The sequence below is a fragment of the Clupea harengus genome, chromosome 8 (genome assembly GCF_900700415.2).
Source record: "Clupea harengus chromosome 8, Ch_v2.0.2, whole genome shotgun sequence".
Lineage (NCBI taxonomy): Eukaryota > Metazoa > Chordata > Actinopteri > Clupeiformes > Clupeidae > Clupea > Clupea harengus.
In genome coordinates, this window is record NC_045159.1 from 1,676,724 (window position 1) to 1,818,757 (window position 142,034).

The 142,034-nt window shown below is 44.7% G+C and overlaps 10 protein-coding genes and 1 long non-coding RNA gene across 18 annotated transcripts in view; 3 read left to right on the forward strand and 8 right to left on the reverse strand.

Moving 5' to 3' along the window:
• Window positions 1-3,423: 3,423 nt before the first annotated feature.
• Window positions 3,424-8,099, reverse strand: amer1 (APC membrane recruitment protein 1). Its single transcript, XM_012819605.3, has 2 exons — window positions 7,761-8,099; window positions 3,424-6,814 (listed from the first exon to the last, which is right to left on the reverse strand). Exon 2 carries the CDS (start codon window positions 6,710-6,712, stop codon window positions 3,614-3,616), a length of 3,099 nt encoding a protein of 1,032 aa, XP_012675059.2. The 5' UTR covers window positions 6,713-6,814; window positions 7,761-8,099; the 3' UTR covers window positions 3,424-3,613.
• A 94-nt stretch (window positions 8,100-8,193) lies between these two features.
• asb12a (ankyrin repeat and SOCS box-containing 12a) lies at window positions 8,194-10,574 on the reverse strand. 2 transcript variants are annotated; one of them, XM_042708407.1, is made up of 3 exons: window positions 10,031-10,574; window positions 8,806-9,559; window positions 8,194-8,653 (listed from the first exon to the last, which is right to left on the reverse strand). In XM_042708407.1, the coding sequence occupies exons 2-3, from the start codon at window positions 9,482-9,484 to the stop codon at window positions 8,505-8,507; spliced, it is 828 nt and encodes a 275-aa protein (XP_042564341.1). In that variant the 5' UTR covers window positions 9,485-9,559; window positions 10,031-10,574; the 3' UTR covers window positions 8,194-8,504. The 2 variants fall into 2 exon arrangements, with proteins under 2 accessions (XP_042564341.1, XP_012675061.1); XM_012819607.3 differs by having other exon boundaries at window positions 8,806-9,574.
• Window positions 10,575-11,210: 636 nt separating this feature from the next.
• On the reverse strand, window positions 11,211-21,123 carry mtmr8 (myotubularin related protein 8). Its single transcript, XM_012819555.3, has 14 exons — window positions 20,961-21,123; window positions 19,335-19,457; window positions 19,036-19,198; window positions 17,862-18,019; window positions 16,682-16,810; window positions 15,988-16,122; window positions 15,502-15,634; window positions 14,612-14,721; window positions 14,279-14,404; window positions 14,067-14,116; window positions 13,782-13,982; window positions 13,566-13,688; window positions 13,310-13,436; window positions 11,211-13,213 (listed from the first exon to the last, which is right to left on the reverse strand). Exons 1-14 carry the CDS (start codon window positions 20,982-20,984, stop codon window positions 12,947-12,949), a joined length of 1,869 nt encoding a protein of 622 aa, XP_012675009.1. The 5' UTR covers window positions 20,985-21,123; the 3' UTR covers window positions 11,211-12,946.
• Window positions 21,124-23,795: 2,672 nt separating this feature from the next.
• On the forward strand, window positions 23,796-24,880 carry shisa2a (shisa family member 2a). Its single transcript, XM_012819581.3, has 2 exons — window positions 23,796-24,209; window positions 24,342-24,880. Exons 1-2 carry the CDS (start codon window positions 23,915-23,917, stop codon window positions 24,860-24,862), a joined length of 816 nt encoding a protein of 271 aa, XP_012675035.2. The 5' UTR covers window positions 23,796-23,914; the 3' UTR covers window positions 24,863-24,880.
• Window positions 24,881-27,117: 2,237 nt separating this feature from the next.
• On the reverse strand, window positions 27,118-30,721 carry zc4h2 (zinc finger, C4H2 domain containing). Its single transcript, XM_012819574.3, has 6 exons — window positions 30,442-30,721; window positions 29,442-29,613; window positions 28,954-29,126; window positions 28,677-28,839; window positions 27,988-28,133; window positions 27,118-27,883 (listed from the first exon to the last, which is right to left on the reverse strand). Exons 1-5 carry the CDS (start codon window positions 30,489-30,491, stop codon window positions 28,020-28,022), a joined length of 672 nt encoding a protein of 223 aa, XP_012675028.1. The 5' UTR covers window positions 30,492-30,721; the 3' UTR covers window positions 27,118-27,883; window positions 27,988-28,019.
• Window positions 30,722-30,822: 101 nt separating this feature from the next.
• zc3h12b (zinc finger CCCH-type containing 12B) lies at window positions 30,823-46,482 on the forward strand. The gene is made up of 6 exons (XM_031571436.2): window positions 30,823-31,546; window positions 34,857-35,788; window positions 36,166-36,305; window positions 36,745-36,979; window positions 37,267-37,373; window positions 39,222-46,482. The coding sequence occupies exons 1-6, from the start codon at window positions 31,346-31,348 to the stop codon at window positions 40,700-40,702; spliced, it is 3,096 nt and encodes a 1,031-aa protein (XP_031427296.1). The 5' UTR covers window positions 30,823-31,345; the 3' UTR covers window positions 40,703-46,482.
• Window positions 46,483-51,217: 4,735 nt separating this feature from the next.
• On the reverse strand, window positions 51,218-55,796 carry camlg (calcium modulating ligand). Its single transcript, XM_012819616.3, has 4 exons — window positions 55,451-55,796; window positions 54,368-54,816; window positions 53,525-53,590; window positions 51,218-53,079 (listed from the first exon to the last, which is right to left on the reverse strand). The coding sequence occupies exons 1-4, from the start codon at window positions 55,617-55,619 to the stop codon at window positions 52,879-52,881; spliced, it is 885 nt and encodes a 294-aa protein (XP_012675070.1). The 5' UTR covers window positions 55,620-55,796; the 3' UTR covers window positions 51,218-52,878.
• A 489-nt stretch (window positions 55,797-56,285) lies between these two features.
• Window positions 56,286-78,575, reverse strand: sec24a (SEC24 homolog A, COPII coat complex component). Of its 3 annotated transcripts, none has more exons than XM_042708408.1 (23): window positions 78,530-78,575; window positions 73,567-74,070; window positions 69,345-69,518; window positions 68,650-68,721; window positions 68,370-68,527; window positions 68,048-68,229; window positions 66,726-66,828; window positions 66,324-66,450; window positions 66,099-66,208; window positions 65,815-65,927; window positions 65,507-65,625; window positions 64,883-64,938; window positions 64,543-64,749; window positions 64,261-64,384; window positions 63,795-63,953; window positions 63,391-63,564; window positions 61,904-62,014; window positions 60,953-61,128; window positions 60,432-60,569; window positions 59,905-60,009; window positions 58,842-58,934; window positions 58,225-58,328; window positions 56,286-58,052 (listed from the first exon to the last, which is right to left on the reverse strand). In XM_042708408.1, the coding sequence occupies exons 1-23, from the start codon at window positions 78,558-78,560 to the stop codon at window positions 57,938-57,940; spliced, it is 3,255 nt and encodes a 1,084-aa protein (XP_042564342.1). In that variant the 5' UTR covers window positions 78,561-78,575; the 3' UTR covers window positions 56,286-57,937. The 3 variants fall into 3 exon arrangements, with proteins under 3 accessions (XP_042564342.1, XP_012675039.2, XP_031427297.1); XM_012819585.3 differs by lacking the exon at window positions 78,530-78,575 and adding an exon at window positions 76,719-77,121; XM_031571437.2 differs by lacking the exons at window positions 69,345-69,518; window positions 73,567-74,070; window positions 78,530-78,575 and adding an exon at window positions 69,096-69,135.
• Window positions 77,529-85,396, forward strand: sar1b (secretion associated, Ras related GTPase 1B). Its single transcript, XM_012819586.3, has 7 exons — window positions 77,529-77,705; window positions 80,060-80,134; window positions 81,554-81,673; window positions 81,851-81,916; window positions 82,205-82,308; window positions 83,357-83,488; window positions 83,766-85,396. Exons 2-7 carry the CDS (start codon window positions 80,077-80,079, stop codon window positions 83,880-83,882), a joined length of 597 nt encoding a protein of 198 aa, XP_012675040.1. The 5' UTR covers window positions 77,529-77,705; window positions 80,060-80,076; the 3' UTR covers window positions 83,883-85,396.
• Window positions 85,397-88,447: 3,051 nt separating this feature from the next.
• Window positions 88,448-91,438, reverse strand: LOC116221420. Its single transcript, XR_004164104.2, has 2 exons — window positions 89,476-91,438; window positions 88,448-89,264 (listed from the first exon to the last, which is right to left on the reverse strand). It is a non-coding gene; the product is annotated as an uncharacterized LOC116221420 (long non-coding RNA).
• A 138-nt stretch (window positions 91,439-91,576) lies between these two features.
• jade2 (jade family PHD finger 2) overlaps window positions 91,577-142,034 on the reverse strand; it is a 69,552-nt gene continuing 19,094 nt past the window's right edge. For 4 of the 5 annotated variants that reach the window (XM_031571438.2, XM_031571440.2, XM_031571439.2 and 1 more), the window contains exons 4-12: window positions 141,243-141,400; window positions 129,624-129,787; window positions 126,471-126,682; window positions 125,865-126,032; window positions 122,232-122,348; window positions 119,197-119,661; window positions 108,031-108,148; window positions 103,823-103,948; window positions 91,577-96,987 (exon numbers count right to left, since the gene is read on the reverse strand). In XM_031571438.2, the coding sequence (XP_031427298.1) occupies window positions 96,104-96,987; window positions 103,823-103,948; window positions 108,031-108,148; window positions 119,197-119,661; window positions 122,232-122,348; window positions 125,865-126,032; window positions 126,471-126,682; window positions 129,624-129,787; window positions 141,243-141,400 (2,412 nt within the window). In that variant the 3' untranslated portion in view covers window positions 91,577-96,103. The remainder of the gene's footprint in view (window positions 96,988-103,822; window positions 103,949-108,030; window positions 108,149-119,196; window positions 119,662-122,231; window positions 122,349-125,864; window positions 126,033-126,470; window positions 126,683-129,623; window positions 129,788-141,242; window positions 141,401-142,034) is intronic. The other variant, XR_006152519.1, reaches the window with a different exon arrangement.

The window sequence follows — 142,034 nt, forward strand, 5'->3', positions numbered from 1 at the left end:
CCCTCATCACGGCGAGTTTACAGATCACAGAGCACAGCAGTTGCATAACAGCTCTCAGTGCTCAGGCTATGGCAGCCAAACAACCCTGCCCTGCGCATCTGGGGACAAAAGCCATGACCAACAGGACAGATCCTGTTCTCCTCACCATTTCCCTTTCTTCTCTCCACCCCTCCTCTCCCCTTCCTTCTCATTCTCCCCTTTTTGCTCCACACTCCTCCTGCTTTCTCTTCTCTCCTCTCTCTCTCCTGACTGAGTAATTGGCCTCAGAGGGAGTTGACTTTTGTCATCCTCCTCATGCAGGAGAACTAGGCACAGGGCATGTACAGATGAGAGTGTATCTTTGGTGTTGGTGTGAGGAAACAAAGAGACTATTTTAAATGGGGAATACAAGAAAGGTGAGAATAACTAATGGCCTTCCACTATTTACTCTCTCTAAAGCACTATGCAGCTGAGACGACCACCGCGCTAGTTTCTAGGACATTTTAGAAGAATTAATTCCACTGACAGAAACAGAAACTCTGACTGAGCAATAAATAATAATGTTTATCTCGCATTGCAAAAAAAAAAATGTTTCAGTTGCTTGGCAACTCCTGCCAGTGACATCCACCATTACACAGCAGAATGCAGCAAATTCTGTCAAATGTGGGGAACAGATATTCAATCGCTAATTCTGAATGTTTGTTTGGTTTCAGTTTAGTTTGAGGTTGGAACAGAGATCGAGAAGATAAAACAACCTAATACAGACAGGCTCAAATGACTCAACAGACGCACAATCTTTGCAGGACACGCTGGCATATTTTTGTCCACTAGGGGGCAAAATGACTCCTTATTGAGAAAGAAGACTCAAAGGACCTGTGTGATGAGGCTGTAACCATGTACTGATACTCGCACATTTGAGGACCAGGATTACAGAGGAATGAGGCAGATGCTGCCACACTCATACATACTGTCTCACACCATTAATGACATCATGTTTCAGATGTGTGTCTTATGCTGAATTTAGTTTCAGCACATCATAAACAGGCCAAGACCCTTGGAGAGTAAGACAATTATAGACGTCTGCCTCCTGAAACACTATTCTCACAGGACGACAATCTATGGAAGCTCTGTTGACTTGTTAATTTAATTAATACGTGACTAATTGAATTTACTGATATCCACTGTTCTTTTGGGGTTTCCTTAAATCCCTGGGTGGCATCACACCTTTACAGAAATGGAGGGTAGTGAAATACAGTAACTAAACAAATAGGAGGAGCCCATTTGAAACACCCACTGCCACAAGCCAGGCATACTCTGTACAGCTGTGATGTCGCTGCATCCCCAAGCAAATCCAGATCACAGTTTATCTGGAATGAGGCCCTATGACTGTGGTGACACTTTTACAGTGCCTGACAGAAAAGTGATGGTCGCCACTTGTGGTTTCACTCAGTCCCACCCACACAAACACACCCAGAGAAAGCCCACAGACACAGCTCACTGAAGATGGTGTTTATTTTCAGCTGAGGATGAGGAAGGGGGATATGGTGGAGCCGGGTTCTTCAGTCTGCGTGAGGTCTACTAAAGCACTGAAGGTGATGTCGGTTCATCTCAGCTGGAGTAGCTGTGGTGTTAAACATGAAAGGCTATGATTGTTCTAAAAACGTTCTGCTGAAGTGCTGGAACATTCATTGTCTGTGTATATACATCCATAGATACAAAACAGATTGTTGCCATGGTTTTGACGGACCGGTGCAAGCAAAAAGAATGTCATGTTCACATTCAGGACCATTAGATCAACATGGTGTCAACACAAAACCAGGACACACTAAAATCAATTCAGCTATGGAGCCAAGATTGTTTTTCTTTTTTTCCCCCTCTGCACACAAACTCCCTCTCCATACCTGGAGATAACACATCTGATACATTAAGAGCACAGGGTCGACTTTGGTGTTCAAATTCACTGACCACAAGATATTCCGCAACGGCAGGTTTGACATTCAGATACAGCATGAGAAAAAGAAAAAACATTTTTTTTTAGTGATAAGCGACTCACATTTGTCCATGATGTAGCGTGCACCAAGCGTCCAGCTGGTCATGGTAGCTACAGCAGTGACGTGCCCTGAACATGGCAGTGATTTACATTCTAAATGCCCACTCACCGACTAGGTCCAAGAAATCAAGTTCACTCAGAAAATGTGGAGGAACTGATTTGCAATGTCGAAAGTTTAAAATCTTCAGTAATCTATTCATGTCTAGTTGTGGATACTAGGAGTACGGTCATTGCTTAGTGCTAACTGTTCACTAATCCTTGAGGTAATCTATTCAGTATTTTTTCAAATATATTCCAGAACTGGTAACACACTGAACTGCCATTCAAGGCATGTCATACCATCCGGTGTGGTTTGAGGACAACACAACTTTCATTTTTTCTAATGTAGGCAAGAGAGGCATTTGAGCTCAACACACATACATCAGTTAAAAATCATTCAAGGAAACAGCTTTTGGACAGGACAATCTGAAGTTAACGGCAGGTTATGTCAATACCTAGTGCTGGCAAGTGACTGCTCATTTCTCTCTCACTTGACATAGAGTAACGTGGTATAGTGAATACTAAAATGGCTTGTGTAACAAACTCGGATTACACTGACAAGAATGATAGAATGATAGAAGCTTTTTGGGACCATCCAGCACTGTAGTGTACACCATGTGACATGCACGATTACAAAATCATCAACAAAACACAACGATAATAACAAATAGTACATAGTACAAATGAAGATCAAAGTACAATAAAACGATATAAAACAACAAATGAAGAGCAAAACTCTCACAAGTAGGAACAGTGTACACACTAAAATACTGGTAGTGTAACAGACAAAATATTGGAAAATACAGAAAAAAAAGGAGGAAAATGCATCAAACATGTCATTCATACATGACGTAAAAAAAAGAACATTTTTGACACTTCAAATGCACCATCACGGCATAAGTTACATTTTGAGTGCTAGCACCTACACGGGGTCTGGCATACTGTATGACTGAGAAATTTCACCTGTAATAAATCAAAAACAGCCATTTGAATTTGGACCAAAAGTTCGGAACAGTTGACCTCATGATAAAATCGCTACATAAACGCAACACTTCACATGAAAATAGTGTTGTGTGGTATGTGCTATCATTTCAAATGTATGCACATTGAGAATGAGAAGATGCTAGCTTATTCATTAGCAACGGTAAAACAAAGTAAAACATACCTACACAGAATAAGGGCTGGAAAAGATAGAATGATGAGGACAAAGAGTGTATGCATGAGTATATGAGTATATGTGTGTGAGTGAGAGAAAAAGAGAGAGAGAGAGAGAGAGAGAGAGAGAGTGAGAGTGAGAGTGTGAGAGTGAGAGTGAGAGTGAGAGTGAGAGTGAGAGAGAGAGAGAGAGAGTGAGTGTGAGAGTGAGAGTGAGAGTGAGAGAGTGAGCGAGAGAGAGAGAGAGAGAGAGAGAGACTGTGAACGAGCACAAACTTGGTATTCCAAAGTAATGGATAGTGCTGAGGAGACCTCCACCAGGGTCTTGGGTGATGACAGTCCAGGACTCATGGGATCTCCAACTTCAGATTGCATGTCCGAGGGCCTTGATTATGTGGTGCGTTTGGTCTGAGTGGGGCCATACCCCACCTCCACTGCCTTCATACTCTTACCCACTAACCCACTAACGTCTCGCTCTTTGTCTGATCGGGACCAGGGGCTAGGGCCCCCACCAGAGCTAGGGCCTCGGTGGGGAACCCCCTGCGTAACCCCAACCGGGCGTGCTTTGCCCTGTGAATGACCGGGGTCTGGAAAGCCACAAGGGTAAAAAACCTCCACGCCCTCTCCTGAAGTACGGCTGGCTCCCAGAAACGCCCCGTTGCCTCCCGCTGCTGCCCCCACCGAGGAAGGCGGCGCTGGGATACGGCCACGGCCGCAGAATGAGGGCCCTGCCTGCAGAGGCAAGTCGGAGGGCCTGATGGCAGCCTGGAGGGCTGGCTTGCTGGCAGGACGCGTGTCAGGAGGAGGGTGGCACGCGGAGGGCTGCTTCTGGCAGAGGGATGCAGAGTTGGAGACGGAGACAGGCTCCCGGGGACCCTGACCGTGTCTCCGGCTGTCCCTGGCCACCTGCTGGTTCAAGCTGCCCCTGGTATCGGTGACAGAGAGGTGTCCGTTCTTCCTACGGTGAAGCGAGCCAGTTCTCACGCCCTCGTACTGGGCTCCAGAGGACGCGTCGTTCACGCACAGCTCCAGACTGTCGGTGTCGAGCGAGCGGCTGCGTCGGTTCAGAGCCAGCGGAGCGGGCGTGGGCTGGCAGGCCCGGCCCAGGCTGAGGTGGCGCGGGAGGCTGGTGATGCCCCAGGTGTTGCCCAGCAGCAGGCTCTGTTCGTAGGCGTCGAACATGCGCTCGTCACACTCCGCGAAGGCGTCCTTCTGCAGATAGCAGCTCTCGTCCTCGAACGGCTCGAACGGAGACGCCAGCTCCTCCTCGCCCTCGCCCAGCTCGGTCTGGTGTTCAAACTCCCCCTCGTTTTCCATGTCCACCACGTCGAAGGTCACAATAGCTGGCAGGGCTTGTAGGTTCTGGCCAAAGGGCGAACTGGACTCGGACCCATCCAGACTCTCCGTGGAGTTACAGTAGACGTGAGAGTGTTTATTGAAATCCACCAGCGCCTGGGAGAAGCACACCGTCAGCTCCTCCTGGGACTGGCTGCTGGGCAGTGAGGGGCCGTGGAGGTGGGCGGACAGTGGGCCGCGCTGGTCTCGCTTCAGGTAGGGTCCCGGCTCCTGCAGTGGACTTGGGATCTGAGAGAATGTGGGATCGTCCTGTGTTTGCGGACTTTCCCCTCCGTCCGAGAGAGGAGCGTCCTCTAAGGTGTGATGCACGGGGGCTATCCTGGTGCCTCTGGGACTCAGGGGCTTCTCCATCTGTTTCTTACCCACTTTGCAGTTGCTAATAGGGATGTCCGAGTCGGTGTAATAAGGGCCCCGGTTGAAGAGCAGCGGCTCTTTGGTGGTCTTCCTGAGGCTCTGCAACTCGCAGCACAGAAGCACCTGCTGGATCTTATTCAGTCGGTCCTCCTCGGTCTCTATGGCACACGTATCCATGGCGCCAGTCTTCGGAGTGTTAACGGGACTACCTTTGCCCTCAGCGCTTCCTGGCAGGGGCATCCCCAGGAAGCTGCACGGGTCGCTGTGGGGCAGAGGGGGGCTGAGCAGCCGGTCGTCAGGCTCGAAGAGCTCGTACAGGGCGTCACCACTGTAGCTATCGCGTGGCAGTCGTTCTGGCCTCGCCCGGTCACGCGTGTCCTCGTCTGCTCCAGGCGTGGTGGAATCGTAGTAGCCTTCGTCGCTGTTGGGAACCGACTCCTGGTGGTCACTCTGAGGAGTCATGAGTTCCCCGGGGCTCAGGACTTTCTCCAGCACTCCTAGTGGGCAGCTGTTGGTATTGCTGCTGCTGCTGGTGCAACCACCAATGCTGCTGGGGGTGGTGATGGTGTGCAGCGAGCTGATAGGCTGGTCTGGGGTGATTGGCAGGCTGTCAGTTTGCTGAGCGGGGACGTAACACACCTCATTCCCGGCCTTGCTTTCCCACAGGCCCTGCAGGTAGTCGCCGTCCACCTCATCCGGCGTGGCCATCTCCTCACCGCCGCCCTGATATGTGACGAAACACGAGCTGCGCTTCCCGGCGTTGCGGCTGCCCCGCTCCCCTGACACAGAGCTCTCGGCAACGCTGTCATCGTCCTGGTCCGCGATGATGTCCCCACAGCCTGTGAGCGAATCGAAGCTCTTCAGGGACGAGACGTCACCGTAGACCAGACTGGCGTGATCGGAGGACGAGGACACAGCTGGCGGGTCACTGTCTGCACCCTCTGGGTTTTGCTCAGTGAGCCGCACCAGCTCAGATTCGGCACACAGGGGCTGCCGATATGTGCCAGGAACAGCCCTTGTGATAACCTCTGTCTCTTCTGCAGCTGCCTCCACTTTACTCCTCTCCTCATCCTCATCTTCCTCATCATCCTCCTCCTCTTCCTCAGGGGTTCCCTTTCTCCCCTTCTTCTTCTCAGGCACTAACACTTCAGCTTTCATACATTCAGTGGCAGTGGACGTTACACACTCACTGCCATTAACTGGGTCAGGCACAACCGGTTCCACCACACCGCTCAGGCAGTAGTTGCTGTGATGTCCAACAATCACCTGGGCAACAGGCACGTTACAGGCACTGGGCAACATTTCCATACTTGAAATTTTCGCCACTTCCACATTCTTGCTCCTCTTGGGTCTCCTGAAGCTGCTGAAGAGGCTGCGGAAGCCCCTCCTCTGCCAAGGCAGGAACTGCGATTTCAAAGTCTCTGTTCCCTTCTGCGAGTCGCTCCCTCCTCCGGAGTCTCGCTGTGTGCGGAACTCAAAGTCCGCCGCTGAGACATCCCCGCCGCTTCCCCTGACTGCGTCGTCCCAGCATCCTGGGCTCACGCCGTCGTGCGTCCTGCTCTTGGTGACGCCAGTCTTGGAGGACCCTCTCCCTTGGCCTTTCCCGAGCCCACCAAACAAGCTAGGGAGGACACAGATACTCTTGCGGCTGCTGAAAAACTTGAAGGCAGTCTTCCTCAGTTTCCCAGGGGGTGGCTGTGGAGGAGGGTGTGGTGGCTCCTGAGAGATGGAATCCAGAAGCTCTGCATCACTGGGCTCACTTCCCGCAGCGGTCTCCATGGCAAAGCAGGTTAACGCAACAGGCTACATAAGACATCTTTAGGTGCTAGGAAGAAAGATGCTGGCCTTGCCATCTCACACAAGCTATGTGCCATGCTGAACCTGAAATAATAGCAAGGAAAATCTATTAGAAACACCATAATCCATGCCTCATAAAAAAAATAACAGAGAAAAAGACAATTATTTCAGTTAAATCCATGACAATTCCGCAGATAGGGCTTAACTTGTTACGTCTTGTACAGGTGTGACAACCACATGACTTGGCCAACGGTCCTTATAAATACCCGTTTTGTTTTCAAGTCAAACCTAGTAGGCGGGTAGACAGGATATATCAACACAACTAAATCCATTTGGGATTACGAGTTTCAATTAATTTGGGATTACTTGTCTGTATTAAGGGCATTTTCTGGTGAAATGTTAGGACGTTAACTGACTTATTGTTAGTTCCAAAGGTAAGCTATAGGCACCACCGATTTATTTACAGACACAAAGGAACTCCATGTGGAACCTCGCTTGCTAACTTGGCAATTCTAGGTGACTGATCTGGTCGACAACCGTAACTTTGTTAAGGGGGAACCATTGTGCCTTCTTAAAAAAACTCCGGGGTTCATCAGAACAAACCACAACAATGATTTAGTCAGGTTGTAACGTTAGTCAGTTAATCCGTCGGCAGCTGTAAACCAAGGTTGGCTAAGGCCTTCGTGAATGCTACCTTGAATATGGGCATGAAATGAATATGAATCGTGGCAGAAAGCAGACTGTGGTATAACGTTACCCGTCAGCTGCATCTTGTTCATTTGCACAGTTGAAAACTGGTTGACCAAACTGCATAACGTTATAACTTCAATATCGATTACATACTAGACTTGTGTCTGCTAGCCAGCTGGTGTTATGTCACATTCAGCTTGCTATGTAATTTCACGTTAATTCAAAATATAGATGGTCCTTTGCTAGCTATTTATACTGTAAGGTTATGGATTACAGCCCTGCGGATCAACTCACTTATGGACCGAGCAGTCAAATGCAAACAGTAGAAAAAATATCTCACCTTGACTGACGCTAGCATGCTACATCCCGTCACAATAAACAAACCATTCAGGAAAGCTTGGGACTTGATTCACTTTGTTCGTTCGATGCGCGCTAGGCTAACACCACTGGTAGAGCTTCCTGGGCCGAATTGCATGACGGGTATTGTAGGTCTGTATCTGTAGAACGAATATATATTACTGAAGTGCTGTGCTTTTGAAGTGGTGAAATAGACATGTCTACATTGGGTTGACAAAGATGACCACCATCTAGGTCTGCCCGGTTGCAAAGGCTAAATCTCTCAAAATGACAATAATGTACAACCCATGCCTCCGTTTCTGGTTCGACTCTCAATATGAAACAGGGCAGATTAGAGGGTTTAAGACCCGTTTTAAGATCTCATCTCACCCCATACAACATTGCTATAATCATTATGACAAAACGGCAGGCAGAGACAGAGTTATAGTGATATTTATTCCACGGAGTTCCAGTATTAATATTTGCAATTCAAAGTTATAACACAGGCGCTGGTAATCTTTCCAATATGATTAGCTACCTACCCCCCCCCCCCCCCCCCCGTTGCTTATATTTAGCCTAGACAGTAACAAATAATACCACACAAAAAGCTTTCAACAGGACATATGACATGTCATTTCAAAAAGTCCATTACAGTAATAGCGCTTTGATTACTCTGCAGTTAAATAGTTTCCTTTCTGTAGATAGCATTGAACACTATGTGTGAAAGGCACATATGCTGCTAGCACAGTTAGAGGATCACCCTGTTGGGTATGTGTTTGAGATAATTTATCAGGCAAGGTGGCATTTCCAGACAGTCTATGGAATCAATCGTGTTGATCATCCGCATATGCCTTCTGATGGACAACCGGCACTGGGAGGTCAGTGATTTCGGACATCCTGGTGATAAGAGACCAGAAGAGATGAGAGGAAAAAAAGACATAATTTGTCAAAGAATGATATTATAAGCGTAGTGTATAAAGTGTAGTAGTAACATTACATTTTTAGTAATGGCCTTAGAAAGCAAACACTTGACTATTTGCTACACTCACCTCTCTCTTTTAGCAGTAGTTCCACTGCTTCATTTTGCTTGGTGGTCTTCTCTATGATCAGGGTGGGTAGATACACATTGGCCCCAAAATCTATAAGTAGCTGCACATACTCAACTCCACATCCATGCCTTAAGCAAGTTTCAAGCACAGTTTTAGGCTGCTTCCCCTTACATGGCAGCCTCTCATCTGGATAGTTATAGTCTGGGTCAGCACCATACAACAGCAGAACCCGAAAGCAGTCAAGGTGCCCATATACAGCAGACAGGTAAAGTGGTCCACTGCATATGGCCACACCTGATGTCCAAAGGGCCACTTTTGACCTGGCATTGACATCTGCTCCGTGGTGAAGGAGCTGTCTTAAGATCTCTGGGTCGCCTTCACGAGCAGCAGTGAGGACAGGGGAGCTGTTGTTCTTGAAACTGCCGTTGGGATTGGCCCCAGCGCGCAAGAGGGCCAAAACACAGCTGAGGTAGCGGCCACACACGGCAGTGAAGAGCGGTGTTTGCGCTTTCACATCTAAGCAGTCCACCTCTGCTCCGTGCGCCAAGAGCACCTCCAAGCAGCGCAGGTGGCCCTTGGATGCAGCCATGCGGAGGGGTGTTCCAGGCACACCCCAGCCACTACGGTGGTTAATGACCCTCCTGTAGCGTTTTTGAGAGAGGAGCTCCAGTAGAAGCATCTGGTCATCGTTGATCACGGCCTGGATAAGATGACAGATTTCACCACCGTCTTCCTCTTCAACTTCAAGCCTAAGCTGTAGCATAAAACACTACAGAATGGATATAATTTATCAATATCATGTTGTTACATACACATTGGATTGAACCAAATGGCCAATTCTATAGTAGAGTGCAGTTAACTAGGCCTGTCTACCAGTATGTTTATGCAAATTGTGTGAGCCTGCATCATATGTAGCCTCCGTGCTACTCGTCATACTGTTACCAAGCAAAGATATGAGCAGCGTAGACTCGACACAAATGGTATTTAAGCACATCACCCGACGTTACATTATCTGAACGTTTGCAATATAGGCAAGTCAAACAGCAGTGCATGGTCAGAGGAGGATCTAGCTTTCTTCCTAGTTAGCTAGCTAAGTTAGCCACCCTGGATAACAGATGACGTTATGGTTGATTTGCTCAATTTCAAAGCGACAAATTACAACATGGATACATTGTCATTTGTTTAGCTCGGATTGAGATATATAATAGACACCAAAATATCCCACCTGTTAAATATTCACAGTAGAATTCCAGCGCAAGATTACTGTAAAATAAACACCAGTAGTGTGTGGTGTTAGCAGTCAGGATAGGCAGCGATTTGCGTCAGCAAAGCAACCAGCAGCGGCAGAGCTAGGGCAATCCTTGCGCTAACCAAGCTGTCAGTCGATTGAATTACCATTCTACAGCAACTGAAGCTTGCAGTACATCTCAGTACAATGATATAACGCCTTAAAATAATGAAGTACAGTCGGCAACTCGGCACTAAACTTTGTTGAAGAGGCAACTAGCTGTAGCACTATTCACAGCGTCAAGGACTTATTGTTTTGATGATGTCACTATTCGTCAGACACATGAAGTGGCCACAAGCCAGTCTCAGTCAGCTGAATTCACGAGACCATTCCCTTGTCATACTTAAAAGATTATATCCACCTCAATTCGCAGCTGAACTAATGCAGGGGGTATTACACCCTTAAGAACTGTTTGAGCTGCTCAACTTCTTAAATACATTGCCATTTTAGCCTCGTTCACTGCACTGACGCCTGGAAATGTACCCTTGGATTCCAATAAAGGAGGTTGCATAGGTCATAGCTCATAAATAGGTGCGAGTGAGTGAGTGGACCAAATTGGATCCAGTTCTTTTCCCAGTGACTTTGTCCGCATAGCTTTTAATAAAGCAAAATACATGAGTTAAAAAGCTAATTGCCTTTTATCAGGGCAAACTGTTGTTGGTGTCTGCAAAGCAATTCTGTCGAGTTCTGTTCTGACAGGCTGGTTTCATTTAAAGATAGCATATATTTTACTCAACATCATGAATATATCAAAAAACACCTATCTCATTTGACCTCTTAAAAATAGTTCTCATCAAAATAGCCTACATCTGAATTCTGGCAATTATTTTTGATTCAGGATAAGCTGTTTATGAAAACCATAGAAAGATGGCAAACACAGTGGTAATGGTGAATCCTTGCAGAAAAGTAAAAAAACTACCGGTTTAGTCTTGTCATCATAAATGTTCTGTTAATTATGTATTGGACATAGATCTGATAAATGAGCTTGTCTTGTACCACTGCCACTAAAGGACACTGAAGAAACACCACAGACGACAACTAGCTAATATATGGCACAAATGTTATAGTACGCAATATAAATGTTAAAATATAAACAAACTTAAACCTCACTCAATTCTGACTTTTGTTCAGATTACACATAACCATTAATACAAACTTTATTCTGATCATTGATTAGGGGGAACAATCTGAATCAATGACAAGTGCCATCAGAATGTATAACAATTATAAGATAATCATGACATGAATCAGGAAGCAGTTCTCCAAACCAAAAGCCCAAAAATGTTTATCCTGATCAATAATGACTTTTAAAAACAGCATGTACAGCAGCATACTTCTAAAGGAGTATTTCCACACAGAAATTGTCAATACAAGAATACCAAACAATAATAAAGTACTGGATGAAAAGTAAATACATAAAGTGATACATACAAATGTCAACCTATTTACTTTCAATAACCATAAAAAGCATTGTGCCCTGAACTTCAGCAACATTCCCTTTATGTTCACCAGGACTTGAATTGACAAGTATTGCAGAGGTATGCAAACTATTCAGGGGCAGAGACAGAGATGGGATGACAAAGACAGAGATAACTGAACAGACTTCAGTCAAAATATCCCTTTTTAAATGGTGACAGCCTGGTGGACATCAGCACAAAGATCTCCCATCTCCATAGCAACAGCAACAGCCTATGGCTGGTTCCCTTCTGAATGATCTACCTTCCAACAAGTCTAGTTTGACAATCTTCCTACTCCATTTTTGAACAGGTGGAGATTTAGATAGTCCAAAATTTTGAGCTATTCGGCACAGTAGACGTGCACACATACCCCCTGCCCAAAGCTTCTTAACGTACAAAATCCATGCACAAAGCTGGCAACAAAATCAACAGATTTGCTTGTAACAGTTCTTACAGAGAAATAGCTTGATTTGCATCCTGTAAGTAGCACAGAACATCAAGCAAAAGCACTCATCCAGAATTTCTCAAATCACAGAGACAGTGTCCTCAGTATGAACTGAAGCTTTACAAAACAACCATTGGTCCCCATGTGCATTCAACCAGTGTGTGGAGCCCTAGTTCATACGGCCATTGGAAAGACTGGATTAAAATAAACATAAATGGCACTTCAAGACAAATTCTCAAAACACATCAGCTTCACGTAGGCAGTGCTTTGTTACTTTGGCCAACAGGAAACACTAGTATTGCAGTTTCAATTCCCTTTTCAACAATGGCTATATTAAGCTCATAAGTGGTATGTATATATGAAATCATGAATACACTTTGAATAACATGTCAACATTTTGGTGAAAGGAATACAAAAAAACACAATGTACAAAAAAGAACACCATCAAAAACAAAACACAAACATAAGGTGAAACCTGGATTTGATCATAGCCTCTTTTTTTTTTACATAGCATTCCTTTTGAAATGGCAAACAATTTGAAAGTGGTTTTCACTGAACTGTGATGCTGTGGACACTTTAAAAAAGTATTACGATGTGAAGACGTTGAACTTGCATTGACTGCAAAACATAACAATTACAAGGAATATTATTGCCTTGCCATAAAATGATTGAATGACTTATTAAGGAACTCCGCCACTAGCTGGATTCTTAATCCAGTTTGTGGATTCCATGAATTGCTGAGCTGAGATATCTCACTTATCAAGATATCAATCTTGTGGAGCATAAATGCTGAAATATGAGCTTGTGTTCCCGATCCCCTTAGCCGGTGCATTGCTCATAAAGGCTAGAGCGACAGTCGCCCCTTTCAGAAATAAGTGCTATTTATTTCCCAGCGTACTGGAGCATGTGCTTCTCTGGCTTGGGGCTCTTGCACACCTTATTTAACACCGCCTATTCCTGGAAGTTCACAGACACAGCTTTACCCGTTTTGACAGTCAAGTCAGAATCAGAGTCTGGGAAATGCTCCGCCTGACCGCCGTTGGTGCATTCACCACCTGAGCCGGTGTCCTCACCCGTACCATTTTTCAAGCAGTTGACATCGCCGTATGACTGGTTAAGAGGTGGGGTAGGAGTGGACAGTGATTGGCTGCATTGCTTTGTAGGTACACCGATTGGTCCAGCAGGATCTGGCAGGATTCCATCAGCAACTGCTAACTGCTACAAAAGGGAAACAGAAAAATTCAAAAATAAAAATAAAAAAACATTGAAAACAAGTCACAACTTAAGACTATATTTCCCTTGAATTCTACTAACCCTTTGTAGATCTAACATGTGTTTTTCCCCCTCAGACTTCTTCTGGGTAAGAGAGAGCAGACGGTCCAGCACAGACTGTTTAGGGTGCATGCCCGTATCATAGTGGTTGTACAAGCCACACCAAAGCCTAAAAAAACAAAACAAAGACATAATATCAGAAGTCTTTGTACTGACTGGTACTTCTTGTGTATAGAGCTGGTAGATGGTAGAGCTGGAGCATGTCTTTTACATGGTTTGTACAGATCTAATCACGTACTTGAAATGCAAGGGCAGAGTGTTTGGTCTCAGTGGACCCGTCTTGCGTTTGTAAAGTGGGTTCCTGAACTGGTTCTCCCGCTCCAGCAAAAATGGCCATAGACAGAACGTCCTTTCCTGAAGCCTGAGGTAAGGCACAGAAGGCAGTGAAAACCAGTTTCAGTGTATGATCGAAAATATATGCAATTTGACTGAGTGTACTAGCTGGCATTCTCACCGCATCTCCTTTCTCTCTTTCTGGCAGTTTCCTAAGAAGTTTCCATATTGGCATGCGAAGACATTGTCATGGATGTCAATGAGAAACCTCTCATTGAATTCGAACACACAGGGAAACTGCTCCGTCAGCTGCCACACACACTCAACAAACTGAGTGAAGACCGGAGACACCTCCTTAGGGTCACCGTCCAAGTGGCCGCATCTGCAAACGCCAACACATGTGTGTAATGCTGCCTATTTCAAAAGTGTTATTGGTGCAGAGGGGCAATGTATACCTTATACCTACCTATGTGTGAATTTATGACCCATGGAGATCCACTCTTTTTCAATTAACACCTTGAAGAAAACAGCATTTAATAGTGGTAGTACACTAGTTGAAGTTCGGGTCAAGATTTATAAGGAAGTAAACAAATATGGAAGTACATGAGTGATAAGGGTTTTGCCCAACGACTGGATCAATTATAGGAGTTATTGGAGAAGTGTTGGCCCTGCTCTTACCATCAAGCCTTTCATGGTGCGGTAGTATGGGTCCAGGAGGATGCAGGCCATGGAGCAAACCTGAGCTGTTCGGTCCCAGCCGTCAGAGCAGTGTACCAGCACGCTTGCCTTTTCATCAGTCACTGCCTTTAAAGCCCGCAAGTCAGTGAACACATTTCAGAGGGTTTAAAGGTGCAGGATATTGTTGGTGAAAATCAATCAATTTGGATACAAAAGGGTTTTTAATTTTTAAACAACTTGTCTTGGTCCTCATTTACATCACCAGCAAGAGCCAAGTGTTTACATTACTGCTCTCAGCAGAGTGCATGTGAACCGGTGACACAGGTTCAGTACCTTTGCTAAAAACACCCCCGCGTCCATCGCAGCCTTTATGTGTCTGAGCCAGCCTGAGTTCTCCAGTCCAGTCAGATGGTCACTCATCGAAGGAGACTTCATTGTGCAAACTAAAGACAAACATAAACAGTAGCAACATTATAAGCTAATAGAATATCAGCAGATAAGCTACTGTGTATGTTACAGTAATAAGGGCCAAATATGGAACCGTGTTCAAACTCCAGGAGAACCCCATCAGAAGGGAACGACAGGCAATGAACCGCATGACTAAACCAGTCTGCCAGAGGGTGAAGAGGACAGGAGAGGCTTGTTTCAGAAAACAGGGGCAAAGCCTGTGAACTAAAGCGACAATAGGCAGCATTTATCAACAGAAAAGCTACAATGCACAAACTGTTTTTTATAAGAGGCGACTCGCATAAAGTACTTGTTGAGATAAGCTGGTACTCCATACCTTTCTCATGACTAAATGCTTTCTCTAGCACCTGTAAGCTCTGGTAAGCGTCAGCCAGCAATGCCTTATCAGATCACCACTTTTCATTTGTGCTTGGGAAATGCAGTCATGTGATTTGTACACAGTGAGGAAATTGATCTACTGTTTGAATTGCTCATTTACCCCCACGATTACATACAAATATTCCATCGTACAGCTAGCAAATAACAAAAATGAAAAGCCAAAACAGAGAGGCAAAGTCCAACATAAACAAGTCAATTACCCAGTGGCCAACATCTTTCCTGAACACACTTCTGTGTCCACGTGACAAGACGGATGCGCAGGACTTCCTGGTAAATGATTTCCCCCCATATAGTTTTGCGGGGCATGCTGATTGTATAAACCTAATAAAGACTCCCTGTTTGCACAAAACAAGCTTTATAAATGCATAATGAAATACCTTCAAGCAGTTTTTGGAGGCTGTTTCTCATGACATGAATGTTCTCAATGGCCTGGAAGTTGAATCGTATATTGGAGTAGTTGTCCTCATTCTCGTAACCTTTCCCTGCAGCTCGATTGGCCAAGGCATTCAACTGATGACAACATGAGGAGAGGTGTTAGCTGTGCGTAGGGTACATAAACAACTTTCAAATAGGTTCCTTATAATGAATACATCTCAATGCAATTCCCAATGTATGTTAATTCAACCTAAGGAATTTTGGTAAAAATAAAAAAATAATAATAATACTTGGAACCAGCCTGTTATCAACAGACAAATCTGAACATTCCAGCAGCTCGTCAATTAGGACTGCATTTAAAGCGTACCACCTTGTGTGACTGCTTTTCCCCCCCACTGATTTCCTTAAAGCTAAATTTGTCTGTAAAGCATCTCACTGATTTTCGAGTTCTCATAACAACACGGGTCGTGGCTGTGAGTGCTGTATACCTTAGGTCTGGTGTCCACAACATACATAAATGGAGAGTTTGGGTTGGCTTGGCAGATGGCCTCGAGCATCTGTTCATCCTCCAGACACCGAGCGCTGAAGCCAGACAAAGGCTGGCTGCAGCGACAGATAGCTGCCTACAAACCAGAAATGATCATGTAACTCAAGTGACCTTACACCGCTGCATTATTATTTTGTAATACACTGCAACACGCTGTCAATCATTCAAAAGACATTAGCTACACCTGGGACACGTTTAGCATGTTTTGCATTTTGCATGACAAGTTAGCATGGCAATCAGTCTGCAAACAGCACCGGGTTAAATGTGGAATGTGGTAACTGTGTTTTGAGAGCAGGGCCCGAGGTGTGCTATTAATACAGCCCCACAGCTCTAGGTAGACAACACTGACGCTTAGCAGACAGAGCTGCAGTGGTCCTGTGATAAGCATCAGTATTTCAAGTGAGAGAACTGGGGCTTTGCAGATGTCTGACTGATTTTAAGAGCTTCGTTGTTCAAAACATCCAATAGTTGATAGTTGGTAAAATGGTGTGTGGAACTGAAAGGGGAAGGAATATAATCTTGTTTTGAGGTAACAGATGTCATTTCTCTTTAAACATTTGACATTTTTAATGTCTGCATTTACTCTTGAATAGCCTGCCATGTCTAACATCTGAGAGGCCAGCGTTGGCAATTACCTTGGTGTCTTTGTGATAGTAGGAGAGGACGGGTAATCTCCCCCTACTCCTGAACTTGGCGCTGCCCAGTATAGTGGCTCGACTGGCACCTTTGGGGACCCAGAGCATTGATGGATAAGTGCTGCACATCTGAACAGACACAGTTCAGGGGGTGACATGGAATGGGACGACATGAACAGCTGTTAGAAATGACCAAGGAACTCACAACAACAGACATCTGTGACAGATGAAACATCTGGGTCACATAAGATTGTCAGAGACTGTGAAAAGAGGGCCGGATGTAACACTAATAATACACTTGCCATAATACCAAAACACCTCAATATACAGTGCCCTCCGCAATTATTGGCACCCCTAGTGAATATGAGCAAAACAGGCTATAAAAAAATATGTCTTTGCTGTTTATCCTCTTGGTCTTTCACTCAAAATATTCACAAAAATCTTACCTTTTCATTGAAGTAAAATTATTGAAAGAAAAAAAAACTGTTGAAATTAAATAAATATTTTTCCCCAAAACATGTGCGGAGGGCACTGTATCTGTGGTAGAGACCACAACTAAATGTTCCTCCATCCCCCCCAATAATGAATATATCATCTAATCTTTCAATCTCCTAATATCAACAGAAAAACTTAAAATGGCTATGTGACTATGCAATTTTGCAGAGAATTAGAATAAAAGTTAATACGTCCATCACATGTACTAAGATGTACACAGCTAAATCATAAACACACAAATGTGCTGTGAAAGAAAGTAGGGCTGAACGATTAAAAATGATTTTATTTAGTTTATTTAATTTTTTTTTTTTTTTAAGATGGTACATTTTGCACACAGTGTTTAAAAAGTGCATGCCTAGTGTTTATACTTAAAATGACTTTTTTTAAATTCTTAAATGCACAGTGGCAAAGCCACCGATTTGTTGTTCTTGTTTCTGTAATGAGCAGTTAAATAAAAATGTAAAATGTGGGAAAGAATATTTTACACTAAATGTATCTAATATTGTGTTGGTCATATTTAAATCATTCATTACGTTTTGTTGGGGGAAAAAAGAGGATAAAAAAAAATCGCATATTAAATCGCAATCGCAATATTTTGGTAAAAAATCGCAATTAGATTATTTTCCCAAATCGTTCAGCCTTAAAAGAAAGAGAGATGAAAAACGTAGAAAGAGGAAGATGCTACCTCATATTCCTTATTGAGTTCAGTAGTTTCCCAGTGATCATTGGGCAAACCCATTCTTCTGAAATCTGCTGCCAAATCCACGGCAACCCATCCTTCTCTCCTCTCCTCCTCATTTTGATTGGGATTGTAGAGAAATGCATAGAGTTCATCAAGCTTCACTGAAACACACAGAAAGACTGGGTTCACATTTATGTCTCAATTGTCTGAATGCTGGAATGCATACGTATATATACATATGTGTGTGTGTGTGTGTGTGTGTGTGTGTGTGTGTGTGTCTGAGAAAGAGAGAAACAGTAGTCTACTTCAGCGGTGATGTGCACTATTGTCAATGAAGGACACTGCCCTATACATATTGTACGTGTTATATATGTCAGTGCTAATTACTCAACACATATCTATGTTGCAGTACGGTACACTGCAGCAGATGTTTCTTAATTAACATATGGAGCCTTATACCCACGTTGCTTGACACCGGGTGCACAACGTACAGTACCAGTCAAAAGTTTTTTCTTTACTTTTATTATTTTCTACATTGTAGATTAATACTGAAGACATTTAATCTATGAAAGAACACATATGGAATGATGTACTAAACAAAAAAAGTGTTATCTACCATGTAGAAAATAATAAAAGTAAAGAAAAAACTTCAAAATAAATGAGAAGGTGTGTCCAAACTTTTGACTGGTACTGTATGCGGGGTCATTTTTGTCACAACACTACCTTCCTTCTCTGTCTGTATTTATGTGATAACTGAACTAAACTGAGCCTCCAAGCTTCATGGGGGGCACCACTGTGTGTGAGGGGGTACTCAAGCAGATACATAAATTATCGAGTTTCTACTTTTACATTGAGTACTCAGTAATCACTTGAAGCTAGATCTCGCGTGCACTCAGTTTCCAGTTAGAGCCCTTGGCTCTACAATTTGTTGTGAGTTGTGGACGGATTTCTCAAGGATGTCATATAACAGACTAGGCTACAAACGTGGCAAAACAAATTCATGTTGTTAAACAATGTATGCAAGCAAATATGACTAATTCGATTTTTTAATCGGTTGGGTTTACTAAGGATGACCAGGTGTCACCGAATGTACAAAAAAAAAGCACTTGAATGCATCAGGAAACGAGTACTCCCTTTATCAAATGATGTACTCGTACTTGTGCGTTAAGTGTGTTACCTGGCTGGGACAAGCGTAGCAGTGACTGGTAGACATCCTGGCACTCCCTCTCTCGGGGCACGAGGAGGTGCAACTGGTGGAAGGTCTTGCAGCGGATGACCAGCGGGCAGCCAGAGGTACTCAGGGGAAGTTTCTCAACTGAGGAAATATGATGATGCAGAATCTGCAACCCAGCAGGGGGTGGGTGGGGGGGTGGGGGACAGATACATCATGAGAAAACAAAAATGAGGCAGCCTAGAAGATCTCAGTGGATTTCTTAGTACGCTTTTAAATGGCAACACCATACAATAATACAATACCCAGGTTTCCTGTCTTGTGTTATTCGATGTTTCCACATAGATGAGATGAGTGGCAGTAAGGTAGAGTGTGCCGGTGGCTGATTTCTTGGTGGCATATCTGTCAAGCAGCTTCACATGTTCAACCTACACAAGGACAACATTTAGCCTACTGGAAGAAATCATTAAGATAGACTTTTTTTACATAGAGTATTCTCTAAGGTAAACATGCTATGCACACAATGATATATGATCCATGCTTTCTTATGTGGTTGTGCGAGATGCTAATTTTCAATTCTCAACTGTGTGTGAGGGTGTATTCTTTGTTGCATAGCCTGGTAGCCTAACTCAACCAACATTATTACTTGATGCTATGTTATTTTCATCAGGATATTTGTCATCTAATACTACTGGCTAAAACATTCTGATAAGGGGCCCATTTGAGTCTTTTATTACATGATGAAATATAACTATCCCATTCAAAGAATACTGCAGTGTAACTTGAATACTTGCTTCATTTAGCCCATCTTGTGTTGTGCTGAACTGGGTGAAAGTCTTTCTTTCAAATTCAGGGAGTTAGGCCTACTTTTCAATGAAAAAGTATGAGGGCCATAAACAGATATTATAAGCTAAACAATCAAGGTAGCTTACAACCCATCGCGCCATCTGCGAACCTGTATCTAGCCAATTTGATCTTTAGGCTAGTAGCACTCCTGGGGAAATAGTTTGAGTTTTTAACGAGGCAAGTGGGCCCTCCACGGCCAGCACAGAACAATGCCTGTCATTTTAAGATACCGCAGACCCAGCAGGAAGAGAGGAAGGGGGAGAGTTGTGTTCCCAAGACTTGATGTGCCCATTTTGAATCACATGTATTCCTCAGTGGTACACCTACGTTCTGTTTTCTTTTTCTTTTCTCTGAATACATGAGAACTACGCTTGTCTTTAACCCAACTTTCCTTTGAATCTGTTTAACTCTACACACTACCCCATATTTCAAATATCTCCAGGTAGGAATGACAGACACAAATTAATGACTAACACCGGTCTATTATTGCTGGGAATGCACCAAAGCTTCCTCTGGCTGTGCTGACATGCAGCAATTCATATCCTGTTTCAAGAGCCTACTCTAGCTGCTGTTATGTCTCCTCTAAAGTAACAGTCACAACAGAGATGGTTTACTTATTAAAGCATGTCAACCCCTGTCACATGAACAGATGATGCCAAAACGCACGGTTTACAACGGGTTTCACACATAGCCTACATACTACGGCAGCCACTGGCCAATCAGTGAATTTAATCTATTTTAAAATAAACATGTTTAAATATACAGATAGACAGAGAGACGAAGCAAATTATGATTTATTAATAGCAAAGTTCTAGGTAGCATTGCTACACTTGACACCCAACCTGCCAGTATTTTACAAATGGAGTCTCGAGCATCTTGTGGTGAAATGATGCTTGTTAATTTTATACTTTGACGACAACATAAGAGTCTATTCCAAAAGCCGCACAATTCTAATTTAAGTACCATTTTGATTCATATTAGGGAAACTGTCAACTTGGATAGCTGCTGCTGACATATGTCCACCAGTTGCATGGCAACTAACAAAAAGTGACAGTCTGCTACAAACTGCATTCAAAACAACCTACCTTTGGTGTTATTATGTGCTCCATTTTTCGCCAAGGGGTATTTGGGGTCCGTCATTCAAAACATAGGTTAACGTTAAAATGTTGCCAAATTTGATTGGTATAACTGTGCAGGACTTTTCTCTCAATCGCTTTTCTCATTTCCTCAAGAAATCATTTCAGTAGCTATTTGATCACATGACTCGTCTAAATCACGCGAGAATACAGCCAGAAACCCTCTCTTTACTATATTCTGCCTTCTGGCTTTTCTGGCTGGCACTCCGCACACTATTTCTTACTCCATTAGTAAAAGTAGACCTGAGTATTTTTTTTACATGATTTGTATATCTATATATAAATAGGAACATAAAACATTAAGCAACTCAAAGACAAAATGATTTTAATTAACTAATGAATTAACAACTGATATTACAGTTGACCCAACACTGAGGGAGAGAGAGGGGCAGATAACACATAGCATCTGAATATCAGCATTAATATAGGCTGTGGAAGGAAATAGTGTACGCAACAACTCAGATTCGGTGTTATCACTGTCACATAAGAATCCAAGACCTTGATCCCAGTTTGCAGATCATCTCCAGCTAATTCACATCCTCCGAATAGGAGAACACAACCACCTCAGGACACCTACATCAATTGACAGACCAACAAACACAGATTAGTGGAAGACCACATTAAAGGTATTCAGTGGCGCTTTTCCCAATAGTGTCGCTGTGCAAGAGATATAATCTGTCCTGTGTCCATTTTTATCATCAGATATCTTTGACGTCATTCAAAGCATACATACAAAGCAGTGTGTGTACATTATTGTGTGTGTGTGTGTGTGTGTGTGCGTAGGTGGGAGTATGCTGCATTAACTACAGGCTACGATCTGTTCCTGATTTCACAGCGGCCTATTTCTCACAGGTGATTCATGTTGCTCTGATACACCTTGACTGAGTAGTGAGATCTGTCTGGACCTCTTATCTCCCTCTCTTTACCTCTTTCTCACTGCTTCTCTTTGTGTATGTATATGTGTATGTGTATGTGTGTGTGTGTTGTCTATGTCAGATAAAGAGTTTCATAAAAGATTCTCCTAACCTATACTTACCAAACATCTATGTTTATCAAACTCAATGGGTCATTGCAGTTTTACATTCTTTGGTCAAAAACTCCAGCAGAAGTCAAATATTTGAGCAAATGCCCCTCTGAAAATAGTCATTTTACCCCTAAATAACAGCTTTGTGTTCCTATGTGCTAAGTCCAATTGCAACAATGTAGATTTGATCCAATTGCAGATAAATCTTCATATACAGCTGTGGTATTGTAAATCATTGCATGCATCTGTGTGCACATAACACAATACAGATCTATTAAACAGAAATCAGCACTGTAAACTTCCATTTTCATTTGGATACAATATTCTGATTAGTCTTTGTGTAAATATACATAATACACATTCGTAATTGCACACAAATACCGTCCTGCTTGCTTGGCTTAGGGAAATGTGTTTGTATGTTTGGGTTACAGCTCATCTCTCCCTCACCTGTCCTCCCCTACCTAAACTCTCCTCCTGGGAGGCCTGGGTTGTTTGGGGGGAGGGTATTTGTTCCAGGGTGGCCCATCAGTTTTCCCTAATTGCTGGGGAGGACACCCATCGATCAGCCTATTATCATCCTAATGGGCTTCTTACCTTCCAGCCTCATCAACTGATAACACATAGAATGTCTGCTGCACATAGATAAACTCAACACTCAACATTATCAAATCATTATACTGTCTCAAATGTAGAGAGGGAGAGCACTGCTTAGACAGGGATTTTGTCTTTTAATTTATCTTGAGTGAATTTGTAACTCAATTTTTCACTCTATCATTTACACACAAACACACACACACTCAGAGTCACTCAGACACCTACATACATATAGAGAGAAAGAGATAAACCCGAGCAGCTGGATGGGTCTGATCATGTCATCATGTTATTAACAGAGATTAGCAATGACACAAAGAGAGTAAATTGCTATTGTCTGAGGGGCTGTGCATTAGCATTTAACAAACAATACCAGCTCTACAGGGGTTGTGATGGTAATTTGGCAAGCCTGTCTTGCTGCTATTTAACTTGCAAATAATTGACTTTAACTAGCTCCTATGGGATTAGATTTGGGACAGTGTGTTCAGGAGGTACATTCCCTGCAGCCTACTGTTATGTGGGCAGATTTAGAAGTCCTAAACCTGGAGGGTGAAGTTCCATTCCTAAAGGTAAAGTTCAGCTTAAGGTCACTCTATTGGGGAAATTCTGTAAGAAGATCAGCTCTCATTGTGTGCAGCAACAGGGTTTTAATGTCCCCTTTGTCACACCAGTACAAAACTCTTTCTTCCCTCCAAATTCACCACCAAATATGATAAACGTATTGTCATCTGTATATGCTGGGTCACGTGCTGTGGTATTTACAGACCATAGTTTGTACAGCTTTTCTAGAACAGCTTGCATATGGTATGCTTACAAATAAATGATGTACTTGCCTATATGATTGTGGAATAACAATCACGCTGGAAGGCAACTTACATATTGCAACTGAATACCTAAATTAGTGTCTGTAAAGTTTGACACAACTCAAGAACGTTGTGCGGACTAAATAACTGCAGATGAACGATTATTCTGGTGTTAACTAATGTAATAGTTTTATTTTCACATTCCCATGAGCAAATAAGGATTTGTCTTATACTCGCCCAGCCACACCTACCAACCTTTTCACGCAAGATTTGGAGGGGCGTCGGCGAGGCGGAGGCGGGGGGTGGGGGTGGAGGATAAATAGGTGTCCTGTGTCAGTAGCCTGGGACCATACATCCAACACAATGCATTGGGATTGACTTCGGACAGCTCTGGAACTCCGTTTCTCAGTTTCACGAAACTTGAGTTCATTTCAGCGGAAGACTACATTTTACGGATTTATCCAGCCGCAGATAACTCCTACAACATGTCTAAATCAGTGCTTTGCGCTTTGTTGGTCTTGCTTCTTGATATGTCTCTACCGTTGTGTGCGGAAGGCGCCGGGGAATATTGTCATGGCTGGTCGGACTCGTCGAACACCTGGCACCGGGGCTTCCACTGTCCCGAGCAGTACGACGGCGAGGATGCGCGCTACTGCTGTGGGACATGTACGCTTCGATATTGCTGCACATCCGTAGAGGCTCGCCTTGATCAGAGCACCTGTGATCCAGACGACTTTATTAATAACAGCAATGGCAAAGTCAGGACAATGACTCCAAATGGTGAGGCGTCTGGCAAACTTAAACTAGTATTTAGTTTACATGTACATTTATAGTGGTTGAACTCTCTCTGTGCTCTATGTTTCAACCCACAAGTTGTCCTTTCCTAATTATCTCTCCTTTTCTCTCCTACAGTACCCACATATTTGCCATTTGTGATTGTGGTGAGCGCATTCCTGTCTTTCGTGCTGGTTGGGACTGTGGTGTCTGTGTGCTGTTGCCACTGTCTAAAGCCTAAAAGTGCAGAGCAGCACAGGGGCCTGATGCCCACTCAGACCAGTCTCCTGGAACCAGGAGGGGCACCCCCAGATTCCCTGACCCCATCCAGAGACTCCAACTCCAGTGCCAGCTCTGCGGGCAGGTCCACTGGTACAACCAGGCCATCAGGGTCAGACGTCACCATGAACATGTACGGTCCCATGGGGAATATGTACCCTACACTGGGTCTGCATCAGCCACAGCACTTTGCCTCTCCGTCCCACTTGCCTGGACCGTTCTACCAGCCATACCTGAACTACAGTGTGCCTCCAGAACACACCATGATCTCCGCTTCAGCCTTCCTAGAAAATCACTCTGCATACAGGCACCCACACGGACAGCCGTTTCCTCAGGCCCCCATGCACACAGAGATCCTCTGCCCTGGGCTTACCATCTGAGAGCTATCCAGAACACTAATGGCACAAAAAAAAGAAATCTTTATAACTGTGACCAGTCAGCATGGTTTATATATATTTGTATTATTACCCATGACTGTTGAATTCTCTCCTCTGTGAGGTTCATTTAATGTCTCTAAATTCTCATGCTCAGGTTACACACAGTTTAGTTTGAGTGGACAGAGGTATATGTTTTAGAGGTGCTAGCATGACATTTTGAGATTTACTTCTTAATAGAAGAGACACCATGACCATTTCTGTGAAATGATCTATCTTACTGATTTACGTGTACATTATAAAATATATGGAAAAGGCTTAATAAACCTTGTAATTAAAGCTCTAATTTCTCTAAATTTAAAGCGCTAATTTGTTGCCTGTTTTTATTTAAATGATGTGAAGACTTTTGAAACTCAAGAAACGAGTTAACTGCTGTGCCCTGTTTGCTGATTGCTGTGTTGTTTAGACAAGATAGTACATTTTGGGTGTGAATGTGTTGGTGAAGAGTTGTGGGGAGGGGGCAGGGAGCATAACAGCAGGGTAGGTGACGCACAATAGACAAGCTCAACTATCTCGCAACAGCCCCATTGGGGTCTGAATGAGAACAGGTATGGCATGGAGCGAGAGGACTGAGATTATCTACTCGACACCAGGGGGATGGGTGGTCTGTGTGGCCAGGTCAGGGGGAAAGCCTAAAAGCCCAGTGGGAGGTTAAAAGGATGCGCAAGCGCTTATTAAGAGTCTCAAATAGAACCAACAGATCGACAGAACAATCACATCAGGTCCTGGCTGATTCTCAGATGATTCAAATCATGAGGGAACTCTGAGCTTACTTTATGGTTGATATGAACAGAAATAATGTTGTTGCTTTATTAGTTGTAATACAGGCAGTATGATCTTTCTGTTGTTTGATGCATTGGACTGCATTCAACCTGGAGGAACGAGCTCCTCCTGCTGGCCAGAACCTCACCAAGCACAGTGGCAAATAAGGCCGTTTTATTGTTAGGTTTCATATTTGACTTGTGTATTCATATAAGTGCTACAGATAACAAGCCATCCTTATTAATTTATTCAGGTCAAGTCCCAGTATGAAGAGACAAAGGAGATAGCTTAAAAGCCAATATTTTAAAGATTACATTGAGTACAATATGGGAGACAAAACTAAAACAAATGTCTTAAAGCAGCAATAAGAAGTTCTGTTCCAAAACTAGCAAGAATTTAAGAGAGTCAACCTTAAAGTCCATAAAGACTTAATATAATAAAATCAGATTAATCGGTCTTAAATCATTCTCCAGTGTCACGGTTCAATGTCTGATACGAACAGAGACTCCTCTTGCTGTAAAGAAAGTTTGACTGATTGTTTCATTGAGTGTTGAAATCTTCAGCTAAGCATGAAACACAAGGCAAACAATGAAGAACAGTTTATGTTTTTTAGGTATGGGAGTGAAGCATTTACATAGAATTAGGATAACGGGAAATACTCTTTGCGTTCTCAGGACTTATTTAAGCCATCTGTCCCAAATGCCCCTTCGGAAACTGGAAAAAGGGCTTTTGTGTATTCTGCACCCTCGGCATGGAATGACTTGAAACTAAATTAATGAATCTCGCAAAATGCTTTAAAATCCAAAATGAAAGAACTACAGACAGATTCCTTAAGATGTCAATATTTTTTAATTTACCTGGCTAAGACACTAACTCCTATAGTTCTGTTCAATTTTGTCTCCTTTTGTGTTTTCTGTTTGTAACTATGTTTGTACTTATGCTGCTGCCTGTCTTGGCCAGGTCTCCCTTGAAAAAGAGATTCTTAATCTCAATGGGTTTCTCCTGGTTAAATAAAGGTTATAATAATAACCTTGTACAGCAGAGGCAAAAATGTTGCTGATGCCACTGATCGTCCCTCACTGAAGGACAATTTTTTTTATTTTTTTTTTACTTGTTCATAAATAATAGTAAAAATACGGTGTGTAATTCTGGTGAATACGGGGAGTTCTTAGGGTAGGGGAGCACAGGGCAGAATGATTAGATTAGATTTGACATTCAAAGAAAGTATTTGCAGTGAGAGTATCGAAATCTCACACTAATGAAGATTTTATATCACAAATCCCTGCATAACCGATACCCTTAGAATTTCAGACTGATAAATCCAATGAGTACTTTTTACTGGTTATTACGTGTGTTAAGTTGTTTTGTGACAAAGAGAATGGTATCAGTTGATGTTATAGTACACAAAATAACATGATTGTAAAAGAACAATAGAATAATTTTCCACAGCAAAAAGGCAAATGTTTAATTTGCACACTTACATCAATTCCATGTAGAGGAATAAGTAACTCTTCAAGTGTGTTTTTATGTGTTGAGGTAAACATATTAATACTGGCCCCTCAGTCATTTTTAGTTAGGTAAACTATGGTGAAACAATATTCAAAGGCTACAAAAGACAGAAAAATAACAACAGCAACTGAATAATTAACAGCGCAGAAATAAAGGCATCAAATTCTGAACAATACATGACTGAAAAACTAATATATACCAGGACAATGTCTGGTAAAATAAAGTCATGTCACTACTGGAATTACAAATGGTCTTGGCCTCTGTTCTGTATTTGTATTTTATTCGCTTGGCCAACCAGCTTGTACACAAAATTATAATAACACTTAATGTGATGTAACACTTAATGTCTCAAAATGTAAAAGTTCAGTAAGATGGCTTTGTGGCAAATGTGTGAGCTGTGAGACAAAACATTACTGAGCATGAATATATAAGCAGTTAAGGCTGAGTATCCCTCACATAATATAATGAACTGCATGTTACAACGATATCGATCAACGGAAGACTCCATCTCTGACCACAAACCGAGAAAAGGTTTTCTTTGTGAATTACCTTCAAATATTTCAAGTATCATGATCCTAGTTAATGCCTGCAGTATTTAACTACAGATTTACAAAGGTTAGCTTTTTCCAAGTATTTCTGAGTCCATCTCCTAAAATCTCCCTTCATAAAATGAATCTTACTTCATGCCTTGGGTCTCTGAAAAACAAAACATATGAATTACATTTTTATATTAACATTACTTTTCTTTTGCACATCTTCAGCGTTAAAGTCTGTTTGATGTGTTGTTGAATGGAGCTTACATGGAAAGCGCAGACAGGAGAGAATGTGAACATTATTCATCAGGTTTCCTCTTAGGCTTTTTGGGGTTTCTTGAGCGACTCTTGGCTTTACAGAGAGGGCAGATTGGAGCATTGCGGTGAATTTGTTGATGACAGGAGAGACACGCCTGGGGAAGGAAACAATGGAAAGGCTAAGACATAGGCACTGTAACAACTAACAGAAATAGATAGAAATTCTAAATCCTGTTCAGATAAAAAACATTTTTTGAATATGTTTAATTTACATATTTATTGATTTCCCGTGTTCTCTGTACGTTTGTGAAACTGCAACATTAGCAGAGTCAACATGCTGGAGGGAAATGATAAGGTAACCCTGATGGTAACATTGTAGGGAAACATTAAATAACAAAAATAAAAATCAGACACATTGCCCATCATCTTACTGATTCTGTTGCCAGCTTATCACATAACACCCAAATCTAATCCTATCACCAGCTCTGCAATAGGAAGGAGTTCCACCCATCATGACATTGAGTATCCCTGGGTCACTTCCTTGTATTGTGCCAACAGAAACACCAGTGATGATCATGAAAAAGTATTCCTGTTTATCCAATAAATCCACTGTGAGTGGATGTCACAATGCAGGACAGAATGACCAGCCTACACAGAATAACGGTTGTATACTACACAATCATGTTAACATGCTGTACCTTCATGGGTGGCGGCTGCTGTCTGAATGTGGCCGGCTGTCTGGAATCTTGTTTCCTAGCGACCTGAAGCTGTTGTGCTGCTGCGGCAGCAGCTGCCAAGGATTCTGGGATAGGGGGATCCTGGGGCTCAGTCTGCCACTCTGCTTTTTGTTTCTCAAAGTAGCTAAAACAACACAAAGTCCTCAGCAATTAAAGCCAAAATCACATTAGTGTTGAATACTCCCTTCGTTTTTGGAAAGTTCTGTTATGTGCTTGGTTAAGAGAAAATGTAACTCACTCTAAGGACAACCTGTCCTCTTCATCAGTGAGGTCTGGAAGTCTGTGTAAACCAAGAGTCTTTCTCAGTGCATCAACATGTTCTTTTAAAGGCTTATATTCATCGTGGAGTCGGCGAGTTGATTCTAGCAACTTGTTCAGGTCATTTTCAGACTGCTTTATGGTGTTCTCCATCTATAGGAAATAAATCTCAGAAATCTCAGGCAGATGTATTATTTCTGACAGTCTGAACAATGCAGCTGACAATTGAATTTCAAATGTGAAACTGTGGAGCTCTGATGGTTAACAACACATTATACATCCATTGTACACTGAAATGCCAAAATGGTGGTCATACTAAAGTTACTGCTAATCTCAGAACTATTCATGATCATGCAGAGAACATTAACAGACAAGACCGTTTTACACACAGATACTATTCCTATCCCTTACATATATTGTCAATGTGCAAAATGTTCAGGTATTTGTGATTTTGGAAAATAATCTTACCACGTTAATGTCTGAATGGATGAGCCGGAGTTCCTCAACATGGGCCATTTTCTCCTGCAACAAAAGCTCCATCTCTTGTTTGTACTCCTTGAGATGCTTTTCTTCAGATTCCAAAGTCTCAAATTCACTCTTCAACCGAGACTTGAGTTTCTCCATTTGTAAAGTTTTATTTCTGCACAGAGAATTTTAAATGGTAAAAAAAAACCGGAACGTGTCCTTAAAAGGTTCCACAGGTGAGTTAGTAGTCCAACTAAGCACATGACGTACATTGTAGTGTCATTCTATGTAGCCTATGCTCCATTTGTGGTGATGTACATCTTCACAAAATAACGCCATCGTCATATAGCAAAAATATGTTATGACAACGAACACTTAATTCTATGTGTAGTATTCATTAAGCCATTCTAGCAAATATTGAACGTCTAGTTTCAAGCAAATAACGAATTTACACTGCAAATTAAAGTGGCTACCACATCACAATGGGTTAGCTGATTTCGACGAAACCGCTCAAGTGAGCTAATTTGCTACCAAACACACACACTAAAATGATCAATCAGACGAGCACAAAATACAAAATCACAGGGGAGGAAAGAAAGTTATCGAAGTACGAACAGATGTTTTTGTGTGAAAATTTCAAGCAAAGCACCTTAAGGACAGTTATTTTCAGCCGGACATTAACTGCTAATAATAGTAGTATGCTAATGGTTAGCTGAAAGGTGATGTAGGTTTGCAAATGTAACTTAAAATACATGTATTACTATCGCAGACACAAGTGAATACGTCTGAATAGATCACACGTTTTTCCAAGCAAATATGACAATTCAATGCTACGCCACTTAAGTTACTTGGATGCAAAGCCTACTGATGTAGCTACTAATGTTATATCGGCTAACAGCTAAGCAAGCTGTAAGTACTATGGTTTCTAGCTAGGTAGCAAGATAGCCACGTCCTATCCAGAACTTTTGAAAACGCGGTGGTATTACCAGAGACATGGTATTACCTTATTTCTTTCATATTTTCTAGTTTACACAGAATCTCTTGCTCATCCATTACTGTAGTTGCAGGCTGGATTGTTGAGTAGAAATAGTACAGGTTTCCAAGTCCAGTGAGACAATGGCTACCATCCAGCTGTGGTAGGTAGGTAAGTGGAAAACGCCAATGTCATAACACTTCGTAGGTCCAATAGGCGTTGACTACAACAGCTCCTATTTATCGCTGCACTTCACGTGTAAAAAGGTAAGTAATATTTTTGCACAGGTTGCATGTGGGCCACACATGTATTTTCTCGTCACATTGGCTTTATGCGCGCGCGCGTGCGTATGTGTGTGAGAGAGAGGGCGAGTCGTGCTGTCATCGTTGGAACTGGATGCGGTGCGGAATTGTGTTGGAACACCAGTTAAATTATAGTTAACTAGGTATCTTGGTTGGTTAAACTATTTTTGGTCAATGCCTGTATTTGTGTACGGAAATTACGCATGTTCATCATTTTTTGTTGCATTTTTTATTTTGCTTGTATAAATCTGCATTTTTTTTGTTTGTTTACATAATGAATCCAGTGCATATGCATTACCCAACGTCAGCGGCATCTCTGAGGATGTGATTGTACGAGATTGGCTACTTTTTGAAGGCTCTGTACAACTCGCTTTGCCACTAGAACACACAGCGACAGGGGGCGTCCGACTTGTTGCTAAGATACAGTCTGTGGGGAGGCAGCCAGAGTGATGAAGGGAGGAGATTATGGATGATATTTCACCAGCGCTATTTGTTTGCCGTTATGTTGGGGATTATAAAAACTTGATTTCACTTATTTCCTTTAAATCTAGTTTGTGAAACCGCATGCTGCACTCAGTTCGTTGCATTGCAGGTGTGCGCTGTGATCTTCAGTTGCTAATTTACTATAATAAATGGTTTTGGAGCTGGCAGCGCCCGCAAGTGCAGGCCCTTTGCTTCAGCGCTCCATCCCGCATATCGAGCGTGTTTTCCGGGTTAGGGTCAGCTACTGCTCCGCTGAGTCAAACTGCGACAGCGCTAATGGAAGCAACCCAAGCAACAGTACCTCTGTAATCATCCAGGACGGCAACGAAGATGACTGCGCTAAGGCTAAAGTAAGAGCATGTTGTAAACAGTTATTTCCCTTTATGAACATTTAGACCCTTGCCTGTTTGAGCGGCTATTCTTGCTAGCTAGCCAACCGTAGGTAACGTTGTTCAGTGCTCTCATAGTTAGCTGGCTAATACTAGCCTGACAGGGTTGCTTACCTTTGTAGAGCAAGTTACTTGCTAGCTAGACTGGACAAATCAGAACTGTAAGTAAGGTTATCAAACGTTATGAGTTGTGCTTGTATTCTCGCCAAGGTATAATAATTCTGACTGGACTGAACGTTATATCAACAGTTTTTGAAGTTGTTGTGTTTATATAGTTATACTGCGCACGAGGAATGTACAAATCCGTTATGCATTTGAGCTAGCTCAAAGTAACATTAGCTAACGATAGCTAACGTTATAACATATGGCACGATGCTCACGACTTGTGTTTTCAACCGTATCGTAATTTGCTCTGACATGGCTAGTAAGCTACATTGTTTACTAGTAACTCTGTGTTGTCAACACAGTGGTCAGCTTTGGGAAATTGTCTTCTGCTGGGCCACAATTAATAACGCGGCATTTCACCTGACATTTGCCAGCTGCATTCCCATGGACATCGTGATGTCTGATTCATGCCATTGGATTTTGCCGTGAGTTTGTTTTAAACACTGAGTAGTTCCAGTGCTTTTTATGAAGATGCAGTTGCATTTTATATTTAGAGGTGCAGTTGAGTAATAATGACGTCTTACTCACTCTGATCATAGACATAGGTTTCGTACCAAAGACATGCTGTGGTCATTTCACTTATTCCAATATTGCAGTGTCAACCAGCAATGTATAATCGATTGAACAAAAATGGCAAAAGAAAACATTTAATCCACGATATTTTCTGCCAACGCTTGTTGACATTTCATGCATCAACAAATTGCTTCTTTGCTGTCATGATCTTAAGGGATGGGTGTAAGGAAGTGTTTTGTTTGTACCATGTCCTCTCTTATGCACATCTGATTTCTAATTTACTGGCTTCATGTCTGGTATTTTGTGTAAGGGTAGTTTTCCATATTGCCACGCAATTTTCCATTCTTGCAAGTTTGCGTAGAAAATGGAGCTGCACACACACACAACCTGGGCCTGGATTGAGCTAGGCATGCACCTTCAGTGAGGCTCTGGTTCCACTTGTTGCTATGAAACAAACCTGTGTGTGTGTGTGTGTGTGTGTGTGTGTGTGTGTGTGTGTGTGTGTGTGTGTGTGTGTGTGTGAGAGAGAGAGAGATTGAGTGTGAGTGTGTATGTGTGTCTGTGAGAGAGAGAGATAGAGATAGAGAGAGAGAGAGATGCTTGAAAGCTCTGTGGCCTTGCTGGGTCTCAGCCTTTGATGGTGGGGAGGGGGAGGTGGAATGGAGAAGACATTATAGGAGTGAAGAGAATAAGTATAGAAGTGGTTCTAGAAAATACAGTTATCCCTAAAGGAGGAGTTTGGACAAATAAGTATTTATCATTTTTGAAATGATATGGCAGTTGCATGGTGACTGTTGCTGGGTTGTGTCCACCACCTTGGTGGAGTAGACTATCTTTGTTTATTATCTGTCTATTAACCTCCAACCTTAAACATGGACTCCAAAACACTGACATGGATGAAAGGACTTACAATTGTTGTTGTTTTTTCTGCCCTTAAAAGGGCTCTAAATTGACCATCTGGAATTTCACATGGGCCTGAATTATTTATATTACTTTTTGAATTTTGTCGTTGAATTCAGAGGAAGCTGAGTCTCCTAGCCTCCCCCTTAGAACACTTCCTCATCTTTCTTAGATACATAAACATACTCTTCCTTGTTATGTTATTAAGTTGGCCACCACTACCAAATCATAATTCATAAAAATTGTAGTAGGTACATCCTTGCCTGTTCTAAAGGTGAATATTTTCATGAGGGTTCCCTAGTTGTGCCAGCGGGGCACGTAGTGCTTCCATAGTGTAAGTAAGCTGTTCTAGCTCAGCAGCACGACAAGCAACTCAGAGCACAGGCTGTGTCACGATTTCAGGGAACTCCTTTATTCAGAATGCTGCATTTTTTTTCTCCCTCAGTAGAGAGGGAGTGAGAGAAGGAGAGATGGAGAGGGAGGGAGGGAGGGAGTGAGAGAAAGAGAGAGTTGAGGGGGAGTTCTGTGTGTGTCGTAAGCTGGTGATTTCCCCTGATGTGTTTTTTTTTCTCCATAAGCTGTTTTTTTCTCTCTTTGAAGCTTACTAATTCCATCCACATTGCACAGACTAAAGGATTTATGCAAGGTCTGCCTCTGTTTGTTATAAGCTGTTCGTTTAATGCGGATGTTTGTTTTTAAAAAGCTCCAGAGGAAAAATGTGTGTGTGTGTGTGTGTGTGTGTGTGTGTGTGTGTGTGTGTGTGTGTGTGTGTGTGTGTGTGTGTGTGTGTGTGTGTGTGTGTGTGTGTGTGTGTGTGTGTGTGTGTGTGTGTGTGTGTGTGTGTGTGTGTGTGTGTGTGTGTGTGTGTGTGTGTTGGTGTTCCAGGGCTGCCCAGAGAACGACGGACTGTGTGTTGTGTTAGTCGTGACTGCTAAAAAGCAGTTAGCTGATGACAGTGCAGCGTTGCTAGGCAACCGGTGTCATGAGCAGAGCTCTCGGTGCTGGATGGCGGTATCCGTTTCTGTGTGCGACGGGGAAACACGCATGTGCTGCCCCAATGCACGCACAAGCACTGCTATTATCTCCTTACACCAGTTAGAAAAAGCCTGTTTGTTTTGGGTTTTTTGCATGGCTCAATTAGACCATCAAGAAATCTCCCCATTTACTCACACTGTGATATATGACACTATTTCTTAAGTCAAAAATGTCAGAGTTGTAAAATAAATGCAGGAGCATAGATCAAATAAGTCTGAGTGCACTTTTATGAGGGTTTATAGAACCTGCTATTCAGACTGTTTCTGATGACCCCATTTCTCTGGTAATGTTCTGTTGTAGAACACTGACAAAAGTGTGTAACCTCCCATTACACTCACTTGGCACTTAGGTACTTTAGGGCAATACTGCAAGTTGTTGGAACCTCTTAGTCAATAGAGATTTGGTGAGCAGACATTGATGAAAGGAAGTATTCTGTGAAAGATAGCAGGTTGTCCTGTACTGTACACCCAATTACATTCCAAGGGAAACGGTCATGGCTTGATTGTGATTGACAGGTGATGATGATGATGATGATGGTGTCATTATATTACTGTGTTGCGCTCTATAACAAGTGCTGATGATCATTCATTCTGTCCACCTTCTCACTCGTGCTCTCTCTCCTTTTTTCTCTTTCTTTCACCCCGCCACTTCTCCTCAGGAGTACATAGTGTCCCTGATTGCTCCTGCACACTGCCGTCGAGTGCGCTTGACTCTTTCTCTGCACCGGAGGCTGCAGACTCTGCACTCGGCCATCGAGTATGAGACTGGTGCCGTGCTGACGCTCAGGGAACATGCTGTGGTGTTGCAGGGAGGAGAGGCTCAGGTGACCGCCGCGTGGGCCATGCTGCAGCGGCCCAAGATGGAGCCACGAGCACCACGCCGGGAGCCGCTGCCACCACCGACTGCCGCCACCACCGCCGCAGATTCTGAGGAGGAGGAGGAGGACGAGGAAGGGGAGGGTGAGGAGGAGGAGGAGGAGGAAGAAGAAGAAGAAGAAGAAGAAGAAGAAGAAGAGGAGGGGAGCAGCTCGGAGAGCGAGTCGGAGCAGCAGACCGAGGCCGGTGAGGGAGGGGGAACAGGAGCAGCAGCAGGAGGAGGGTGGGGAGGAGGAGGTGGTGGTGGTGGTGGTGGGAGCCGGAGGAGAGAGCCGCTGATGGCCAAGCCCCACCGGCAACTGTGCCGATCGCCCTGCCTGGACCGGCCCAGCTTCAGCCAGAGCAGCACCCTGCAGGAGCTGAGGGCCGAGGAGAGCCGGGGCCCCGGAGTCCCTGCACGGCAGGCCAGCGAACGCGACTGGCAGTCCAAGATGGACTTTGCACTCAAACTGGGATACTCGGGCGAGCAGGTGGAGTCAGTGCTCAGCAAACTGGGGTCCGGGGCGCTCATCAACGACGTGCTTGCTGAACTGGTCCGACTAGGCAACAAGGGTGAGCTGGAGGCCCAGAGTGTGTTGGGTCCAGCCACGCTAGCCCCCCGCGGCCCCGGCGTGAAAGAGGCGGTCAGCCCTGAGGTCTCACTGGAGGAGGAGTCTGTGGAGAGCTGCGACAACCTGAGACCAATCGTCATCGACGGCTCCAACGTAGCCATGAGGTACATGATTCTCAATGTGTAGTTTAGATGTAATAGCGCGTAAGAGTATAGTAATAGAAGAGAATAGTAAGATTATCGGGAACATTTATGATTTGTGGCGCATAACATAGTTTGAGAAGGTTAGCATTCTACGCTGCTTTAAGCCAGTGGATTAGATGCCCTGATTTGAGTGCTGTAATGGTGTTATTATAGCAGATCTGTGTAAAAAAAAGTGTCCACATCACTATCCACATACTGTTTTAAAAGCAATTCCCCCCCAGTTTTCATCAGTCCAACTTTGTTTCAGGGCTATTAAATATAGTTCTTATTCTGGCAATCTTTATGAGCAAGCTTGCAGGCTGTGCAAGTATGTAATTTTGTCTTGAAATGTTTTGTAGCCATGGAAACAAAGAGGTTTTTTCCTGCATGGGGATTCAGCTGGCAGTGGATTGGTTCCTGGAGAAAGGCCACAAAGACATCACAGTATTTGTGCCTGCCTGGAGGAAAGAGCAGTCCAGACCCGATGCACCCATCACAGGTACTACCAGTCACGCACTTGTGTGAGTGTGTGTCCACGTGTTTCGAAAAACATCACAGAGAGTGAGTGGAAACACTGGATGAAAAGAAAGTGTCTTACATGAGCTAACAGGCAACCATCAGAGCACAGAAATCTTGCTGCGTATTGAAAGCCATCTGTGCGGCATTCTTACCACACTCTTTAATATGAGTCTACTGGAAGATCTTAACAGTGTTTTTGACTTGAGTTTCTATGTTTGAGGGGTTTAGCAAAATGAAAGCTTTGCACTGATTTTAGAAAGTACTCTGAACATATTTTGAACATACAGTATACACACTCCTGATAGGTCCTTTATACTCTAGTGCCTTAGAAGGCCAACTTTTTAATGACCTGTTTCCATTTCAAAGCCGTTTGTGAGATATTCCTTCACATTTCAATGTGACTGTGTTGCCTTGAGCAGATCAGGAGATTTTACGGAAGCTGGAGAAGGAGAAGATCCTGGTGTTCACCCCCTCCCGCCGTGTTCAGGGACGCCGTGTGGTGTGCTATGACGACCGATTCATCGTCAAGCTCGCCTGCGACTCTGACGGCATCATCGTCTCCAACGACAACTACCGCGACCTTCAGAATGAGAAGCCCGAGTGGAAGAAGTTCATCGAGGAGCGCCTCCTCATGTACTCCTTTGTCAATGACAAGTAAGGCTGCCAAGTTTCCATGGTTACTGGGCCCTTTCACGGCCTCTCTACCTCGGATTCCTACTTTTGCCCGTCTGTTTAATCTAAGGTGGCTTTGACCGGAAGATCTTTAAACACATGTCTGTAGTTATTACCTTATAAGTCCCATGAAATCACAACATTACCTCTGGACTTAGATCCACAAGAAGAATATACCAATATTTAACCAATGCTAATTCGTATTTTTTGTCTGTGACGATGTAATGATATCATCGGATGAAAATGACATGGTTTTTGTTTTTATATAGGTTTATGCCTCCAGATGATCCTCTAGGAAGACACGGCCCCAGTTTAGAGAACTTCCTGCGCAAGCGTCCAGTGGTGCCTGAGCACAAGAAGCAGCCTTGTCCTTATGGTGAGTAGTCGCCCAGTAGCTCCTGTGCCGTGTCTGTCCATTCCCTTTGCTTTGTGCGGATCAAATCACCAGTTTGCCGGACACTAGGGTCGTTCTGGTCAGGCTCTTGTGAGACAGTACCAAGAGCGGATATTTGAACACACTCATGATCCGAGCTGGTTTAACCACAGAGGGATCATTTATTTACCCAAAGAACACCTGCAGTTGGGATGTTAAATCAGGTTTACAATACTAAATTGAATGACCCAGTTTATATATTATTTATGAGGCCGATGCTCATGACCCCGCTGGATCTCAGCCTGATATTCTAAAATTGCCTCAGGGCGCATTTGTTTTTTTAAAACAATAATTACAAAGTCGTTGTATTTTCATCAAACATTGAACATTATTATTACATTATGAGTTAATAATTATAATACATTATGAGGTGATTGGCACATTACCTGGTATGTCATTGACAAAAGCATCATTATGTTGTTGGTGTGTGATTGCAGTTTGTTATTTTATTCCTGGCTTTGTAGCATGAAAAAGCATCAGTGGCAGCTTTCCCATCATAAGTCACCTTTTGTCCACAAGCTCCATCTGACAATGACAATGCAGTATTATGCCTAATTACAAGCATAGGCACAAAATTCACAGAAGGAGCACAATGCCCTACTCTACAGGCAATCAGCATCACTTTAAAAAAAGAAAGCCTTGTATGATTTTGACTTAAATCTTTAAGTGACCAGGATGGCATGCCCTGTGCGGATGATGGTCATGTTCTTTTGACCACTGATATAAATCTGAACACAGACCTCAATGTAGTGCACTGGGTGCCAGCGTCCAGTGCTGATGTCATCAATAGTTCTGGTCATTCAGGCAGATTTCGACAAAATGGTTTTGACCAAATATTTGTAGTACAGCTTGCTTCAAATGTCTACATCCAGTATTTATATGTATTAAAATATCGTCTACCTGAAAGCACAACAAAGTTACATTCGTTTTAATATTGCTTCCCTCTCTATCTTTCAGCCTGGACTAAAGGTATGAGTAAACCAAACATCTCTATTGAATCATAGCTTAATATGATCATTTCTTAAATGGTTATACATATTTGTGCAGATGTCAATGGTGTGTAAATGACTCTTGTAATAAATAGCATACAGAGATAGCAAAAGTAAAGTGGATATCCTAAATCATTATCAGTACTATCAGTTATTGCACATTTCAGTAGGATGTAGCTCAATCTTAAAAGGATATCTCCTTCACTCCAGAACTGGGTCAGACATGGTAGTGCCAAGGTCTCATGAGTTCAAGTGTTGGCAAAATAATTACACTGGTCAAACAACAAAGGTAGATTATATATTTTGGTGTGTAGGGTTAACTGGTGAATGTTTGAGGGTAAAATGAGGACATTTTGAGAAAGTTTTGAAGATTTTCATTCAATGGTGATAATATAAAGGGGGGTAGATGAAATGCATAGGCTAGTTTTCTGAACTATCAATCATTTACTATCACAAAAAGACTAAGAATTATTGTGTTAATTATCCATATTGAATCACTAGGTTTGAATAGTTGGCCAGGACAAGAGTTTACAGACATACTTTTAGTGTGTCTGTTGAGTTGCCTATAGTTACAAATTGTAAACTTTCCCCTATTATATAACGTGAGCACAACATGTTCACAGTACAGTTGTCACTTCCTTGTCATTTATCATTGTGAAGTCAAAGTACGGATAATTAATTTTGCAGATTAAAACATGATCGGCCATAGACTGAATTATAATTATTGGTGGCCGATCAATCAGACTTTTTATACTATAGATCTCAGTCGACCCTGTTCCTTCTGTTCCTAATGTTTGTGCAGGAAAGAAATGCACCTATGGTCACAAGTGCAAGTACTACCACCCTGAACGGGCCAATCAGTCGCAGCGGTCCGTGGCCGATGAGCTCCGTGCCTTTGCCAAGCTCTCGGCGGTGAAGACTATGAGTGAGGGTGCTTTGGTCAAGTGTGGCACCACCGGGGGCTCCGCCTCTAAGGGTGACTTCAGCTCCGAGGCCAAACGCGTGGCACCCAAGCGCCAGTCCGACCCCAGCATCCGCTCACCGGCATGTGAACCAGAGGAACGTCTTTGCCAGGCCAGGAAAGCCGAGGCCAGTTCTGTGCCGTCGCTGGTGACTGCGCTCAGTGTACCCACTATGCCCCCGCCAAAGAGCCACGCTGCCGGCGCCCTGAACACCCGCTCTGCCAGCAGCCCCGTGCCAGGCTCCATGCACTTCACCCACAGCCTGCTGGAGCACGCCGGCAGCGTCCAGTACCCCCCCATCCTGGTCACCAACAGCCACGGTGCCTCGGTGGCCTACGGAGAGCCCTTCCCCAAGTACGACTCGGTAAGCGACCATGGCTACTACTCCATGCTCAGCGACTTCTCCACCATCAGCCTGGGCAGCATGCAGGGCCTGGACAGCTTCTGCAGCCTGGAGCAGCCGGAGCCCGGACCAGGTGCCTACCCCAGCCGCCCCCCCAGCCTGTGCCCCGAGCCCTGCCGCAGCCACTCCTCCGAATCCTTCTCCTCCTACGGGGACCCGTACCTCAGCTCCATGGAGGGCTCCATGGATGACGGCGGCATGAAGGGGCAGGCCCAGACCCAGTCCCCCTCACAGACTCGCCTGCAGGCCTTTGCGCACGGGTTCCACCACGACGGGCTAACACGCGTGCAAAGCTATGGCTCCGACGAGCCCAAGCCGGGTCCCCGCAAGCAGACCTCTGCCCACCTGGTGCCCCACGTCCAGCACACGGTGGTGGGTGCCCGCTCCAGCTGCCCAGGAGACTACCCGCAGCTCCCGCAGAACGTTCTGCCGCCGTCGGGGCTGAGGCGGCAGGGTCGCTCGCTGGGCATGACGCGCATGGACAGCATCTCCGACTCGCGGCTGTACGAGAGCCACCCGCAGCGCCAGCGTCGGCCGCCGCTCTGCCGCGAGCAGCACGCCAGCTGGGACCCGCTGCCCTGCGCCAACGAGCAGCCCTACAGCTATGGCGGCTACGGCCTGGCCGGCGGCCTCATGCCCTGCTGCGAGCGCGTTATGGTGCGCAGCATGCCCGATAAGATGGAGCAGATCTGGAGGTCTCCTTGGGACACCCCTCCGCCGCAGTCCCATGGCGGCCACAGCGGACACCAGTTGGACCAACAGGACCGCCACCCAATCCCCGAGCACCTTTACCAAACCTATCGCAACCTCTGCAACATCTTCCCAGCCTACGTGGTCCACTCGGTCATGGAGAAAAACCCGCACCTCACTGACCCCCAGCAGCTGGCGGCGCTCATAGTCACCAAACTGCGCCACTGAGAGTTGGCGTCCTCGCCGCGACTGCCCACACCTGTGGGGGTCAGGGAGATGGGATTGACCGAAGAGATTTGCAAAATAGAAAAAAAGGAATCTGGTTTTGTATGAAATGTCTACAGTCGGTATATATTTCAATACGCTGCCCGTCTTTCGCACCGTCTTGAATCTGGACTGGAAACTCTGTTTGCTCCGGGGTTATGGTGCCGGAGGCACAACAGATCAGTAATCCTGTGGAATATTGTAATTGTCGTATTTTGTATTTATTCCAATGAGTATTTTTGAGTATTACCGTGCATGCCCAGCATTTTTGCATTAGTGCCACAATCATCTATATAAATTAAGACTAGCTACAAAAGCTCATTTTTCTGAGCTTACAGGCCAATTTATTGTCTTGTTAGACACAGATGTAATCTTGATCTATTTTTGATGTCTGAAATGAAACTGCAAGCAGAGAGGTTGTTTTTGCACGTTTTGCAAACCGTGTTGATTTCTACACCAGTTCTGCAACAGTGTAGATTTCTGCCTTACAGCTCGGACAAGGCCACGTCTGAACCTTTCTTGGTTTAGCTGATGGGCAGCGGATGAGGTGTGATGTTTGGGAAGTGCCCCATCAATCCGTCAGTATCTTCTAGCTGCGTTTGGTCAGTGAGGCACCTTTGACTTTATTGGAGGACACTGAAGTTTATGTCCTAGTGCATTCTTTTATATCAAGCTAGTCCGAATGGTAACAGGTTAATAGGAAACGTGCGTTTGTCCCGGCTTATTGAGATTACATGGCAAGAGGGCAAGCAGCTATTGAGTGAAAATGGCATGCAATTTTAGGAACTGTTGTTCATGTAAGGAATGATTTGTAGATCACCAGTATGATATGCACCAAGTGTAGAGCACCATTATTCTTTTTTTAAGCAATGAGCTGCGAGGACTTACCGGACCTCACAAAACACGAACATCAGCATACATATTGAGGACATAAGTGTTCCTTGCAGTTTGCCACGCTGTGGTCCGCATCAATACAAATTCCACAGCAGAACCCAGAGTAAAACAGCTAGCTCATCTGTAAGGGAACGCTTAATCAAGCCTGCGCACAAATCTACGCGCCAGTTAGATAGACATTAAATGGTGCAAGTGACGCTGTTGCTCTGGTGGACTGGATGAGTTTATTCCTTGAGATTGGTGGTTGAGGTGAGGGTGTGCGTTGTGGTAGTGCGCCCATGTGGCCTGTGGTTGTGTGGACCTCTCAGCCCCACGGTTTGAAGAAAAGAGGAGTATTGGCATGAACACTGTTGTTTCTTTTCAAACACTAAGGTAGAGGTCGATCAAACCGGGAGGAAGTCTATGAAGTGTTTGTTTGATGTTGAATCATGGCGCATGTACTAAATATAAATGACTATAAGGGTGAAATAATGATAACTCGCATAACGTGCTGGACGTGCTCTAGTGCAGAGAATTTATTGAACACAAATGAGGAAGCAATGACTGAATAATGTGTATATGCGAAGTCACTCTGCATCTTTGCAAGTACGTTATGACTGAGAACCTTTCGTGCAAATAATTTGAAGTCAGGACAGGAATGTGGACGTACCTCAGAGCATGACATGGGAACTCTATTGCCTTATCAGGGAATGACCTCTCCCATGACCTTTGTGTGTTTTAGAGAGGTTTCCTTGTGTGTAATGTACATGTGTACAATGTACTTGATACGTAGATAAGTATTTAAAGTTTTATTGTTTTTCCCAAGATCATCAGTCAGATTTTACCTTTTATTTTTGGTAGAATTTGGGTGCGTTGAGACGCGAAAGCCAAATGAGCCAGTGCATAATTTGGTCTCAACAAAGGCGCAAAACACACACAGAAACAAAGAAACACTGGCATGCTGACTTAGACACATTAGAATGCTTCATTATTCACATGTTGACATGCAAAGACATGCACGTACTTCAACTCAAACACATTAAGCCATTTTGAAAGACAATTGTAAGCTGCTGAAGCGATGCCAAAAACAAAACCATGTAATCAAGAGTGTTGGTGTGAAGTTTGTTTGTTTGTTTGTTTGTTTTACACCAACCATGGGGTTAGGTTGTTGGACATCACAGCTATGGTGTAGAAACGCAACTCCTGTGTACAGTGTAGCCAACTGCTATTCTGATACCATTACCATCCTGTAGGTCCAGCTTGTGGCCATGCGAGTGGCCATGTGTCGAGGGCAGTGGTGGGAGAGTTTGTGTGCTGTTAGGACACAGACTATCCACTGCGGTTTGTCCTGTATGCAGAAGAGCCCTCAGGGTCTGGCTGTGGAGTGGTTTGATATGGTCAGTGTGAGGAGTTGTCTGTTTGAAGTCAAAGGGGGAGGAATGAGAGCGTCTCGTCGGCAAAGAGCTCGCGAAAAAAAGCAACTCTTTCCTTATTGATGCTGAGGGACGAGCTCTCGTCTTCCTGCCCCCCCCCCCCATAATGACACCTGCTTGGACTCTTCTTGAATGTTCTCGGTCCAGAGGAACTTCTGGACGTCGCTGACTTTGGTGTCTGTCTTTCTTTCTCTTTCTTTCCTCCTTTCTGTTTTTTTTTCTTTCTTTCTTTCTTTTTTTCATGAGCGTTAGTGGTGGCCACTTTGCGTCCTCCGCTGTCACCTCATGAGAAGGTGTGACACTGTCTACCTGTTTCTCCCTGTGAGACACACACACACACACACACACACACACACACACACACACACACACTCGGGACGAGAAACTGTCGTTGTTTCGGACATTTGGCTTACCGTCGGCTTGCTGCGCCCCCACCCTTCCTCCCTGCCCCATGCCCAAATAAACCCACAACTTTTCCACTTTCACTGTGTACAGAAAGTCCTTCCCTGAGCACGTGTGAAGGAAAGACTTCACCCTCGGCGTCAGTCCTCGGCGTGAAGGCGTGGATTTGGTCACGCTGCTTGACCTGTCACCTGCGGCACATCCGGACCAAGGTTTCAGAGATCCTTTCATCCCAAATGAAAATATATGTGATTGCGTGCATCATAACTTGTGATTGTGGGATTGGGTATACCTGCCTGTGCATTGATTGGTGTTTTATTTACAGCTTTGACTGAAAACAGTTATTATTTACTCAAATTTGATTTTCTGTTTTTTTTTTTTTTTTTAAGTGGTCATTTTGTTGCGTGTTCACTATTTGGCACCTGTGATATGAATGAACATAGGTCATGGTGTATACCCCTAACCAACTCCATTTCCTTTTCCCAACACTGCAGCAAGCTACCAAGCCTTAAATGTCTTGAAATGACCTTTGTTTGTTGATACAAATTGTATCTATTTCTTGATTGTAAAAATATTTATGAAATGTACAGTATCACCAATATATATAGTTATATATATATAGATATATATAAAATCCTAGTTTTATTTAAAAGATAGAGAAAAGAAAACATAATGCCATAATATTAGTGACACTGTGTGTTACTAAGAGTAGCCCACGGGACCTGCGCTCCCATACTGGGCACAGACACCTACAAACAAGGACTCACTAACCCTCTTCTTTTCTCTAATGGAACTCACTCCAGCTCTCTCTCCTGCACTCGCTCTTGCTCTGTGTTGATATGGATCTGCTCACAGGTTTGCTGTGTGCGTACTTTTCATCTCTGTAAATATAGAGAATTGAAGTGGAGCTACTTTCAGATATATAGAACTGACACATTTATCCAGACTCGCGTAACCACAGAGTGAAGCCAGCCCAGGGGTTGGCATTGAAACGATGTTTAAAAACATTTACTGATTTAGTTTCACCCCCTAACGGTCTCGGGTTCAAATGATTTTTGACTGTAGATGTATCTTAGCTATATACAGTATTATTCTTGCTCTATGTCTTGAACACGCCCACACACACACACACACACACACATTTGCGTGCACACACACGCACTCACTTACACACACATATACACACACACACCAGATGCTGCAGCATGCTCATAGCAATGGTGATGCGGAATGAGTTTCCATGACGATCGGTGAGGCATTTTCAAGGCAAGAGGGGGAAAAAAAAGAAAATCTGAATGAATTTCGGATTCTCCTCAGTCTGATTGCTCATGAAGAGGCCAGGCCCTGGGCATACAGAACACTGAAGGAAATATACGAATCAAATAAAGATGTATATCCGGGGTGTGTTTTTTTGTTTTGCCTCACAAACCTGGCTTTTAAGCTTACAGCCTTACTGACTTTATGATAGTGTGTTGCAAGTGCACGTCTTGTCAAAGACAAGAATCCTTCAGGTTGCCACTCTGAAGTAGATTGTTACAGAATCATCTCTGTGGTGGTGAAACATCTGTGATGTTTTATATCTGCAAGGAGCCGCAGCAGCAGTCTGATTTATTTCCTGGTTCATGACAACTAGAGAAAGGAAGCTTCTGGAATTCGGTTTTGGTTGCCCTGTATAGGCTTCCTGTTGAGAAGAAAACTTGGAATCCGGGTTTTTGCTCTGATCTGAAGAATATTTAAAAGGAAAGGTAACAAACCAGCGGACATATCCAAACCCCACCCCAAGCTATCCTCAGGAACTATGAGATTTATTACTAATGGATAACCGTCAAAAACAATATTCTTGATGTTTGCTATTAATTAAATGATAATTACGCTTTAAGAAAGTCCAATTTGTGAAATAGTGCAGATCTCTTGTGTCCTAAAAGTTAAGTTGAGCTGTGTTGTATCGTGGTTTTTGCACCGTTAAAAGGGTTATCAGAGTGAGTTTTGACCACTTCAGTCTTGTGTTGTGACATGCAGTAGTAGTTTGTTTTATTCTTTGTTGAATGAAACACATTTGCTTTGAAGTTGTTTTAAAATGACAAAACGTTAACCAAAAAAACAACTTTATTAAAAACTCTTTGGGTCTTCAGACTCAAACAAAATGTAAGTCTTAATGACAAAATGTGTTTGTTTCCTGAAATAAAGCCAAACTATTGGTTATGTGATTTCGTTGTATTATTCACTCATTTCATGTATCATAGCCTGAACCAAAAGTCTATTCTGTAATTGGGGTGATTTCCAGTGCCAAACTAACCACTCTGAAATTGGAGCCTTTCACTGCCAGCCTCTCTGTCGACGTCTGATCATACAAACCCTCCACATTGTTTAAGGAGTAATGTTTAAGTAAATAGGCCTTCAAGTTCATGTATTTCAGGCAACATTTCACATGACATACATTCTGTATTGTAGGCTGTCATTTATAATGTTGCCTGGGTCTATAGATTCAATTGATACTAACGCATATCTATAAAAAAATGGCGCATTTGCAGTTAACCTGCTTCTTAATGGGCATTGTCCCTGCAAACTAGTAAATTCATACATACAGAGATATTCTTGGAAGGCCATTCACATGTTGCTCCAGAGCAGATGTTTTGACACCATGCAGCTGTGTATAGCTATATGATCTAATTTGTATTATTTGATAGCATGAGACACTTACAATTACCAGTACATTTGTGCACTGAGAGCTCTGTTGAGTAACAAAAGTGCACAGTAAATAGTCTATTGACCATTTATATTTCCCTGCAACCATAGGGATATGGAGTGTGAACAAAGCAGAAAGATTTGTACTAGTGTTACAAAGAAACTGCCTCTGCATAACTGCTGGTATCAGTGATTACTAAATTGTTACATTCAAGTCGGTAACATTTTGTGTTGTGCTGTTTTGTATATTGTCATTTTCATGGCTGTTTTTCTCTTGAAGGAAACATAACAGCAGTTGGCCACATCATATCGTAACCCATGTGATTACGTGGATGATAACACTTCGCCTTAGAAAAAAAAAAGGCTTGACTCGCCTACCACCTGTTGGATGAGCAATACATATCATCTAACAAGGCACAGGGCAGCGATTCTCTAACAGCAATGACCCACTGACATTCTGGCACACAAAAGCAGACAACACATTCTCTGCTCAAAAATGAATCAGTTAATGTTCAAAATGACTTGATTCTCTCCATTCATTGTGTGCAATGCACCTTATTGAGATCAATAGGAAGAACTCGCCTACTTCATCCTCTGAAGAACATCTTCTGTCTTTGATTGATCTCTTGTTGTGGAGAGAAGGCAATCAAGACTTTTCATTAGTGGTACCTCTGTGGTGGAATGACCTTCCTAGTGCTATCCAATCAAATGACTGCCATGGTAGCCTACATTTAAAGAGCGTCACAAAGCATTTAATCCTATAGAATCTGAGGCCTGTCAGGCTTTGAGCTAGTTTGACATGACATCTAAAAGCATCGATCCTAGAGTGTTACAAATGTTGTTATTTATCACAAACTCAGCAACAATAATCTGAGAGCAGTAAGAATGTCATTATAGTTATGAGATATTGGTTCTGAGATATCGTAAAACTCAGGGCCTCATTTACTAACAGGATTGCGCCCGTTTCAGGCCTAAAATAGCAGGTAAAAACCTAAAACCGTATTTACAAAGGTGGCGCACTTTAGATTATCGCTGCTGGGAGGGTAGCTATAAGGGAAAGTGGGTGTTGGTCGCAAAGAGATGGGAGGAGATGCGTAAAGTGCGCCTAATTATGTATTAGTAACGAAACGAGGTGTTTCAGCATGACATATCAGCTACTAAATGAAAACTATGTGCCTGCGAGAAATTTAAAAAATACGAACATCAGAAATGTTATTTTTTTTTATGTTTATACTTGATATATCATTTAATATAGGCATATACAAAATTGTCCCACCAGCTAGCTGTTCGGCCCACCCAGAATTGCCGCTCATTGTATGGTTTACTTTAAACAGTATTTTCACCCATAGTTCAAGCAAACAGAACGTCTGAAAATTGCAGTTGTCCCTGCCCTGTCCACGCTACAACTCCAGTTTTCAAATGTATCTGCCTAGGGCAGCATTTTTGAAAAGCATGGTTTTCAGTGTTGGAATGTGCCGTTTTTAAGTAAGGGGTGTCCTGTATTCCTACCAGACTATTTAACGGGATGCTATGGTAGGGTGACCAGATTTGAGTTTGTGAAAAAGAGGACACTTTGTTGCGGGACCCCGCCCCCTCCCCCGCAACGGAGTTTTGACATCTTTTCCACATGCAGATGTCATGTACTATTGTAAACAGGGCTGTAGTGGTAAAAATTAGAGGTGGGTAAACTATGAATTTTGTGATCAGACAGACCTCGACGCGAAGCAACGCAACACAAAGCGTCGCGACTCTGTAAGGGTGTCCTGGCTATATTCCATTATGTTATTAGTTAAAGTCATATTAAATCAATGACAGTGAATAAATGTGTTTGTAGTTTATTCAATTTCAAGAAAACAGTAAAGAAAAGTATGTGTAGGCCTCACAACAATGAAGGGGGTGGAGGGGGTGACAAAAGAAAAGACCTCTATAGGACCTAAAAAAATGTAAGACCTCTGGAAACAGGCCCTGGGTGTTACAGCTGAAAAGTATAATATAAAAAGAAATCATGCTGCAATTAAACACTTTCCCTGTTCTTTAACCATTGGAGAAACCTCCAATGTCAACACAACACAACAACACAATTGCTATATTAAGACGTACGGGCAGGGGAGGCTGTGCCTCATCTCAGATTGCGCAATCCCTCACAAACTGGGCTGAGCGCATGCGTAGAACCTTCTTAGTATTGCTGATCTGACATTAAAAAAAAATTCACGGAGGGGAGGCAAACAGTACCTCTGCCTCACCGGTCGGGTTATTGCTTGTTCTGCTGTTTCTTTTCTGCTACACTTATATTTGACCTTGACCGCGAAAATGGAAGATTCTATAGCTAAGCTAAAACATTTCACTTAGCAATTCACTTAGCTATGTCTAACTGGTTTGCAAAGAATCTGTCTACAATTTCCAATGAATTAGCCTAATCTACAGCGATATGCGTGAGGATAATTACTCATGCATCTTCAATTGCTGAAATAATTGACGTTTTATTAGGCCTATTTATATGGCACCGGGAAGGCTGGCTTGTTACCTCCATCATCGTATTTGCAAGCACGTTATTAATTGAGTTTGTCCCTGTCTTAATGTGATGTTGTCCAAACCAAAACAACGTTTAAAAACGTGAATTGATCTTCTTCAGTCTTACTTTGTACTTGAGGCCTTTTGCGGGCATCTGTGGGAGTGGGAGCACTGATGGTCTCTTCAAAAATCGCCTGATATCCGAACTGGTAGGCAGGCAGGCTAATCCACAACGTGTATGTGTTTACATACTTCCTGGATCTTGATTGGTGTCGCTGCCGCAGCCAAGGCACCGATTGGAGGGTCACAGACCATAATACAGCGCAGATGAAAATGATTCAGACTAAAGCGTTTATATGTTCAACAATTTGAAATGTATGTGTTTTAAAATGACACCAAATTTATTTCTGATTATTCCAACGGCAGAATACAAGGCCCAGGGAACTTTGAGGTGCGTAAACGGCACTTACAGGTGCGTAAACGATATTTAGAGGTGCGTAAACGCTATTTCCAAAATTCCAGAGGTGCGTAAACGGCGTTTACCCTCCACTACAGCCCTGATTGTAAACGATGCAACTAGTGGAGGCGGCAAGGTGCTCAGTGTTGCCAGATTGGAAATGGCGTAATGTATGAAAGGGTCAAAATGATCGTATTTGGAGGATAATTATCATATCTGGCAACACTGGGAAGGCAGTCGACCAATGACAGTTCACGCTACAGTCAGACCTCGCGCAAGAAGGTGGAAAGTAAGGGAGATACCCTTTCCAAAACTTGTAAGGACGTAATAACTAGTTTGGGAAAGACCCAGACAAACACAAATATCCGACGAGGCAAAATCCCGGACGATTTTGGAATCTCTGCCGGACGCATTTTTTAGGTCTCGAAAAGAGGACATGTCCGGGTAAAAGAGGACGTCTGGTCACCCTAGCTATGGAGCAGTTAAACTGGCTATTAACTATCCTAGCTATCTCTAGCTTAGGGAACCATATTAACAGTTTGCAGTTGCCTGTGTGTGATTAACTCATGTTAATGTGTGAATATGAACTCGTGAACATAAACCATAGCATAGCTATAGCAACCCAGAAACTCAATGTTCGCTGAAAAGTTTAATTTCCCAAAATCAGCTCACCAATAAAAGACAGTCTTGAATTCAAAGTGATCATAACTTTTAATGTGGACGGAAGGCCTAAACAGAGAAATATTTATGAGTTTCTATATTTACCTGGGTTAGTTTGCTGTAACCTCGTGAACCAAAAGCTCTAATTCTAATTTTAGCTAATCATCCATGGTGGAACACGCAGGCTCTTTCTGAAAAGAGCCTGCGTGTTCAAGCCAAAGTTTGGCACTGTTCGTTGCAAAGAGATGGGAGGAGATGCGTAAAGTGTGCCTAATTATGTATTAGTAACGAAACAAGAGGTGTTTTAGCATATCAGCTGCTAAATGAAATGCGTGCGAGAAATTTGACACAATTAATTACAAAATTTAAGAACATCAGAAATGTTATTTGTTTAAATGTTTATATTTGATATATGATTTAATACAGGCATATCAAAAAGTGTCCCACCAGCTAGCTGTTCTGCCAGGTCTTACCCAGAATCGCCGCTCAATGTTTGGTTTAAACCCTATTCTTTGCCATTCCCACCCATCGTTCAAGCACACCGAGTACAGTACAATCACAGAATTTAAGGCACCTGCACTGAACAGAAGGGAAAGGCACGGTCCTGTTCAACCCTTAAAAAGCAAAGATTTTTTGAAAAGCATCGTTTCAGTGTCGGAATACGCCGTTCTAGTGTGGACAGAAGGGCTAAACAGAGAAATATTTATGCGTTTCTATATTTAGTGTGGACGGGGTCTAAGTTTGCTGTAACCTCGTGAACCAAAAGCTCTAATTCTCATTCTTATTCTAATTCTAACTCATCATCCATGGTGGGAGGAACACGCAGGCCCATTCTCCCCTATTTTAGCGGCGCGCTATTAACACTAATGGGCGGGGTTAGGCGCTGATTACGCGACGAGGATCTGGTTTGATAAATACCACGCAAAATGCGGAAAAACACCGTGAGCTATATGGGGTTTGGCAAAGGCGCTGATTACGCTGCGGTCGCAGTGTTAGTAAATGAGGCCCTCAGTGTTTGTGGCCAAGATTTCTGAGCTCTGAACATTGTAAACACAAGTGTTAACCACAAAAAGGTAATTAAAGCATTCATCAGTTGTATGTAGTTTGCTTACCAAACATATATACATTTGGAGTGACACTTATTCTTTCGAAAGTCAGTGGCTTATATATAGATGAGATTGGGTTTATGGCGTGATTATACTTTACACGTCAGAGAGTACGCTATGGTCCATTGAATGTACTCCACTATGCTACAAGAGCACCAACTGCGCAACTGTGTAATCTAAAGCGACATTTTCAGCTAGTGTGTGATTTAAAAATGTTCTGTACTCATATTTATTTATTGCCAAGCATGATGCACTGCAGTAGTTGTAGTGCATGTGCTTTACATGACTAGCCATGGTGAGTGAGGTCATGAACTTTCCTCATTGAATCGCCCTCATGAAAAATGCTCACAAATGTCTATTACCTTTTATTATGCATTTTGCCTACATCACAGCAATGATGAATACCACAAGCCATTTCAGACAACATGTTTGCATTCCCAGTAGCTTTTTCTTGACAGAACTCCTGTTTAAATATTTAAGTTTAATTTATCTTTAATGTTCCAAGTTTAATAAAGCAGCTGGACACTTTACTCACTTTCTGTAACAGGCAGAGGGTTTATGGTGCCACAATGATAAGTCAAGAGAACCCTATTGTTTTACACTTAGCGTCAACATTTTGCTTGATGGCGGTAAACTTGTCTGAGCAATCTTCAACTACATGTACTTGTCTTGCCATCTTCTTAAGATGTTCCTTGCAGGGCGGGGATTGTAAAGCAGAGTATCTACATCCTAATAGTTTTATAGTCCCAAACTATCGAAAACAATGGGAGGCAAGGAAAAACACACATTTTAGTAACAGCAAAACAATGCTTTGTTTCTGGCTAACTGCTTCTCACCAATTACCATGGTTACTTCTACATTCCTGTGGTAGCTAAGGAGCAGTAGATGTCCTGTATGCCCTCTCTGCCTTGCCCCTTAAACATACATATATCCTGCTAATGCTGCAACGCTGCCTCCACACACAAGGAGGCACTGGCAACACTGGACTCCGTACACAAAACAAAAAACAGTGTATGTTGTTGAGGTGACATTTTACTATTCATTTACTGAATTAATATGTTAACTGAGTTAATATCAACTGAAAAATAATGAAAAACATCTTACAGTGACAATTGCTTTAAGCATATTGTTGCCATGAGACTTAGGAATTCATATCATTTTTACATTTTGGTAAATATTTGCAGAATCTATCACCATCAAAAGCAGCAATATTAATCATTTAACCTTAAATAATAATCATTTGAAGTTAAATATGAACCATAAATAAAAACCAGGATCACTTTACAACACACATAAATTATGGCATAAACCTCAAAACAATCAAGAAAACATACACAAGTAAGCCATACTTGCAAAATATGTTTCCATGAAATTAAATAATTTAATATAGGCTGTGACTGATTTAGACACTGACAGAGCATGCGATTGGTTGAGTATGCTTGATGGGAGATTAGATAGACACAGTCATACAGTCAGGGACATTCCAAATCCCCACACCACCCCGCTCAGCACAAATACATTACAATCCAAACACACTGAAGTTCCAGTAGAGCGCGCGAGAGAGATAGAGAGAGAGGTCACACAGCCCTAAAGTGGAGAGGTCACACAGCCCTAAAGTGAAGCGATCCAATCTATTCGACTAAATACTTATGAGATGGTCATTACACATTCAGAAAGGATCACACAATGTTACAGAAAAAACATAAGCCACATCCAACTAGAGCTTGATACATGAGTATGTGAGAGAAGAAGCATAGTTCATATTGAAATATACTAAACAACCTGAAAATAAAATAGTTGAGGCTTAGTGACCTTTATTTTAATTCTCCAACGGAAATCTGAGAGTTCAGCATCACTCCGGACAGCGATATTTTGTGTCCATGTCTCCAGTAACAGCAGTTCACTGAAAAGACAGGAAGTATTAGAGAGAGAGGGGCCAGGGCAGAGTAGGGGACATCCAGGGCAGGCCTCAACCGACAAGCACTGACAACACACACAAACACACAGAGAGGCCTAAGATCCCTCGGGCAGCTCTGAGCCAAACAGGACCAAGAGCTCATGACTGAGGATGAAGGTGAAGAAATAGACACAAAGGTCTGCAAACACATCTCCCATCTTCCTGTACGTGTCCATGGAGCGGTTGATGACTTCAGCCGGAATGCCAGACAGCAGGAGGGCCGCAGTCAGAACGGTAGTCTTGGGCTTCGTCTCCACCTGCAGGAGTGGGCCGTAAACATTGAATACATGGAAAGCACTTCAAGAGAAAGTGTACCATTTCTGAGCGGTAAACTAAATTGTATGACTGAACTGTGATGAAGCACATCAATGCTGCTGTTAGTATTGAGATTGTTCCAATTTTTGTAAAAATCTGCATTTTATGGGTTGAAATGGCTCAACACACCATCTGTTAAAAATCCTCCAAAACCTTGCAAGGCCGATGCTGACATACAGTCAACCGTTTCTCTACTTCACTACGTCATGATATTTATACACTCTCAGTCTAGTACCCCCTAACTCTAACTAACCTGTTCTAACTAATTGACTTGTAACGGTCTTGTTGGAGTGTCGTAACTAATTGTCTTTTTAATCGTCTTGTTGGAGTGTTGTAACTAATTGTCTTGTAAATGTCTTGTTCTAACTAATTGTAAGATTTTCTCACCTTTGGAAAATATTTGTGCAACCCCATGTAGGCCAGCTCCAGAGTAAGGAATGGTGCAAATATGGACTGAAAAGGAGAGTTCAGAGTGGTCATCAGACACAACATATAACCAGCACAATATAATAAACAGCACAGCTTGAGCTAACATTTCATGTCACCCCTAGTACCCAATCCTATCTAAATCATTGTGCTGTCCTCTTATGAGATTGCAAAAAGGGACACACACTAAAGCAATGATGAACTCACCAAGACGTGGACAGTTTAAGCACTGGGACGTAACCATTAAATCAGATTAGAAATGGAACCCAAGTGTCTAGCAAGTCCTGGTCATTGAAAAGGACATTTGGACCTACACTACCCAAAGAACATATCCACCATTGTACTGGCAAATTCTATAAGGGCACTGGATAATAACTTAGAAGAACCTGGCAGTTATCATCACAGCAGAGCAGCTCTTGCCAACACATTGTCCCACTCCTCAGTGTGATCAGCATGTTACACCACATATCAGTGAATGGAACTTCTGCTCTCAACTGACAAGGCCAGTGCCAACAACTGCATTTATATGAATCACTATGTTCTGAACTGGTAGAACTCAGCACTTAAATAGTTGTGAATATCTAGTGGATGGCGGGAAAGGCTTCAGAATGGTCTGTGTACAAGTAATGCTTATTCGTTTAGTTGTCTAATCACAAACTACCATTTGGAATAACAGAAAATTGAATTCAAATATCCAAAGTTTCCATGTTTTTCAGCACTGACAAATTCAAATTTGGGATAATGAACTGGAAAGTTCAAAGGTTCAATGACAACAATAATATCAACAACAACAAATATCCTCACCAAGTATTTGCAAGCAAAGACTCTGACAAACACAGCCAGGATAACACTCCCGACAAGTCGGAAAAGCCGGAAGGAGTCCAGCTCCTCTGTCTCTGAGCTACTCTCCTGGGCAGCCTTCTCGTTGGCAAGCTGACCCCTGAGCTTCATAGCGTCGTCAAAGCGAGACAGGTACTTTTGCAGACCCTTGGCAGGGGGGCGGGAGTGCTCGTCTGCAGCCAGTTCCCCCCGCGGTCTCTGTCTGACAACCCCAACCAGGTCATCCTCCAGGAAACCGCTGCTGTTCAAGTTATCGCTGGTGTCGGGCAGGGGAGAGCCTCTCCGCTCCGGGGTGTGGCTGGGGTCAGACAGGAATGGAGAGAGTATTTTAGTTGCAACAACAGGGGAGGACCAGGACTCACTTCTGTCCAAGTCCAAGTGGAACCGGGGCTCCACCACACGTTTGGGGGATTCTAAAACAGAAAAAAGGGAAAAGGGCAATGTTAGCAGTTTCTAGATAGTCAATAGATCTTAGTAGTCATTTGTTTCAATAAAATAAAAAAACATGTACATTCCTTTTGTTTTAATGCATGCATTCACTTGCCAATAATCAAGTTGTTCCAATAAAGTAGCTTAATGTATTAATACAATGAGTGGAACATACTGGTAAATAATACATTATCTGAATTTTGTTGACTTCCTTATTACAAGCCCTGAAATAGAGGGGTTATGCAGCAGCCAAAGCACGCAGTCAATTAATGTCAGTAAGACACTATGGCCCTGGCCTGAATTTGAGATGCAACGTTAATCTATCTGTAGTCTACAGTTGGTTTGCCTCATACATTGGGAAAGAACGTTTTTTTTAAATATCTGACTTGAATAGTGAGTAGACATTATTCTACACGTGGAAACAGCTGCATTGTTGGCTCGATCTAAAACCTTCGAAATCCCCAAATGAGCTAATGCTGGCTAACGTTAATGCTTAATGGCAAGGGATAGCATGCACAGCTAGCCACCACAACTAGATTGGGCTGCGCAACGCTCAACTATCCCTCTAAAAGACGGCCAACGCGTAAGTTAAGCGTAAGACTAAGCGTTTTAACTTACGACTGTTTTCTCCGTCGGTTTTACTATACCCTACTATTCTGTTTATCCTGTCTTCGGAATTCTTCAGCAATTTTCGTCTCCGAATTTCAGCTCTTCTTTGTGCAGCAGACAGACTCGGGTTACTTTTTTCCTCAGAATTGCAAGGACTGTTTTCCTCAGTCGACTCCATTCTAACACAATGTTTCTAATTTGAATTAAATGTATGACGTGAGCTAGGGTTTATCGTTTCGACGAGATAAACAATATCTCTCAGCCGAAGAATGAGCGAGCAAAATCGTTCACAGACAGTAAAATCCTACCAAGATCGCTGTATGAAATGGGCGCGTGCTGATGACCTCATGAAATATTCTCCACCCCTCTTCTTGACAGTACACTCAGTAAAGTAAGTGAAATTATAAACAGTCCTACCACTTTTAATATTTATCATCACGGGATGTCTTTGTCATACAGAGAACAAAACATGCGTGGCATATTTTGCTCAGACAAATTAGGAAATAGCGCAAATTGTGGTGGTGTATCCTATTCATTACAGTCCTCCACGACAGTGGGAAATGAACTATAGCAGAACCCAATCTAATAGATTTGACATCTATCAATTTGCTGCTCATATAGTATATATCTGACCGATAGTTACTGCCAAATGTTTTAATGAGATGGATAACAATTCTGTCAGTGATTGGACACTGGGTGGCTTTACTGACCATTTCAGGACACTGAATGCAGATTCCTGATAGCCAGTCCTTTCACAATCTCCGTCTAGCCCACTTCTATTTCTTCACGGATTCAGATTGCTCCACTCCACAACAGTATTGTTAATAACAGTCTCACAACTTGCTCCAGTTTTATATGGAACTCTGATTTAATTTTCAAATAATTTCTTTAACACATTTTCAAAACTAGTGGTCAGCAAGTTACAAATACTTTTCCTCAATCCGGTTGTTCACTGTGATGTTATATAAATTCAGTTTCTTAAAAGAAACAAAACAACTTGGAGTCTGGTATAAAAAGTACAAAAAAGAAAGCTCAGTTCCTCTGAGGTATTGATGAGCTTCATCATCTCCAAGACGGAAAGCATTATCAAAAGTACATGGGAAAAACAGAATGTTTTATTTTGAGATGTTCAATCAAAAGTTTCGGTTGATTTTGATTATTACACATATAAACAAACAAGGAGGTATAGTCCAATCTTCGCCGTCATTCATAACTTACTCATTCAGCATGACAAACACATAACATGAAATTCAACACAGAAGAGCTTAACACTACATGTGGGTTATTTGTCACAGTCTGAGTCTTTTCTGTGATACTCATATTGTTTAATTAAAACTTGAGACACTTCAAAAGATAAAACTTAAGAAGCCATTTTCGAAGAACAAAATGTGTATGCAGAGATGGCATTTATCAAAAGAGAAGTGAATTAAATAGAATACTCCTTCATTCATGACAGAACCACTACTAGATATAAAAGGCCCAACCTGTTTATTTTTTATCATAAATTCAGCTTAATGTCATACTAAAATCCATCTTTATCATTATAATGTACTTTTTATTATACAAGTTTTTAATAAAGCATGATTAAAGATCAAAATGGCTTTGTTACGTCTGTTAAAGAAATTTCCCATATCCTATTATATTAAAACATTTCATATACATAATGTCTGCATTTAAACAGAAGCCTAAAAAAAACTGAGTTCCCATACAAGGCAAATACAGATTTAATTAGACTGGGATTCTCATAAATTAACAAAAAAGAAGGAAATAAAAGAACATGAAAAGTTGAAATTTTCACAGAGTGACTGCCATAAACCACAAGGTGAATACAGCCTTCCACTTGATCAATGTACTCACAGCAAGAGATTACAACAGGATCTAGACCCCCCCCCCCCCCCTTTAACTACCATCTGCCATCTTTCTTTGTCATAGCAAGCCTGCAGATTTGTTCGACTGACAATAGCAGTGACCGAAAAAAAGAGAGTATTTATGCCATTCTGTCATACCATAGAGCATTACTTTATTACTGACTGTGCACCTTAGTGGACATCTAGACTGAGCTAGGAGCACGCATGCTCAAAAGACTTTAGTGTGATACATACTTTACTTTATTATTAGCAAGTACAACTGTGCTTCATCAGCTGAATGTCTTCACAATGTCTGTCCCGAAAAGGTCAAACACTTGATTTTCCAGAACTAGGAAATCAACAATCTGCCTTCCATCATTGACTTTGTTGAATAAGAAGTTTGATTTGAATGAAAGCAGCCAGTGGGTCTGTCTCCAAGGGAAACGATGAGAGAATCACACAGGGGACAACGGCGTTGTCCTTCAGAAGGTAGCGACGGGCTCGGAGTCTGCACGCCAGTTATACATACGGACACATTCTCATCCCCGTCCCCCACCCCACCCCACCCCCACCCTATCAATACTGCCAGAACAACTGTATACTTCTCGCTGACCCCCCCAACCCCAACCCCAACCCCTATCAACAGCAGCTATTTGGATATCTGCTGCTGCACGTGGAGCAGGAACTCATAGTAAGACAACGCAGACTCAGTCCGATCCTCAACCATGTTCTGCATGAAGTTGGCCTTCAACTGGCTTTCATCCCTAGAGCAGAAAAAGGTAAGTTATAGCAAACACATATTTGTGACATTTCTCAGCCAAAAGGGCAACCATATACAGCATCACTAAACTAAAGTGTTGTATCTTGAGTAATAAAAGCCAACTGTGAATAGCAAAGTAAGGCTAACAGAGCAAAACAATTCCAGTTTTCACATACTTGATGACATGTAAAAGGGGATAAAATGGCCTTTGTTCCCGCAGCCAACCAACGAACGCTCTCGTCCTTGTAGACTCAGCAGTGTCCAGCTCTGGGAGCTGAGTCTGAGGGTTACAGAAAGATCCAGGCACAAGTCACGCAACACCCATAGAAAACACCCTTTTTCTGCTTGCCACTACAGCAGAACCCTTTAAATGAACTTTTTTTGGATAGCATCAAATTGATATATACTTTTAATTGCACTACTCCATCAAGACGGAGTGGGGTGTGCGACTAGCATTATAGATACGTAGAGCTGAATAAAGTACCACCACTGACACAGTTCATATGCAGCTGTGAGCCATCGTAAATCTAATTTGTGCAAAATCACCAAGTAATTTACATTAAGGGTTCTCACTGCCAATATATGTGAATATTTGTAATGTCATAGGGTTTGAACACCTTGTACAGGGTAATGGTAGATACTTTGCAGCTCATTTACTACAAAATTGCAATATAACCAAGAGGGCTACCAAAAAAAACCTCATCATATTCAAGCCTTCAGTAATCTAACAAAGATAATATTCTATAAAAGTCTACCAGCGGAATGGGATGAACCATAACACTTTTTGTCTTACCAAGTTCTGAGGAAGAGCTGGGTAGTTTGGAACCCCAAGGACTTGGGTTAAGAACTGAGGATTGCAGCTCTTTCCTACCCACAAATATATCACCTAGGGGTAAAGAAAAATATGTACACAAGATTGACAAAATCCCTTTCGGTCACATGCCACATAGATCAGCTTTAGGTGGTAAAGAGACTGGCATTTTGTCTTTAAAACATAGTGTGGTGAGGGTTGTGTGGGGGGGGGGTAGTGTGGTGAGTGGGGGGGGGTTGTGTGGTGAGTGGGGGGGGGTTGTGTGGTGTGTGGGGAGGGTTGTGTGGTGAGTGGGGAGGGTTGTGTGGTGAGTGGGGAGGGTTGTGTGGTGAGTGGGGAGGGTTGTGTGGTGAGTGGGGAGGGTTGTGTGGTGAGTGGGGAGGGTTGTGTGGGGAGGGTTGTGTGGTGAGTGGGGAGGGTTGTGTGGTGAGTGGGGAGGGTTGTGTGGGGAGGGTTGTGTGGTGAGTGGGGAGGGTTGTGTGGTGAGTGGGGAGGGTTGTGTGGTGAGTGGGGAGGGTTGTGTGGTGAGTGGGGAGGGTTGTGTGGTGAGGGTTGTGTGGTGAGTGGGGGGGGTGGTGTGGTGTGGTGAGGGTTGTGTGGTGAGGGTTGTGTGGTGAGTGGGGAGGGGGGGTTGTGTGGTGAGTGGGGAGGGGGGTTGTGTGGTGAGGGTTGTGTGGTGTGGGTTGTGTGGTGAGGGTTGTGTGGTGTGGGGTGTGGTGAGGGTTGTGTGGTGAGGGTTGTGTGGGGGGGTGGTGTGGTGTGGTGAGGGTTGTGTGGTGAGGGTTGTGTGGGGAGGGTTGTGTGGTGAGTGGGGGGGGTTGTGTGGTGAGTGGGGGGGGTGGTGTGGTGTGGTGAGGGTTGTGTGGTGAGGGTTGTGTGGGGAGGGTTGTGTGGTGAGGGTTGTGTGGTGAGTGGGGGGGGTGGTGTGGTGAGGGTTGTGTGGGGGGGGTTGTGTGGTGAGTGGGGGGGTGGTGTGGTGTGGTGAGGGTTGTGTGGTGAGTGGGGGGGGTGGTGTGGTGTGGTGAGTGGTGAGGGTTGTGCTAACCGAGCCAGCGTCCATGAGGAAGGCTCCTTCTCTGCTCAGCTTCTCTACGGAGAGCTGCAGGACACGGGGCTGGGGGATGGTGCGGTCGTTGACATTCAGCGCCCCCTGTGGACGAGACGGTTGGTAACAGTTTAGCAGTGATACCACTACATGTTTACCATCTACTTGTCGTAAAAAAAAGGTTCCTGATGTAAACTTTGAGTACATGAGGCCCTTTGAACAGGATAACATTTCATAAACCCTCTCCTGAGTCAAGTTCAGAAAATGTTTTGAAAGGGACACTGTTTACATCTGAAACTGGCATGGGACCAACCCAGCACACATACACACTGCAGGAAAATATTTACATTCACGGAGAATCTTCAATTTGTAAGGCAGTCTAGCGGCCACAGTCGTGAATCATCATGACAAAACAAACAATATCTGACACAAGCAAACTTGGAAGCATGCCCTTTCCTCAGATGTCCCTCTAATACCATCTGCTATTGGGAAATCTGGTCCATCAGGTGTTCCATCACCGGCCCTACCTCGTCAGTCAGGTCATCCAGTCGGTACAGCGCTGGGTGGATCATGAGCATGAGGTATGCCAGCGGCTGGGACTTCAACTGACACATGGCGAACACGCGGTCATCCAGTCGAGTGCTGGTGCCGGTCCGGAACGCTCTCTGGACATAACCGACAAAAAAACACAAGAGGCTCATAAAATCATTGCAAGACATTTGTTTCGGATAGAGGAAGCTTCTTACTCTGGTTAAAGCTGATGTGGGTACAGACTGAATGCTGATCTGGGATCAGAAATCCTCTTGTCTTGAGAGAGCGCTGCCAGGCTGTGCCTATGTGTGTGTGTGTGTGTGTGTGTGTGTGTGTCTCTGCGCTGCCAGGCTGTGCCTATGTGAGTGTGTGTGTCTCTGCGCTGCCAGGCTGTGCCTATGTGAGTGTGTGTGTGTGTGTGTGTGTGTGTGTGTGTGTGTGTGTGTGTGTGTGTGTGTGTGTGTGTGTGTGTGTGTGTGTCTGCGCTGCCAGGCTGTGTCTATGTGAGTGTGCGCACCTGTTTGAGCAGGGCCAGGATGTAGAGGGGGAAGAGGCGCAGGCAGTTGGGTGAGAGCAGGCCGGGCTGCTGGATGGTGAGCACAGAAGTACGGTACGAGGACAGCGAGTCGATCACCGCGTTGGTCATCGCGTCCCGGGCATCACTCAGACTGGCCGTCACAGAACGATCTACAGCTACAGGGAGAGGGAAAAAACACCAGTATTACTAAGCTGGTTTGTAGGCAAGTGCAGTATTTCCATTAAGGATACACTGTACTGAATAAGATGACTGTGGAATGAATACTAACTACTGATAGTATATGTCTTGGAATATCAAGGAACCTGAAGTGGAGTAAAAGGCTACTAGGCAGAACAAGGACAAGATTTTTTTAAGATGTTATGACAGAAGTCTATCCAACATCTGACTAGAGAGGGAGAGGTGGGAGAAAAATGGATACAGTGTGGCATCGTGATATGTTTCGGCACAATATTATCGCCATACAGCAGTGCCAAGCATCACGATATTCATTTATTGAATACCATGATTTTATTTTTATTTTGGTACATCCCTTTTCTGGCAGATGATCATGTTCTTCTTTTGAGGCACAGCAGAAATTGGGAAGGAAGTCAGAATTGGGAACAATTTCACTGTGTCAAGATGGCTGCAGAAACTCCCAGAATACAAAACTTAATACATGTGAGAAATATATATTGCAATGTATCGCATAATGGAATCACAACATTTTGGTCAAATGTAAAGAATCACAATAATACGGTATCGTAGCCCAAATATCATGACAGTGTTGTATTGTTGCATCTGTGCTAATTCCCATCCTTACTGCTGAGCTATGATGACTGTTTGTGTGCTTGATCATTCTGGCATTAATCAGAAGGCAAAAACTACACAGAGGGCAGGAGTTGTAGTATATGTACCAATACTATGGAATTTCCATCTGTCACGTTTGCTTACCCATGCTGGCCAGAAGCCCGGTGATGGCTTGCACATCGGCTCCGGCAAAGATGTCAGACAGCGAGTTGACCACAGGCAGACACATGGTGTGCACGCGGATCCTCCTTTCACCTGAGAGAGAGAGACACACAAATACACCTCAGCAGGAGAGACAGACCACAGGGCAGTGTCTACACACAGAGCAGAGGGTAGTGTCTACACACAGAGCAGAGGGTAGTGTTTACACAAAGAGCACAGGGTAGTGTCTACACACAGAGAACAGGGTAGTGTCTACACAAACAGCACAGGGTAGTGTCTACACAGAGAACAGGGTAGTGTCTACACAAACAGCACAGGGTAGTGTCTACACAAACAGCACAGGGTAGTGTCTACACAAACAGCACAGGGTAGTGTCTACACACAGAGAACAGGGTAGTGTCTACACAAACAGCACAGGGTAGTGTCTACACAAACAGCACAGGGTAGTGTCTACACAAAGAGAACAGGGTAGTGTCTACACAAAGAGAACAGGGTAGTGTCTACACAAAGACCACAGGGTAGTCTCTACACAAAGAGAACAGGGTAGTGTCTACACAAAGACCACAGGGTAGTGTCTACACAAAGAGCAGAGGGTCACAGGGTAGTGTCTACACGAAGACCACAGGGTAGTGTCTACACAAAGAGAACAGGGTAGTGTCTACACAAAGACCACAGGGTAGTCTCTACACAAAGAGAACAGGGTAGTGTCTACACAAAGAGCAGAGGGTCACAGGGTAGTGTCTACACGAAGACCACAGGGTAGTGTCTACACAAAGAGCACAGGGTAGTGTCTACACAAAGAGCACAGGGTAGTGTCTACACAAAGAGCACAGGGTAGTGTCTACACAAAGAGCACAGGGTAGTGTCTACACAAAGAGCACAGGGTAGTGTCTACACAAAGAGCACAGGGTAGTGTCTACACAAAGAGCACAGGGTAGTGTCTACACAAAGAGCACAGGGTAGTGTCTACACAAAGAGCACAGGGTAGTGTCTACACAAAGAGCACAGGGTAGTGTCTACACAAAGAGCACAGGGTAGTGTCTACACAAAGAGCACAGGGTAGTGTCTACACAAAGAGCACAGGGTAGTGTCTACACAAAGAGCACAGGGTAGTGTCTACACAAAGAGCAGAGGGTCACAGGGTAGTGTCTACACAGAGAGCACAGGGTAGTGTCTACACAGAGAGCACAGGGTAGTGTCTACACAGAGAGCACAGGGTAGTGTCTACACAAAGACCACAGGGTAGTGTTTACACAAAGAGCAGCCTGTTCAAGGGGCCTGTGCAGCTGGAGGTTTCTCCCCCAACCATGCACAAACACAAATTCAACCAATTTACTACCGTAATCCCTAAAAACAAAAACCAGATCATATTACCATAGCTACTCTAGAAAAAAACACTCCTGCCATCTAAGATGTTTAGTTCCAGCACAGAGGCAGCAGAGAGCAGCCAGCTCTGGAGCCTCAGTTACCTTTGCTGGACGTGTAGAGCAGGGCAGCCTGGAAGGAGACCACCTGCATGTCCACCAGGTTCTCCTCGATGGACATTTGCACGGCGAAGCCTGCGTCTGGGTTCACGTTGGGCAGCGACAGCAGGTCTGTCGAGCGCACAAAGAAGTTCCCGTGGAAAGTGTGTATGGAGAGGCCTGAGAATAGAATGGAGGAGAATTAGGTTTACACAGAGAGTGGGAAGGATTGCAGCACACTCTATCAGATCATAACATAAGGAGAAAAGCAGAACAAAATGACTTTAGGAAATGTGATGAAATATGATAATAATTTAACTAAATGACATGATGATGATAATACATTTTATATGCGCTTGGTGTGCGATCAATCAGTCCTAAACAAGGAGCATCTAAGAAGGACACTTCACCTTTAGTGCATCGTATCCTCATAACAGCCTCAAAGCCGATCTTGCGGGTGAGATATCTCTTGAGGTCTTTCTGGAAGCGCTCGGTCTGGGCGGGGTTGTGTTCGTTGTGGTAGGAGGGATAGTAGTAGACAGTTCCTGCCGAGTATCTGGATATGCAACCTGGGGAGCGGGCAGACACAGCCGGCATGCATGGAGGGACTGCGTGAGTGCACTGACAAACAGGTTCACACCATCTACGTTCCTCACCATCTCAACATTGCCCAAGGGACAAGTTCTAGGGAACCTTACATTAACAGATGCCTTGAATCTCAGTAAGGCAATAAGGTAAACACTGTCCAGGAAAGAATGCAAGTGAAAGACTATTGGTTAGCTAGCGAGAACTGTGACCATGGAACACTTAGCTGGAGTGTATAAAAACTACATTTATTTTGTTGGTGCAGATAGATGCAGGTTTGTGCAGTCTTACCCAGTGAGGCCAGGTCACAGTACTGTGAAGTCAGCATAAACAAATCCACAGCCACCTGCTGTCCGGAACAGTCCAGCGCCAGCTTCTTGTAGAAGTCTGTCGCAGGAGAGAGATGCTGGATCTCCTATAGAGCAGAATGAGGGGAAAAAAAAAACACATACTACAGATATCAGCAACACTTCACAATTTTTATTTCTTTGCAATCACCATTGCTTTGGTGACAAAAGGATTTTGAATACAGAGAGTTGAACGCCCAGCTTAATTGCTAAAACCGCCCCTCACCTTGGCAGACGCCCTTTGGTTGGGGTCCTCTCTGGACTTGAGTGCCCCGACCCCCATAGTGGGCAGCTGGCTCTGGAAGACAGACACTCGGCCTCCGGTGGGCGAGAGCAGCTTGAAGGCGGCCTGCAGGGCCGGGCCCAGGGCAGACTGGGTCTCCATGGTCTTACTGAACATCTGTGGTAAACTCTTCAGCAGGTCCCCTACCAGCTGCAAATACACACATCCACCCACCACGTTTTATGTAAACTGCATCAATCAATTGGCAAAGAAAGGAAAGAAAAAAAACAGGTAAAGCACAAAGCAAAGAATATTTACAAGAAAAAGTCATGCCATTACTTACCTCCTTGCTTTCATTGAAGTTGACTAAAAGGCTGTCTGGTGTGGGTAAAAATATATCTACAAAAAGAACAGAAAAAAAAAAAATTTAAACTTCATATTAAAAACACAAATTTGTCCTCACTGCCCACCTTCCTAAAACATTTAGACCTACATTACAGTTTTTAGGTCATGTCCTTAATCTTAACTGTCTGAGGTAATCATCTCAGCCTTTTTGTTTGATCGATTTCAAACTTACTAAAGCTTACCAAACAAATATTGCATGATGATGTAATTGGTAGAGACAAATGGGAACGAGCACACATGGCAGTTAGGGGAGCGCAGACTCTAGAACCTTTGGCTTCTAGATCACACCAGCCAGATCAAGGACCGCCCGCAGTGTAAACGATGCCATGAGTCAGCAACCAAAGTGTCATACCCCATTTAGCCGAGCTGACCACAGGCGCAAAATTTCAGTATCAGTTTACAGACACTTCGGTTTTGTGGGATAAATTACACCTCACAAACCTTGCAGATTGCGTAGGTATGTGCGTTTCTTCTGACTTTGCTGCTAATACATCACATTATTGCAGAGCTTGCGTTTGCTGGAAAGCTGGGTACCTACTGTGAGCCTGCCAACCCTAGTTACCTTCTATATCAGACACAATGAGCATCTGGGGCTGGGAAAGCCCCTCCTGGAGGTTGTAGAAGTGGATTGTACTGTCAAAGGTTATGAAACCAATCTTCGTCCTTGTATCCCCTGGAAGCCTGAAATAACAACAACGTCATCAATAAAGCACTTAAGTATTACACACCAAACACATCAATACAGTCGAGAGGCTACTGATGCCAGGTCACTAAGTGTTCTCTTGTCAGTGGTCTGTCTTTAAAATGGCTTGAAAAGTAATTGAGGGATGCCGCATCATTGAATAATTCAACATAATTAGCTCGACTTACGAGTTGAGGTTCTCGAGAAGCGACTGACAGACAACATCTACGTATCCGGTCTGCATTGCATTGTGAGAAACATCGAGGACAAACAGGTAAACAGCTGGCTGTGGTGGTCGCAGCTGTGAACAAGATGGAGGAGAAAGGTTGAGATACCACTCTGAATATCACATACAGACAAACACACACACGTGCATTTATACACATTCACGCATGGACACACACACACACACAATCTATTAAACACACTACTACGTTGTATATGACAGATCAATGTGTTGAGGGAATATTACCATGTATTCAGAGGGAGCGATGAATTCAATGGTGGCATTCTGGACTTCAGGTCGTTTATGAGGCTCTCCGTAGGATCTGCTGACAGGGTTGTACATAAACTCCTCTGGGACTAGAAGGGAGGAACAGCATGACTTGTGGTTAACACTCGGGCAACACTCAAGCCATTAAATGAGCATAAACTCTAGACAGCTCACACATTTCATACGGACGTCGCCATTACTGACCATCATTGACTCTGTAGCAGAGGTTGCACTTCCACCTCCTCTGGTCCAGGAAGGACACAAAGGGGTTGATGTAGGTCCTGCAGGAGCGACACCTGACAATGGTGCTGGAGGTCACCACAGGAAGCTGCTGCAGAGTCAAAAACAAGTGGAGATCACATCACATCACATCACATCACATAACATAACATGAACGCATATAAATACTGGAGGCAAAAGACTTCTGGAGAGGACACCTTCAAGTCCTAAGCCTGAACTCCACTAGAAGGTATTGTTAGGTGATGTTTTACGCCACACAATTCCCTTGACAACACTCACTAGGTTTGGTGAGAGCAGATACATGAATGGGCAGGCAGGGAAAGGCATGAGTGAGCAAAGGAGGTTGTGTGGAGTGAAGAATCTTACCGAGAGGTCTTTGAAAGGGTGGAGCAGCAGGCCGAGGGGCAGCTTGGCTTTGTTCAACAGGGCCTGTGTCTGAGGGATGCTGGTGAGAGTGCTGCAAAACACACTGCACAAGGGACGGCAAGAGGAGAAGGACAAAAACATACTTCATTCTGCAGTGAAATAGACCTTGACCGATTACAAGTGTACAACTCGATGAACATTAGTTGGTAGCTGCCATACCAAGCGCCAACAACTACATTCATTCAAAGCTCCAGCCATGCCATTAATTATGCTGCAGCGTTTAAAACAAAGAGCCAAAAGCCCACTTTAGTGCAGTGCCTTCAAACATTCCCTTTGTGACGAAAATAATCTACAATACAGACAAGCTGAAAGACTGATGGACATTTCCAGAACAATGCATCCTTCAGTGTTCATATCCCATTCACCAGATGAATGATAACAGGTTCTGACAGCTATTACTCAGAGCTACGTGCAGTCGTGATGGCACTGGACTAGACGAGTAAAAACGGCATTCCCAAACAGCGCGCAACACGAATGCGTGTGCCCTGCTCTTACGTAGTACTTAACGGACGCTGTCCATCAGAACAGTGCTGAAAGATCACCTAATTTGGTGATATCCGGTGACATCACACAGCTGCATTTTCAACTTCATAGGACCTACATGCTAATTGACATGAAGGCGAATAGCCTAAACTTTAACATCTGTATATCTAACTTAAGAATAAGCTTATGGCAGACACACACACACAAATAATGCTAAAGATTAAAAACATTATTTGTTTGTTGCATGACGTGTCAAAATATTAGGCCTACTGAACACGTCCAACATAAGCTTGGTCTTTGTCACTTGCAAGTGTGCTACAGTGAGTGGCATGCTGCCGAGTAAGGGGTCGGCTACCCTAAGAGGGATTTGAGGATGTATAAGTAAATAAATAAAGGCCTACATTTTAGTTACGCTGTTTTTTTATTTAAGATTTTTGAACTCTTATTCATTATTATGTTTTTCTTTTTCTGTCTGATGGAACTTTGTTTCCCAATCTCTTTCACTTTCTGCCCCCACCTGTGAGCCAGGCCTAGGCCCCACTGAATGTTTTCTCCTTTGTACGTCACTTTGGATAAAAGCATCTGCTAAAGGACTAAATGTAATGTATTGAATGAAGCCCCATCACCCCCTTCAAAAAAGAGGGGAAAAAAGATAAACCAAACCTCAACAAATGTAATAAGTTAAGGCTTAAAACTGCTTTTTTTTCTAAAGCTAAAAGTGTGCACTACAACGACTACAATAAAACACAATAAGGACAGGAACGTAAGCGTGCACTCACTCTGGACTGCAGTTCACCCTCTGCAGGTCCTGTGGCAGGCAGGGTGTGGGGGGCTGGTAGGGTGTGGGGGGGAGGAGGTTGCGCTCCTGTAGGAGGTTGACCACGCGCAGGGAGTCCGGGGTTTGGGCCTGCATGCTCATCGCCGCCATAGAGGGGCTCAGCTGGGCAGCGCCCATCGGCGGCTGCAAACATCAAATCCAGGTCAGTACCAACCGAGTGTGTTTACGCTACATACCGTAAGGGATTGTGCTGGTGTGGCTATGGCACACATCTAGGCAGTGGTGTGTATGTGTGTGTGTGTGTGTGTGTGAGAGAGTGTTACCTGTGGGTATGCCGCCGGACCAGAGCTGTAAGGCTGTGTTGGGTGCATAGGGGGTACATTTGGGGGTTGGGCCATATTCTGGTAGCCCGGTGGCAGGGAAGGGTAGCCGTGACCTATCGGCCTTCCCACTGGCCCTGGCTGAGAAGAGGGGGGGTCAGCTGCAAAAGACAGAGGTCATAAGGTCATCTTCAGCAGCCCTCAGCCAAACTCACTCACAACAAAGTAAAGGGAAGAGGTAACAGGTAGAGAAGAACAGAGAAGGACCACGGATGTTACTCACTGATGATTCGCCCGCCCGCCTCAGAGCTGTTGAGCGCTTGGGAGTTGGTTGGTGTGTGAGTTTGTCTCACTCCTGGTCAGAAACAGAGAAACCATGAGGCACAGGAAGAACACAGATATACCCTAACAATACTTACAGCTCATTGTGTACCGGTAGCTACAGAATACTAAACGGACCCATGAACAATCTATGGGGGTCTACAGAAAGGAAAACAATGTGCAACAGGGGTCAAACACGAGAACGTGAAGAGCCAAAGACCAAGGGCATGGAACTGAGAAGATGGAGACATGCAGGAGATACTGACGAGACATGAGAACGAGACATGAGAACGAGACATGAGAACGAGACATGAGAACGTCACTGACTACGACCACAAGAACCATCACAAGACCTCGAAACAACTAAACATGAGTACTACAACAGCACGGCTATCCACTGAGCCACACCTGACTGACCAACATCCCAGTCCATGTTCTCCACATCAGTGAAGGTCGCCGTGTCACTACAGACACCTCCACTTTGACCAGCTGCCGTGGCGAAAGGAAAATCTGCATTTTCAGCCAGTAATTATGGACTGTGCATCATCAAACATCATCAAATTGTATCTCATACAGAAGCATTCGGACAGACAGAGGTTGAAGGTGTATCTGATGACATGTCAGAGAGCATTTCTGGGAGCTGTATTACAGTCTTACCTTCATTTTGGGGGGCCATCGGCGGGGGAGGGGTCGCTGTACCGTGGGGGCCGGTGGGAGGTGGGGTTGGTCTCATGCCTGGCGGAGGACCTGCTGTGGGAGGGGGCCCATATGGCGGCCTTCCTGGCTGGTACGGGGTCTGTGGGCTCATGGCGTTCATAGGTGGAACAGAGCCTAAAGAAGGAGGAGGTGTGCCAATCATCAAGTAATTGAGGCGAAGGGAGGTCGTTAGGCTTTATTATGGTTGACAGGGGTGTTCCTCAGGAATCGATTCTGGTGCCAGTATTATTTTCTTGTAGATGCTGCCATAAAGTCAAATTACATGCAGGTGCATGAGCTTATTTTACTGCTAGACAGAAGAACTGTGGACCCATCCAGGCGAGTGCTAGGTGAGCGAGTGAGTGAGTGGCGGTAATGGTGAAGGGACTCTCCCTTGCTGTGTATGTTTTGGGTATTAAGAGATTGTATAAATCATTCATTATATTCATTCATTCATTCATTATTCATATTGATTACCACAATAACCATTTATATTATCTGAAGAGACAAAATATCAGTGCCTTTTGATCAGAACGCCATGGTCTGAACATGTTAGGTCCATTCTCTTACTACTCACAGTCGATACATTTTACAATTAATTTCACAACTTTAATGATCATGCATAAAGTATTATGTGGCCCTGCTCCAGATGATGCATTACACCAATGCATCTCTAGGGGGCCCCTCAGATCAAGACATAGGCCTGGTGGCAGTTCAAGTCTAAAGTCAAATCAAATGGTGGGGTGGCTGAGCGCTTGCCATGCTGGCCCATAATGTCTGGTCTGGACACCTCTTTCCCACAATGTAAGGTCTGCATCTTCCACTAATGACATTCAATCTCTTGACATTTTCCAGATGTCTAATTTCATTTTTGTATCATTTCATTTTGTGCTGTCTACTATGGTTTTGCTCTCTGTATTTTCTTCACCACTCAGTTAGCCATAACCTCTATTTATGATCATCACTGTTATTCATTAGTCACTTATGTGATGGAAACATCAAAGATCAAAAACTCAAATATGGGATTAAGGATAAATATATCCTTAAACAGTTGTGTCTTACTTCAGATTTACTTCATCTCATTGTTTACTATGTTCTTTTATTTTCAAGATGTTATTTATCTTACTCTCTCTCTTACACTACAGGGTCCTCACGCCATAGCTCTGGTTAAAGCTTCAGGTGCACAAGATTTAAGCTTTCAAATCTTTTCTTTCTTCCATTTACAAAGGTTATATTTTTGATGTAACAGGGACTTCCAGGTATAAAGTGTACTATGGCTTCAGTTCATCGGTCACTCTTCATTCCCTAGCTTTTCAAGCAGAGCTGAAGTTGTATTTCAACACACACCTTCTGTCCTTGAACCAGGTGTCTCCCTTTTTGACATGGTTTCACAACCAGGAGAAGAGCCACCCTCCAATACAAGTAACATTATAGCCTGCAGTGCTGAGGTGCTAAGGCTGCTGACTGGGTATGTGCTAATGTCAAGCAGTGAAATGAATGAGAGGAGAGGGTCCTGATCCAATGACCAGTTCACAGGAGGCCCTAAAGATATAGGCCCTTCTAAAGATGCACAGGCTTTATTTAGTGCCTACAAAAGTAAGGGCTACACGTATGGAGGTCTCGGTGATTTGTCACTTTTGATGTCACTTTTACATTGTGGGCACTACTTTAAAGATATCCATACACACCTGAAGTGCACAAAGCCCCCCGAGTCTAAGAGGTAGGGCACGATGGCCAGAATGATCAAACGAATATCAAGTCTTATTGTTTTGTTACGATGTGTCTGGTTGGGAGGTGGGAGAAAAGATGTTTTGTCACAATGTTTAACATTCTATTGTGTTTCCGTTGTGGTTCGTGCGCTTCAAAAAGTGTTTTCATTTCAAGTTGTCATTGTACGAACTAAGCCTTAACTGTCAATTCGCGTGACCCTTATATAACTATAAATAAGACAAACTAACTAATCAGTTCAGCCAATTCAAGCGTATTATTTAATGTTCGTGTTATCTACAGCTAACCTGCATACATCTGGACCTTAACAAGGCATCGTTGGTATGTTTTATCCTTTGTTGTGAATTTTGTGAGATACAATATATGTTTATTTAACCTATCGTAACTGTATGCAATGACTATATGTTTATGCTAGAATTGATTTGTCTATGTCTTTTGTAAATTTCAGTTTTACACTTCCTATCTACTATCATTAAACCTGTGGACTACGTATATCTTCAGAGTCGTGATTTGTAGGAAGAGTTTAGCTGGCTGTCAGCGTAGAGCTTACCGAAGACGGTACACTTATACTCCACTAAGTTTACATTTTCAGTGATGTCAAGCAGATAGATTAAGAGCACAAAGGGACCTGGGGCTATACTTAATCAGAGGGACTCCCTCAAAATCATGCATTAGTTTCAGGCTATTTAGGAAATGTAGCATTTCATTATTGTTGCAAATTGGTACATCATGACCATACCGGTCTATACACAACAGAACACAAACACACAGCATTTCAACAATGGAAGCTCAGCTACACTAATTGTGAGTTAAATGTACAGAAAACCACATCAACATAGTGAAGGCAACCCGACTATACAACACAAATTAGATCTCCAAGATAACACAACACAGACAGGCGTTATAGTACAGTAGCCTAGGCTTCCATGACAACTCAGCTACACAAACTGTTAATAACTAGATGAGAGAGACAATCAAATCAGTGCAATCAGCGTCTAACTTATTGGCAGATAACGGCAATCTCAGTTAGAAGTAATTTTACAGGGCGTCACCTAAACAGGGGGACACCTAAAGCACCTTCATGCCCTTGGATAGAGCCTTGTGTGTGTGTGAGCCGTCAATGCAGTCATTAGGCATCATCTCCTTTCTCCCTAGAACTACTTGCAGGGTTGGATAGAGCCGTGTGTGTGTGTGTGTGTGTGTGTGTGTGTGTGTGTGTGTGTCTGTGTGTGAGCCGTCAATGCAGTCATTAGGCATCATCTCCCTTCTCCCTAGAACTACTTGCAGGGTTGGATAGAGCCTTGTGTGTGTGTGTGTGTGTGTGTGTGTGTGTGTGTGCCGTCAATGCAGTCATTAGGCATCATCTCCCTTCTCCCTAGAACTACCCACAGGGTTGATTGATGCACATGGTTGCTGATAGCATCCGTAAACTCCAAATACTTTTTACAATCGCGCGTTTTCGATTGTTAAAGTTACTGGTTTTAAAACTCACATTTCAGTATGCCAGCCTGTCTGTTTGGCTAATAAATAGATACTCCAAACACTACCGACATCGGTCAAGCATTTAATTCCTTTCAGATTGATGGAAGGCTTTGGCGACAACGTTTTGACAGCTCTGTATTTTTGTTTGTCTGAAACAACACGTTAGCTAGTTAGACATTAGGTAGGATAGCTCCTTTTTCAGCCAGTTCATTTCTAGACTGAGAGAATTTTCTATTTTGACTTGCAGTTTGGTTTCTACCAGTCATCTTATAAATCAGATTTTCTTTTCATGGCATCGGTCACTTTTCCCCACACCAGTAGGGTGAGCAGCCCACCCAACACCAGTATTCGTAGCCTAGGCTACTTGTCGCACCGTATCACATGAACAATGAACAAGCTACCATTTACTCCGAAGCGATGTAGACCTACTTCATCTGTCAACCAGGTCTCTGCCAGGCTGCGGGCCCTGGGGCTTAAGCCCCCCTTAGCCCCATTGTTAATCCGGCTCTGATGTTAAGTAGTAAGATATCATTAATGTAGTTTTAATTTAAACTGGGTGTATTGCTTTGGGTGCACAGATTTACTTTCCATTGAAACATGATCATGATAAAAGGAAGTCAACTGAACACACGTATGACCCCAAAGTTGGAACAGGAGGTATTAGGTTACCTTCAGCACTCCAAGAATGTTTTGGTCTGAAATACTTCCCCCATCTTTTGGGATTGTAATCTATCCTGCTTTTCAGCAAGTACACAGTTGAAATAAAGCACATAACTTTAAAAGAGATGGGGGATCTTTAGGCAAAGCAGTGAAGATCAACCAGGTATGTTCAGTCAATCTGTGTGAAAAGGAAACACGCACGCACACACGCACACACACACACACACACACACACACACACACACACACACACACACACACACACACACACACAGTAAGGCGCATCATCTGCCTGCTCTTCTTGGCTCCTTACCTGGCTGGGTCCAGCTGTTGTACGAGGATGGAGGCAGTGGGGGGCCGGGGGTTGTTGCGGTGTTGGGAGTGAGAGTGGGGGCTGCACTGAACCCCTGAGAAGGTGGGTTGGGCACAGGGCTGGGAGATGACGTCACGTGATTCCCAGGTGGAGGTGTCCCCATGCCCATGGGAGGACGCACACCGTAGTTCCAGCTGGACGGTGAGGGGTTCTGGGCATCAGGATAGTAGCTGTTTGTGGATGCCGTGGGGGGCGGCACAGAGTTCTGAGAAGCAGGGATCGTCTGGCCAGGCTGCATGGGCGGTGGGGCTCCCACTGGCGGCCTGACTGGCATGTGGGGCCCAGGGGCACTCTGATATGGGCTGGCTGGAGGGACAGCATTGTAGAGCACAGGTCCCGGAGGCATGGGGGCCTTCGCAAGCACTGGGTTATGATAACCTAGCTGGCCAGGCATGCTGTAACCTTGGCTCACTTGCTGCATTGGAAAAGGGTTCTGTGAGGGACCTGAAAAAGACAAGATAAAGATAAAAAAACTAAACCTGCCCTTTTCAGCATCATTAAAATCAAAACGGTCAACTGACAAGAACCAAAACCAATTTTGTACAGAAATGTGTGATAAATACAGTCACCTGAGTCATACGTTCTCCTACTTGACAATTGGTCACTTATAAGCAACAATCTACCATCATCACTATTCAACAAATGATATGAATTACCAATGTCACAATGTGCCCCATGAACAGACTACTCATAAACAGATAACACTAATCAGTATGAAATCATTGCCTCACCAATCTTAGTCAGGGCTATCTAATTTCTCTGTGGGCCAAGTCTTCATTAAAGGTAATTGAGACACTTCTCAACAGTTAAACAGACCACAAATAGAAAGCTTCTCTGTACACACAATCCTACCGCTACAGTCTACTGATATATAGGTGATCTGTTAGTCTACATTCTACGTTTGCAATAATTGACTTAAATGTGTCCTTTTGTACACTGATACACTCGGCTAAGGAGATGAGCTCAGGCAGGGGTATGGTGAGATTAGCAGACGACTCTCTTTGCCAAGGGGTGTAATCCCTGCACTTCCGGGCAACGGGAAAATCTCAGGACTAAGCTTCTTCTCATTCAGGAGCACCCATCAAGCTCAAGGTTCCAACTGGAACATACATGACAGCCAGGCCAACCAATAAGCATTAGCGGGGAACACCATGACTTAGTTAGAGACAATCAGACTAGTCAGAACAATCTACCTAGGCCATCCATTTTGCAATGTACTTTACTTGGAACTCTTTCGTTCCAATGACACTCTTTCTCCACTCAATTTGTCATCCACAGCAAATTTAAGAACACTGAACATGAAAGGTCATCGTGAAAATTCAACGGTAGCTAAAGCTGCCTAAACAAAAGTGTTTTCAGTAGTTCATGATTACTCTCTACCTTTAGACCCCTTTCCCACTGATCAATGACATATCTGCCCAATCCCTCATAGCTTCTGAGTTCAAAGCTCATTTATAACACTAAGCTTGTAATTGCTTAGGTCTGCACGGAAAGAAAACAGGAAATAAATATCAAGGCTATGCAAGACACTCACCAATGGTCACACAAGATGACCAAAGGACCATGGTGGAGAAAACCTGGAAGCACTAACATTATTATAAAACAACCCAGAGACAAATCTAACCTCTTCATGAGGGGCATTTACTGTATTTTCAAAAGACATAACTCCTCCAGCAACTAAGCACAAATAGGTCTGAACTGACCTTACAACTCAGCGAACCTGAACAAGGACATACAGAGTTTTCTAAACGAGACACCGCTCTGATCACAGAGAAATGAGCAACGAGAGCTCAACACTGGCTAAACTTTGGAAAGATTTCAAAACAGCTGGATCACTCAAATGTGCCACATCTACACTGCTGAAAAGCGCCAAACGCGTCAAGGCAAGGTATTGTTAAGTGAAATCTGGATCTTTCATTGACGAGATTTCTCAATAAATCTAAATCGTGACTAAACCAGCTAGACATTTAAAAGCACGACTGCATTAGGGATCATTACCGGTGCTACATACTACGTTATTATGTGTGAAGTAGCTATAACCACCAAAATAAGTTAAACTGCCGCATCGTCTCTCTAAAGTAATTCATCAGTATAATGTAGCTGGTTAGCTCAAGTAAGCGTAAATGTTGCACAGAACTTGGTTAAATGTTGCCTTGGCTAGTTAGACGTTACTTCCCCTAACAAATGAACATTACTGTTGTGACCAAGTAAGCGAGAAAAAAAGTAGCAACATAAATCAGTAACACCAACGTTAGGTTGCTAGCTAGCGTTCGCCGAGGCAACTCGACCCGAAACTTGAAGTAGGCCCGTCACATAAATGATTAGTTATGTATCCACACACACTACTTAGAAGCCAAACTTGGTAAGTTACTTTTCATAACTGCATCCAAACACTACCCCGAGAGGCTAAATTGGCTAAAGCTAGCTAGCTACGTTAACAAGTTGTATATTACAAACTTGCTAATTCCAGTTCAGCGGAATAGGTAACATTAGGTAGCTAGAAAGCTATCGAGCGAGCTAACGTCCATGGCTTAGGGACTATGACCGGACAATATTGCTGTTTCGTTAGATCAACAACAGGTGCAATTGACTTAGAGACACTATTAACTTAAATGTCTGAAAGTCACAACCTAGGTGATCTAGGTAATGATCAAAAATATCTGACCAGCGCATCTGCAGGGTGAAAGTAAATTCGTTTCTCCCGAGTTGATTGGCTTAACGTAAATCAACCAACTAGCAAGCTAACGTTGGGTTAGCTAATAACTGTTCAGAATTGGCTAAATACGTATCATTCGCTGTGACTGTCCACTAGAAAAGCACCCACCTCAATCCATTTAGCTCTCATGTGTCTTCCACACAGTCAGCTAATGTTACTAATTAGAGAAACACTAAGCCAGCTAGCTAAATGACTAGATCCACAACAACCCTAAAAGTTTAAGCTATCGAAAAGCTAACAAGCTAGCCAACAGCGAGCTAAACGGGTTACGTTAACTCAGCCCTATTATTGATAACGTAACGCTAACTAGCTGCTGAGTTCATATGCTTTAACTTTGAGACGATCTTAAAATTATTCAACCCTCAAATGCACTTACCATTTGCGTAAGTCTGTCCTCCTGCCCCATTCTGAGAACTAAAACCAGCATTTGACATCTTGAAATAGACACCAGGATCAAATTGTAGAGGTGCTTCGTTAGTGAATGGCTAACAGTTGCCCTAACAGAGTAACATACGAAGTTACCTGGCTAGCAAGCAACCTGGTACACTAAATGGTAAAACGACTTCCCGCGGGGGCAGACAGGTGACCTGATACAGAGTTTATTCTCGTGACTCAGTGATTCAGAGCGTTATTTCGCTAACTTGTCAACTGTCTACCAAAGGACCATGGCTGAGGCCGTTCCCTGTCTTACTAGGGTTCAGGCCCTGTCAAGAAGACAGCCGTGAGTTTCTTCGCCCCTTCTACAGGAAATCGAAATCACACTACCAGGAAGTGTAAACCCGCTTGAAGCATGCGCAGTTGGTACACGTGGCATTTCCTGTGCAAAACTATTACTAACCGGAGGGAAATGGGATAAAATGACTGAAATGTACGGTTTTATGTAATGTACACATTTATCTAATATACACAATGTATTCGCTCAAATGTTTCCTCATATTTCTGCTACCTTTATCACATACTGTTTTGCTAATGTCAGACTAAAACATTACTGATTCAGACTGTAAGTCTGTAAATAAATTCAACAGTTCGATTTCAATAACTGGAAGTACTTTTTTACGAAAGTAATATTTTTTATTTTTGTTTTCACAGAAAATATCTCATATATTGAAATGGCATTCATTGTAATGTACGACAAATCTTACTCTATTGCAATCGGACAGATTACTGAGTTACAGATACCGGAAGCGGCTGGGCAGGTCGCGACTCGCTAGTAGTCAGCCATTGCTGTGTCGTGGCTCTGTAGCCTAACAAAACACGAAGACAGAAAAGAGGCAGTGAGTTGTAGCAACAGTGTTTCGCTGAAGAGGCTTTTTCATCTTTTTAAACCGCAAATATCCTGGTATTTTCTATTCTTAGATAATAGGTAAGCACAACACTGGACATTGTGTATGTTGTAATATTCATTGATACCTGTGTGGACAGTAGGAGGCTAAATCAAGTTGCTAAGTTTGGGAGAGGAAGCGCCGTAGAAGCTAACGCGAGCTAGTTAATTGTGTAACATTGGTAGCCAAGGGTCTTTGATTTCTTTAGCGGAGATACGAGTTAGCTAACTAGCTTGCAGCTAGCTACTTTGAGATGTTTTTGAACACATATGCAGTAAGCGCAGACAATTGGCACAGTGTCTGTACAATGTTAAATTGAATAGTTACGGTTTACGGTATCGATTCTTTTTGAAAACACCGATCAGGTATTGTCGTTTCGAACAAGTGGGCAGATAGCGTAGCTAACGTTACCCATCTTGAACATTGGATGTCACAGCTCAGTAAGCTAACATTTCGATGTTGCTAGCTAGCGTCAGTTTGGATTTTCTGTGACACGTAGGGACCATTTCAGCAACGCCGAGTATGTGGCCTTCTCAACCTGAATGGCTAGGATGTTAGCTGTGTCTTTTTAACCAAAGCCAATGCTGACTATAAGCGCCATAGTCGACAAGTTATCTTGTTGTAAAATTTAGATGTAACGTGTGGAGTAACGTTACGCGAATAGTGGAACGTATTGGAACGTTAGTAGCCAGTATTTGTGCTGACTTCTAACCGTAGCAGCATAAACTTGGTCAGCTAACGTTAGCTAGTTCGCCAGCAGTATCGAAATATTGACATTTTTGAGCTGAAGTTGTGGTAGCTTTGGCCGCACAACATGAAATTCCTCGAGTGTCACTTAACGTTACTATATGCATTCGTAACTCACCAGGGTTCGATGGATGTTTGTACAATGTCATAATGATGACATGATAACTTCAGAGTAGAGTTTATGGAGCTCCGCTCGACCTAACTTTTAACGTTACTGAAAGTATTATGCTTTGCGTTGGGCTCCACTCTAGCTGCTCTTGATCAACCATTTCTAATTATCTGTGTTGAAATTCCAGTGTCATAAACATTGACGCTGAAGACGTATAGCTGTTCACGTTCAATTCTAATGCAACCCGATGGCTAGGCTGGCTAAAATCGGATCGAAGTCTAACAGATCATCTGGCAGAAGTCATTAAGTACTCATTGCTGTCATTTAATTATGTTTATTTTTATTTTTTATAAAACACACGAAAAACCATAGCTACTGAAGATCCAGGGTTGTTTAGGCACGGACTTGTTTAAAATGTCTACAATCGATACATTTATGGGAGCATTCGTTGTTGTGAGCCATGTCCTTAGCATAATTTGCTGAAGTGAAATACAGGTGCAAGTGAAAGTGTTATTGTTGCCGGTAAAAAAAAAAAAAATCGCCTCGAAGTTCACTGCCATACGCTGGTGAATCTATCGCAAGTGAACACAGAGGATCACGTCACATAGGGATCTTCCCACGTGTAGGGAGCTGAGCAAGTGAGCGACATGCTGACGTGTATTTCAGCTGTATTTGCATGTTCCTCACCTTTGCCTTCAGTACACTTTAGCACGGTGACTGTTTGCTCATTGTGTAACTAGAACTACAGGTCACACTGATACCTTCTTATGCCATAGCAATAAGAATACAACCTTTACAGTTGATATAGATACAGATGCTGTATGATTTGTCTTGCTGAAAAAAAAAAAAAAAACACTTTGGCTCTCCATCAGACCGGTTCAGTTCAATCTTGAACTTGCGTGCCATGCATATAACTTAACTGTATCAGTCCATACTAGGCTTACATCTCACTGATTCTTATTTTCCAAGAATGACTAAAAGGTTTTAAAGGTTTGAGAAGGCGCCTAATGCAACCCCAAAACTTCAGTTATTATGATTTTCTACCTCTTATCCAAAGAGCACATTTTGAGATTGCACATATGTTTCGAATGCATAAGCAACTACAACTGAACAAATGCACCTTGGTGTCTGGTCATTAATGATATTTTCTGACCTTAACATTTTAATTACCTAGAGGACTGAGTCCATCACAGATGTAATATTCTGTGACACACCTTGCTGTTGTCTGTGTAGGGTAGGTGTAAAGTGTCCTTGTGTTGGCTGTAGCACCTATCATTGGTGCCACATAGGACGTCAGTCTAAAGGTACACGTGTTGATAGAAGACGTACAGTGTCAGTGGCTTGGCTGGTGTGTGAGCATTTTAATCCCTTCCTTTCATAATAGTTGTGCTTGCAGGTTTGATTGTGGTTATGTATTTATTTAAATTTTTGTTCTTTATTTTTGTTATCCTGCATCTTACCTCCTTGAGTTTTTTTGTATACACATCAATATGTTTTCTGAACGTCTAACATGTTTTGATTTGTTTGTCTCTGTTGCAGGATTCATAGCTCCAGATATGTCCTTCATATTTGATTGGATTTATAGTAGTTTCAGTAGTGTACTACAATTTCTAGGTAAGTCCTGATTCCCAAGGTTTTCACATTACTATAAGTAAGACTGATAATGGCTCCCATTCAATATGCTGTGATTTAGGCTACTTTTATTATCTGTGCTTCCCCACCACAACTGTGATTTAGTGTGGGCTAGGCTGTGGTAAGAGTTTCGCTAGGTTAAACAGATAATGGGGACGCCACCACTCCCTAAAGCTCTCCACCTGCATGTATCAGTAACACTGTGACACACTGTTCTCTGTAAGAACACTTCACATAGACTCACACCCATAGGGAGCTCACCCTGTCAGACAAGTACTATTCTGGTTGAGCAAGATGGTGCTTAGCGTCACACACGCATGCTCGATACTGAAACCCTGCTGATGCATACCGTGTTTTTCTGACCTCATAGGCCTGTCATTGCCACATGGGAGCCCAAGGTGACGCTGTGTAGAAGGAATGTTTTTCACGATGTGTAGAAATTCTTAACATAATTCCACAGAATTCTGATGGGTAGTTATTTCTAATTCCCACATTTGTTCTGGGATACGGTGACGCACAGGTAGTGATAAGTTACTCTCTGCCTTGTAAGGGTAACAGAATCTGTTCAGTCTCTCCCACTGCCCAATCGCCTTGTGCTGATTGCATCAAGGGTGGACTTTAACTCAGTCTTGTGAAGTGTTGGTAAAGGAGCAGAGTGACATTTAGTGTCGTAGAAAAAGCACCATCTTTTTGTGTAGTGCCAGGTTTAATGTCATCAAGGCCTGTTATGGACACGGATGTATATTTTTTTACTGGCAGGTATAAACCGATATAACTACTTATGAGGCTGCTCTACCGCAACTGTTGATTTTCTGACGTGTGTGTTTTATACAGCTTGACATGTTTTAAACAGTATTCACCAATAAGGTTAGCAGCATTTATCTGGTTGGCTAAAAGGTAGCGCAGTTCATCTTATGCTGGTGTCTGTAAGCGGGTGCTGCCTCTTTTGCATCCCGACGCTGGTGGAATAACACTCAACTACATCATACCATATAAGCAGTCAGGTGCCTCAACAGCAGTTGCTATCAGTTTGACCGCCCACAGTGAATCATGTCATCATCATTTTAAGTAATAGATAATAGCGAAGCACAGGGTCCATGCGCTTACTGAAATCTGCACATGTTTGGCATTCGGAAACATGTCAGCTGGCAGGACCTGCATTTCTTCACAGTGTTTTAGGTGGGCTACACAGTAAATTGAAGGCCATTTAGGCTGATCTATTTTTGTTAATGATGGCATCCTTGTATAGTCATTCTTTCTTTTTAGAAACACCAGGATGATGTAGCTAGCTGAACTTTTTCGGGTGTAATGAGTTTTCATTCATTTGACAGATCAAAACCAGTTTCAGAACAGCCGAGCTGTAAAATGTAACAAATATTTGCCTTTTTTTTTTTTTTTCAGGACTGTACAAGAAATCCGGGAAATTAGTATTCCTGGGCCTGGACAATGCTGGCAAGACGACACTACTGCATATGCTTAAAGATGACAGATTGGGACAGCATGTGCCAACCTTGCACCCAAGTAAGTGGCTGCCAATCACTGAGTCACACAGCATGAAGACCAAGGCTGTCTGTCACAGGCCACCAACACCAACATCAGTGTTAATTTAGTTGGCAGTGTAATCTAAAGTCAACACTAGGAACACTGTGGTTATTTCATTTGCAAAAAAAAAGAACTATCATCTTCTGCTTGTTTCAGCTTCAGAAGAGTTGACAATTGCTGGCATGACCTTCACCACCTTTGACCTGGGGGGTCACGCACAGGGTAAGAACAAATCTGTGTTTATATGGGAGTAGAAGTACTAGAATGTTATCCTATACCACCTAACCACGCATGTTTTTGAGGGTGTGTGCTCAAGGTGTCAAGAAATGTCTCTGTGGTAGTATACTAATGGAGAAGTTGATGGTTGAATAAATTAACTGAAGGGTTAGAATATGAATAGCCTACTTTAGTTTCAAGTTTGTTACTGAGCATGACACTAATTCTCTCTCTCTCTCTCGCTCTCTGTCTCTGTCTCTGTCTCTGTCTGTCTTTGTGTGTGTTTGGTTAAAGCACGACGAGTGTGGAAAAACTACCTCCCTGCAATCAATGGTATTGTCTTCCTGGTGGATTGTATAGACCATCCAAGACTGTCAGAATCTAAATCAGAGCTTGATGTGAGTATCAGACGCCTTTCATGTGCCCTTTAAAACGACTCCCAAGTGTATCCTGATCCGTAAACCCCTGCTGTTCTGTGCACGTGCACCATAACTGCTTGCCATCATGTTGGTCTTGAGAAGCACCTAAGTCCATCCTCAGATAGGACCAATCAGAAATGTGGCAGCAGGTCAAAGGGCAGGTGTTAGTCACCCGGTGGGTTAACAGGCTAAACTCAGGAAAGCTGAGTGGCTGCTGCCCAGGGCAAACAGCTGGCAGTTGGACTCATGTGATGAGGACAGTATTGCGCAAATTGTCCATCATTCTACAATGCGGTGAGAGTAGCTCCCAGAATGGGATCTCGTATCACTAGATGTGAGATGTAAGAAACACAGCTAGGGAGAGTTAACATGTCTTAAAAAGGCGGCTCTGTTTCGAAGACAAGTTTGAACAGGCACTCCACTCTGCTGCTAGCTGGGGAGATGGGGCTTGTGATTAATAGAAGTATTAAAAAATTCTACCGAGACGCAGAAGACATCCCAACTTTTCACTGATGCTTGTCTAGAGCCTGGTGGCTGCAGTTGCACTGATGGAGTGTCTGGCCTCATCAAACTGGCTGGCTATGTGTTTGTTCGTTTGTTTGTTTGTGTTTTGGCAACACATTCATCCCAATCCAACTAATTCCAAAGGTGCATATTTCAAGATTAATCTATTTCATCACCCATGCCAGTTTATTGCTTGTCAGGTGATGTAATGGACATTAGGTCAAGGTCTGCAGATTAGCCACAGTCCCATTCATGTTTCCTTTGTAGTTTATCCAAAGTCAGCTTGGCTGTGAGGATACTCCTCATTACACCCCAATTACATCTGTCTGCTTGATTGATTTTCCTTCATTCACTTATTTTCACTGTGCTTACCCTTTTCTGCCTCGTTTTTGGCTGTTAATATTTTATACTTTTCACGTTTTGCAAGTCGTTTGGTCCAAAAACAGCTGCCAAGTGCCCATGTATTTGTGTGGTCACCAAGCTGGAGAATATGTAGTATTCTAATCTCTGTGTCTCCAAACAGGCCCTCATGACGGATGAAACAATCGGAAATGTGCCTATCCTCATCCTTGGAAACAAGATCGACAAACAAGAAGCCATCAGCGAGGAGAAACTGCGTGAAATTTTTGGATTGTACGGTCAGACAACAGGCAAGGTGAGTGGGAAAAAACAGAAAATGTATTGAAGGGGTGTTCAAATAGAGAGAGGAGTAATATACCGATTGAATACATAAGGCATAGTCAGAGATCTGTACCACAACAAAGCTGGAAGTAAAGCCCAAGTCTTAATGCCATATTCCATCATGACTCTATGCAAAGCCACAGGCCTAAAGGGAGAGTCGAGATAAGTTGGGTAAATTGGACGTGGTCAGCATGCGCTAGAGTGCGGGGGGAAATGCTAATGTTTGCTAATGCCGACGGTCTGGTTTCCAGGGCAATGTCCCTATGAAGGAGCTGAACACAAGACCGCTGGAGGTGTTCATGTGCAGCGTGCTGAAGAGACAGGGTTATGGCGAGGGCTTCCGCTGGCTCTCGCAATACATCGACTAGACGCCGCCACCAGCAGAGGGCGCTCCAGGAGCCCGGCCCAGCCCACCAACACCATGCCCAGTCCCATGTCTGGAAAATCCGCTCTCGAAAAAACAAACATCAAAACAAAAAAAACACCACTGGTACAACTTGAGCCCAATAGACTTTTGTTGGTCGAACATTTGGTCTTACACCCTCTTCTCACATGTTTTTTCTAAGAGAATAACCTAGCCTTTGATTGTGCAGATACATGTAAATCAAAACGGAAGATTTTTTTTGTTTCTTCTCTCGGTTTTCTTTCTCCTCCACAAGAAGCCCGTTGGTGTGTGAAATGCAACTCAGTTGTAGATGATTCCAATGGTATTTGGGGCCCAACCGTTTTGAAGCTCAGTTTAAACAGTCCAAGTTGTCCTTTCTCTGCGCAATACACTTTTTTACAGGAAGGCTAACATTCATACATCTGCCTTTTTCCATCATGTTTGTTTTTTCTTTCTTTTTTTTTTTTAAACATGATTTCAGTAAACTTGTATAATTATAAATATAAATATTATATATATACGGCCACATAGACATATCTGGTTTTAAAGGATTTTTGTCTGGCAGTCCACTTTTCTCCCAGCTTTTTGTCATGCAAACTTGAAAGTATCAGACATTTTTACTAATTGAATTTAAATTGGAAGTGAAATAGTCACCTGATTCAGACAGCACTTGTGAACTCTGAAAAATGTTAATCCTCACGACTTATTGAAATATAGACTTTCCACACATTCTCTTGTGTTACCAGGTGCATCTAAAGGTAAACGAAAGACATGGCAATAAATCTTTCACAAGACAGAGGAAGTGCAATTCTCTTTTAGAAAGGAAATGGCGACATTCCTAATTGACCGAAAGTGTCTCTTATCTTTGGGGGTTGCGTTTTTGAAGGCAGATCTACAGGAAAACGACTACATGACTGTGAATAACTAGAAAAGCAGATCGAGTGTAGAGGAAATGGGGGGAATACAGACCTTTGCTATATGACACGACAGAAGTTATCCCTCTGAATGCTAAGGGTTGGTTGAATGGTGAGGAGACCATACCGTGATCCCCACCCAGAAGAGAGATAGAGAATGCTTAAAAGGAGGGATGTATTCCTGAACGAGTGAACGAACCAGATGTAATGCATATGAAAAACCATACATGGATTTTTTTTTTTTAAGTGCATTCCTGAGTAGCTCTTGATTTGATCAATGTGCATTACAAAAAGAACTATTATGCATGCCTTGTTCCTTAATTTTTAATGACTACATACAGAGCCTAGCGAGTGAAATTTACAAAACAAGGGGGGTCGTATGCCAAATTAACTTGAGTAGAACTGAGAGTAGTCTCAGTAGTCTTTTCTAAAGAAAACAAAGAGGAGGCGAAATGGAATGGCACATAATCGTTTCTGTTCTGTCCTTTTGTGTCATCAATCTTTCATTCCATGAGCTGTTCCACGTAAGGGAGAAACTGTTGTTTGCATCATAAATTGTAATAAATGTTTGCAATGAAAACTGGCTGGGGTGTGTTTGCATCTCATTTCACTGGACACAGTGAATGTGCTGAGAGGTCAGTAGACCTCAGAGATAAGTCACATCAGAATAGAGAGAGTGTGTGCAGCGTCGATGTTGAATTGAGGTAGGGGTAACATTTTAGTCTTCATTGACTCCTATAAAGGATGTCCCTTATCTGTGATGTACATATAGGGTTGCTTTCAGATTGAAGACAGATGGCTGTGTGATCTGAAATAACAGTTGTGTGTGTGTAGTACAATCTAGACTGCAGTAAAGTAAATGGCCAGCAGATGGCGGGATTGCCAAAAAATATTCACTTCAGTGTAATGACCTCTGAACATAATGTAGTTACATACAAAAAAAAAATACAGTTATGTCCAGTTCATGAAGAAGCTATGTTTATTATCTTCAAGAATCGAGTATCCAATGCATGTTTTCAAAATCAGTTACAGCTTCAAGGGCAAGGTCAACAAATTAGAATTGGCAAATCAAATTTCAACATAATTTATGTGTTCATGATACCTTTACTATTAGACCATGTACACAGTTTTCATATCTCTTTGGAATGACATGGAATTTACATGTTACTTATTTATCTCAGTTGATTCATCTCCCTTCATGTTCCCTGGACAATGTCACGAACAGAGAATATTGACATGACAATGTTCAACATTAGCTAACCGCAGACTCCACACTGTCCATTCTGTGGGACCATCTTTCATGATCTGGCTCCAGCCAGTGAGGGCTCTGATGTGATTCCGCTGGCTGGAGCTGCTGCTGTACCCTCCCCTTTCTCTGGACAACCCAGAAACTTGGATCTCATGGCTTGCCAACCACTGGCGGTCTGTCTTCTGCGTGGCACCTCGGTGAAGTGGCCCGTGTGGTGTCTGTGCCCGGCAGGGAGCGCCGTGCGGCCGGGATGTGTCACGTCGGGGATTCTGTCCACGCTGGACAGGAAACACAGGGAACAGCAGTGTCAGTAGAGGACGCCATCTGGAAGGCTGGCATTTTCCAAATATGTGTGTGGGTGGAGGTGTGAAAGGCTGATAATGGTGCAGCTGTCGGATGGAGCGAAGCTGCATGTCTGGACAAACAGAACAAACATACATGTCATTTGCCAGAGAGCAAAAACAGAAGAAATCTGCCCTTCCGTTACATAGTTAATGCAATCCTGTGCAGTGAAATAGTTTTGAATTTACAATGTGTCTGACAGCTGCTCAACTGTTCTCGTCGTTGGGTTGCTTTGAAATCTGTCCTTGTGATTTGTGTATTACGCAATGGTTGTCTCTTTTACACACCGACAGCACACATCCCTCTTCAGTGGCAATTCTTGCTTGTATGACACCCTGTGCGAACTCCCCCTTCAGCGCCCCCTCCTCCCCTTCAACAAAAAAAGTACTCATTTGGTGATGTGCAGACTGATTTTATATTATTCTTAACGATATCACACAGACCAGAAAAAAATGCGACAATATGTCTGTGAAACTAAATATTCATAGTAGGCCTAATATGGATGAATTGCTATTTATTTGGTTTATTTATACATACCGGTATACTGTACAAAGTTGGACGTGCGCTATTTGATAGATTCTGACACTCCCCCTACCTCGGGCTTCCAGTGGGGAGACCTGAGAAGTCAATCTACCCCCGCCCACCTTCCGATCTCGTACTTCTGAGCGGGAGACATTACCTGGTAGTAGCTTGACTAGCTCACAAAATAGAATCAGTGCGCCCACTGACCCACGCCAATACCTAGCCCCGCCATGGCCATCCTCAATAATCAACTCTTGTGCTGTATCTTATTTATCAACCTGAATAAATTCACGTCATGCCACATTATGGATGGTTTTCTGAGTCTAAGCGTTCTGATTCCAAACTTCTGTACAATACGCAACCTGCTTTTACAGTGTGTATTGATATCCATCCACTTTGTTTTTAAATATTATACAGCGAATAAAAACGGAAATGATTACAGACTAAATGTATTTCGAGTAGCCTAAATGGCAAAGTTCTAGTTACTAAATACAAATATAATGTTTATCAGGCTACTGATTTGTGCTTCATTTTCCATCTTCTATAAATGCATGTGTATTAATTTTAATTTAAAAAAAAAAAAAATCAACTTCTCTCCCAGAGTAATATATTTCTAAGTAATGGATCAAAATGGACCAGGATCACAGATTCTTCTGTTATGTTCACTTGAAGGTCATCTAATGAATTGTATCTAGTTTATTATCAGTGGGTGCACATGTATGCCTGAAGCATTCATGGGCCAAATTATACTAAATAGACCCAACAACATCTTTATGAAGATCTACTATGTCTGAGGATACTGACATAAAGCAGCATAGGCAGACATCAGTAATCTAAAAGAACTTTTTAACTATTTCCCCCTAAAACATCCAAAAGGGCAACTCAACATTCCTTTTCATAGTGCGATATATGTACTATATCTAATTTAGGAAGGTACGATTTTTTCGTGGAATGTTTGTCTTAATTTATGTGGTTTTATGCAGAAATGTTTTTTTCTGGTTGTTATATTGGGTGCCATATCCTTCCAAATACCTGACAATGGGATGTACGACTGGCTGTGGTTAACAGTGTTCTTTCATGTTGTCTTAAGTGTTTGCTTAAGGGACTGATGTATGCTTAAAGGTTGTTGTCCAAAATGTTATACCATAAAAGGTTGCAAGATCAGACTCCAGCGATGCACATTACTTTGTTTTAAACATTTTTTGATGAGATTGCTGCGGTTATAGCTCATGAAAAAGACAAAACCATCAACACATCAATCTACATTTTCTCAAGTCATTCTAGCAAATACAAGAGAAGTGTTAATCCAAATCTAGTCTGCTCACCTTGGACCAGATCTTTCAAAAATCATCCTGTTTCGAGGGCATTTAACCCCCCCCCCCCCGATGAGATGCTGCAACCGAAGACACAGCTTCTGATTGGTTAGTTCCTATCAGTCTTGTCTTGACTCCAAGACAGAACCAGGTTGAACCTTCTTCTCAGGCTCTTCTACAGGGTCTATGTGTTTTTCATTACCTTCTCCTGTCAATACCTGTTTCTCTGTATGCACATTTGAAAGTCACATAAAGAATTGAATGGATTGCATGTCAATCAACGACCCACCAGTCTATGTTTGAGTTCCTTTTTTTTTTTATGGTTTGATGTCAGCTTGATTGATGGTTTCTAGAACATTTCAGAAACTCTTCAGATAAACACTTCACACAGGATTCCTGCCTGCTGTTCTGTGCAGCACCCCCATCAGTCTCTGTGCCCAAAAATAGAAATTAATGTTTGCGGACTAGCTCTGCTCGGGGCACCCTGCCTGTGCCCACAGGATGGCCATCTCACAGCGAGGCTCCCCTGGCACTGGTGCTGCGGGCCTCGACACACATCGATTGCTGGCACTCCGGCCGGCGGGCGAGCCAGCGAACGAGCCTGATTGGGTGTTTCGTCAGGACTGGGGGGTGGTGGGGCTGAAAGAGAAGCAGGACGCGGGGAGATCTGACGTGATGGCGCAGGCATGCCAGGAATGTCCCCGGCACAGAGCGTGCCTGTCCTCTGCCGTGCTGGAAGAATCGTCTCCTTGTTTCCATGCGGAAGAGTACCGTGGTGTCACATCACACTGGTAAACACCTCCTCAAAACATGCTGGCACACACATACACACAGATCTTTTTATAGCACAGGTGAGCAGTGAAGCCTCAGAGAAAGTCCTTGAGTGATGGAGGCCTGAACAATGCTGCTGTCTGCCACACAATTTCCCTCGCTCATCCTTACTGTTAACTCACTGAACACACACACACACACACAGAGAGAGAGCCCAGACAGCACTGTCAGCAAAACCCTCAAAAGAAGAAGCCCTGCAAAAGGAGACAGGAAGAGAGTTACAGCGGGAAGAGGTGGAAAGAGCAAGATAATGAGTGAGGCGAGGGAGGGAGGAAAATCCCAAAAATCTACCGATGGAGAAAGAGGTAGAAGGGTGTATATGTATATATATATATGATGTATAAAAAATGGATGTAAAATAAGATAGACATAGAGTGGCACATGAAGCAAGGTGAAGAGACTCACCACTATTGTGTACGGTACATGTGAGAACATCTCCCAACCTGCTGCAGCTGTGTGGACATGCGGAAGAAAAAGATTCTGTCCAAGGTCAGAATGTGACTAGCTTTTTTTTCTTTTTTTTTCTCTCTGCTTCAATATCACTCCATAATCAAATCCTGCAGTCTGGTTTGATCATCCCAGCGTGCATCATAGAGCTCCTCCTAATTAGCCAGTTTTGTAAGATGTAGCCACAAGGGGTCAGCAGAGGCGAGTGGTTCAGGACAGAAGACATCCCTAACCTCCAAGCGTCAGGGTAAACATAGACAGAGAAAACTGGCCATCATACAAAACTTCATAAACCAGTTAGTTTGAAATGTCAGGACACAGATCTCTCTTGCAATCGCCTACAGTCTTCTTCTACGTCTATGTTATGGGCTAAATACAACAGGAATCTGTTCACGCTTGTACATTCAATTTTGGATTGTTAGAGCAGAGGGGGTAACGGCAATCTTAGCAGCTCCTTTGAAATGTGTGATAAACAACATTCCTCCCTCGAGTCAAATACAAAACGCTCCGTTCTCTTACGCGTGACCTAGTCATTGTCTGAACTCCAGGTCTAGATTCCTACCATCCTGGGTAGATTCTAGGAGCAGCCGAGATAGGAAGTTATACGTCAGCGACTGCAAAGTGCTCTGGACTACGACCAAGAACAACAATAACAAACCATGTTTCATTTCCACAGGGGTGCTGTAGGAGTTATTTTTTTTAAAAAACAAGTCCTCGAGAAAAGTCTCCGCTTGTTTAAGAACAGCAGGGCTCAGACCGATGGCTGAGGGCGGCAGGCCGCCACAGAGTGCCCAGTCAAAGGCAACTCACAGAGGGAGCGTTAAAGTCATTTCCGTACTGTATTTACAGCGATGATCACAGGAGGTCCACACGGTTTGCCATAGCACTACATTAATCATGACGGGTCTTAAATCTAGTGCTCCCTCAAATCGCACTGTGGAACTTCTGCTGAGGTTCTACACAGTAGATGCAGCCCGGAGAGCACGTGTCATACATATGCACATATGCGGTGACACATTGATGTGATTTGTGGACTTTTTGTTGTATATGCCAAATTGAAACAATGAATATTTAAAGTTAATATGATGACCATGCTTTAGTTCTTGAAAAATTGACATGATCCAAGTTTGGCCATTTTTGATTTAGCTGTGTTTACCCAAGAGACCATCACCAGAATCCTATGGAGTGTCTTAATCAGGATTCCCACACCTTCTTAATGATCAAATTAAAAGGCCCAATTCCCTCAAATCCCCTAAGGGACCCAACACAGCATGGCTTGAGACACAGATCAAGGTTAACTACTGTTAAAACACTAAGAATTTCTATGAGAACTAACAGGTTTTACAGAAGCGCCCAGACAACCGTTAAAAAGAGAAAGGCTTGAATGTGAGAACACTTCTCAACAGTGCTGTATTCGTGATGGCAGACTATGTGGTCTCTTGCCTTTTCTAACACAAAATATATACATTAAAACACTTTCAATGACCCATGTCTATTGACGTCTATATTCAAAAACTTTCAAGGCCTTGATTTTCTTCCCCTCAAATTCAAATTTTCAAGGACCATTGGAAAACCTGCTTAATAGATTCATCGTTTCCACTGGGAATAGAAGTACATTGCCCCTGTAGGCTTCAAGAACAGCGAGCGACATCATTTTAATTTGGCAGCCACAGTACAGTGGTCTGACAATCACCAAAACATCAAAGTATGGACAAAGCCATACAAACTGCCCCTCCAATTCTAAGGCGCATGCTCTAACATCTAAATGGTAAGCAGTGTCATGTGTGATGATGCTCTGTGAAGCCTGACTGACTGCTGCTCCTGTGGATCCCCCGTCGGACACAGAGGCGATGGAGGCTGGAGGCAGCCCTGGACGAGGAGAGGAGAGGAGAGGCGATGGAGGCTGGAGGCAGCCCTGGACGAGGAGAGGAGAGGAGAGGAGAGGCGATGGAGGCTGGAGGCAGCCCTGGACGAGGAGAGGAGAGGAGAGGAGGCTGGTTCAGCATGGGTGAGCTGTGTGAGTGTGCTGGGGATGAACTGAGGCAGGCGAGGCGAAGGGTACACAGAAAGCACTGGTTTATTGACTGCACTGGTCAACCACGCCAGAGTGCGGGCGAGTGATGGACAGGTGGGAGGGGCCAAAGTAGACACAGCCGTCGTTAAGGCAACACAAACAGCATGCAGGTACAGTAACATCGAAACATCATATTGCTTCAAAGATTGCTTAACATGGAAAAAATGTACAAAAAGGAAAAAATAGGTTCTTGCACTAATGAAAAATACATTTTTTTTTCTTTTTCCTCCTACAAAGAAGATTCTAATACAAGAAAATAAATATAGCAAAAAAAGCCAAAAAAATAATTTATAATAGCTCTTCTTTTTTTTTTTCAATATATGTTCAATATTTCTCTCTGCTATTAACAAATGGCACAACATTCTTTGAAACAAAGAATACAGAAGGGTAAACTCCTGCAACATTCATATTTATCATATCAATAACTGACGCAGAGCCTAAAACGCGCAAGGAATGGAAACACGGCGGCGATCACAGGACCAGAGGGAGTGAGGCCCGACGCCACGTCCTGATCACGTCGGAGAGAGAACAACTGCTGATTGAATATGAAACATGTGCCTGACAGAAGAGTGAAGAGGGGCCAGCGTGGAGTGATGAGACATGACGCTGCCCAATCGGATTGTTGTTTTGAATGGAGAGTGTGTGGGTGGGGTGGGGGCAAAACAAGCACAGAGCTGCACGATAACTGAAGCGTTGCACGCTTCTTGGCTTGAAGGCGGAGATTGACTGATATAAGTGCAGCAGCTAAGTGCAAGGTTCAGACCTGAGAACAGGTCTGAGAGTGCATGCAGGGCAGGTCAGGGGAGGGGTGTGAATGCCAGCAGGACAGACAACCAACTGGAGTGACCACCAAACTCAGAACCCTTTCGAAGATAGTATGCGATTACTTCATGTGCCAGTTTCGCTTCCTCAGAACCAAAAAAAAAAAGCGCACCCTAACAGCAGAACCGCGTTCTGTCGAAATGACAGGTGGAAATCGGAGTGAGTGCACGGAGAGGAACGGCGAGTGGTTAAGTGCAGTGGGTCCCCCTGTGCCTGTTAGCTGCCTAAGACACAACGAAGGCACAGGGGCCACCCTATCTGACTAAGACCCAGAGACAGGCCCCCCTGCTGTGGCCTCCTGCTCCTGACCATCGTCCACTGCTCAGTAGCTCTCACACTTGCTCTCGTGCATGGAGCTCTCAAAAGATGACGCCAGAGAGGGGACAGCGGAACCCCTCCCTAAGGTGAGAACGCAGCACTGGGGCTCAGCCTGCTGTGATCACCCCTGGAAAAACCCTTAAGGAAGAGGGAACACACAACGCTGTGACTCGGCAGTCATCTCTCCCGCTATACTACGCTTCACCGCCTGCGATAGTCTTTCCCTGCTGTGCTTTTAGTGGTGGTGGTGGTGGTGGTGACGGAGGGGGTGGGTGGGTGGGTGGGCGGGCGGCTATGGATTTCTGGGAGGCTGGAAGCATTACTCTGTGGGGATTGGGCCCAAGAGAAAAGGCTTCGCTGTGAGGAAGTGTTGGCGACGCACGTGCGGAAGTGGTCGGACTGAAGAGAGTACAAAGTCATCGTTATAGTATATGACTTACGGTTGAAGCATATGTAACAGCTAGAAAGCCTTTTACACTGGGGTGGAGGGGTTAAACAGCGGTGCTAGTAGTACAGTATTATACATAACTGTTGGTGCATACTAAAACCCAGATCATGGCAGTTCCACTACAGCCTGGAGTTAATGTCCACGTGGGACTAAGCAGCTAATCATTGGAGCGGGCCTGTTAGCTGCAGCTATAGAGTGTGGCTCTGAGACGGAGGACGCCTCAAATGTTGTCAACGGAGGCTGGGAAGGGAGAGAGCCCTTGCTCCCTTAATACGCCCTCTCCCTGTCCCCTCTCCCTGTCCCCTATCCCCCATCCTGGCTACACACTGCAGGGCCCTTGGACTCCAGTTACTTGCAAAAAAAAATCCCTACGTGGAGAAGAAAAGTAAAAGTCAAATCTACCATTTCTGTGAGCAGCTGTGAGGCTGCGGCTACTGAACCTGCTCTCTACGACACGCCGGCCGGCTCTGAACCTGCTCTCCACGACACGCCGGCCGGCTCTGAACCTGCTCTCTACGACACGCCGGCCGGCTCTGAACCTGCTCTCTACGACACGCCGGGCAGCTCTGAACCTGCTCTCTACGACACGCCGGGCAGCTCTGAACCTGCTCTCTACGACACGCCGGGCAGCTCTGAACCTGCTCTCTACGACAAGCCGGGCAGCTCTGAACGGCCCGGGCTACATGGACTACATTGAACTAAAAAAACTGAAAGAAAGAAAACAATCACTTAACCCTTGTGACTGTTCATTGTGTTTGCAATGAGTAAACACAGCCATCAGATGGAGAGGTGTGTGGCTTTAGAAGATGGAGAAGCATATACGCCCCTTCTTCTCCTCCTCCTCCTCGTCCCCTAACTTCCCAGACATGACTGGGGCAGCCGGCTGAGGCCACACGGGCTGTCACACGGAGCATAGAGGGACCTGATGGAGGTCCGCTATATACGGTCTTGCAGGTCTGAAGCCTTACAAGAACAAACTATTAAGAAAACAACCACTGGGAATGAGAAGAGCGTCTGTGCTCCTGAACAGAACCCAGAAGTGCCAGTGTCGGGGTGGCGCAGAGGTGCGGCCAGTCTGACGGTGTGGTGTGTGTGGTGTGGTGTGTTGGGGCTCAGTGCTCAAGAGTTGGAGCTTTGAGAGCCCCTCCTGTCAAAGGGGGAGGGCTTGCTTTGTGATGGGCGGCTGGGTGGTGGTGGTGGTGGTGGTGGTGACCGTTGGGGTTTGGGGCTGTAGGAACACACCCAAGTGTGCTGGTGGGGAGCGTGGTGGGTGGGGGCGACCTGCGGCCCACGGCACACCATGCCGGCTCGAAGGTGGCACGGACCGCTCTCCATCCTATCGTATCGACGTGACTTAAGTTTTTACTTCTTGACACAGGAGAGCGTTATACGGTGCTGTGGTCAACGCACTGATCTTTGGCATTGTCGAAGCGGAATTAAAGAACAATACAACGAAACAAACAAATAAAAAAACAAAAAGGAACCAAAAACAAAACAGCCTTTTAGCCTCAGAGAGAACACCCTCAGTAGTCAGATTTCAAACAGTGACTTTTGCCAAAGGAGCAATTCTATACGTTTGCGTATAAAATATGAATGTCTGCTTTACTTTTCTTCGATTGAGTTTTCAACCCTCATATCTATAACCCTGAGAAAATACCATGGACCACTAGAAGTATAAAATACAAATTGCAAAAGACAAAAAAATGCATGAGCACAAAGCCATTTCCAAAGAGCATGATTCACCTATTGGACTTTGAGACTAATCCTATGATTACTCCGATTGAAGGCATGGTTTTAGTTTTCATTTCATAGCAGCGATTTGCTTGGGTATGATATCATTTTTGTGGACTTGTTTGTTGCTGGGTTGATAAATGGCAAATGCTGCATTCATATACATTTTAGGCATATATTGTAGGCACAACAATAAGATTGGGACCTGCTGTTCATTTGTTGATTTCCATTTCAGTGTCCCTGTGATTGTAACAAATTACACTAGGACATGATTATTTACCTTGTTTGAGGGGGGGGGGGGGGGGGGGATGACAGAAGGCACCTTTTCATTAAAGAACAATTGAAGATTGAAGGATAGCTTTGATATATGTACGCTTGGGCCAACAGGAGAGGGAATTCAGAGTGAATTCAGAATTCAGAGACTTATCAAAGACAGTCCACTTCAACTAAATAGGCTACGAATCAAGGAGGGATTCGCTTTGATGTTTTCTCTTTATCTGTATAGGAGTGTCTGATTACAGGTTTCGTACACCTGTGTGTCTGTGAGTGTGTTGGGTGTGTGTGTGTTTGTGTATCCCGTCGATGAGTGAGTTTTCCCACAGTCCCTGTTGAACTAATTGTGCTTTTTATAGGCTTAGAAATCTGATATTCTCTATACAAGTTCAACAACGACAAGGCTTTAAATGAGACACATCCACTGGACTTGTCAAATTCATCTCAGGTTCGTAAAGAGGAAGAATCTACCCCAGCTAATAATGCCCCTAATGATTCATCCCCGTCCCAGGGCTTCCCACCCTTCCAGAAGCTGCCAGTGTGCCGGATCACATGGCTTCCCATGTCCACTTCAACATCCAATGAGGACAAATAGAACACAAGCGCCACGCTGAGGGCCAGTCTCACTTATGTTCAACATACAGCGGTTTTTTTTTTTCTTCGTTTTTTTGTTTGTTTGATGTTTCAAAAGCACAAATGGTTATGTTGCCTTAATGCAGCCAAAGGACTAAGCCACCTAGGACTAAGACATCAGCTTCTTAATGTAGCAGATAGCAGTTTGACAGGGTTATACAGATTTGGTTCTATAAAGCGATCTATAGACAGGTAAGCAAACAGAGGAACCTAGAACTGTGTACACTGTACTGAGGGCAGGGTGGGGAACGGCCTGTGACCGCGGCAGCAGGAGATACATCCTTCCCTCATGAGGCCAGCACGCTCCGTCGCAACACCTCCTCGTTCCCAGCAAGCAACTGGCCAAGGCGGAGTTTGCGGCTGGTCGGACGAGAGTCGTTTGCACTCCGCTCAGCGTCCGAGAAGAAACCGTTCGCGCCGGCGGCCATCAGCGCGGCCCCTGTGAGCAGCGCAGGCTCCTCGGGTCGCTCCGAGTCACGGTCTGGTTCTGCGCACTCCTGCCCGCCGCCCCCCTTCGATCGGGACTTGCCCTGTCGCGTTAGCCGCGGCCGCAGAGCCGGTCTGCCTGCAGCGCCCACTGCCGACTCTGGGGGCTCCGGTACTGCCGAAGCCGGTCCTCCGGGCTCCGGGCCCGCGGTGGACTGCCCCGCGTGCAGGTGCCACGGGCCTCTCTCGTCGGAGATGTGACAGGAGTCCATTTTGGAGGTGGGGGGCTGCAGGGGCTCCGGCTGGGCCTCGGCACCGTGCCGGGTGTGGTGGTGGTGGTGATACAGCAGGGTTCTGGTGGCCCGAAGTCTCTCCCCGTGCCGACCTGCATGCCCGGGCACAAGTCCTTCCTCGCACACCCCGCGGAACCCCTTGGCCACCGCAGGAATCCCCCCGGTGGCGGTAGACGAGGAGGAGGAGGAGGTGGAGTCCTTGTGGGCCCTGGCACGGGGTTTGGTGCGGGCCTTGCGACCCAGCTGGGGGGTCTTCCAGGCGGACTGCATGGAGTGGTCCATCATGAGGTTGAGCAGGTTCTGCTCGCCCTGCAGCAGCTGGTGGGACAGCAGGCTGGCCGTGGTGTCACGCCGCTCGCCATCCAGCGTCCAGCGGCTCAGCATGTCGTCGGCCGTGATCTGCACCGGCTGGGCCAGCCAGCTGTCAAACAAAGAGCCGTCCAGAGGGACACCTGGAACAAACACGAACATGGAGATACACACACACAAACACAGGTGAGATGACAGACTCCAAGGAGAGATTTCAATAAAGCTTTAGTATGTGCATTGCATACAGTGTAACAGTATTTTCATAATGTGTAATCTTTCTTCTTTAAATACACATATCTTATATCTACCGTGTTGTTTTAAATAATGTAGATAAACATCTTGCGTATTTATTTGAAGTACATTGAGCTTTGTGATCTCTTTGTTTTCGTCCTTTTTTCGTCCTTTCTTTCTTTTTTTTTCTCCTTTCTTTCACACAATACACACATACCACCATTATATCTCTACGGAAAAGAATAAGAAAAAATTATAAAAGAATTTAGCAGTCACATCAACAGATGCATGGTCCACTTACCAACTCCACACTTTTTAATATGCTATCAGGGGATATTTAGTTTATACTCTTCTGTAGCCCACTAGGTGGTTTTTAATAATTATAATTAATAAATAACATCCAAGTCAACAGACAGATCCCACGGTGGTTAAAAATACAGCCTGAGTGGGCATGAGTGCCACTTAAGAGCTCTGAGGTGCTCTACCTGTGGAGTACAGCGGGGTACAGTAACTACACTACAGGCTCAGAGGCACCACACTCTATGGAGAGGAGGCAAGTTTATTTATATAGCATATATATATATATATATATATATATTTTTTTTTTTTCACACACAGAGGCACAATGTGCTTTACATAAATAAGAGCAAATGGAACATCCAAAGGAAAGATAAAAGTAAAGATAAAGATAAAGTGAAAATATAAATAAAAGAATGTAAAAGAACATAATTAAAAGAGCATACATAAAATGGAGGAACGCTGTAGAAAAAACGGAATACATAAATAATAAATATATACGTAGATAAACAGTAGAGTGCATTTGATCAGTTAACAAAAAGCATCTGAACAGTTGGGTCTTAGGTCTAGATTTGAAACTGGCAACAGTTGGAGCACCTTTGATGTAATGGTGTAATGGTTCCAGAGCTTCACCCTGTTTAGCTCACACAAAAGGTATTCCTAACAGATTCTTCTCCAGTGATCTGAGAGGCCTAGCAGGTGTGTTTAGGTGAAACATATCTAAGAGGTCATTTGGTCCCGTCCCATTTAGTGATTTAGAAAGAAGCAGTAGTGCTTCAAAGTCAATTCTGTGACTTACTGGAAGGCAGTGTAATGACTTAAGGACTTTGTGAGGCCTGTGAAAAGACCATTGCAGTAGTGAACCCTGCTGGAGATAAAGGCATGAATGAGATTTTCTAAATCATCTTTTGACATAAGGCCTCTAAGTTTAGCTCTGTTTTTGAAAATATTATTTAGTTATCGCTTTCATATGGTTGCTAAAACTGAGATCGCAATCAATGAAGACACCAAGGTTTTTAACAGAGCCCTTCACTTGAAGTCCTTCTGTGTCAAGATCAGTAGCCTCTCTGAAGCCTCTTTGTGTGCCAGTGCTGCAGCTATTGCTGCTATACTCATGCTGCCAGGCAATCTTGCATGCGCTGGGAATGGTATTTTCACTGTTGCTGACTATGCCTGGCATGATACTGCTGAATGCTATGACATAGTTTGTGGGCGAATGATATGCAATATACCGTATAATGTCATCAAATCCCCCATCCAACCACCATGCATGGAAAGCTACATCGTGTTGTTGTTTTCCCATGGTAGGGAATGGGGCATAGGCTAGCAGAACGTTCAAGCCGATCTCTTAGTGGCAGTGGACATCAGCTCTCAGTCTCCAAAAAGGAGAAGTGCTTTCGCCAGGATTCCTGTCCTCATATTAGAAACACTGCTCTTGTCGGTAAATACACAGCCCTGGAAAAGTCAGGGTTTTGAAGCAAGCACTCCTCTTCTTCTTCTTTCTAGAAGAAGATAAACAAGTAATGGTTTAATGGTGCATGAACCTTCATGACTGGAGGTGGAAGGATGGCCATCATACACTGCCACTACATGTGTAAGAGCTGCTTGAACATCCTGTGAGTGCACACAGTATGGGATTCTACCTGTAGGGGGCCAGTACATTCATTTCCATTCTTGGATTAGCCATCCTCTTAAGCATACTGCTCGAATGGAGAATATACTTGAGGTGAACCGTATCCGCTGATATTCTGAGCGCATTCCAATCCATACCTACACAGCTTGAACTCTCACATCTAAACAGCCGCTGTTCCTGTGAGGCACTGCCCAACCCCCCCCCCCCCCCATCCCTCCTCCCCGTGCTCTTTCCATGACACAGCATGGCACTGCAGAGGGCAGCTGGGCGGGCAGGGCCAGGGGCAGGGAGGTGTGTGTCTGTGGGGGGCTGGGGGGGGTTAGGTCTGCTGGCAGGACACACAGGCACTCTGGGTCCCACGCTACTGAGGGCCAGGAATGTGCTGCTTGGGGTGCTGCCAGACATTTGTTTGTGCAGCAGGGCCTGCTCCAGCAGCGCCAGCTTCGCTCAGCTCTCAGGTGCCAGCCGTCTCCTGGGTAACGCACCGCAGGGAGGGGAGGGGTGGGGGTGGGGTGTGTGTATGTGTGTGGGTGCAGAGTTCAGGGGAGGGAGAGTTCCTCTGTGTTCCTGTAGCTCCTGTGGAAGAGAAAGCCGTCGGCGTTGGCAAGACCATCGGCTTGCTTCCCCGGGGAGCACAGATACTGATAATATGAATACCTCTCTTGAACTGCAGGTCACTTTGCCAAACAAAAAAAAGGCGTCTGCTCAATAAATAAACGTACTCATGCACATGAGAGAGACCAAAGACCCTAGTCTGGCGGCGGAAACGGCCGATTCCACCCAGGCAGGTTTTTTTTTTTATCCCCGAGCGATAAATCAAACTTTCCCCTGAGGCGTGGATTTTGGATAAAGGTGTGGCGACATTTTCTTCTTTGGCAGGGAACATTTGAATGTGCCAATCACAAACCCAACACTGCCCAAGTCAGATTTATACATGTCAAAAACCATCACCGTCTCTTTATTGAAAGGGTGGTGCATTATGCTGCCATATTTCTGTGTTTGCAAGGAACATTTATTGTTATTTCTATTCACATATTGTAGACCAATTAGAATACGGCATTTTCCACTAAAGATCTCTTTTCTTGGTCACTACAGAATGCAGAAATAGATTGCACAGGTTTGTTCAGGTGTTCAAATTCATCAACATAAAAATAGCTCCCAACCTCCCATATCTTATGCATTCCGTATTCATGTGGGCTACTGGTCACTGCTGCTCTTGTGTTTTATGTCTACGGCACGGCACATCCCATATCGTATATCTACAGTCACCAGTAGCCTTTTTCTAACATTTCAATCTAATTAACGTTATACCATAGTTACCGTAGATCAGTGGTTCCCAACCTTTTTTGGCTTGTGACCCCACTTTGACATCACAAAGCTGTAGTGACCCCAGATATTCAAACAATTTTTTTGCAAAAAAATATTTATTTTCAATCAAGTAGGCCTAATCGAATTACAAACTAGGTTGCAAGTAAACGTTCATTTTAGACCACATTAAGTGAGGATTTTATGGGCTGCAAATTAATTAATTCAGAACAAACAATGGCAAGGCTAAGTAGGCTACAAATATGAGCTAAATATGGGCTCACCATATTTAACACTTCCAACCCTAAGGCCTGTTTTTGACTTTGTTAGGTAGTCTGCCATGCCTGATATTTTTGTATATTTCACCTAACTAAAAACAATGAGGCAAAAGTGGCATTTATTATTATATTCTAGAATACCTCAGCAATAATCAAATGAGAGTAAACTGAATGTAATCAAACAAGTTTTTATTAAAATTAAATCTAAACATACTCTTACAAAAAACTAGTTTCAGAGGTGCTCAGACTTTGTACAAAGACACATTGTAAATATTTGGGAAGTTTTCTTTTGTACTCTGAACCTTGAAAACATATGTGTTATCTCCACATAGGTGAGTTTAGCATTCAGAAAGTGTTTCTGGTTTCTATACTAATTCTAAGTAATTTAGCAAGTGACACCTTCTTCACCTAAACCACAATGAATATTGATGAGTTAGGTCTGAATGTATTTGCGATTGCCACCCCCCTTTATCACGTCCTATGGCCCGTCTGTCAGAACAATGGCTTGTGAACATGGATGACGTTCTTTACGGGAGCGTAATTACTTCACGGGAGCCTAATACTAAATTCTGTACAGACAACAAACTCCAAACACCGACGTTTGTAGCCTAATACAATTAAGTATGCGTATGATATGTTTTTTTTTTACTGTAGAATAGTCTTAGCGACATGAAGTAATTTATATGATTCAAAATCGCCTTGCCGAGTTGACGGTATTCGCCTACACTCAGAACTCCATAATATATGACATAATATTTTACTCTCTATAAGTTAATCAACAGCATTCATTACAAGAGCTAGTCAAACGAAGAAAACTTACTCATCACAAATATCCTCGGCTTGGTCAAGGCGAAGCTCAAAGTGGATACATTTTCCCTCATCGTGTTCAGCTGTATGTATGAGGTAAACGTGGACTTGTTTACAGGCGAAACGGGGTGTTTTCAAAGTAGTTGTGGCCACGTCACAACCCAATAGCGATCGCCGATTTACCATGCATTTATCATATGAATAGCCGTAATTTGAGGGGTTGTTTTGAATTGTGTCTGGTGTTTTTATTTTTGTAATAATAAAAAAATATTTATATGTTTTTGTATTGATCACTTACTATTTCAGGCGACCCCATTTCAATTCCATGCGACCCCACTAGGGGTCGCGACCCCAAGGTTGGGAACCACTGCCGTAGATGAACGTAATATGCGGTTGCAGTAGCCTAAAAGCTTAAAAATTATTCTGTCGCATCACCACACAGTACGTCGACTATGCTATTGGGGAAAGGAAAGTAGCCAACTAAGAAAAACACGTGTTTCCATCCAAACACTTTTATTTCCTTAGAAAATAGAGCTAACCTCTTCTGCTCCCACAAGTCAGACCTCAGCAGGGACCAAAATATCTGCTGATATGTTAAATGTTTCAGCAAAGATGGAAGCTCTACATTTTTTCATTGAAATACCCAGCTCCAAAGTTGCAAATGTCTTCCATTAAACTAATTTAGATTATTAATTTGAATATGTAGGTGTATGTCTCATCTGACACATTCAGTTTAAAGGGTTTGGCAATGGTATTTGTCGGCTTAAACCAAATCTTTCACTAAAAACTTTAGTCTGGCTCTGCCCACTTAATGCCTTTGATCACACCTTTACCGCTTGTACAACAGTACGCATGTGCTGCCATTTTCGCCACCAAACTAGAGCCCCATATGAAAATCAGTCCAGACTGGTGCACTTCAAGTCAGCACCTAGGGGGCAGTGAGCTATCACTGTGGACGAGGGTCAATATCTCTTCTTCCATCTCTTCCTGGTCTCAGCTTTAGCCCCTTAAAGAGGAATGTCAGTCAGCAAAGCCGGAGAATTTAGCTGGAGCACAGCCTCCAGGCCTCAAACCCACAAAACCCAGACTGCTGCACCCCAGCAGCAACACCACCCTCAGACCAGCCCTCTCTCCGCTGCTCCTGCCTGGGTCTGGAAGAGTCTGCTCTGCCTGGGAGGAGGCCGCCAGGAGGCTGGACACTCCAGTGACAACCGCACTTTATCAATCAACGTCCATCAGCGTTTGTGACCAGAGGAAATGGACTGTGCCTGTCTCTTTGCTAACCACGACTGGAAGCAAGCTGTGCTTCAGCGAGTCTAAAGGACGACATCACTAATGGGGGCTGCGTGATGGTTTTGAGAGGCGTGTGAGGACAGGGAGATTCCTGCTGAAGTAACGACGTCACAACTGAGTCAAGAGTGGAAGCAGGTTGTGATTATGTGTGTGTGACATCTGCCCCCCCGACACCACGGCTCAGTAGTCGGAGTGAAAAAGAGCAAATGACTGCTGTTAAAATCCCACCCAAATACACGCGCGCACGGACACACAGTAACAGGAGACACGGCTCCGTCATGGAAACAGGCCTGTCTGATGATTTCCCAATGTCCCCCTCTAAATAAACATACGCTGATCTAAAAATAGGCAGGTGTGGAGATAAGATCTGTGGAGTCGGTCACGCAGACCAAACACACAGGGGCAGGGGCACTTCCTGCTAGTGTGCGTACGCATTTACAGCGCTACTGCTGGAACAAAAGAGGGTGCTTGACATCCATAGACAAATACGTCTGACATTAGCTTGTCATGTGTCATTTTTGCTGATGGCGTGGAACATTTAATCTTAACCTGTGATTGTGTCCACTATCGCTGCTAAACCCAGTGGATGTGTTACTCAGGAACTCTGGGCACATAAATAAATAATATTCAAGGTGGAGCACATCGATGATCGATTGATTTCGATTCTTTTATCCCTTTGATTCCGTTTCATTCTAACAGCACAATGCTGATAAAGTGTCATGCTGAATGTGTGCGCCGATCCGTGATCACTGGGCTTTTGTTCTGTTGGCGTGCTCCATTAAAAGGCACCTATCTGCTCTCTCTACCCCTATTCCCAGGCGGGCGAGTCTCCTCCCGAGTGCGGCGGGAGCGGAGAGAGGTGACATTTGGACACTCCGCCCCGACACACACACACACACACAGACACAGACACAGACACAGACACAGACACAGACACAGACACAGACACAGACACACAGAGGCCTGCTCCCGCGGGTGGAGGCAGGTGCTGGAGCCACTGATGCACAGGTCAGCTCACATGGCGGGGGAGAGCGCACTGTCATCTCATCCCGCTGAGGTAAAAGACAGACAGACAGACAGACAGACAGACAGAGAGAGTGATAAGAGAGAGAAAAAAGGCGGCGGAGCACTTACCCAGCTGCCTGAGCAGAGAGCCGTTGTCCGACTTCCAGCGCTCCTTGGTTCCTTCGCTCCGGCGCTCCTTGCTGCGCTCCTTCACGCCGTTCGGTTTCCTTCCCTTCTCTCCTTTCAGAGTTTTATCTACACAGGAGAGGACAGATAAGGGTTGTGTTGGAGAGTTGAAGGGGGATATCACACTGCACTGGGAGGGGAGAAGGTTTTACATTCCCTGTTGGATCGGTGAAATATTTCTTCTCCGCTTCTTCGCTACTCCTTCAGAGCCACTGTTCACAAGGGTACCAAATGATATGGCTCACAGAACCTACAGCAATAGTACATTCAGCAGACAAAGCATGTGGATGTGGAGCACAGCTGTCTGTGTGTGTGTGTGTGTATCAGAGCGAGTTTGTGTGTGCGCGTGTGTGTGTGTGTGTGTGTGTGTGTGTGTGTCTGTGTGATAGAGTGTGTGTGAGCACTCATGTATGTATCTGCATGGGTGCAGATGGTGTGTGTAAGTCTGCGGAGTGCTGCAGGGCTTCTCTCCATGCTGCTGTGTGTGTGGATAATACAGACTCACTCTCTCAGAAACACTTGACCCTTAATGGCTCTGCTTACAAAACCAGCTGTACAAATTGTTACAGCGAGAGAGAGAGAGAGAGGGGGGGGAAAGAGAGAGAGAGGGGGGGGAAAGAGAGAGAGAGCGGAAAAAGTCCCCTAGCCTGAGAGAATAGACGGGGAAACGGTCTGACTTCTCAGAAGTGTGGCAGCCACAGGGGGCTCCCCCCCCCCCCCCCCCACACACACACACACACACACAGACACAGACACAGACACACACACAGCGATAGATAGAGGGGAAAAACACTAACAGGGGAAGCAGAGAGTCCTGCGGACCTTTGTTCATTAGTAATGTCACTTTAACATAACGGTCATAAAGACCATATAACATTCCACAGCACATCAGCCTAATTACCTCACAAGGGTAAATCACTCATTTAAGAACTGCTGAGATGAGTTTCAGACATGGACTGGCCCCTTTGAGTAAGGCCCAGAGCAAGACGTCTACAGCAGGCTAAATGTTAAAGAATAGTTCGGTAATAACATAGTCATTGATGAAAAACGTCCTTGCTTAATACGATCCAACACTCAATGGCAGTATGCGCTGCATGTGTATTTACTGCGCGTTCTTTACAGCACTTGTGCATGGTGAGGGTCCCAGGAAGAGGGTCCCAAGAAGTGGGTCCCAGCCCTGCACGTGCTCATGCCTGATGCCCATGAAGAGCGCCACACTGAGAACAATCCCATCATGCCGTAGGAGCTGAGTGGTTGTCTCCAGCTGTGCAGCCTGCTGGATATGTTTTACCAGGCTCCTGCTGCGTAGACAAACACCCAGGCCAGCTCGAGGGGCTCCAGGGCCTTCATCTACTCTCACTGCAGCTCTGCTGCTCCGCGGTGGGGAGTGTTTGGTGTGCGCGAGTGTCTGTCTGTCTGTCTGTCTGTCTGTCTGTCTGTCTGTCTGTCTGTCTGTCTGTCTGTCTGTCTGTCTGTCTGTCTGTCTGTCTGTCTGTCTGTCTGTCTGTCTGTCTGTCTGTCTGTCTGTCTGTGTTTTGGTTGGTAAGTGATGCTTCAATTAGGCAAACGCAAATGTTACTATGGTCTGAAGAGACTGAACCTGAACCTGCAGGAATACAATTTAGCTCTGTGATGATAATCATCATGAAAGTTTTGACGCAAAAAGGATCAGGATCTCTCTCTCTCTCTAATGTGGTCTCAGGGGTGCGTTTAGTGAGTCAGAGGAGAGGAGCAGCAACTCCACCTGTATCCACGCCGCATTCGGTGGACATGGACAAACGCTAATTAAACCCATGACCTTACACAAGCGCAAAAGTCCCGTGTCCTCTGGGAGGCGGTGGCTCTTCTAACACGACGGAATCTATGACCGAATCAAATTTGTGGTTTCCGCAAGGTTGCGTTGTGACGGTATGCATCACTATGTCTTCATATAATGGTATGTAGTGGAACTCACACACCTCTACAAGGTGGAAATGTTCCCTCTAAATGATTCTCTCTCCAAAGGGCTTTTTTATGTGTGTGTGTGTGTGTGTGTGTGTGTGTGTGTGATGGTATGGTGGCAAGGGAAACACTCATCACATCACTAGTAGTTTTTTTGTGTGTGTGCTTCTGCTGCTGAATGGTTGGCCTCGTCTAGAAAAAGGCTGGGGTGCTCAGGGACTCTGCTTTCTGAAGTGTGTGATTAATTCACTCCTTTTGTGGGCATACTGTAGAGGTGTGTGAGTGTGTGTGTGTGTGAGGTTGAAAGCGAGGCTGCGTATTGTGTGATGCTCGTTGTCCCACTTCTTACCTTTGCTCATTAGCTGGATGCCACAGTGCCCCCCCCCCACCCCCCGCCCTGCCCCACCCGCTGTTCAGCAGTCCTCTCTACACTCTCCTGTTCTGGTGTCCCTCATCAACAACTGCAGCGAGCCGAGACCACATCAAAGGGATGGAAGAGTGTGTGTGCACGCTGCAGCACCATGGGGTGCGGTGCGACTCAACGGACACAAGGCACCCCGACGATCTGCTACATCCTCTGCGCCGTACACCAGCCACCAGCCCAGTTCATCAACCGTCACTCTCAAAAAGCACTTCCAAAATCTCAAAATTAGGAAGTTGAGCTGTGGTAGCTCGTTTTTTTTTTTTTTTTTTTAAACTGCAACCAGTTTTTGTTCAATCTATATATTATCCCCATTTGTGCTTCACTTTCTGGCTTCCCTAGTTTAAGCACGGCCCGTCAGTCCTCCTGCACAAGGAGGCATCAGCAGGCGTGTGTGTGCTCGGGGGACACGGGGGACACGGGGGTCTCAAGCAGCCTGAGCTCCGCTGCAATAAAAGGGTATTGTTCCGTTGCAAATGGGCCTGTGAGGTGAAACGAGGCAAATTATTCAGAAGCGGCATTCATTGCGCAAATCGCTGCAGCTTCCTTGTGTGGAGAGATGTTGTGCTGAGACAATACAGTCACACACACACAGACAGAGATGACAGAGGGAGTCTTCCGGGCTGATTTTGGCCTCCATCTGCTGCATCAGACATGGAACACCATATCTGCATTTCTCCAGTAGCATCCTGACAACCCCTCGCGGGTGACGGGTGTGAGTGTGGGTCTGGAGATGGATTACATTTGATGTTTGGGCCCGTTGACTGAATCAAGTAAACTGTGTGTGTGCGTGCGTATTTACTGGTAATGAACACGGACTGCCTGAGTACTGATTACGGAGTGTGTGTGTGTGTGTGTGTGTGTGTGTGTGTGTGTGTGTGTGTGTGTGTGTGTGTGTGTGTGTGTGTGTGTGTGTGTGTGTGTGTACGCACACGTGCGTCTAAGTAGTCCATGTATTAAATACCATTCATTCAGTGTAGACTGGAGAGGAGGAGAGAAGAGGGGAGGGAGAGACTGACCCCACATATTTATGAGAGCAGGCAGGCTCCGTGTGTGAAGGCACTGCCAGAGGGCTGGAGGCAAGCAGATCTGTCACCGAGACCTGATCCCGACTGCTGCAAGGAACGCCTCCACTGCTCAGTGTGTGAACAGAAGAGATATGGATGCTCGCTCGCACTCACACACACACACACACACACACACACACACACACACACACACACGCACTCGCACACACACACACACACACACACACACACACACACTCTCTCTCACACACACACACAGGCCAGGGCCACCGGAGAAACTGCAGAGTCAGGATCTCTGCTGGCTCTGTTAACAGCACCATGATAAATGCTGCAAACGGAGTTCAGACGGTGCTCGCCTAATCAACACACCATGTAACTTATGAGCACACCCTTAGCCCTCACTCCACGCACGCACACACACACGCACACAGACGCACACGCACACACAGACACAGAAACACCACTTCCTGCACACAATGTGTTGGTGCTCTTTAGTCTGTGGGCTGAGAGAGGTTAAGCAGTGGGCAGTCAGGTTGGAACAATGAGTCAAGAGAGCAACGTCATTTACACTACCACAACAGGAGCCACAGCCAGCGTCCCTGACTGGAGAGTGTGTGTGTGTGTGTGTGTGTGTGTGTGTGTGTGTGTGTGTGTGTGTGTGTGTGTGTGTGTGTGTGTGTGTGTACATACATGTGTGTGTGTGTGTACATGTGTGTATGTGCACTGTAACTGTGATGTGGGAGTAAAGAGGAAGCACTCACCTCCTGCCAGGTCCTTCTCCATCAGCTGGATCTGCAGTTGGAAGATCTTCTCCTGGAGGTCACACAGGGAGTGCTTCATCTTCTCTCGTCGCGTCACCATGTAGCACAGGTTCCTCACCTGCACACACACACACACATAATCCTGAGCACATGGAAGGTGGGTGATGTGATGGCACCTATACTTACTGGCCCACACATTTGGGCACCACAGCTTTTGCCTGGCAACAGAAAGATGAAGGTGTGCACACACACACACACACACACACACACACACACACACACACACACACACACACACACACACACACACACACAGCACTCTGTTCATTTCCTCTTGTGCTCTGCAATTTAAGCGAGCTGCCATGAGTGAAGGCGGCAGCAGAGCATTAATGTTGTTAAGGCCCCATCTGAGTCATCTCCTGTGTCTGAGTCACCAGGAGTGTGCAGCGCTCTGCTCAAAGAGACAGGACTGGAGGGTGTGTGTGTGTGTGTGTGTTTTTAGGGGGGGATGGGGGGGTGGTGGTGGTGGTGGTATAGCTCTTAAGGTTGTGTATCTTCCTCAGGGACCACAAACCACATAACTGCTCACAAATCTGTGACTGGAACACAAGCAGTCCACCAAATCACCATGGCCAACACTCAGCTGACAAAAGCCAACTAGTAGTAAGACTATAACATTCTAACGCCTAGCAGCGCAGAGACTGGTGTGTGTGTGTGTGTGTGTGAATGTGTGTGTGACCTCATATCCACAGGTTCATTGTGTGCACTCTTGAAACCCAAGCGCAACAGGCCTTTGTCCTCTGGGAGGTGATTGCTCTTCTAACACTACGGAGTGTGAGCGACAGCATTCCTCTCGTGTCGCAGGCGCACGGGACCTGAGGACACACGGAGGGGTGAAGGAATGTCAGCCTTCCCCGGCTAGACGTCTCATTTTGGCCTGCAACATTCTGCAACTCGCCGTTACTCACTCTGTCAAATCACTTTCATATGTTTTTCTCCCGCGCGCTCGCTCGCTCTCCCCAAAGGCCTACTTGGAGTCGGCTCAACATGTGGTGCTGTGTGTATGTATGTGTGTGAGTGAGTGGTGTGTGAGTGCGAGTGCGTGTGTGAGTGCGAGTGTGTGTGTATGTGTGTATGTGTGAGGGAGTGTGTGAGTGAGAGTGTCTGCGTGTGTGTGTGTGTACGTGTGAGGGAGTGTGTGTGAGGGAGTGGTGTGTGTGTGTGTGTGAGTGGGGTGTGTGTAAGGGAGTGTGTGAGTGAGAGTGTCTGTGAGTGTGTGTGTGTGTATGTGAGAGGGAGTGTGTGTGTGTGTGTGTGTGTGTACGTGAGAGGGAGTGTGTGTGTGTGTGTGTGTGTGTACGTGAGAGGGAGTGTGTGTGTGTGTGTGTGTGTGTGTGTGTGTGTGTGTGTGTGTGTGTGTGAGTGTGTGAGGGAGCGGTGTGTGTGTGTGTACGTGAGAGGGTGTGTGTGTGTACGTGAGAGGGTGTGTGTGTGTGTGTGTGTACGTGAGAGTGAGTGTGTGTGTGTGTGTGTGTGTGTACGTGAGAGTGAGTGTGTGTGTGTGTGTGTGTGTGTACGTGAGAGTGAGTGTGTGTACGTGAGAGTGAGTGTGTGTGTGTGTGTGTGTACGTGAGAGTGAGTGTGTGTGTGTGTGTGTGTGTGTGTGTGTGTGTGTACGTGAGAGGGAGTGTGTGTGTGTGTGTGTGTGTGTGTGTGTGTGTGTGTGTGTGTGTGTACGTGAGAGGGAGTGTGTGTGTGTGTGTGTTCATGTGGTGAAGGAGCAGTGTGTTCTGTTCTGTTCTGCCGAGTTGGATGCACTCTCGTCCCCGGAGGCTGCTTCTGCCTGGAGCCCTGCCAGGGTGCTCTGCTGTAGTCTACAGTGGAGAGGCCCCGCCTCCATACACTGCATGTGCTGCACGCATGCAGTGTGTGTGTGTGTGTGTGTGTGTGTGTGTGTGTGCGTGCGAGCGAGCGAGTGAGAGAGTGAGAGAGTGAGTGTGTGTGTGTGTGTGTGTGTGTGTGTGTGTGTGTGTGTGTGTGTGTGTGTGTGTGAGAGAGAGTGTGTGTGTGTGTTTGAGTGAGAAGGAGAAAGAGAAAAAGAGAGAGAGACAGTGAAAGAGAGTGTGTGTCAGGTCATGTGTGTTTTTGAATCCATCTGTACGTGTGTGTGTGAGTTTTGTTTGTTTGTTTTTTTTGTGGAGAAAGAGAGCGTGTATGGAGTCTGTTTGTGTGTGGGTGTGTGGGTGTGTTTCTAGACCCATCTGTGCATGTTTGTGCGTGAAGTCTTACTTGAGAAACAGTGTGTTTGAGACTGTGTGATTATGAACGTGTGAGTGACTGTATGTGTGTGAGAGAATGTTTGTGGTTTCTCTCTCTCTGTGTGTGTGTGCGTGTGTGTGTGTGTGTGTCAGTCACCAGGGCCATCTGTGTCTGTGTGTAAAGGCTTTGTGCGTCACACTTCCAGCGCGCCCAAGTTTGAAATGTGTTTGTATGACTCTATGCATCAGTGTGTACACAGATTTCTATGGCATGGTATGGGGATTAAATGAGTTTGTCAGTGCATGTGTGAATGGATGGGGAGGATATAGTTAAGTGTATGCAGACATAATATGTATGTTTGTGTGCCAAGTGAACGTGTCTGCGGTATGTCCAGAAAGTGTGCATATATTTGTGGTTGTGTGTGTGCATGTTTATAGGTGTGGCAGAGTGAGAGAGTGTGTGTGTGGTATGTATATGAGGTGTGTGTGTGTGTGTGTGTGTGTGTGTGTGTGTGTGTGTGTGTGTGTGTGTGTGAGAGAGAGAGTGAGAAAGTATTAGTCATACTGATGGGAAGAGGACAGAATTAAATGAAGGGGGAGGGGTACAGGGGGAGAGAGAGGGAGAGGATCAGGAGGCAAGGAGAAAGAAAGAAAGATTAAGAGGGAGGGAGGGAGGGAGGAGAAGAGACTGAGACAGAGAGGGAAGAGAAGAAGAGACTGAGACAGAGAGGGGAGAGAAGAAGACAGAAGTCTGTCTTTGTTTACAGCCTGCACATCTTGTAAGGTGGCCATGTTGTTTCTCAAGATGGCTCAGACTGATGGTGGTGTGGTCAGTGATGCTGTGTGTGTGTGTGTGTGTGTGTGTGTGTGTGTGTGTGTGTATGTCTCAGATGGTACAGAGACGCAGACTGTAACACCCAAACAATAAACAGAGTCTGATCTGTTCTGTCAGACAACAAACCGGTCTGTGTGTCCTGCACAAATGCCAGGCTTACGTGCAGCTTTGACATTTAGTTCAACTTTCCACACAAACAAGTGTGCTTTTGGCCAGGTGCAAATATACTGTAAACCGCTCTGATCTACATCTATGTGTCTCCACATAACTAAAACACATCTATGTCTTTCTTTCTCCCTCCTTCCCTCCCTCCCTCCCTCCCTCCCTCTCAAACTGCTCTCACCCCCTCCACCCTGCTCCATTCAGAGCTCGTGGCCGGTGCGTAACCCTGCGTGTTGTGCCCTCCGCAGTCATGCCAGGCACCTGTGTCTTTAATTAGAACCTGATGACAGCAGATGCCAAGCTAACCTGCTCTGAGAGTGCCAGCGTGCCAGGCCGAGGCCGGCCAGCCAGCCAGCCAGCAGCGCGCTTTGACGGGCACGCTTGCTCCTGCGAGGAGAGGGACCACGTGGAGACAGGCCTGGGGGCTAAATGGCATGAGCCGATGCCAAGGAGGGGAGATGTGGTCAGCGTGCTGATGGAAGAAAGAAAAAAAAAAACCTCTCACAGCATTCTCATTAGGACGGATGCTTCTAGAAAGCACCACGGCATGTGGGTGCTGCTTATGCGTGCTACGCTCAGACAAACATGCACACTGGCTGGCACACGCACACCACAAATACAGAGACACACACACACACACACACACACAAACACAGCAGAATAACAAGCAGCTTCATTACAACCATTCTCTGCATCATATCAACCCCTCAAGGAGAGCTAAACTCCCCCTCCAATCAAAACAGACACACACACGCACAGACACACACACACACACACACACACACACACACAGGGGAGGGGAGGCAGAATCTGGGTCAGGCAGCATCTCAGTCTGTAGCCTCTCCTTCAGGCTCACCCGCAACAGGAGGGGACCGATGACTAGCAGTGATGCTGAGGTGCAGACGGCCAATCCCCCCCCTGCACTCGCTCCGTTCACACATCTATTCACTCTATGCACGCTCCCTCCTCTCGGGACGTCTGGATTTCACCCCATGGTATCTCTGACGTTTAACATCAGTTTGGTATACAGGTCTTGTCCGACCGAGATGCGTCGTCTGATCTTTTGGAGTTAATCCACCGCTTGCCGCCGTTTCCAGAGCTCAAGGCCTCAATCCCATATCGAGTCAAACAGTCAGTGCCACAGGAGGTCCTGAAGTCCCCCCTCCCCCGCCATCAATCCCTGGCTTTATCATCAGCCCTCATCTATCAGATCCTGCAAAGCCTTTCACAGATCCAGCCTCAACGCCCCGCTGCCTCCTCTACTCACCCTCCACAAGAGAGGAAAAATCCACAAACTTCACAAAGTGGATGTGAAATGTTCCAAAACATGAGGGGAAACATCCAGTCCTCTTAGCCCTCTGCCCAGGCAGGGGGAGGAGGAGGAGGAGAAATGGGTCTGATGGTGGGGGTGGGGTGTTTATGTGTTCCTCTGCTAGTCCAACATGTTCCTAATGGAAAAGTTGGGATGGAGCCTCGCAAGGCAGCGCTGTGTCTGAAGCCCGGCAGATGTGGCAGGAGTGTAACCCCCCCCCCCCCCCCCCCCCCCCCCCACACACACACACACACACACACACACACACACACACACACACACACACACACACACACACACACACACACACACACACACACACACACACAGGGCCAGCAGAAACACTTAAAAAGAGAGTAAAGGCAAAATAAAAAAAGAGAGAGAGGAGGACAAGAAAAATGAAGACAGAAGAACAGAATGAAGGAAGTCAGAAAGGAAATAAGAAGGTCTAATCTGTTGAAGAATCTTGTCAGCTAAGACACACACACACACCCACACCCACAGTGTAAAGAGGCTATGTGACACAGGCTTGGCTTGGTTTGTTTTGACAGCGGCGCTTGTCTGGGAAGCATGTCGGCGTATCTGATGGTGGTTTACGGGAGATGAGGGGGAGAACATGAGGGCTGCTACGCTAAGTCACCACCCACACCGCTGCCCCACACACACACGCACACAAACACACACACACACCCCCTTCCCCTTGTCTAAACAAAGACATGTCTTGCCAGGCTGTCAACCCATGGTGACCTCACAGACAGACAGACACACACACACACACACACACACACACACACACACATTACCAGTTCAATGAAAACATTACACAACACCAGTTTGGATCTGCAGCTCTGTGGTACAGTGTCTAAGCATGCCTTTGCTGAAGCCAAAACAACTGACTTCATCATGCTTACTGTAAAGCCAAACTGCAGGCGGAGAGGAGAGGAGAGGAGAGGAGAGGAGGAGAGCATAGGACCTTTACACTGGAATGAATCAATGGATGTCTGATGCCTAAAAGGCTTCAACTGAAGAGGGAACCACTTCCACTATCTGACTTGCATTTCAAAGCTGAAGTACCTCAGTGGTACGCCACATTCTCAAAGAAAATCCTCCTGTGAAATATTTAAGGCCAACCCCAGGTCAATTCCAGGGTGCTTTGTTCACTTCATCACTAATTCACACACAGCCCCATCTGAGTGTAACGGAGTTAGTAGTGTGTGAGACCGGGCAGGCAGACATCAAGGGACTGGCACTCCTCGTCAAAACAAATGTGCAGACACACTAACAAACACAGACACACACACACAGACATACAGACAGACACACACAATACACATATGATACCTTGTGGCATCAAACCCCCCCTCAGCTTTATGAGGCACGAGGTCAGTGGTAAGTACTGCCCTACAACATGAGCACAGAAGGGATGGCAGGCAGTGAGTGAGTGAGTGTGTGTATGTCTGTATGTGTGTGTGTGTGTGTGTGTGAGTGTGTGTATGTGTGTGTGTGAGAGAGTATATTTGGTGGGCTGCAGGCTTCCTGAGACACCCTCTGACTTGTCAAAGTCATTTTCGATTCAAGGTTTTGTGACCTGAATTATTTATCTGACCGCCATGTATCCCGGCGCTGAAAGAATATACGGCGATACGAAAAATTATACAGCGGCGACCATCATAAATATTTATGCCCCCTCGCCTTTCTATTCATTCCACCCAGCCTGCCGATATCGCAAGGGGGTCTGGCCGCGGCACGGCAGCACTCGCTGCTGACGTGTCCCCTACGCCGGCCAACAGAGATACCGACTAGGGGCCGCTGAGACACAGGGGCCATTGATGTTGAGGAGCACCCGGCGGCCCATCACTGAAAGGGACAAAAGGGCCCAAGGAGCAGGGGGACTTCAGAGAGTCAGTGGGCACCGACGCCTGACCTTCCCCCGCTGGAGTGGAGCAGATGAGGGAGTGAGGAAGAAATGTCCGGGGCGAATATCAGCCAGAAACTTGAGGCATGATACATAAAAAAAAAAAACCTTGTCGAGCCTGTCAGATCTCAAGGTCCAGAGGATTGTGTGAGAAATGAAAAAAAGAGAGAGAAAGAAGGAAATAAATAATGAAACGAAGAAATGAAAACGATAGAGAGACAGACAGACAGACAGAGACAGACAGAGACAGACAGACAGACAGACAGACAGACAGGCTGTAGAGAGCGGAAGAGAGTGCAGAGGAACTGCCATGCCAAAAGAGGCTGCGTCTCCTCACCACTGTCGCGCCCTCAGGAAAAGAGAACGGGGCACTGCGGGGTCAAAGCCCCGAGACTGGGCGAGAGCCAGGCTGAACCCGGTCCAGCAGGGCGGGCCATCCGGCATCACAGCCAGACCCGTCTGGCCTCCTGCCAACAGCCCAATCCCACCCCACCCCCCCTCTCAGGGAGAAGCGACGGCAACTATTAGAGCCCTGAGGGGTGGCGGGGTGGAGGGCCTGCCAGCGTCTCCGCTCTGCTCCCCGGCCAGGAGCACGGGCTGTTCTCACTCAGCCTTTGCCCTCGGCGTGAACCGGGGCTGCTGTTGCGTAACGCTCCCCGAGCCACGCAGTCACGCCAGACCCCGGGCGAGCACGTCCAGATCAATCAGGGAGAGAGCGCCCGGAACCACAGCGGGGAGAAGCAAACACACGACTGAATGACATTTCTTCCCATTCCCTACGCCTTTCCCTACCCTCCCTCCATCCATCCTCCTTTCTCGGTCTCATTTGCTTGATCTCTCCCTCACTCTCACACACACACACTCTCTCTCTCTCTCTCTCACTCTCTCTCTCTCTCTCTTTCCCCCTCCTCCCATTTTGTTTTAACCACAGCACAGGCATCATTTCCAAAAAAGCAAAGCGCTTCAGCATAGGAGGGGAAAGGAAAAACAAAACCTAAAAAAAAATAATAAAAAAAAAAAAAGACATTCTCTGTATAATCAGAGCATGAAGCCAAGAAAAACTCGCTGACAATCTCATCCAAGCGCACACAATGTACAGAACGCTGGGTTGGCCGTCGCTGAAGGGCCACGCCCTCCCCCCCCTCCCATAATGTGCTTTCATAAGTGTTCTCATGGCATCCTCTGCACCACGGCGACCTGCTGAGCTGGGCTTGGCAGCGGCAGCGGCAGGCAGGGCAGTGTGCCAACCCACGGGGCTGCCATAGCGAAGTGGGCTCTGAAGGCGCCTTTTCAAACGTGTACACAAGCTCCTGAAGGAGTCTCTCTCTCTCTCTAACACACACACACGTGTCTGTAGTGGCCCATGCTCTGTCTTCGACCGCTGGACTAACACACGCAATCACAGATGCATCCACAAACATCTGAAGGGAAAGCAGCTGGCAAAAATGAAGCCTTCACTTGCTCTCCTTCTTCTCTTCCCCTCCAGAGGACTGAGGAGCAGGCAGAAGTGCTGGATGAGAGCTGTATGGCTGTCCCTCCCCTGAAATAGTGGCTTGCGTGTGTCTCTCTCTCTCTCTCTCTCTCTCTCTCTCTCTCTCTCTCTCTCTCTCTCTCTCTCTCTCTCTCTCTCTCTCTCTCTCTCTCTCTCTCTCTCTCTCTCTCTCTCTCTCTCTCTCTCTCTCTCTCTCTCTCTGGGGTAATCCTCCTCAATCCCTTCTCCCAGTTGTGCTCCAGCCCAGCAGCACCCCGTAGCCGGCGTGTCTAACGGGGTGTGACGGGCAGCGCAGGCCCCTGCACCCAGCTCTCTCTCCCCTACAGGCTCCCAGAACATCCACATCCACACCCGCGACTCACCACAGCTCACTGCGCCCCAAGGCCCAGGCTCCGGCCCTTCCAGAGCCCCCTGCCCTGAGCGGGTGTCACTGAGAGAAAGTGACAGAGTGACGGCGAGACAGGCGGAGAAGGGGGTGGGGGTCGGTTTGGAGGAGGAGGGATAAATGGGGTGAGAAAGTGCTTTGTTGGGCTTAAGATAGCATTGCCAGATTTGTTCCATTCACAGCCCTTAAAACAGGAGCCCTTAATCCATCCTGAAGACGCTGTGGTGGAGGCCTTCGCTAAGACTAGCGTGGCCTGGCCGCTGGGTGGAGACGGTGCAGGCGGGGCCCTCCGAGACGGGACAGGAGACATCTTCCTCCTCTCAATCACAGAGAAGGAGGAATGCCCGTGCGGATCTCGACTCAAAGCGCACAGAGGGACAAGCACTTCATCTTAGGCTGGGTGACTGACGTCAGCCCACAGTATCACTCAACAGTGTCTGATAATGGCATAACGGATAACGGAATGGATGAAGCTTCTCGCAGCAGTCAGCAGTGCCAGAGGCACCAGCACAGCTAAGTGTGTCATTTAGATCTCTGATCAACAAACTGCTTTCTCTGTTCCTGAAAACACTGGCTGGCATGGAAGCGATTTGTGACGCCAATGATTGAAGGAAGCTCACAGGGGTTATTCCCGGGCAAACTCATTCATGACTTCATGCTTTGACCAAGGCAGAAGAGGAATTTTACAAGCAATGGAGCATGATGTGAGCCCTGGTATGAGCTCTAAACTGCAGCTTAGTTCTGGCCGTGATGTCTGAATGGGTGGCTGATTAGATAATACCAGCCTGTTGTGACGCAAGGCCGTGGAGATTACAACCTCTCAACTGCCTGCCTTGATTAATGTGCACAAGTCTTCCATGTCCCTCTCCGTGTCTGCCCGGCTCCTTGGAGCGGCAGCCTGTGATCCAACGAGTGATAACAGGTTCAATTCCAGTCACCACCCAGAACCTTCTTGCCCTCCTCTCCCCTCGGTCCGTGGCTGAAGGCAGTAAGCTCTCTGGGGTGCGGTGCTTATGTTGCCAGCGAGGCCCCCCCCCCACAGGACACCAACGTTTAGATTACTGCAGGCATTAGCCAAATCCGCTAGTGTTTGTACACCCGGAGACAGGCTAGCTCAGGGGCAGCGTGGGAGTTGCTCGTACCTAGTGTTTCCATTCTCACAGAATCTATAAGGCTGACGGGGGATGGAATTAATTTCAGTGCCTCAACGGCACTCCACCTGCATTCCAGAATGTGACCCGACATTCTGAAGGCCCAATCCCTGACGTCAAGCATCTGATTGGTACTGAGCCTGAGGCTCACTGAAAAAAAAAAATATTAAAAAAAAATCAAAAAGGGGAATTATCTATAATTCTGCTTAGGCTCTTCAGTCCGAGGCACAAAAAGGACACTTTTTTTTTTTTTTTTAATGTAAGCAGTGCATTACGTAGCTTTACGACAAAGAGGAAGAAGCCATAGCATAGCATAAACTCATTGCAGGTGGTTGAGTAGTGAGGAAGAGGACGGGAGAGAACATATTTAATGGGCCGCTGAAGGTCCTGCTGAGGAGCTAGTGCTTCCAAAGTTGCTCCATGGGTCCTTATTTTAGCAGATCTGACCGCACCGACCTGCACGCCTGACACCCCAAAGTGGGACTTCCTCACTGAGGTACTCCGCCTCTACTCAAAGATGAGGACAGAAAAATGCGGTGGAACACAGTTCTGGCTTTACCATGAATTACCTTTCAAGACTAATAGCTAATGCAGACAAATATTCTGAGCAGACACACGAAAATACTTCAAATTTACTGCCAAGCATGGGAAAACTCACTCACTCACTCTGTCACTCTCTCCAACACACACTTTGTCAATGTTTCCCCCCACAAGATACAGTGCCTTAGAAGCTGGCAGACATCCAGGCTTTGAAACATATACTTCTGGGAGGGATTTCTCCAACCCCTCTTAAAACTGTGGCCTGATGGGAATGGGAGTGTATCAAATAAAATAAATAATTGAACAGATTTAAAGTAATAAATCAAGAATGACACATTTTTGTCCTGGTGACAGTTTCCCCCAGCATTTTCAGAAAGCATCTACATGAAGCAATTTTTCTTTAACAAACAGATAATACACTCTTAGAAATGCAACTTCACTCCCATGCTCAGAGAGAGAGGTCACTGTGAAATCCTTCGAATAATCACCAGAAAAATGCTTATTTGTCAATAATCATGTTTGTCATGGAAACGGCACGGAAGTATGAGGATACCGACAACATTCTGTGACGCTCCTTGGCACAGCAACAGCAAGCACACAAAACCGTCCTTGTAGGAGGTTCACGGATGGAACAGTTAACACAAATGATATTACTGATGTGTACTGTATAGTTAGGTTACGGTTTCCACCCAAACCTCAAGTGCTGCATATAATTAGAATCAAACCTGCTTGCTGTGACCTTCGGTCATGACAACAATAAAAGCCAGTCAAACATAATATCCTGTCCATCTACACAGTTGTTGGAGTGGGCAGGTCCGACATACAGGTAGAGAAAACACTCTCCTCTCTATGCTGTCTGGCACAACCTTCGCCAGCAGTGATGTTCAGAATAAAAATGAATTACAACTTTCAATGGAAAAGTGCTCAGTTTCGTCAATCAGAGGTCATTCACAGGGCTCATAAATACAGTTAATTACACACACAAGTGCACGCAAGCACACACAGACAGACACACACACACACACACACACACACACCTAGCCATATAGCATCAGTACCACGTGTTCATGTGTGTGTGTGTGTGTTGAGTGTGTGTGGGTGGAGGGACACACTCACCCTCTCCAGGTCCTGCCTCAGGTGTGTGAAGAGCTTGAGGCGGCGGTAGAGCACGTCCTGCTCCTGCTGCGCCAGGTTGTCCACCTCGTCCCGCTTGGCGGCCACCAGCGGCTTGTTCAAGTTGGACTTCCGCCGCAGCTTCCAGAACTGGTAGAGGAAGTCCACGTGGGCGTCGGGCAGACCCAGCTTGTCGGCCACCTCCTTGGGCTCCACCAGCCGGTAGAACTCGTCCTCCAGCTCCTGCAGCTTCTGCTTGCGCTGGCTGGCCTTCTGCCGGTCGGGGGTGGGGGTGGGCGCGTCGGGCCGGTGCTCCGGCCGCCGCTCGGCCCCCGTGTTGTAGCTGTGCTCCAGGCAGTAGGACTTGAAGCGCACCTCGTCGTTCTCCGCCAGGATGGTGTGCATCTCCAGGCCGTGGTCGAAGGCGCACGTTACGTGGAACGCCACAACACATGAGGGCATGGAGCACTGAGGGTGCAGATGAGAGAAACACAAAGCTGTAGGCAGTGTATTATAATGGATGCTCTCTCTCTTTCTTTCTCTCTCACACACACACACACACACACACACACACACACACACACACTAGAAATGACATACAAATATCCAGTGCAGCAGAAGCAAAGATATTAGTGATGTATCCCCCTGCAGGATCTCCCTTCTCTCTCACACACACACACACAAACCCTACCCTCCCAGCACCCCAACACACACACACACACACACAGAAATCACATACAAACATCCTGGGGACGCAGAGGCAAACATGTAGGTGAGACATACTGATGGGAAATTCTCCCTACTCCAACACACACACACACACACACACACACACACACACACACACACACACACACACACACACACACACACACACACACACACACACACACACACACACACACACACACACACACAGAGAGAGAGAGTGACAGACACACTGAGAATGAAATTAGAAATCCAAACAGAAGCCCAGCAGGACTCTGCAGCCATGATTTTAACACTCTAATGGCACGTGAGCTCTAAGCCGTCCAGCCGAGCAGCCTTCGCCGCCTGTAACCCAGCCTGCTTGGAGCTATCCATGCTGACCAGATGACAGTAGCATGCTGACAGCCGTGAGAGGCGCTGAGGCGAGGCGAGGCGAGGCGAGGTTAGGCAAGCCCAACCTCTAAATCACAGGCCAGTGTTCTCACCCCCCGCTCCGGAGCCTGCCAGTGCTGTCATTATGCTGCTGCCCACACAGAGCGGCACAGACACACATCAGAGTACCTCGCAGCCCAGACCACAGACCCCACACCGGCAGCCTGACAGCTCAGCCGCTCCCATGCTCACTAGCGTCAAGTGCATTCATCGCCAAGTGGAAAATGCTATTGTTCTCAGATGGCTTTCTACGAACTCATCCTACACTTGATGCTAAACAAAAGCTTGAAATGCTAATGGGATTGTAATGCAGCAAAAAAATAAAAAAATAAAATCACACATACCAGTGGCGAGTCAGTGATGTAGTGATGCTTGGTATTCTGTGGTAACTACAGTTTGGTCGTGGTTGTGTATGTGTGGTATTCTGTGGTAACTATAGCTTGGGCTTGTTTGTGTAGATGTTATTGTGTAGGTGTGGTATTCTGCGGTAACTATAGTTTGGTCGTGTTTGTGTAGATGTTATTGTGTATGTGTGGTATTCTGTGGTAACTATAGTTTGGTCGTGTTTGTGTAGATGTTATTGTGTATGTGTGGTATTCTGTGGTAACTATAGTTTGGTCGTGTTTGTGTAGATGTTATTGTGTATGTGTGGTATTCTGCGGTAACTATAGTTTGGTCGTGGTTGTGTATGTGTGGTATTCTGCGGTTACAATAGTTTGGTCGTGTTTGTGTAGATGTTATTGTGTAGGTGTGGTATTCTGCGGTAACTATAGCTTGGGCTTGTTTGTGTAGATGTTATTGTGTAGGTGTGGTATTCTGTGGTAACTACAGTTCGGTCGTGTTTGTGTAGATGTTATTGTGTAGGTGTGGTATTCTGCAGTAACTATAGTTTGGTCGTGTTTGTGTAGATGTTATTGTGTATGTGTGGTATTCTGTGGTAACTATAGTTTGGTCGTGTTTGTGTAGATGTTATTGTGTATGTGTGGTATTCTGCGGTAACTATAGTTTGGTCGTGGTTGTGTATGTGTGGTATTCTGCGGTTACAATAGTTTGGTCGTGTTTGTGTAGATGTTATTGTGTATGTGTGGTATTCTGCGGTTACAATAGTTTGGTCGTGTTTGTGTAGATGTTATTGTGTAGGTGTGGTATTCTGCGGTAACTATAGCTTGGGCTTGTTTGTGTAGATGTTATTGTGTAGGTGTGGTATTCTGTGGTAACTACAGTTCGGTCGTGTTTGTGTAGATGTTATTGTGTAGGTGTGGTATTCTGCAGTAACTATAGTTTGGTCGTGTTTGTGTAGATGTTATTGTGTATGTGTGGTATTCTGTGGTAACTATAGTTTGGTCGTGTTTGTGTAGATGTTATTGTGTATGTGTGGTATTCTGCGGTAACTATAGTTTGGTCGTGGTTGTGTATGTGTGGTATTCTGCGGTTACAATAGTTTGGTCGTGTTTGTGTAGATGTTATTGTGTATGTGTGGTATTCTGCGGTAACTATAATTTGGTCGTGTTTGTGTAGATGTTATTGTGTATGTGTGGTATTCTGCGGTAACTATAGTTTGGTCGTGTTTGTGTAGATGTTATTGTGTATGTGTGGTATTCTGCGGTAACTATAGTTTGGTCGTGTTTGTGTAGATGTTATTGTGTATGTGAGGTATTCTGCGGTAACTATAGTTTGGTCGTGTTTGTGTAGATGTTATTGTGTATGTGAGGTATTCTGCGGTAACTATAGTTTGGTCGTGTTTGTGTAGATGTTATTGTGTATGTGAGGTATTCTGCGGTAACTATAGTTTGGTCGTGTTTGTGTAGATGTTATTGTGTATGTGAGGTATTCTGCGGTAACCTCAGTGTGATGGTAGGTGTCAGGATCCAGGCTGGGTCCTGGGCACAGGGACTTACCTGTATGCAAGTGCCTGTGTGCTCCCGACATAGACTGCAGGACAGAGCCCACCGACTGGCTGGGATGTGAGACACTTTAGTAATGGGCTCCATCTTCTCAGGACAGCCAATGCTTACCTAACACACACACACACACACACACACACACACACACACACACACACACAGTTACGACCCTGGCGGATCTAGGCCCCGCCCCATGATATTTGCATGCCTGTTCTGTCTCCTCAGCAGGAAATGGGGAGCAGGTGTACAACAGGTGTACCCCATGATTGGATGGCTACAAAAGCCTTGATCCGATGGCAGTCGGGAGAGCGTTGTTTTGGTCGTTGGTGTTGGAATAGAGATTGGTTTTGGATTGTCGTTGGTTTTGGAGTGTCGTTGGTTTTGGATTATCGTCGTCGCTTGTTTATATTACCATTTAGCTGACTGTACATTACATCTTTTGTTTCTCTCCACAACACTGACATTCACCACACGTTTTCCTATAATTATTAGATAAATATATACTTGTAACCTTTAATAAATAACTTATAATAATAATAATAATAATAATAATAATAATATCATAAATTCTGCGTGGCCTCCCCTTTATGTTTCGTGCCCGTGAGCTGGGTTCGTTACACACACACACAGAGACACAGAGACACAAAATGAGAATAGCCTTCTCGGTACCATGTATTCTAAGGTAACATTAGGTACCCTTTATTTAGTATGCATTACAATAGGGATAAATTATAATTAGGGCTGGGCACGTTAACGCGTTATTATTGCGTTAACGCATCAATTAATTAACGCCGACAATTATTTTATCGCGCGTTAACGCAGGCTTTATTATTTATTTTATTATTGTAAAAGTCTGTTGCTCACAGGCTTTTATTTTGTAAAAGTCTGCTGCTGACTGCTGCGGAACCGGAAAAGAAAAAAATGGGCGGATAAACAAACATGGAGAAGGGCATTGCTGCCATAGACATATATATATACGTCTAGGATTGCTGCGACGTGCCAACTCGCCGCCATCTTGGGAAGGTAAAGGCTGGACTGTAAACAAACGCAAGTGAACGGTGGAGCTGCGGTGGAGCTGAATAAAAAGCACTATAGCGTTTACATTTCTCAACCGATTTAATTGAGTTTGAGTTTGTATATTCAAGGGTTTATGATCTACGTGGAGTACCAAACAAAGTTTGGTCTCCATGTTACTTAGAATCTCGATAGTTCACCATAGACATATATACATACATGTGATAACTGCAAATCATTCAACGAAACAGACGGCAGACTACGTACAGCAGAGTAACTGCCAGCAGTGAACTTTTTAGTGCTTCACCACACTCACAGTGGCAATAAGCTTTAGTTTTGTGTTTGTTTTGATAACATTGTTTAAGTTGAGAATTACACAAAGTATTTATTTTATTTAACTGCTACTATACAAAAATGCTGACGTTAAGTGTTTGCACAACAAATGTTATGGCAGTTTAGTTCATATGGCAGTACATTTAAAATAACAGTGTCATGTTCTAGGAATTGACAAACTGCACTGAAAGTGTTTTCTGGTTCCTCACTCAGGGACATTTGGTACTGAACATAGACTGGTTATGCTGCTCCCTGATGAAAGTCAAATGTTTCTGCTGTTACCTCAGAAATTGCCTGTTTTAATGATATGATTGTGGCTCAGGATTTTTTTGGCAGTTTTTTTCTTTTTCATAACGAACAGGATAACATTAATGCCCTGGCAGTGGCAATGAGCTTTAATTTTGTATTTGCTTTGATATAATTGTTTAAGTTGAGATTTAAAATGAATATTTAATTTAACTGCTACTGTATTAAAATGCTGATGTTAAAAGTGTTTGCACAACAAATGTTATGGCTCTTTTGTTCATATGGCAGAACATTTCAAATAAAAGTGCGCTATACACTACTTTTGAATTAATTATTGGATTTTGCGTATACAAATGCGATTAATCGTGATTAATCAGGGATATCATGCGATTAATCGCGATTAAAACTTTTAAATCGTTGCCCAGCCCTAATTATAATACTATACTTATTACAAGCAGGTTGTATATGTCATTGCAAGATGAACCTTAGGGTTAGGGTCTGGGATACTACATACATGTCAGAAATATTTACATTCATGATAAGTACTGCTACCCATAAATAAATAAATAAATACAGTGTGTTTCAGACTACTTAAAATCAAGGTCGTCCCTCTGGTTTCATCCACTAAATCATTCATGCAATAAGAATACATATGGTCAAAAGGGAAACGATACAATAAGGGAGGATCCATTCTTGCATTTGACTGATCATATAACACTGTTTTGAGATTGTGTTGTGTCGTGTTTAAAATGGATGTTGAAATAAAAGAACGTTGAAGAAGTGGTCAACCCTATCAAAGCCTCTTTAGCGTGCACACACAACCCTGGTGAAATCCATTCCTCTACATTAGTATTTCTGACTGGGGAGGCATCCTGATGCCGCAAAGCTGGCCTATTCACACTTGTGCCTTTTGACTGCCTGGCAATTCTGCCTAATCCTATGCCGAGCCCTTTTGGTCCCGACTTGAGCCATTAGACAGACTCATTTGGAGGCGCTCCTGCCAGGATCAACCTCTGCCTTCCCTCCTCGTCTCCTCCTTTTGTCCCGCCTTGATTGGAATATCCAAGAGTGCTCTTCAGCGCAGCCTTCCGAGCGGAAGAGTGCGCGTGTGGGTGAGGGGTTCCTTTTCATTTGCCCCCTTCTCTACATTTCAATACCAATTACTTCATATTTTCAAAAGCTCACAAAAGCTTTGGAATTAAAAAAAAAAAAAAAAAAAAAAAAAAAAAAAAGAGGCAGCGTAAGAGACGGAAGCAATTACAGCCCCCAATTAACAGCCTTTTACACGGCCCACTTTGTAGCCCAGCTGAGCACATGTATCATTTCATCTAACTATAAAAATTCCAGGGTCAAGCAACGACTCAAGGGCTGATCACCCACGCCAGTCTGTATGTACTTAAACTGTCAAAAAGAGTTGGAGGCCTGTCTTGTATTCATATTCATATTTCATGTGGATGTTGACATGACTGAACCACTGTGATGATCTTCGCGCTCTAAGGTGGTGGAGAGGGACTCTACTCTATGGTGTTGCACTCCGGTTGCCTCAGCCTCCCCCACTGGACCTAGTGTGTGTGTGTCTTCTTTCATCGGACACAGAGGACACGCCACAGGGTCCAGTCTTCTTCACGCTTAAGCACGCGCGGAAAAACCTCATCTACGCCATGTCTTATCAACACCTCATTACCCTTCTCTGTAATTCACTAACACAAATTAGTTCCAATCAAGAGGTGGGAGGGCAAAAAAAAAACAGACAAAACAAACAGAATAACGATGACTCCACTGAAGCGTGACAGAAACACAATTATATCTGAAAATATCTGCGAGGTTAAATGGCACTTAACTTAATGGACCTAATAGTGAGCATACTATGAACAGTATTTGTCTTTTCTGTTCATTACATCAAGGGTGTAATGGTATACCACGATAAGGGAATACTAATAATTGCATTGTGCATCCATCAAGCAGTGAATCTTTCATACTGCTCCACCCCATAGTATACATATGCCTTGAGTATGCATGACGGTGTATGCTTACCTCAGGGATCCATAAGGCACAACTGACATGGACCCACTTGGTTCCACTGCGTGTGGGTTTCAGCGCTCCTCCCCTCTTGGGGCACAGAAGGCATTTGGGTTGCACCCCTAGGGCACAGGTGCGGCACAGCCAGTTGCCCTGTGGCACCTTCAGGATCCCGTAACAGGCCTGCGCAAAAAAAAAAAACACCTTTATTTACACAACATACACACAACAAATCAACTGCATTTGGCAATTAAATCAGCGTTCCACTTCACACAAGAACCCGCGTACACACCATTCCAAATGAGATATTAAATACAGTTAAACAGACGTGCTGAAGAGCTATCGCAGGACTGACACCACAATTAACACTGCACAGCACTCAGTTCAACACTAGAGATTTCATTGAAAAGGAGGAAGTTGGTGATCATGTTTTTTTTGCAGGGTGTGTTTAAATGGTAAATTAGTGAAAAAACATGGAGAATGTGGAATACAACTAAGTCAATAAGCTCTTTTTAAGAAAAATGGTCACACACCGTACCGTAATTTTCTCGACTATTAACAGCATCGTTTATATGCCGCATTACAGAATTGTATGTCATTTTACATAAAAAAAATCCTCACCTGATGCACACAGATGTTGCACTTGTCGCAGAAGACCATCTCATTGCCGTCCTCTCCCTCGGGCGAGCGGCACACGTCGCACACCACGTCCTCGTCGTACTCGATGCCCAGGCCCTCCTCCGTCTCGATGGCCTGCTGCATCTTCTCCTGGCACTGGCGCTCCAGCTCCTCCAGCGCGCGCTCCATACTCAGCTCGTCCAGCTCAGGCAGTGCTGTGGGGACAGGGACAGGGACAGGGTTAGGCCACTGTTTGGCCCTGATGTGAATGGACATTGTTGAAAGGAACTGAATGGAATGACATTTTGGACTGAAGGTCTTTTTTTGTCAGTGAACAATGCAGTCGAGTTTGAATTCTTCAGTTACTCGATGTGATTGGTATTTTGGCCGTCATGGCTCGAGCGCCATTCTAAAACTCTATTATTCTAAAACTCTACAGCCACTGCGTTTCAGCCCAAAGACTGGGGGAAAGGACACCTCAGCGCCCCCAAAACCATGACACTTGATTCAATTAGAGTAATGAGAGTGTGCATAAAAATGGCAAACAATACCAACTCAAATAATAAGCTAGATAAAGACAGAACTTTACACCATGTTCTGCCCTGTCAGTTCAGTAAAGATACCGTTATAGGTTATAGCTGCATGACTACATATTACTGGATTTTTAAATAAAGGAAGTTTCCTGAGATGAAGCACTACAAAGACTTCCCGTACAGAGGTCTGGACCCTTTCAGTTATTTCTCCCATAGCGTGTGTGTCCAAAGACTCTGTCCAGACTTCCCTTATAGTCCAGGTGATGTATGAAAATGATGTTCACTTATTTGTAAAAGCATGAAACTCGTCCAGTTTGGGGCCCAGAGGTGTAATTCAGCTGGACTGGAGAGACAACACCTCTCATCCCCTCCATGACAGGCTGGTGAAGCTGAGGAGCACCTGAAGGGCAGGCTGATCTCCCCCCAAATGTTCCTCCAAGAGACACAGAAGGCACATTTCTGCCGGCGGCCATCAAACTCTAGAACTCCTCCACTCTCTGCCACAACAGGGGATTAGACTGTCGCTTAATGCCTTATGCCGTTTCCCTTCACACATAATCACTGCACAACGACAATAACTATTTTCTATCGACCTCTCGCTTTCTCACTTTGCACAGCAGTGTCATTATCAGTATGCACAATGTATAACAATAATAATGTTTTTCTACTGCACATTGCAACAATGTTTACTCTTGTATTATTTGCACCATATCTCAGACATACAATGTATATAATCATTGTACAATGACAGACCGATGCAACCTTTCTATATTATTTTATTTTATTCTATTGCTGTGATTTGTGCTGGAGGCTGCTATTGTGACACTTGAAACTCCCTAGGGAAATTCGTGGTGGCTATGGCAGCCATGCCACTTTCCGCCGTAACCAAATTATGTATTTTGCATCGTATCTCCTGAACCGAACATGATAACACAGAATACAGCCTGCAATTGACAGTCATCATTTTGTATGCTGTGGCTAAGGTTAGCTTTTGAGCAGAAGCTAACCATAGCAAGCTGTACTGATCAGGGGATCACAAGCATTCGCACAATAACGCACACAGTTTACTTAAGTAATAATATCGATGACTTAAGGATTTGATAACCACAATCTGTTGCATAGATTAAATCAGATGTTTTAGGCGCTAGAGCGGCAACATTACGTTTTGTTGAAAAATGCAGGTGTCAGTTAAGAGTTGTCTGTAACGATGGATTCTACTCGAGTCCCACATGCTGCTTTCGCAGAAGTTCGTGAGTTACAAAAGACTGACTGATAACTACATTTTAAATTCATCAAACAGTTTGCCTAGGTTTTCTACTGGTGTTTTGCAGATTTTGCAAAACAACATTCATTTTTCTTTGGAACCAAGGCGTGTTGAAATGCTAACACTAAAAACAGCAAGCTTCGGGTTGAATACTTGAATACTAGAAGTGATGTTTCATGAAAATGTGAACATACCACCTCAAATTGGCACACGTCACCTGGACTATTAGGAACTTGGTAAGGAACAGAACTAAAACATTCTTGTCTTTACAGCGACACAGAGTGGTGTCCAGTTATCCATTAACCTCTGCGGCTGGGACATTTCAACTGAGTAAATATGTAATGACTGAGTAATTGTACATGATGTGAGAACAAGTGACAGAAGGGGAGATTAGATTCATTTGGTTTATATTTTTCGCTGAGCAACCCTGTGTCTGAGAGATGGGCTGCACAAATAAAACCTTGTTAATATCATTGTTATTACTACAAAAAGCGTTGACTTCTCGGTTATGTGGCACTCCCCAACTTAAATCATAAAGTTGTTTTATCTGGCTTGCAGTTAACCGTGCATGTTCTCATGACAAATGTTTTCATTGTCTCTAAAAAGCAGGGAAAACAAGACGTGGTCTTTGGGGGGTGGGGTGGGGAGAGGGGTTAAATATGCAATTGTTTTCCCCCCTCATCTGTGAGCATGAGATCGGATTGCAAGTAAACTGGGTCAGGCAGAGAGATCTTGTGGGTCAGCAGTTGGGACTGCTCTGGGCCTTGGGTTTTGGCAGTTCCCCAAAGCCAGGCTTAGAGGGGGATCCTGCAAGCTCAGAGAGGGAGGAGAGGTACGCTGTTCCCCCTCTCTCCCTAACCGCTAATGCACTGAGTCCGATGCTGGGCTGCAGAGAAAGTTGGGTTTGTATTGTGTGGGTGCAAATCCTTGTGATGCGGAGCAACTACAGCGCTCATGCAGTGTTCAGTGTTTGGTTGCAGTGAGGTATAGAGGTATAGTCCGTGATTCTAATCCAATACAATTTTGATCAAATTTAACGAATTGCTTGTGAGGATAGTGTGCTAAAAAAAAAAAAAAAAAAAAAAAAAAAAAAAACTCCTATGTTAGTACATAGTCCTGGCTCTGTAAATGGGAAACAAACATAGTGGTTCAGACTGAGCCATAAACAATTCCAGCCAATAAACACGTTCCTTCAGGAGCACGAAAGGAATGGGTATAATTTGATTGGCTGTTGAGCTCAAATATCAACAACCCTTTGCCAGAATTGCAAACTCTGCCTTTAAGCAGGATGATGAACTACACTGAACTGAACATGAACTTGAGAAGGCAACTCTCAAAAGTGGACTGACTGTGTCTTACCCAGCTCCCTAAACTCTGTGTTGACAAGCTCGAGCCAGGCGACGTCCAGATCATCCAGGTCGTAGCGGGTGGGTGGCTCACCAAGGCTCCGTGAGTCAGACTCCGTGTGCAGTCTGATGTGGGGCGTTGAGTAGAATGGAATTCGATTGGTCTCTGGAAGCATTCTGAAACCACAGACACACACACACGGGTTAATCCTCCTTCTTGAACTCGTTAGTACATAGTCCATCATGTCTGTGATGGCTTTGCTAAAAATGACTGTTGAGTCTATCAGCGTCTGACGTCACACTGACCTGACAACCCAAAACATGTGACCCCAAATCACCAGTCTCCTTCACAGAAACACTGGAGAAAAATGTTGGCTTAATGAGAGCAGACACATATAGATGAATACTGTATAGACAAGTGAAAGAGTTAATGTATGCATCTTGATGCTCAAAAAGTTTCTATATTTTGTGTTTTATTGGATGTACCATTTGTATGCTTAACTAATGTAAAATGATGTCTGCGATTTTTGTTGGTCTAGTATCTGTGTAATGTGTAAAGATCCATCCTCTTCATCGTGACCTTAAATCCTGTGCTGTCTAGCCTCGCAGAGAGCGGAGTCTAGTAACCTCATGCCAGTCTCATGCCATCGCTCTCTCACTCTCTGGCACTCAGGACCCTTGCCCCAGGCCGTCGGAGGATTATTCGGGGCACTAGGTCGGGGGAAATCCTCTTGGCTCATCAGGGCCATCTTTCAGACAGCATCGGCCATGCCACCACTTGCCCAGAAATGACAGCCCAATCTTTCAGGGCTAGCAACCATGCACTGGGTACCTCACTCGCCAAGGACTATGCGCCCCCCAAAACAATACTGCGAGATGAAAGCAGTGATGTTGGTATCCACACAGCATGTGCAGAAAGCTAGACACTGAACACGTCGCACCGCCCACACTTCCTGACATGGCCTGACAGACATGCTCTCAAGGTACACACCCAGTAGATCCCTGAGGTCCTCCGGCACTGAACTTCTAACAGTTCCAAAAGCCAGGACAAAGAGACATGGGGAAGCAGCTTTTAGTTTCTATGCCCCCAACCTTTGGAACACTCTGCCAGAATACCTAAGAATGGCCGAAACGGTTGAAACCTTTAAACATGCACTTAAGACATACCTCTTTGATCTCGCTTATCACTCACTGTAAAATGTATTTAACATTTATGGAACATTTATTTATTTACTTATTTCTGTCTCTTTTCAAGTATTTGTACCCCCCCCCCAGCAGCTGTCTCTTAGTTTGACGATAACTGTGCTGAGCAGTCCTTTATGGTGCCAGTGCGGTTAGTACGTAATTTCCTGTTCATTTATCTCTGGCAAAATCTGTGTCTTTTTATAAGTGTTTTGTAACTTGTAAAATGTATTTATTTAACATTAATGTAACATTTATTTATTTATCTGTGTCTCTTTACAAGTGTTTGTAACCCCCCCCCCCCCAGCAGCTTAGTTTGACGATGACCGTGCTGAGTAGTCCTTTACGGTGCCAGTGCGGTTAGTACGTTTATTTTATTTTATTCATTTATCTCTTGAAAATCTGTGTTTTTTTTTTGTTTTTTTTTAACAAGTGTTTGTAAACCCCCCCCCCCCTTTTCTTTCCTACTGTGAGGCGCATTGTGTTACTTCCTTGTATGAAATGCGCCGTACAAATAAAGTTTGATGATGATGATGATGGCCATAAAAGGCATGCAAATGACTAATCTGAGAAATCCCCATTGGCGCAGCACCTAACCCTCATCTTGATAAAAAAAAATATATACCTCTTTTCGCCTTTTTTAATCAGGAAAGATCAAGTGTGGGAGGTATGTGGGCACATAATGTTCCCCTGACAGTAAAGTTAGCATTGCTTTCATCTGATTAACCATGCCTTAGTGTCATACATTCAGTGTTCTTCCACTCACTTTCATAAATGGTGGCTGCTTGTGGTTTGCGCAGTACAACCTCAGGTATTCCCCTCTGGATTCAGAATAAGCTACATAAAACCCCAGGTATATGTAAATTAAAGGGGTATTTTCTGTCCATTTCCAATTTACCTCCTAAGTAGCTAATTATCTAATAGATAGTTCATGTTTTTCAAGGCCAGAAAACACACACACACACACACACAAAAATGAGGAGTGTCATTTAGGGATTCCATCTGGATGTGCAGGTTTCATACAGTAGAGGCCTGGGTTTGAGGGCAGCAGTGGTTGTGGCACACTGCATTCACTAAGGTGTCAGAAGCGGGATGTCGGATGTGGCATGTGGCAAGAGCATAAAAAGAGTGCGGGATATCAAGACATGAAACGCATTTCACAGACACACAGACGCAATTCCTTAAGGTAGGGGCGATGAAGGCCACTTTAACCACTCTAGTATATAGTATGTTAAGTGACTAAATGTACCATTAAAGCAGTCTCTTTTGTAATTACAGCAGGAGAGCCCTTTAAGGCCTTGAGGGTGTGTTTGCCGTTCTCTTGGGGTGACTCCACATGCGTGAAGTGAAGAATCGCCTGGTATGCTCACAGACACATTACACATTACATTCTCTCTGCTCCTCAGCTGCCGTGATCGTTACACAAAGACATCTGACAACTTTCTCACACTTTCACAAGAGGATTGAATGCCTTATCGTATAGGAGGGCCGTTTCACTGAGCCACTGTACTTCAACTTGGGTCAAGTGGTATAAAATCTCCTTCTGTCCCTCTTTGAGACCAACTGAGACAAGGAGACATTTCAGCTGCTCAAAAAGCACTGAGTCCAATATAAAGACCAAACCATATTGTAGTTGGGTGCAAACAGTACTGTAAACAATTCTCACTCTGGCACACCAGAATAACCACTGCTTGTTGTTATTCGTTTACTTGGATGGATATGAACATGGTTTCATGTTCTCAGGTTTGTCTTTCACCACATCCGCTTCTTTCAAGATCACAGTAGGTCAAATGTAACTGCAGTTGTAATCCGCCTCTCTCACTGTTCCTGTATGTTTCACATTTCCATCCCTCTACCTTTACACTCCTCATTTACTCAGCTTTTTGGTCAAAATTCTTAAAAAAAATACTTTTGAGATCCACCATTGTTTTAACAATTTTTGATAGCGCCCCTCATTAAAATGGAGAGACATCCTCTTAGAAACACTTTACGATCCGGCTGGCAGTGGCACGGACAGGGTTAACAGGCACCCTGAGCAGAGTCTCTGTGCGCTGCCATTTTGCTATTCCTTCAGATGCCAGCGTGGTCTGCCCAGGAATGCCATGCGCGTTGTCATGGATATAGCAGCACCTTATTAACATCCGTCCTGTTTTACTATTCACTCGCACAGCCAGTCTCGCCGTGCTATTTCTGTGGGTTTTTTTCTCTCCCCTCACCCAAATCCCCCTCGGTTTTTAGTAGCAGCTAACTTACGGGAAAACCCACACACACACACACACACACACACACACACACACACACACACACACACACTCACTAATCAGCCCCATTCCTCTGCAGCAATGAGAACATGTGAGAAAAAAAAAGCACATAATAATCCTGTTGTTGGAGGGCAATGTGGAGTGTGAAGGGGGGTGGGGGGTGGAATGGTTTGAGGGACTGGGGTGGGGGAAGTGGGGGCGTTATTTTCATTCACATTTTCCACTGAGTCAGTCTACAAGCCAGAGGCAGCGCCTGCTGCCCAGAGCTGTGCTGGCAAGTGGCCAAGGCTTCACTTCAGCCTGCGAGGACCGACAGCGCCTCACATCCAACGACCGCTCCTTCCTCTTAGCAAAACACTGCAGTGTTAAGAGCCTCGGCAGAGGGGGAGACATTCACGGGGCAGTCGTTTAGAGTGGCGTGGCGGACAAAATGGGAGTGCTGTGGAGTCAGCGAACTATTCACACACATGTAGATACCCCATCATGCTGGAGAGAGTGTGTGTGTGTGTGTGTGTGTGTAGCCTGGAAGTACAGTTTCAATAGTGGTTGACATACCAGTGCATATTTCATTCCAGAACAGAACAGACCAGACCAGACCAAAGCCAAGAATGGACTAATAGTTCTCTTCATAAACTATTATGCAAGATCACTTTGGCAGGACCGGGAAACACCCTCATTGTTTTCAGTCGTCTTGAGATCAGGCACACAGGCACACTACTCCTTTGAGGTTAGGCAACTCAAAACATTTAGCCTTGATCCATGCATTTATTAGTATTATTACACGCATACAAATATCACTAAATGCTGTTTTGATATACTTGTAGGTATGTGTTCAACTGTATTAAGAAAACAAATATGCAAAGACCTTTATCAAACAAGTACTCCTCTGACACAGAGGCACACTAAAAACATACCGCTGCACAGTAGTTGGTGAGCTGAATCACTGTGTGTCACTATGTGAATGTCACTGTGCTTGTGAGCATTGTGCATGTGATATATTAGAACATATGTCAAAATGATTATATAACTCCGTCAGAGTGTGTGTGTGTGTATATATATATATATATATATATATATATTTATCGGTACAGCTCCTCAAGCAAGTGTGAGTGGGAGTTGGTAGAGCTCTCCTGGGACAAAGGAGGAGAGGATGATGGAAGTAAAGAGAGTGTGCGTGCGTGCGTGTGTGTGTGTGTGTGTGTGTGTGTGTTCGTGTGTCTGATCGTAATAGACTCTTCACAGACCACTGCTTTAATGTGGGGAAGGATGATGTCACTGCTATAACCTTAGGTACTACTACACAAGTTGCAGCAAACAGAATATGAAGCATCATCGTGACTCACGTAGTGACAATCACATTGATTACATACAACCCTTCACTAGCTAGCGATGTTTGTGTGCACCAGATAAACACCCCCATCCTACCATCTCTAGTAAAAGATGACTAACTTCCCAATCCTGCCATAGCCTCTCCAGCACAGATGTCTTGTTTTTCATCTTTCTCTGAATCTGGTGGTCCATAATCAGACAACAAAGCACACGGAGCTGCTCGATATCGGGGGGGAGAAGGGAGAAAAAAAAAAAGAAAAAAAAAAAAGACCCACACTCTTTGATGTCAGAGTGGAAAACATTTGTGCGCCATTAACTGCCACACAATTCATTAATCTGGAGCTGAGGGTGAGGCGGGTGCTTCAGGGCTCTCCACTAGAGAGGATTCCTGTCACATAGCTAGGTCAATTGAGACGGCAGACTCAAACCGCAGCAATAGGCATGAACACAGGCAAGCGGCTGGGGAACGTACAGAGAGGTGAGCGGTGGATCTGCCCACAGCACTGTAGGGGTGGGTGGGACGGAAAATCAATCGCAATCATTTCTGCTCATGATAACTTATGGTGACATTTATTCACCTAACCATTCTGGGAGAGAATCACAACCCTTCACCTCCATGTCCGGGGTTGAGTCTATACACTCAGTAGTCAATTTCTGTGAACCTGACAACACCACAATGCAGGGAATAAATACATCATTCCGGCTCTTTGCCTTTTTAGGGGGAATTTTTATTCTATTTTTTTATTTTACATTGTGATGCATCATACATGATTTTCTTGCAATGCATCCCGTATTGCACAATAGCTGTATCGTGATGCCATCAAGGTGGCAACGTATCTGGAGTTCCTCTGTGATTCCCACCGCTACTGCACAGGGGAGGGAGCTATGGTGGCAGATCAAGACTCCCAACAGCACACTGCGCTTAGCCCCTGAAGAAAAGAGCAGTTGACATGCTCATCATAAATAGTGGTGGGGACAGGACCAGTAACGATATACTAGGGCATGCTCATCATGCTCTTGGTCGAGTGTATCTGGAGGGAATATCATACTATACCCAATAAACTGTCCTCCTTAATTGCTTCACTGTGAACACTTTCACTGGCAAAAGCCTTGGGGAGTGAGGGGGAGCTCAGAGGCGTGAGTCATGCAGCACGCATTTTAAAACACAGAGATAACACTCGTAAAAAGGAGAATAACCTTAGGCTCTCGCTCACGCCCTCCATCCCCCACACGCACAAACACACGCACACAAACACATATGCACGCATGTGCACCCACACAAGCACACATATGCACACACACACACACACACACACACACACACACACACACACACACACACACACACACACACACACACACACACACACACACACACACACACACACACACATATATGCACACACACACACACATATATGCACACACACACACACACACACACACACATATATGCACACACACAAACACATATATGCACGCATGTGCACCCACACAAGCACACATATGCATGCACACACACATATATGCACACACACACACACACACACACACACACACACACACACGCACACAAGCACACACACAGGCCTATTTTTGAAGGTGTAGGGAAGTAGATCAGTGCTTGTGTGTGGAGGAAGAGAGCGAGGCTCAGGAAAAACACGCAGCCTTCAGCTCTAAAATAACCACCACAGCCAGCGCCCCTCATCCCTCCGCACCACACAGGTGATGACAGGTGTCCCAACAATGGCATTCCTCTGGAAGTCTGGGCTCATTACGGCTTGGCCATATGCTGCTGACTTCTGCGTTTCATACGCAGAGGGCTTGATATTAGGGGTGGGTATTTCCGTTTGGAAAACACATTCATGTAATGCCCTCAGCTACTGTTACAGAATGAGGAATACAACTGTCTATTCCAACCACCAAAGGGAACACTGAAAAAGAAGTAAGAAAAGTGACAGTGTCCAGAAGGTAAACAAGGCCTATTGGTTATTAGTCATTTCTACAATTACTGTTATTCCATAATATTTCAGCTGAAATATTTCTGTCAGGATTTACTCAATGTTTCTGGCATTGTTGATTTTGGCACTGTATTGCAAAATACCCTTCTCATTAGAGTACCGAATATTGGATGCTCATTAATCACAAGAAGCGGCTTTCTATTAGCTACACACTATATAAAGCTGTGATCTAATCTTGAACAAGCCTACTTTTGTGAAGTTTTGAGCTGAAAGACTTGTTGTTGTGTTTGTGAAAACAGCTTGAAGAACATCAAATGTCATGGCATTTTATCAACCATGAAATCCAGGTAAATCAGTAATCCACAAAGAGTGGCGCTCTGACCTTAGGAGTAGCCAACATTGGTCCAATGTAAACAAATGCCCTTTTGTTTATTTCCATATTCAATCATCAAAATGAACCGGGTGTCCTTGAGGATCTTACTGAGCATGATGAAATTTCCGACCTCACGAGAGGTCTGCCAAGTCATTTTTTTGGAATGCTCTGAAAGCCACATTGTGTTCATCTGACTTGCAGGGAAACAAGCCAGTGTTAAGTGGTGCTTTCTGCCCCTTCATTTGATTTTCCAGGAAATCTGTATCTGGCTATCCAGCAGCACAGTCATCCCCCTGCAGGCCGAGGGGGTTGGAGGGTGCGGCGCAGGGGGGCATCAGGCACCTGGCGTGTGGTTAGTCTGGGCAGCCGCCTATGGGTGGGGTTGCGGCATGCTGCTGAGGCGGTGCCCTGGTCTTGCTCCGCTGCTCTCGCCCTCCCGGTGCACTCTCTGACAGACACCTCCCTCTGGCTTCAGAGGTGTTCCTGCCCTGCCCTGCCATCCAACTGGCAGAGGCTGGTCTCACAGCTCACCCCCTCTCACCCTATGGGGGGATGGGGGGAAATTGCAGAACTGACCAACCAGGGCCCGGAGAGAGGGGGGGTTTTGTTGTCCTCTACTTAGGGGTGGCACCGACAAGACAGTGCTATGCACACGGCCAACGCAAGTCACAAGTCAAGCCCATGAGCACAGACACACCCCACAACATGACTGGGCTACTGCTCAAGAGGAGGCCACTGACAATGAGGTCAGGCAAAACAAAAGGAGTTCAAGCGAGGCGACTCGTACCACTTCAAAGACTGTGAGAAGACTGCTGGCAGGTTACCCCAACACAAGGCCGTCCACCCAACACGGACCAGAGCCATCTCACCTCCAGCTCTTCGACCTGATGGTGACCTCATCCACGGAGGCCCAGACAGAGTGGAAAAATACAGAAACAGAGAGGGCCAATCCCAGCTCTCTGGGGATGTGAAGCTTGAAAACCACAATAGTTTCATCATTGTTGGATAGCTATTAGTAAAGTGTGTTTATGTTTACAACTGCCTACCATCAAAAAAGAAAAAAAGATGTCAAGCCCCCCCCATTTACAACTCATTAGATCAACATTATTAATGTGACACTTTTTCATTCAAAATGGGAGATTAGCCAAAAACCAACATCTTTGGTTAATGTCAGCCTTTTGTGATGTTTTTGATGTCTGAATTAGCCTAATAGATGTCAAATGTAAATCTGTGCTAACACTATAAAGCACATCCAAAATGAAAAGATTTTGTTAAATGGCTTTATTGCAAACACACACACACAAACAAAGTGTGCTTACATGATCAGTGCTTTGACATGCATTCATCATTGCCACTACTTCTCTCTCTCTCACACACAGACACACACACAGACACAGACAGTGCTGCTGCTGGAAAGGCAGCAGAGATGTCACCAGCAGGTAGGGGGGGGGGGGGGGGGGGGGTTGAGAAGCGAGTGGGTTGAGTGATGACTCAGACAGAGAATATGAAAAGAGGAGACACCTGCACAACCTCAGAGTGAAAGTGAGAATGAGAGCAAGAGAGCGAGAGAGATGTGGGGTAGTTACGCCTTACACCAGGAAAGGGCCCTTGAAAACAACTGCTGAAAGACAGAAACCCAGATGTGTTAGTGCTGAAAGAACAGTGGTAGGTTAGCTGAATGTTATAATGAGGTAGAAACCCCAAAAAAGGGAGGTGTTAGCAAGCACAAGATGTGGAAAGAGAGAAAAGAAAGAGAGAAAAGAAAGAGAGGGAAAGGGAGAGAGAATGGCAGATGGCCGCACGTCTGCACATTCTGATGCCCCAGATGTGCGTGGCTTTGATGCGCCACACAAACCAAACCACCAGCACTTCTGGTCCAGAAGCGTTTGGACGGGGGGGTTGACTGAGTTTGTGCAAGAAAGTGCCACCCAGTGCTGGTTGCCCTTCTGTTTCTAAATGAAGGTCACAGCTTTCTAAGAAACGGACCCAGACACATCACAAATCACAACGAACCGGACGGTCTACCCAACTGACTCCCTGGGCGCCATCGTTGAGCTTGTGATGAAAGATGTTGTATTCTTGGAGCAGTCACTAAAACCGATGCTAACCTGCCTCACCCGCTGTGCCTGGGCACATTGCGCTCGCATGGCCGGAAACAGGCTTGTGCTTTTAGGCAGCGGCACCAAGAGCCACATAACCACAAGTGACACAAAGAGAATTTGAAGCTGAAAAAAGGACTATTTATTTTATTATATCAATTTAAAAGTTGAGTGCTGCCACCATGAATAGAGTTGGGGTTTTTTTTCTCACCACAAACATAAGGCTCTGGTGTCGTCTGTGACCAGTAGGTCTACGGCCAGACAGACTAAAGCCGTGGCAAGATCTGGCTTTTGTGCTCCTTTTCTTACAATCCAATGACATTGAGAGAAATGTCATCTCTGAATTTCAGTTCACTGAACTCTGATGTATGAATCCGCACATCCACAATACCCATCCATAAATGGAGGAGGCAGTCATTCTGTAGTTCCCATCCACTGCGCTGGTCCAAAGTGTTTATAGTTTTTCTTGAGAGTTATAAAGTTACCACAGCATCGCTGCTCATATTTCCAAACGCTGCTCATCCAGCGGAGAGGACGGCAGCGGAGCGTAACTGACAGAGCCGAGGAGAGGGGTAGCAGCTGCGTGACTCGCTCCGGAGGGCCACACCGGTTTGTGGGGGGGCCCTTCCACCAGCGCTGCTCCTGCCTCTGGCCTCGGTTTCCACCCAATTGCCCCTTTACCAGCCAGAAGCAGCAGGCATCCAGTGGTGTGTTTCTCACACAAACCATAAGCAGCATTTCACATGCCTGAAAAATGAATCCCTCCTCTTGGCCAAGGGGAGACTTCACAGACTCTGCTTACCAATTTTACCACAGCAAAAATATTAAGCTGTGCAGAATGTCCTTCTCATCCTTTTTTTTTTTTTTGGAGAGACACAGACCATCTCATATATGTAATTATTTCTCCCCAGTATTTCAAGGAGACTTAAGCTAAGGAGGCTGTGCCAATTCGTCATCCTCTGTCTGCTGTGTGAGACCGTTATGCAACGTTATACAACTAATTACTTCCACTTGGCCCAGGCGGCCGGCTGCACTTCTTGTACTCCGTGAGGCACTGAATGGAGGAGGGAGGGAGGGAGGGAAGAGCAGGGAAAAATAAGTGGGGGCAAGAGGAGAGCACAAATAAAACAGCTCTTTACAAACCCAGAGACCTCTCTGAAGGTCCAAGCTCTCCATTCTCATCTCCCAAGGTCTTTTTTTTTTTTTCCCTTCTTGAGGAATCTGCTGTTTTGCAGAAAGACAAATAGGCTGGTAAACCACGATATTTGGGGGGGGGGGCAACAATCATCCAGACAGGCCCTCCAGACATCTGTAAGCCTTTCAACATGATGTCATCATTTACCAAAACAAAAACAAGTCTAAAAGTCTAAGCTCAGGCTCTTGAAGGGGGGAGGACGGATAGGGGACAGAGACATAGAAGGGAAGAAGTACATCATGCTACCAGCTCACCATATTTCAGTTGAATATGTATTCCTTCAATCCACTTGACATTAATTCATTCGACTATTTTCTGGATTTCCAAGGGCTCTCTCCAATCCATGTCTTCAAATGTTTTTCATCGTGCCCTCCGAGGGCTGTGCTTTTATCAGTCGAACGTTAACGGTATCTAATACAGGATTCTAGCAGAGAGCGCAGTTATCTTTTTAAACACACCAGGCAGGTTGACTCACATCCCTCAGTAAGACACAAGAGACAAAATGCAAATGCTGACTTGTTTCTTACTGAGAAAATGAGACCAGTTCCTTTTTATATCCTAATTATCTTTCTGTTACCTTGGTCTGACAAAATGCTTTACATAGAGCATCATATTTAAAGGCTAGTTTTGCCATCTCCAGATCAATAGAAAAATAATCATGTTCTTGAAAACACAGAGAAACAACTTGCCCCCTGATTCCCCTCCAAAGCAGAGGTGCACTAGTCTCTTACATTTTGTGGTTACATTTCAGGGTTATGATGACAGTAAAGAACTCTATTCTGCACTGATTCCCAAAACCAACAAAGGGAAACATCTAACAATGCTTGAGAATATTCAATGTGTTCTGATGCCCAAGTTATCATCAACGCCAGATATACCCCATGGAGTTTACAGGTTAGCTGTGTGTGTGCGCATGTGTGTGTGTGTGTGTGTGTACGGCGTGTGTGTGAGTACACATTAGTTAAATGTCAGGCCTAAGAGATGAGAAATGAGTAGGTAAGCCATATTTCTGCAGCACTGGTGCTTTTGTGGCCTTTCCACTGACAGTAAAAAAAGCTCTGTGAAGTCATCTGATCTTTGCAAACAGGGGGGGATAAGTGACCAACCCCAGACCTAATTAATATGACGGGTAGTCTACTGCAGAAATGAGATACTATATGAACGGTGTGGCTGTTCTGGTGTTGGCGTTTTTCCTGTGCGTGAAATTCACTGATAGTTCGACAGACACATACCTGACCACGGGATCGGGAACGGCATCCATGTTGGCGGGCACCTGGACCCCCTTCTCCCACTCCTGTCTCCAGGGGTCGGACAGCACGTAGAAGTCCTCAGCGCCCAGTTGGGCCGAGTCAGGCAGCTTCATGGCTGTGATGAAGTCCGTCCGGAAGACCTGTCCCAACAGAACAAGGATTCATTTAGAAAACTAAGCGGAGCAAAGATGTGATACGGAGTTGCTGTGGGCATCAAGTACGTCATATATCTACTTTACATATCCACTGCTGGCCATGCTCACTTCTCATATTTTATGTTTAACCAACATGCTCTCTGTTGAGACAAAATGTGGAGCAATTTTTATATCAGGTTTCAGGTTTCTCTGAAGTATAACGACAGCTCCATGTGTTATGTTGTTATAGGAACGGTCTCATGGTAAGGAAAACACTGACTGACCTGTGGCAAATTAGGTAAAGGCACACGTGAACCCTGAATGCCGGGACACAATGGAGCGGCTTAGCTTCCTTTGGATTATCAGCACCTAACTAAACAAACTTTGAACCACTACCCAAGACACTTGAGCGGGTCGAAGCTCGTCTCTGGAGAAACAGAGCTGCCAGGCAGGGACTGCGAACAAGCTTTCAGGTAGGTGACCACTCTCTGGGGCTCTGTCAAGATGGCACACACACACACACACACACACACACACACACACACACACACACACACACACACACACACACACACACACACACACACACACACACACACACACACACACACACACACACACACACACACACACACACACA

Coding starts and splice junctions, on each gene's coding strand:
- shisa2a (XM_012819581.3), top strand. CDS start 23,915: ATGTCTAAATCAGTGCTTTGCGCTTTGTTGGTCTTGCTTCTTGATATG. Junction 24,210..24,341: donor CAGGACAATGACTCCAAATG/GTGAGGCGTCTG, acceptor TCTCTCCTACAG/TACCCACATATTTGCCATTT.
- camlg (XM_012819616.3), bottom strand. CDS start 55,619: ATGGAGTCGACTGAGGAAAACAGTCCTTGCAATTCTGAGGAAAAAAGT. Junction 53,591..54,367: donor TCTTTGCTTGCAAATACTTG/GTGAGGATATTT, acceptor TCTCCTTTTCAG/TCCATATTTGCACCATTCCT. Junction 53,080..53,524: donor TGCACAAATATTTTCCAAAG/GTGAGAAAATCT, acceptor CCACTCCTGCAG/GTGGAGACGAAGCCCAAGAC.
- zc3h12b (XM_031571436.2), top strand. CDS start 31,346: ATGGTTTTGGAGCTGGCAGCGCCCGCAAGTGCAGGCCCTTTGCTTCAG. Junction 36,306..36,744: donor ACCCGATGCACCCATCACAG/GTACTACCAGTC, acceptor TGCCTTGAGCAG/ATCAGGAGATTTTACGGAAG. Junction 37,374..39,221: donor GAAGCAGCCTTGTCCTTATG/GTGAGTAGTCGC, acceptor ATGTTTGTGCAG/GAAAGAAATGCACCTATGGT.
- asb12a (XM_012819607.3), bottom strand. CDS start 9,568: ATGCTACAGCTTAGGCTTGAAGTTGAAGAGGAAGACGGTGGTGAAATC. Junction 8,654..8,805: donor ACTACTGCTAAAAGAGAGAG/GTGAGTGTAGCA, acceptor TCTTATCACCAG/GATGTCCGAAATCACTGACC.
- amer1 (XM_012819605.3), bottom strand. CDS start 6,712: ATGGAGACCGCTGCGGGAAGTGAGCCCAGTGATGCAGAGCTTCTGGAT.
- mtmr8 (XM_012819555.3), bottom strand. CDS start 20,984: ATGGAGCACATAATAACACCAAAG. Junction 14,405..14,611: donor CGGGGGTGTTTTTAGCAAAG/GTACTGAACCTG, acceptor CGGGCTTTAAAG/GCAGTGACTGATGAAAAGGC. Junction 14,117..14,278: donor GCACCATGAAAGGCTTGATG/GTAAGAGCAGGG, acceptor GTTTTCTTCAAG/GTGTTAATTGAAAAAGAGTG.
- sec24a (XM_012819585.3), bottom strand. CDS start 76,776: ATGTCAAATGCTGGTTTTAGTTCTCAGAATGGGGCAGGAGGACAGACT. Junction 74,071..76,718: donor AGGACAGACTTACGCAAATG/GTAAGTGCATTT, acceptor TGTCTTTTTCAG/GTCCCTCACAGAACCCTTTT. Junction 66,451..66,725: donor ACCCTTTCAAAGACCTCTCG/GTAAGATTCTTC, acceptor TTGACTCTGCAG/CAGCTTCCTGTGGTGACCTC.
- sar1b (XM_012819586.3), top strand. CDS start 80,077: ATGTCCTTCATATTTGATTGGATTTATAGTAGTTTCAGTAGTGTACTA. Junction 81,674..81,850: donor TGTGCCAACCTTGCACCCAA/GTAAGTGGCTGC, acceptor TGCTTGTTTCAG/CTTCAGAAGAGTTGACAATT. Junction 83,489..83,765: donor ACGGTCAGACAACAGGCAAG/GTGAGTGGGAAA, acceptor TCTGGTTTCCAG/GGCAATGTCCCTATGAAGGA.
- zc4h2 (XM_012819574.3), bottom strand. CDS start 30,491: ATGGATGAGCAAGAGATTCTGTGTAAACTAGAAAATATGAAAGAAATA. Junction 29,127..29,441: donor TCCATTCAGACATTAACGTG/GTAAGATTATTT, acceptor TATTTCCTATAG/ATGGAGAACACCATAAAGCA. Junction 28,840..28,953: donor GAGGACAGGTTGTCCTTAGA/GTGAGTTACATT, acceptor GTGTTGTTTTAG/CTACTTTGAGAAACAAAAAG.